The sequence below is a fragment of the Poeciliopsis prolifica genome, unplaced genomic scaffold (genome assembly GCF_027474105.1).
Source record: "Poeciliopsis prolifica strain line A6 unplaced genomic scaffold, Auburn_PproV2 SCAFFOLD003, whole genome shotgun sequence".
Classification (NCBI taxonomy): Eukaryota; Metazoa; Chordata; class Actinopteri; order Cyprinodontiformes; family Poeciliidae; genus Poeciliopsis; species Poeciliopsis prolifica.
In genome coordinates, this window is record NW_026562378.1 from 5,000,709 (window position 1) to 5,141,757 (window position 141,049).

Here is a 141,049-nt window from a genome sequence, read left to right on the forward strand (position 1 = left end):
TGTAAGCCGTAGTTTGTATAAGTAAATAGATTAAATATTTATTTACATAATAAATATTTATTTAATAAGGTAAATAATAAATTAAATTACCAATATTTAATTTATTAAATTGAATAATGAATATTATTTATTATTTAATTAAATAATATTAAATTAAATTAATTAATTTAATTTAATTAATTTAAATTAATATAATGCAATATAAAACATCAACTCAAAGCATTTCGTGAAGTTGTTCAGTCTTATAAAAACGCCGCCACCAATATAAAATTTCTAACTTGTGCCTGATATTGAAGTCATGCCTGATCAACACCTGACAGAGTCTCCATGCACTCTGGGGAAGAAGAAAACCGTCCAAAAGTGTCAGGATAAAACTCGTCTTCAGTCAGAGGACGGCCTGTCATCGCCGATACGGCCACCTGACAAGTTTCCACTGACAGCGACGCTATCGCAGCACCAAGGAGGCCACGCATACCAGCCAGAGGCCCTCCAGGCATGGGGGAATCCCTGTGATCCAACGTGACATGCAATACACAGACCAAGATCAAGATCAAGGGGCGCCCCAAAAGCTTTCGCCATAACAAACCTGTTAACCAGAGGATAAATGATGAGTCATGTTCTTAGCAGAAGAAAACAGAAACACGGTTTCATGAGACCGGCAGTCTTTCATGCATTAGGTTCTGATCAAAAATGTGCAACCACATGTTTCTCCCACTGAGGTGAATTCCTCCCTCCCTGATGAATTTCAGAAAGGTCAGAGTTCATGCAACAATTAACAGCCGACTACGATTCCATATTTCAGGGGACGGCTGGCCACCACGTTCCCTCATTCTAACATTAGCCTTGTATCTAAAATACCAGGCATTTTACATCACTTCATATGTATTAGCTATGTTCTGTCATACTGAATGGATTAAGTCACATGCTGGTGCCGCACATGTTACCGACAGCATTCAAGCTAACCTTTGCATTTTGGATCATTTTAATTTACACACTCATATTAGCATGCTGAACATCAGCATGTGTGACGTCACCAGCATGCTTACTTACATTGACAAAAATAGTATGACAAAAACATGACAAAAACAGCTAATACGTGTGAAATGATGTAAAGTACTTATTCTAATGTCAGAAGGATGGGTGTCATCAGCGTATTGAGTGACTAGCAAGTTGATGTTTTTTGCATCACTTAAGCTAAACTTACAATTTTGCATCATTTTGATTTATACGCTAATGTTAGCCCACTGAATGGAGTAACTTGGTGTCAGTCAACATGCTAGCGACAACCCTCGTCCAGTATCTACAGGCTGATAGCACCGTGACCATTGAGGCACCATTACTCAGCTGCTATTTTGAATGAAGTGAGAAATAAAAACGTGCAGCTGCTCCAACACTTCCTGGCAGCGATGCACACAGGGCAGGATGACAGCATGCTAGAAAAATAATACTTTTATTGCTACACTGTCCCTTCCCGCTAAGACACGGCGACTTTGTGACATCCTCAGCCCCGGCCGTTAAGCCTCGTGACCTATGTGAGCCAATGCCAAGGATGTGAAATGCAGAAGCGCATCGACTGATTGATGAGATGCATTTGCGATTTTGAGACTGTGGACGTTTGGAAACTGTGCAGGCTGGATGACTTCAGCCGGTAGAGTCACTCTCTGAGCCAGCCATCTTAATATGGCTTTGAAATTTCAAGGAGGAGAAGTGAAATATGCTGATTTTTCTGTTTTGCAACTCTGACCTGTTTATGAACCCCAAGCAAATCGATTCTGGATTAGAATCAGAGATCAGAGGAATCAAGAGTTTGCTCTCTCAAAAAAAATCTGGTAATTTTTTTCAGTTTTATCCCCCCAGAATCTTCCCAAAAAAGATTTCAGCCAGAGGACTGAATCATGTTAATTTTTTAAAAAATTGCATAAGCTTCCGAAGCCCAACAGGCACCACGGTTGCATTGTTCGTGGGAGAACAACAGCAGAAAAATGGCGAGTAAACTTCTGAATTGCCGCTTTGATATAGTGACATCGATCGGCACCCAGGCATTTGCAAAGGTCAGCGCAGAGCAGAGAAAGAACAGCAACAATAGAGACAACAACACCACGTATTAACACAGAGAAGCAAGTCACCACGATGTCCTTGAACCCCGTTCAAGAAACATGGAGTGGGTTTGTTACTTTCTAAGCAGTCAGTCTGGGGAGACAAAGCCTGCTTTTGTCTCCAAGGACAAAAGTGAGGTCAAGCTCTGTTCCCTTGGACAACCTTTCCTTTTCACATTGTGGTGGGTTATATAACAAGAGCTCCATAACAAGACTTGTTAACACAAATCTACTGGTATATTTTATTTCTGTTCTACTAAAGTATTTCTTTGGAGTTTTGTTTCCATCTTTGATGACAAAGAGGCTCTGTCAGTCACGCTAATTGCCAATGTGAGAACATGGTTTGTCACCAAACCGATCAACTGAATTTAGTTTCTGGAAACGAAAAAGGCAGCTTCGGGCCTCGCCTTGGTGCAAGAAATTGCCTTCTGTGGTGTCATCATTAAGATTAAGATTAATTGTTTTCTCAAAACTCCTCTGAGAAACCTGCAAATTTTTTTTTAAAGCCGTTGTCTTTTTTGGATATGTTCAGCTGCAAGAGTATTACGTCATCCTTATTTTTTTTTAATGTTTCTATGTGTTTTTTATTCTCAGTCAAATTCAAATCAGTTTATTTATGCAGCACAGAATGAATATTCATCTCATCTCAACCTTACACAAAGGTTTTTTCAGTCCAATGAAAAATATTGGACTGAAATCAATATTTTGATTGATTTTAGTTATCAAACACTGAATAAAGTTCAGCATATTTCTGTCTAGGAACCAAGCAGATTGAATTAAGTCGTTGACCTGCAGCATTTTCACCTGAACTGATGAGACCATCATTAGTGTTGCGTCGTTGATTTCACTCACTAACATTGAACCAAAAATTATTGAGTCTTTTGTAAAAAAAAATGCATTTTGTTGTGCAAAACACACATTTTTGTAACTTGTATGGAGAAAAGTTGCATCTTTCACCAGCACATAACATAAATCATAGTGGTTTTACATGCTGAAAAATAACAGTTCACATGTGTGATTTAAAAAAAAAAATCTAGACAAATTAATAGCTAATAGCATTTCTTTTTTTCTTTTTTTTTTTAGATATATATAAAATGCAATTCCATGTGCAACAAACAAAATCTATTTGCAAAAGTCGCTGGAGTGATTCAGATGCGCACAAAGCAGCAACAACAGGACCAAATCCACCGCAGCGTCTGAATGAGCTTCTTGGAAGTGGAGCGACGCTCGATGGAGCTTTAATTCATTGGAACAACAACATCCTGTCTCCGCGCGCCCGTCCGGCTTTGTGGACCGCCCGCCGCTCGCGGGGTTTCTCTTTGACCACCGAGACAGACCTGCTTTGGAGCTCGACCGACATCCACGCGGATTCTTTGAAACCGTCCAAGACCGAGGAGAACAACGCTGCCAGGAAACGGAGCTGAACGCAGCAAGCAGCGCGGGAGGAAAAAATCAATCAATCAAAGAGGAGAGGAGGAGGGGGAGTGTTGCGTAACGCCGTCATTGAGCAGGATGTTCGACGACAGTAAATTAGATCGCAACTAAGAAAAAACGATGTTTATTGTGTATCGTTTTGAAGACCCTCAGAAACAACTGCACTGAAAGAAACACTGTTGGGCTGAACCGGGTTTAAAACGTTTCCCTCTCATCGGTCCACGTTTTCTAAACGTGTCTTAAATGTTTTTAAATATTTTCACTCCTTATTTCTAACCGATCGATTCGTGAAAGCAAACTTCCTGCTCGCAGAAGACCACTGTGTACTCTGTGCGCCTGGCAAAAGTATTTGCATCCCTAGAATGTTTGCACACGTTATCACAATCAGTTCAATGTTGTGTGTGTGTGTGTGTGTGTGTGTGTGTGTGTGTGTGTGTGTGTGTGTGTGTGTGTGTGTGTGTGTGTGTGTATGGGTGTATCTGTGTGTGTGGGGGGAGGAGGGGGGGTTCTCATGACAGAGCAATGCAAAATATAGTGCACAGGGGTGGAGTAGACAAATGAAGAATATTTTCAGTTTTTCTTCCAAATGAGAATCTGAAAAGTGTGGCTTGCTTTCCAATTGTTTTCAACTTTACAAGTAAATTCCACGTAGAAACACCTTGTTATGCAATTCCAGCTGGATTGTTGATCGTCTTATCCAAAATGATCACTTTGAAAGCACTTGTAAGCATCGACTTTCAAGTCTTGAAACCGATTCTCAATTCGATTAAGTGTGGACTTTGCATAGGCCATTGTAACACATAATCCATCCCATAGTCGCTCATGGCTGTTCATTATCTGGCTGTTCATTATCTACGCACTGCTGGTCAGCACATCCCCACAGAGAGAGCCGTTCAGCCATTCATTCAGGTTTCAATGGCAATGACGCAAATCTCTGACCTGTTTGGCGGGCTGTGGCCCAGGCGTGTTCTTTTGGACCGAGGCCCAGCTGCCTCAACACACCAACAGCCTGGCACTCACACGAGCCAGAGCAGCTGAGAAACAGTCTGACCCTGCAATGTGCCAGGAGAGCTCCAACAAGCATCCTGTGGGCCGTCTGAGATCCACCTGGCACAATGTTTTCTGATCATGTAAGAGCAATTGCTTCATGTTCCTGTGTTGTGCTCTAACTTCCTGGTGAGAGCAAACAGTTCAGACGCTTAGTCAGCAACGACAAGTTATGGCCACAAAATACATTTTCCCAAAGACTATGACTTTCAAGTGCTGAATGTATATTCCAACATAAAGTGAATATGTAGTTAAGCCTACAAAAGTCATTCAAAAAGCATTTCCGTGCCACTCACTGCCGAAACCCGGGATCGAACCAGGGACCTTTAGATCTTCAGTCTAACGCTCTCCCAACTGAGCTATTTCGGCTCCTGATGACGTGGCAGGTGAGGTCATATATGAGGTAAAAAGTGAACAGTGTGTTTGAGTGAAAAATAAAGAATAATTGGTGTTTAAGTAAAAGAAAACAAACAAGACAACTATGTAGTATTCTAGATCATTGAGAACATATTCGTACACTGATAATCATTACATTTTCCATAAATTACAGTCGCAGTAGATAAATATTTTATTATAACAAGAAGAAATATGAATGTTTGAATATAAATTTTAAGAAAGGAGCAGTAGTTTTTTTTCACGTGTTCGGTTTATGCGATAAACGTGTCTGCAATGTCTCAAAGTCCCCACCAGAGGGCAGTCAAACATAAATCTTTGGTTCTCAGCTAATATGTTGAAATAATTTTTCAACTATAATTTTATTATGACTAATGAGTAGTGTTTTATGATTTAAAACTTTTAAGTTAAAGTGCCTGTAATACCATGGAATATTATGGATCATGCTTTGCATCAGTGATGCATGTCTTTGTGGCAGGAAATAGGTAAGGAACTAACCTAATCTTGTCTGATGTCATTCTAAGGGTCACCAGTCTTGGGGCTGACCTTTGCTTGAATCTGTTCCCCTGTTTTGATATGCCTGGCGAGGATTAAACAAAAGAACTTTGCGTGTTAATCAGAAAAAAACAAAGTTTTTGAAACTTTGTGTTTGTTGTTTTACTTTAGTTGAAAGCAGCTTGAAAAGTCAGATTGTGGGTGAGATGATTATTTAGCCCAGCTTTTTACAAGTTTTCAGGAAACACGGTGCTGAGAGGAATCCCTGCAGACGCAAACCAGGAACGCAAAGAACTGCGTTTTTTCCTCAGTTCTGGGAATGCTTTGGAATCTCATACAAGCTGAAAGGGCTGCTGGGAAAAGACTCGTTCAGTTTCCCCCTCCGGACCTGTGTCTCTGCAACCCAATTAAGGATCATGGAAGAGAGCAAGACTTGAACTAGGTAGAAAATTAGGTTTGGGATTTGAAACAATAAATGCATTTTACAAATATAGTCACACAATTAGTTGAGTTTTAACCTACATACCGGTATGAACGTTGCCGGTGTGTTCGAAAAGCGTTTTGTGAAGGCAGAATATAATTTGCCTAATCGTTAAATTTGAATGGGTTTGTAAACAAAGTGTGGTAAAAGCAGATTCCAGTCACCAGGAAATGACTGGTGACTGGAATTGGCCAATTTTCAACCTGATCGCTCCTGCTGGCGACTGTGTAATAGGAAACTCAAGAATCCAATCTCTTTGCAATCAGGAAGCACATCATACCTAAGAAGGCTGCAATGACAACACTTTTCAGTGACTCAAGGTTAGCCATTTTCATTACCTCTGAAGTTGGCGAAATGAAGTCTGAGGAACAGCACCGCTGTAAGAAGCTATTGCAAAGGAAACTGCATTTACTGCAGTTTGAGACATCTGCAGCTCATCCAGTTTCCAGCCGAGCAAGAGAGATCAAAGATTTCAACAGATAACAGGATGGCTGCTTGTATTTCTATGTGTAACTGTGATGTTACTTCTGCATAATCTAATTTTGTTTGTCATATAGTTATTGAAGAGAAACCGGAACTGGCCAAAATTTGCATCAGCAAGGTAAAGATTTACAAAAAAAAAACGAGTTCTGAAATTGGCCACAGAATCCTGATCTGTGCCTTTAATAGGACTCATCAAATTAGGAAACCAGAGTTTTGACACAAAGCTGAGTATCCTGGTTCTGAAAAACAATCCTGAAAGCAGTTAATATTTGTGTCGCGTTTCCAAATTAGCCAGTGGAAGGAAAAATATTAGATCGCTCATGGTGAAAATGTGAAGAAGTCATGAAGCAGAAAATTACAAGCTTCATTTCTTTGCACCTCCTCTCGTTTTTGACACAGTTGGATTTCTGTGAGTCAGGAGCTTCTCTAATAAAAACCAGCATCCAGCATTGATCGTTCTTTGCAGGCAAGTTGAGAAAATCACTCTCTGTTCTCTCAATGCATGGCTGGAAGGATCTGAGTGAAAAAAAAGGGACACAAGGTGAAACATTCATTCATTCCTCACTGTGAGTCACTTTGAGTTTGTGCTTGATGACCGGGTTTGGCTTTTGAAAACATTCACCCAACTGGCAGTTTTCAAACATTTACTTCTTCTGTTAACTCATCATTTTCAATTGATTTCTATGAAGATTATGTCTTGATGATTTAAGGAGGAACCTCTGGGTCTGCATCTCCTGTCTGTGTTACGTCACTCCAACAAAAGCCACTGCGAAAGACTCGACTCATGTTTCTTTTTTTTTCTTCTTTTGGTCGGGTTGGGTTGTAACTCTAACATGTAATTTTTCACTGTTCCCTAATAATCTATTCACTGTTAGATTTCTATTCAGGCAGTAATTATTTCTCTGTTTAGTTTTGTGTGCAACAATGACCCGTGACTGCATGACCCTCTCGGTGTGTTAATTAAAAATTCAGTGGGGCATCTATCAATGGAACTGGATTATTTCAGTTTGTGAGGTTTAAACTTGAATTATTATTTATTGTTAGCATTAATTTCTATGTTATGCCCCCCGTTGTGTCTGTGATCCTGGTTTGCATTCTCTCGTATGGGGATGAATTTCGTGATCATTTTTGAGTTTTTATTGCTGTTGAAGCACCATATTTTATTCAGTCAGTGGATTTAAAAGCATTGACAATGAACCGTTAAAGCATTAGCAGATTGTCATCTTTACCGTGGTGTGTATATATATATTGAATCCATATTGTCATCAAAACGATGCTCTCTCAATTTTGACAAATGTCAAATCAGCACAAACTGGTTGACTCCTCAACACAAAGTTTACCTTTTCAATAGAGTGAAGGTGTTTGTGGTTCCAGGAACCCCATATTGGTCACCTTCCTTTATTTCACAGTCAGTTCTTACCTGGGTTTGTGTTTAAGCCACCTGGACATCTATTTGCCGTGAGGAATTTTACGGCTTCTCCTTCCTCTTCGTTGCACTTGACGTGTAGGAAAGCAGAGCACATACTGACACCGCCATGCGTCACAGTTGTTGGTTCAAAGTTTCTGCTTAACTCCTCCAAACATTTTTCTTGTACCACTGTAGCCAAATAGCTCTTTTTTTGTTGCTGTTTTTTCTTCAACTCACTATAAAATGTGCCTGATGCGCAAGCGAACGCCAATCCAAGGTACAAATAGTCTTTCCATCTCATCTTTATGTTGGTTTATAACAAATAAATATGTCAGTTTCCTCATTAATTGCGCCCCTGTAATGTGAGTCATTGGCTAAGTGGGATGTAGAGCTCCATCCTCTTACGTCAGGTGACTCTCTTGTGCGCAAGTATTGTGACTAACAAAGCTGCGTCATCTGAAAAGCACTTTCTGTTTTTCTGTCTTTTTTTTAACAAATTAGAAGCATCTTGTCGTTCAGGTAAAAGATCATGCCATGCTTATATTTGGATCCTCTGCTGCTATCCTAGTCAGGACATGCTTCAGTGTCCAGGATTCATTTATCAAACATAACTCAGTCTAACTGTGTCCCCACTGAGCAAAAACTGGTTTCAATGTAAAGAAAAAATGCCTTTGCTCTCTGTGTTCACCAGTGGCCAGTGCCCTGCATCTTTGTCTCTGTTTTCTGAGTTCTTGGTTGGAAAGAAGCCCCTGAAGTTTGAGAGTTAAGGTTCTCCAAGGAACCTTAAGTTCAACATCCAATAGGAATGAATGATAAATGGTCTGTGTCTTATTTTATTTGGTTAAAGAAAAAAAATTCAGAAAAATGCATTGTGAAGAATCTCAGTTTCTTCTTACGTAATCAAAATCGATCATAGACTTCTGAAGTTCATCGGATTGCTTAAAATCTTTAATTATCACACTAACATCATTAACAACTACTACTGGTGAAAAGATAAAGTACAATATAGATTAATTGTCACATTCATAATGTAGAAATGACCAAATGGAGATTTGAACTAAATGTGATTTAAATCTCAGCTGTTGGCCAAAGTAGCATCTAAATGGTAGTTCAGCCCGACCCCATCATCATCACGAGCATCATCTTTGTTTTGGTTGAATTTGGGCAGGACTTAAAGGCTAAAGAAAGCCCAATTTACCACAGTTTCTGGGTCAAGAACAATGATTGGCTGGAACAGAATAGCAGACATGAAACCATTGTGTTTCATTTTATCCCAAAACATGTGATGTTAGTTATTTGTTTTCAACCAGCAGATAAAATTCATCTGAGGTATCGGTGCCCTACTTGTTCTCTCTGCTGAATTAGCCTACTTTGCCCTGCAGGCTTCATCCCACATAGATGACCCTCTTTTTTTTTTTTCTTTTTGTTGTAACTTTCCAGCTTAGGCCTGCAGCTCCTCCTTCCCACGCAGCACAGAACCCACGCAAAGTTGATGTCTTTATTTTTTTTATTTTGCCAGCTCCAGAGCTGGTGCGTGCGTGCGTGCGTGTTTGTGTGTGTGTGCAGGAGGATCCACAGGGAGGAGTGCATGCTGAACGGTGCCAGGTGGACGCGCTCAGTGCCCACACAGGGATCCAAAGCTGGACATGGATACTGAAACAATATGGCGTCATGATGGAGCTCAAGCAGGTCAGTGGGGAGGAGGTTCAGCGAAACTATTTCAAAATCAGCTCGGTTCCTAATTTTCTGATTGAAAAAAAAGGATGATATACGTTGACGTCTCGTCTTATGTAAAATATAGAATATTGCTCTATGGAAAACACAGAATAAAGGTTAAAGTGGTGATCTATGAGAAGAAAATGAAAACTGAAGTCGACTTTCTACGGCGTCGGCATAGAAAAACCAAACATTTAACTTGACACGTAACACACGGTTCATAGTAAAAGAGTACACAACAAAGAAAGCAAATTAGTCCTTAATGTTTTTTAGTTTTATTTTTTAGATTTATTAAAGTAATCCACTGGTTTCTGATACATTCACTATAAAACAACACCATAGAGAACACATAAATATCGCATATTCTTGGTGTGAAACCACATCATCCTGCATTTTTCATGGGTTTACGTTCAAAAAAATGCATGGCGGCAGCTCACGCGGATGCAGTGTGGGCACATCTTCAGAACAGCGAGCGCACAAGCAGGAAGTCAACAGCAACCACGTGTCCTAATGATAATATTAACAATTGTCCCACTGACCCCACTGAACAGGAGCCGGCTGCCGTCCCGTGTGAAACTCTCCTCTGATCTAGAAAAGTCGGCCAAAAAACTCTTTCACAGCAAGTCGCTTGTTTCGAAGAATCACGTGTAATAAACCATAACCGGGCGATATTTACAACATGTACACACGTTTCTTAAAAAGTCTCCAAAGTTCACGTAAAGTACTTTTTTTTTTTGCTGTTTCTACCCATTTTTTCAGGGTCAGTTTGACTCATTTTCTCAGCCACAAATCTGCCAACTTTCAGTCTTTCGTTTGAGCTTACTATGAATCAGAAAAAAAACTAAAACATACACTATGTATGGCCAGTTGTATAAGTGTTCGTACCTGTTGAACCTTCTCACCTTTTGTCTCATTACAACATAAAACCTTGTCGTGTTTCATTGTGATTTTACTCCACAGAACGACAAAGTAGCGCATGATTGTGAACTAGAAAAAAAATGTTACACGGTTTTCAGAATTTTCTACAAATTTCCACCAAAAACCCAAATAAACTCACACCATGTTCCATCATACGGATGGCTAATTCAGGGGATGTTTGTTGTTTTTCCTTCATTCTCCAGCCCAACATTCTAACCATGTATTACTTTGGTTTTTATAATTTGGCACTACTTTTTGTTGTTCTATGCGAGGCACTGTATCGGAGAACAAAGCAGAGTAAAAAGACGCAGCGATCAGCTAATCTGCAAGCTTCTGCAAGATGTTACACCATTAGTTAGAAAGTAGGAAGAAAAGAAGTTGATGCACATTTTTACATAATCCTGTTATATCTGTGCAAAACTGCAAAGCTTATTTTACACTTTTACTGTCTTGAGACAGGATCTTCATCTCTAGATCAAATCCTTTAGCCTTCCTTACTTAGATTTGTCCAAGTTTATGTGGCAGTGTTTTTTTTTCCTTGCTGAATGTTTCTTCTGCAAACTGGAAAGCAGGGCTGGTATTGATCAGATTTGAAAAATATCCCTGTATTCAAAGTGAATGAACATAAGATCATTTGAGTGGGAGAGCAGATCAGATCATTCTCTGGAGAAACCCATTCTTGGTTATAGTTACATAAAGACTTTTTTGTGTGTAAATAAACCTCAGTGTTTGATAAAGTAGGTACAAATGATGCAGCCTCATTTATATGCGTGGAAGCTGTGTGCTCCACTCTGACGACAGCGTCCCGTTTCAACCTGGACCTGAGGTGAGCGGAGCAGTGGTTCGCCGGGCCTTGCTGGTGGTTCCATTTAAACGTCTCCCAGAGGTAAAAAATTTGCTCTTTGCATTTTTTTTTACAGCAGCTCCTCGCTTCAGTGAAGTTCACGATGGAGCGCACCTGCGACCTTATTCTGCTTTTTAATTATACCAGCTGGACCCAACGGCCTCAAAGGGCCTCGGCCAGGTGACGGTCTGTGCCTTCGCTTGCTTCCAGCCGCACCTGTCGGCTGGTCTTTCTGGTCTCCACCCAGGAGTTGTGGATCACCGTGCCCCCTGGGGACGGGTCCACCTGAAGCAGAGACACCACCCGTTTCTTCACTTTGGCACGAAGGGCGCGGCGCAGTTTCTGTCGGGTGAAGGCATAGAGCAACGGGTGGGACACAGTGGTGCCATAGGCAAGGGCCAGGAACCAGAGCCGCAGGCTGACCAGGACGTCACTGGGGCCGATGCTTAGTATGAGGATGTTGGTCACGGAAAGAGGAGCCCAACAGCCCAGGAAGGTTGTGATGATGATGAGAGACATCTTGAACACCCGTTTTTGTCGTTCTCGACGATCTCGATGGCGTCTCACTGCCCGACGCAGCGCTATTATCGCCGAGACAGAGGCCTGGACGCCCATGGTGGCTGGCAAGGCAGTGGCAGCTCCTGCCTCAGAGGCGATGAGAGGAACGACGGAGGACTGGGCGGGAGGAGAGGTAGCTGTTGGGGTTGGAGACTGGGAAGGAATGAGTGGGGGGTGGCTGAGCTGTTTGGTACCATCTGTGGTGCACTGTTCCCCTCCTGCCTCTTCGTCGTTCCTCCTGAGTCCCACCTTCCTCTCTTTTGGCCTCTTGTGGCGGCCCCTTCTCCGCTGGCTCTTCCTTATGTGAGAGCCGATGCGGATGTTCAGAGCCCTCAGTATTCTGGAGTAGGTGAACAACATGACCACCACAGTGATGAAGAAGATGGGCACCTGAAGTATGAGATGGTAATACATTCCCAGACCTGTGTAATAGCCCTGACCACCGACACATAGAAGGGTCCTGTTACGCCATGCTGGCACAGCTGTTCCGCCGATACCAACTGAGGTCACCTGATTTGTTTCCTCTGGTTCTGTTGCACCGGACCACTGGACCTCCAAGAAAGGCATGAAAAACACTGCAACCGATGTGATCCAGACGGCAGTGAGGAGCAGCGCCGCTCTCCGTGTTGTCAGCAGCCTGTTGGCCGGACGCACGGAGATGTCGTAGCGGTCCAGACTGATGACCAGGATGTTGATGGCCGTGGCGATGCTGGCGAATGTGACACAAGCCTCGTGGAAGCAGCAGAGCAAGGCCAGGTTGGGTCCTGGCGGAAGCAGCACCACCACCAGAGTGAGCGGCACGCACAGCAAACACACCGCTACGTCCAACACGTGCAGATTGACCGTCACCATGTTGCTCACAGAGTCCACCAAGTTAGACTGTGAGCAGTAGAGCACCAGCACCGTCAGGTTGCTGCTGAACCCCAGCACCAGCTCGAGCATGAGGAAGGCGGTGAGCGACACCTGGAAGCCCAGTGAGTACGGCATGTGCCAAGTCACACCACTGACCGGTGAGGCATCTCCTCCCTGGTCCTGATGGGGCTCCGTAACCTCCAGGCCCGCTCGCATCCCCGTCCAGTCCGTGGTGGCCGGGCCTGCGGCGTAGCTGTCAGTCTCCATGGCGACCCTTCAGTCCTTGTCGTATGTTGTGTCTGTTCCTCTGCAGATTGGTTCCCATGATGCTCCGGCCCGATCCTCCATGGTGAGGTGGAGACAAACAGCGTGGCGACAGTTCTGGAGAGATGAGAGCACAAAACAGACCGATGAGAAATGGGCTGTGTGGGACGGAATCCAAACGGCGTTCCCAAAGGGTCTAAGCGTGGCTAAGTGCTCAAATGTCACAAGATGAGACTGTAACCAATGCATGTTGGCCAAGATATGTCAATCTCATGCATATGCACACTGATAAACCCCATGTCCTGCACGGAACAAGCTTTGAATTATGCATCAATCAACATGCTGTCAATCAGTGTCACTGATTAGCATTTTGTCTTAGCTACAGATAGGATACGGGATGCATGTTAGCTGCTAGAACCCCGGGCTGCTACAACACGCTGCACTGGAGCTCAGGGGGACCACCCAAACTGAACAAAGGGAAGTAATCAGCTGCACTCAGTTCATCAGCACTAACAACACTTTGAGCATAAGATATGAAATTAGCCACGATTTGAGCCTTGCTGCCTGTCAAAGACAACATGGTTACATAAAGCCATCTGAATTTGAAGAGGAGCTCGGTCTCTATATAGCAATATTTAAGGCGGCACACTAGAGACCTTATGGCAGAACTTACCCAATCATAGCGAGTTATTAAAACATAATTTAGCAGTTAAGGTGACGTGCTGAAGTAAGCGACATCTCTTGACACATTTCTGTATTTACGTTTTTGTGACAGCAAAAGTAGCTGCTGAGCAAAAGGAAGTTGAGGTTTTCTTCCATGATGAACATGTATTTAGCTCCACCCATCCTCCCACCAACTTTGACCGGTTCCCTGTTTACCGATGGAAACCGATGGTGTTAGGATGTAGGTCAGAGAACATTTACTCTGACCGCAGAGTTTTCTTCCACATTTTCACCCTGTGCCCAACATGGCTTTTTGGATTCATACTGTGACTACATTAAAAGTAGTTTCAGAGTAAAGGGGCTGAATACAAATGCCTCAGACTTTTCCTTTAAATATGTATAAAACGGGCATTGTTTTCCTTCCACTTCACTATTATGTGCATCTCGGTCTTGGTTTATAACATTTAGTCTTTGTAAAAGGCAAAGAAGTTCGTGGTTGTAACATGTTATATGCCAAGAAATGTGGAAAAGAGAAATGAATATTGTTTCCAAGGCGATGAAAAGCGATTATTTATAGCATTTCAGAGTTTAAACAGCACTGCGCGTGCTATCAAGCCCAACAAGATGAAATCTTCTGGTAGGAACTCTTTCTGTTCTCTTGCCATATTTTCCCCCAGAATACACCCAACGCAGCTCCAGGTCTGCTGAACAGAGTCATAGAGTTATTCTGGAAAGGGCAGGAAGAACATTATAGTTTAATTATATCCCTGTTATCTCTGGCTCCTGAGCAGCCTGTCCCTCCTGCTGTGATGTTGGCAGGTTGGTGCTAGATTGCCTCAGATTAGTTGTAGATTTGCACTGCTGCGCTGTGAAAGGCCTGTTTTCAGGCGACTGATGACTCCTGGGGCTTTCCAAAACATCACAGGGCAGCTCAACAGGCGAGTCCTTTAATGCTTAATGTTTTACCTTTGTTATTTAAAGACTTGGCCATGGATCTTAAAAGGTTATCCAAGTACAGTTTTCACTGGTGATTAATTAGGATTTTCATTCCATCAGTGACAACAACACACTTCTAGATTAGAGCACATTTGATGAAGCCCACCAGTTATTAATGGAGGGAATGTTGCACATTTAAAACGTTGAGATTATAAGTAATTAGTCGTCGGCTTTTACATTTTACCTGCACTGTATTTCAGCTCTTTACCACAGTGTAAACTGTAACATTGCATTCAATCGAAAAAGGCGAGTGAATGAATGTGGCTTGATTTGGTCAAGGTTTGGTAACATTCAAATAAAGTCCAGTGAATTTTTAGGTCTGTAGTGAATTATGAAGTTGACTTTAATTGAATAAGTCAAGTTAACATATTTGTTTCCCACAGTTATACTTAGACTTAGAGACTTAGACTTAGACTTGACTTTATTGATCCCTTGGGAAGACTCCCTCAGGAAATTATAGTTACCAGCAGCTCACAGGCAAAAATGTGGCACACAGTAAGCATACACAAAAGAATACAAAAAATACAAATTATATACACAACAAAGAATATAAATACAACACTAAAGGAAATTATAGCAATTTGGTGGATAGATTGACCAGTGATATGGTATTGCACTGTATGGTTTGGCCTGATAAATATGGAGTTCACATTTGTAGAAAAACTACTCCTTCTTCCCTCTGTCCTGTCACCTCCGACCCCCCAGTGAGGAGTTGTACAGTCTGAAGGCGTGGGGGACAAAGGAGTTCTTGAATCTATTGGTCCGGCACTTGGGAAGCAGCAGTCTCTCACTGAACAGGCTCCTCTGGCTGCTGATGACGGCGTGTAGAGGGTGGCTGCTATCGTCCATGATGTCCAGCAGTTTGTTCAGTGTCCTCGCCTCTGCCACCGTCACCAGAGAGTCCAGCTTCATGCCGACCACAGAGCCGGCACGCCTGATCAGTTTGTCCAGTCTGGACGTGTCCTTCTTGGATGTGCTGCCTCCCCAGCACACCACGGTGTAGAAGAGGACACTGGCGATCACTGACTGGTAGAACATCCACAGCAGTTTGCTGCAGATGTTAAAGGACCGCAGTCTCCTCAGGAAGTACATCCTGCTCTGCACCTTCCCGTACAGGTGGCTGGTGTGTTTTGACCAATCCAGTTTACTGTCCAGCCGCAGCCCGAGGTACTTGTAGGAGCCCACGACCTCAACCTCCGTTCCCTCTAGTACGACTGGTCTCGGCTTTGGTCTGGACCTCCCAAAGTCTATAACCAGCTCCTTCGTCTTAGAGGTGTTGAGTTCCAGGTGGTTTGTGTGGCACCAGAGAGCAAAGTCCCTCACCAGACAGCGATATTCCTCCTCTCCGTCGTCCCTGATACATCCGACTATGGCTGTGTCATCAGCATACTTCTGTATGTGACACAGCTCCGAGTTGTAGTGGAAGTCAGAGGAGTACAGGGTGAAGAGAAGAGGGGCCAGCACTGTGCCCTGAGGGGCTCCTGTGCTGCTGACCACAGTGTCAGACACGGTGTCCTTTAGCCTGACATACTGCGGCCTGTTGGTGAGGTAACTATGGATCCAGGTGACCAGGTGCTGGTCCACTCCCATGCTGTTTAGTTTGTCCTGGAGCAGAAGGGGCTGGATTGTATTAAAGGCACTGGAGAAGTCCAAGAAAAGGATCCTCACTGTGCCACTGCCCTTATCCAGGTGGGAGTGGGCCCGGTGCAGCAGGTAGAGGATGGCATCCTCCACACCAACATCTGCCTGGTAGGCGAATTGCAAGAGGTCCTGAGCATGTTCCACCTGAGGTCTGAGGCCGAGGAAGAGCCGCTCCAACGTCTTCATCAGGTGTGAAGTGAGTGCCACGGGCCGAAAGTCATTGAGCTCGCTGGGCCTGTTCTTCTTGGGCACTGGGACGATGCAGGATGTCTTCCAGAGGGTGGGCACTTCCCTTAGCTGCAGGCTGAGGTTGAAGATCCGCTGTAGTGGCTCTCCCAGTTCAGCAGCGCAGGTCTTCAGCAGCCTTGGACACACCTGGTCCGGCCCTGCTGCTTTCCTGGGCTTGAGCTTCCTCAGCTGTTCTCTGACCTGGTCTGTGGTGATGTGGGGTGGAGGTTGTGCTGAGGTGTGTGGGGGGGTTGTCAGTGTTTTGTTGTCTGTGGGGAGGTGTGTGGTAAGGAGCAGAGGTGGCTGCAGTGAGAGAGGGGGTTGGGGGGCCACAGACTGGTTGAACCTGTTGAAGAAGTTGTTCAGGTCGTTTGCCCTCTCCATTGTTCCCCCAACGACTCTGGTCTTTGTGTTGAGGCCAGTGATGGTCCTCACACCTTCCCAGACCTCCCTCATGTTGTTCTCTCTCAGCTTCTGCTCCACCTTTCTCCTCTAGCTGTCTTTTGCTTCCCTCACACACTGCTTCACCTCCTGCTGTGCTGCCTTCATGGCCTCCCTGTCTCCTCTCCTGAAGGCAACCTTCTTCTTGTTGAGGACAGTTTTGACTTCCCGCGTTACCCAACTTAGCACTTGATTTAAATAAGTTGAAGGCTTTTTGAGATGAAATAATTAAATTGAAGTAATGTGACAGTGGGGATCGGCCATCCGAGTATCCCACAATGCAGTCTGCCATCAGCAGCAGCAGCAGCTAATTATCATTTCACTCATTCATTGATGAGTGAAATGATGAACTCATCAATGAATTTCACCTCATCAAGAATGAAACTATATTTCAGAGGAGAAGAGCAACCCTGTGTAAAATAAAAAATGTAATAAAATACTTTAGTTGCCTCTTTTGTGTGAATGATAACTCCAAGCAGGAAGTGACAAAATAAAGTCAGGAACAAGAACAAATAAGACACACAAGGTAGGATGGAGGACTGAAATAAAACAAGAAACAAGTGAAAACAAAACCCAATCTAATTAAGAATAAAACCACAAAATGAAAACAAACTCCTTCAATTCGTGCGTCGATATTTTTTAGGGATATTCCCTCCGACTGTGAGGCAATAATTCCTCTCCTGCTCGTGATCCGTCACATATTGATGCTTCCTGACAGGCCACTCACCAGTGAGACAAACGATGACCATCTCTAATAAAGTCCTGCGCGTCACTGACCCAACTCACCGATACCATAACCCCATAAGCACCCGCTCTTCTGAGCCTCCAAGATTACAATTCTGATCACTGTCTCTTTCTATTTCGTCCACTGTCGGATTTGTTTGCAGCGCGCAGCCGCAACCAGCCGGGTCACTTTCCGTGACCTGCATTCTGCTGGAGGCTTGTCTCTGTTGTGCAGGGAATCGTGTCTGCTCTACAGACTCAATCTCCACAGAGGAGGAAGTGGCTTTAAAGCATCTCTGATGGCTTTTGGTAGTTCATATAGATCAATGGCAGTAAAATCCTTGGGAATCAGGTGCATTCAAATAAATTTCTCCCGCTTTTTGACATCGACTTCTGCGGGAATTTGTCTTTGAACCATTGGTGATGTTGGTTGCATTGAGTAAATAGTGAACAGCGCAATCAAATCAAATCAAATTGCATTTTTACCTCAGCGTCGACAGGCATGTTCAGAAAAACAGGACAAGTCAGACATTGTTTGAAACGTCATACAGCTTATCACACCTCAGTATTACCTCTTGTCACATTATTTTTGAACTTTGGAAGCTATTCTGGAATCTGCAAATCTGACTAAAACTTTTTTAACCCCCAGGAAGAGGTTTCTGCAAATATGCATCAAAACTCAGATAATGGGCAATTAAAACATTGGTATTACTTATTTAAAACTGTAGAATAAGCTCTGTGGAACTGTTAGAACAACAATGTGGTCCTCTGGGAATAATTATTTGGAACTCTATTAATAGCTATTTGGAACTTGGAGAACAGGTTTGTTGGAAATTTGGGAAATATGTATTTGAAACTCAGGAAATGACTCCATAAATCTTCCAGAGTAGCTATTTGAAACATTGGAAAACAATACTGGAATACTGGGAATAGATACTTTGACTATCTTGAACTTTGATCATTTGGAATTTTAGGAATAGCTATTTGAAAATGGGGAAAACTATTTGGAACTCCGGATTAGTTGTTAGACAATAGAAACTCTGCAAATGACTATTTGGAAAATTAGAAATAGCCACATGAAACTCAGAATATGGATTCGGGTCACTGAGAGTACAAGCTCTCTGCATAAGTCTGTGCATCATTTGTTTTGAAGAGTTGGAGCTCACAAGATGTAAACATGCATGTCTTGGTGTGAATTATTTGAATCTAGTATTCCAACATTTGAACATTTCACATTTTCAAGATCCAAACCAGCACAATGTTAATATTTGCTAAATGTAGGAGAGTAAACATGAATTCCCTCGTAATCTTGACTTGCTTGTTTTTGTGTACAGGTCTAAAGTGAGACAATAGAAATCAGATAATATAGGTGAAGTTATGTTGAATAACAGCCCTGAAACTAGTTGAGGGATCCATTTATTTTTTATGTGATGTACGATGGCAAAATCAAAAGTTTCAGCCAAAACAGGCTGTTTGCTCAGTGCTTGGACAGGACAGATGATCAATGACGACAACCAAATTGATAAGAATCCCTCAGAATTGCACATTTATTTTATTACAACAGTGACTCGGGTTGTCCAGGTGAAAAGCACTGAGTCCACTGTTTGATTTGAATCCAAACAGCTAAAACTGGTGTGAAATGCTGAGCAAAGTGCTTCCTAGATGGCTTTTTCTTCAAAGTTATCTAATTCTGAGAGCGCAGCACATCAACTCGATGAGAACAGGCTAAAAACCGACGTTTAAAATACACTCATCGCTGATTAGGGGGGTGGTGACTAATTGCACCCGCAGGAAGCTGTGATTTAGAGCAATTGCAATCGTGGCCTCTTTTCATCCGCGCCGGCGAGCCAAACTTTCTAAATCAAGTGTTTAAAACACTGATGACAAAACACCACAGAAGCGTCAAAGGCTGGAAAGTGACTGTAACGCGCACGTCCACGCACATCTGCAGAACAGCAACGGGATGTTCAGTCGACAGATGGACTCGCTTTTTCAGCCGTCCTTTGTTGCTCCAGCAACGGCACCGGAGCCCTCACTATCGAGAACAAAGGTGATGTGACACTGGAAGTGAGTTTTGTCATGACAACATGCTTGCTTCTGCGATTTGGCTACGAAAAAAGAGAAAGAACAAGCAAAGGTCCAGAACTGTTTTCACCATGTGGAGAGCAAAATACCAAGTTACTCCGATAGTATGTGTGCCTTCTATTCACAGAATAGAAGGCACACATTTTGAAGTTTAAAGGTTTATCACCTGAAATGGCTTTCAGATCTATCACAATATTTTGTGACACTTTGGTGCAGTTGTAATGTCAATAAGAACAATTTATTATTTCTTTGTTTTAGGTAACTGACTACATGGCACAACGGTTTAAGCTCCACAAACACAAAGGTTGCTCTTGAAAAACATTCCCGTTTGTGATATGCACCAGTCATAAAGAAGTGTGGTTTGTATCACTTAACCACTGACAGTAATAGCATCTAATCCCATTTTCTATTTGTCAACATTTACAATCCCGACAACACAGACAGGTTTTGTGGGGTCTTAAACATAATTTGTCGGAATTTATTATGAGAACAATAAATCGCGTTTCTTGCCACGATAAGAAGTTTGTCATGATAAATGATGACCAGCACCGTAAATGCCCTCATCTGAAGTACCACTAAACAACATTTAAGCAACAGAAGAGTCACAAAGGGTTGGAGGACATTCTGAAAGAGCCGTGTGGACTGCGATTGAAGTTTCCGGTTTTAATGGCGAGAGACAAGCCGAGGCGAGTCAAAGAGAGAGGGAGAACTGATGAAGGAGCAGATGGAAAACGTTCAGGGGTGAAATGAGACGGCCGCGGTCACAAATGACGGCGTGCAGAAGTCGGCCCCGCCGCTGGCCTCGCCTCCGGCGTGATGGGGAGCGGGCTGATTGCCACCAGAGGCTTCAGATGAACACAGGGCAGAAATGGAAATGCTCACCATCGGTCAGGCAGAGGATTCTCATTTGGAAAGTAGGCTACCCGAAACACCTGCATGCCGGAGAGGAGACTTTAGCCGAGGGCGGGGAGCAAAAGATGCCAAATGGAGGCAGGAAGCGAAGAAGCGGGAAGAAACTGCAAGAGCTGGTAAACAAGCTGCCCCAGAGAGCAGAGGTGGCAGGGTTTTTTTTTTCCACTCTACAGTCTTACATCAGCCCTCCTCTACAGCAGCTCACGGTTTCCTGGTTGCCAGCGGCCCCCAGAAGGCTGCCCCGGTCTCCAAAGGCTCATGATTGCTTGAGTGAAACGCTGCATGATTACCGGGCTGCACACATTAAGGAGCAAAGGTGGAAAGATATTCCCAATCTTAAAATCACAGCAGCAGAGCAATCTGATCACCGAAGGATTACGCAGAATCCAACTCGTTTTCACCTTGCTCCAATAATGGCCTCTGTTATTATTATTATTTTTTTTTTTGCCAGAAGTGAAATCACTTTAGCAAAGGTGACGTTGTGATACGTTGGTTTTCCTCCAGGGATCGATGGATCGGCTGTCCCAGATGTATTCTTTAAAGTTGATTTCTAGGGGATTTGTAGCTCTAGTGTGATCTCAACCCGCTGCACTTTAGGCAAAAGTACAGTTCAGTTCCTATTTTTAAAAGCACCACCGTCTAATTAAAGGGCTGCTCATGCGGCACACACATCAGCCGGTGTGACGCTCGCTGAAAAGCCTGACCCTGGAGAGGAAAGAGCTTTGAATGTTCTCCATCTTTAAAAAAAAAAAAGTCCAATTAGACTGAATCTTTGAGGTTAGCTCTCTGCAGACAGATCATTTTCTAAATGCAAATAACAGTCTTGGCGGAGGACAGCATGGACACTCCTGCTAACTAGCTGAGTGTCAAAGGCAGGAAAGTGTTGAAGTCGTTGCATTTCTGGACGTAATTCATCTATTTAGGTCAGCACAAGTGGAAAAAGATCAGCAGCCGCTCCTCCAGGGGACTGAAACCGGGAACATGTCCAAGATTTGAAGAAACCAATAATGAGAACAAGTACAGTCTGTAAATGATCAGGCTTTTAGGAACTACTTATGCTGTCGCTCATTTGCTACTATGACAGATTTGCACCTGTATACACCTGGGGAAGTGCGTCTGCAGCTAGAAATGATCGATGTGGCTTCCCCCCACCCCCGGGCGCCATCATTTCAGAGAGCAGCATCAACGCTAAAAACAAACAAACAAACAAAAACAGTTGGTTCTGTTCTCTTTGTTTTCTGATCATGCGGCACACACATCAAGTAGAGACTAGAAACCAAACAGCGCTCCAGCAGCGTAAGGCTGAAGTTGGTGTCTGGTTGAGAGGTTCCAACATGGCTCAATTCAAGGGATATTTTACTGTTTTCATCGGAATCTGAACTACATTTAAACGTCTCGTGTTCATTATCTCAAAACACTTGGACTGAAACTAAGTTGCTCTGTTCTCGAGTTGAGATGTTTGAAATTCTGGTTTTGACAACAAACAACAACCAAGGTTTCTAGTTTTCCTCTTCTGTTTTCTAAGCATCCTTGTATAACTTTAAAGGGAGACATGTTGTAACTGGAACATGTGGATTGATTAAACCTGAATCAGTCAAGACAACATCTGAAAAAACTGTCTTTGTAGAAACGGTGAACCTTAATGTTTCTTTTTTTTATTGTTTTATTTTATCATGCTCATTTTTAAGTATAAAGACATATAAAAAATTTCTACAATTATTTATTGGAATCAAGGAGCTTAAAATTATGTTGGTATGAGTAAGCTTTTTTTTTTTTTTTACTCCTTCAAGGTCTCTTTAGGGCTCTGTATGAACCTGTCAGAAGGATGTAAATACATTTCGAAATGCAGTTTTTTTAATAACAAGTAAAGAAAAATGATTTGTTTTCATTGGTTTTATTAAACTTCGACAGTGTTTTATTGTTGCCAACCGGAAACAAACTCTCTGGCTTTTGTGTATTTCACATACAGCTCTGGTAAAAGCAAAAAGCCCACTGCACTGAAATCCTCCACCAAATACTGATTTGTGAACTCTTCGTGAGTTAAAACATTAATATTCTTGTTTCTAAATCAATATTAATTTGTTTCCTTTGCTTTCTTTGAGGTCTGAAAGCACCCCATTTTTTATTTTTTGTTATTTTGACCGTTTCTCATTTTCTAAATAAATACTAAAAGTTTTTTACTTGGAATTTCAGAGACATTTTGTCAGTATTTCATAGAATGAAGGAATAATCTTCATTTTATTCAAACATACACCCACCAAGAGTAAAATCAGAGAAACTGATCATTTTAAGTTGTTCTCTTAATTTTTTTTTTTTAATGCTTGTGTAGCCTTTAAATTGAACACAAAATTACGACTTAAAGCGATAAACTGAACCCTAAAAGTTTTATTGTGTTGGAATCTCAGCTTTTAAATCGAATCAATGGTCACCGATGCTGCCCCCTTTTCCAAACAGACGCCTCAGAAAGATCATTTACCAAATAAACTTCAGCACAGTCCATTCAGTTCAATACACACGCACCGCCAGAGACTCAGATTGACAGATAAAATCACAAATGTAGAGCAGCGCCACTCTCCACACACGTCTGATCCACAGTGCTTTTCCCCTCCAGTGTGTGGAACCAGAACGTCTGAGATGAGAGAACGCCTGGCATGTATAATTGAACAGCTCTGGACACACTGGCTTCTCCCAGAGGCAGCAGCTCAAAGACTAAAAAGATGAATGGCAGCGGAGATAATCTCGCCTTTCCTGCGTGACATGCTGATGTAACAGGTTGTCAAAATGACAGAGCGAGTAATAAGAGATAAAGAGGGGATACATGAATGGAGGATCCGTCGAGGAGCGGTGGATGTTTTGAGGAATTTGGCCGGAAACAGAAACGCCTGTGAATCGCAGAACAAAATGGTCACGATTGAATAAGAATGGCAGCAGTACGGGATGTGTAAAGCATGCGCTCGGTGACAGCTGAGCCAATCACGTCCTCCTGATTCTGTTCATTGTGACTTGAATACCTCAATTGATCAAAAACAGAGAACCAGCGAATCATCAGGTTGGATGGGAGACATGTTTCAGATCTTCTCAGTGACGCTCAATTGGACTCGAGCCCTGACCACTCCAGTCCGGTAAGCTTCATAGCGGCTGCTATGTGCCTTTTATTAATGAACAGCTTTGGTCTGGCCACATAAAGAAAACATTATAAAGCAGCCTGACACTTGCCTTCTGGAAAGTGAGTTTGGCGAGAAATTGTGCTTTTTTCTTTTTTTCCCCCCACTGGTGATCTGTGTTGCAAATGAAAACAGAAAAAGAAAAAAAAGATTTAATGAGCATCTTCAGGAGGAATTCTTCCTCCTGCCAAACCCTCACAGGCATTTTTAAACAATTTGTTCTGAATGATCCTAGAGAAACCGTCTGTAATACTGTGGTTTACACAAAATGAGGCCAAGTTCCACTTTGCCCAAAGCTTTCCCCCCCCATCTCAATCCAGTTTGACCCTTCCCCAAAAATCATCTACAGTTCTGTCATCACAGAACTATAGCAAATGAAAAAAAAGAGTCATGAGAGAGTGATCTGCCTATTTCTAATTCTATGCCAATTACAGCATAAAGCACAAAAACAACTTCCTGCGGAGGCCAGCGGGATGCAGCTGCACCAGTAAAGTGAACCTTCAGCATACAGAGGCTGAGCGCGCTCCTTGAGACTGTATGTTTATTGGAGACAGTGATTTAAGCAGCTTTCATTGTCGACCACACGGCGTGTCATGCACAAATGAAAAGTGTGCTGTTTCTTGAGGAACGGTTTGTTTCAGACGCGTCCCTCCGTAGCTCTGGTCCATTAAGAAAAGCAGTGAAGCTCCATGCGGACCTCATTTAGACAGGAGTCAAGAAAATAACTCTATTATCAGTGGCGACTCAGACGCATGTTGGTCTAAGACGGAGCTTAAAATCCACAAAAAAACACACAAAAAAACCGCCAGGAAGCAAAACTCTAAAACAGCTTCATTTGATTGAGAATTAGAAAATAAACTATGAACCAAGTAAAGTAGCAAAAGTCCAAGATGATGAAAGCGTGAAAAGTCCAGCACTCTGCTGTAGCAGCCAACTAAAACACATTTTACAAAACCTCTAATGGTTTCTGAGATTCCTCTGACAGTGTTTTTAAAGACCTCGCTGATACTGAAAATAGCTAACTTTCAGCTCACTTCCCATGGCAACAACTTCGAACCCAACGAGTGCAGCGGCTGCTATGGTGCCTTCACTGATCGGAATAATTTTATTGTTTTTTTGTACTCTTTTCTTTTAGTCCAGCTGAAAACAATCCAAAAGCGGTCGACAGATGTCACTGCATCTCCAAGGAGAAAAGAGAAGGCGTTCTCATCATGCATGTCTCTAAAGAGTCATTACAGATGGAAACAACTGAGGAGGAAGTATCTCCTGTAGAGGATTGTGCTGCAGTGGCTTAGCAGTAGCCTCTGACTGAAGATGCTGCGTTGTCTAGTTACTGTATTATGAATGCTGTCCAGTCTCTTCTTTTTTTTCTATTTCACACCATTAGCTCCAGAACAGTGATAAGAACAGAGCTCGGCTTTCTCCTGAGCTTCTTCAGCTTTTTTCAGTCACTGGGTCCCACGTTGCTACGCTAGCTGAAGACGTCAGAGGAGATTACGCTCCAAACAGCAGACTTCTAAAATCTAAAGATTTACGGACATAAACTAAGCAGGCATTCACTGCTTCTAAAATCTTCACTCTTCTCCTTTTCACATTAAAAATACGACAAATGCATTTAACTGTCTGAACTGATGTTTTCTTTTTGTCAAGTTACCTATTACATATAGAAAAAGTACCAACTCCAATAATAAACAGCCATTTTAACTGTTTATTATAATAATCCTCCACATTAGCAGGAGTGTAAGTGTCATAAAGCTCCCCTCATTAGCACAGTCACTCCTGCAGTACAAAAGGTTAAGTAAATAAGGGGGCATTCGTTAAATAACTCCACTTTTCTCTTCATCCGAGGGCTGACATGCCGTGCTTATGCTCAAATACCCTCATCTTCATTATGATGCAAAGTTATTCAAAGAAGGCTCCCTAAAATCCTATCAGGCTGTCAAATCAATCAAGGTTCACTGCCAGGAGAATGAAATTTCTGTCATCTTCTGTTGCCGAACGCGTCCAGTGTGGCATGATTTGCAGGATTCAATTTAATGGTCGGATGTAATTAAAGATTGTTCCAGGTGCAACCTGTGGATTATGAATAAATCAGGACATGCAGTCACTTGTTCACCAAGTTTGGCCTGGTAGAACCTGACCTCGAGGAGTGCGGTCAGTTTTTTTGTTATAAAAAAACAAACAAACAAAAAAACAAAAAACAAAGTTGACCTCCATCATCTGCTGCAGCAGCGTGGGCCCAAAGCAAGTAGAGCAATGAGTCTCATATGAAGGTATTCTTGGTCCAAATACTTCAGTGCAGTGAAAAATCCACTTAATTTTTTTTACTACATTTAAGATCTTTAATTTCCTGCAGTTTATCTGTGAAGGTCTAACAGTAGTTTTGTGTCTGTGAGTGATAAATATTCACAATTTATTTTGTTTTTCTTCCCAAAGCATTGATTGGTACGTGTCATTTGTTCTGGGTCATCATCTCGGCCGAAAGCAGAGATGATGAAAGTCAGGAGTGTAACACGGAGCTGTGAATGTTTGATACCAGGAGATGAAACGCGTCTGACAAATCAGCCACGGCGTCCGCGGGTCGGTCAGCTCTATTTCTGTCCTGCTCACACAGACCGGTCAACGCACCTCCTCAGGGACGGCGTGTCGTCCTCGAACGTTTTGTGGCTTTCCCAGTAAAACGGTATTTTAAGAAGTCTTCGTGCCTCTTAAGCCTTTTTTCTTTTCTTTATATTGCCAAAAAAACGTCTCCGTGTTTTATTGGATTTCATGTGATAGGCCAACACAAAATAGACTATAACTGTGAGGAGGCAGGGAAAGGTAAAACGATGAGAAAAAGTATTTACCACTTTACGGATTTGTTTGTTTGCACAATGAAACAAACACATTTCCATGTTAGTTCATTGGCACTTTGCACACAGCGCCTTTTGAATTGAAAGATGGCCACACATTACCATGGTGCTTACACTTTGTGTTGAAAGTTGGGATATGCAACTTTCATAAAAGTAGATTTTTGCATATTTGTTTAAACTGTCACTGTTTTCCCCCCACAGACAGTCTGTGGGGGGAAAACAATCAAACTCCTCCACCTCCTTCTTGACCTGCTATTGCGTTCTGAAGAAATTCACTGCCTCCAATAAAAAGACGACCAATCGGAGTCAGTGGGAGGGACTTAGTGCTGTTGATCATCCCGTTTATGGACTGCTCAATGTGCTGAGAAACAGAAAAACAGTTTATCCACCTTCGTTGGTGGTGATGCTAGCTAGCCTTAGCATTCACGACAGCATCTGTTCACAGATTGTGTCATAATAAACCGTCCAGACATAGTGACAGTTTTAACAAATATCTACAAAACATTTAGAGGAATTTTGCATTTCCGGGCTTTAGGAGGTCCGCCGTTATTTTCATTTGTTTTTATTTTTACATAGAGTCAATCGCTGACTCACTGTGTTGAGGGGTTGCCCTGACACCTGTCCTCAAATGCACCGACTGTCGACACAAATGTTGTGGATCAACTTATCAGAAGCCTGCAAAGCCACGATGTCGTCGTCTGGACTTTCCCATAGAAAGTTCTCCTGGCTCAGCCCTGTCGTCTTTTCTTGAACTGAGCCACCGAAGGAGATTTAATTTGTTTTTGTGTTCTGTAGAAAGTATGCCTGAACAGGTGCTTTGTTTGTTTGTTTTGGTTCCTGTTGAAAGGGGGGGATTCTTTTCCACTGTCGCCACTTGCTTGTTTACTCTGAGGAATCGTTCTGAAACGAATGACTCCATACAGTAGGCTGGGCTTGCTTAGACAAATCCTTTTTTTTTTTTTAATTTACCAATTGACATCAATGACCAACTGAATTTGCATTGCATTCTGGGCTATGAATGCGATTCCATGCCTTGTCTTTTTCTTGCTCGTCAAGGCAGAAACTTCAGCTGAGAAAACGCAGCACCAGTCACAGCTACAAAAAGCGTGCAGCACCGACGTTATCAGCCTGAAGAGCTATGTCGTGACGCAAGCATTATTTTGCAATGTGTTTTATATGTATCAACAATAATCTGTAAGTACAGTTATTGTTGTACAGTTATTGATCCGTCCTTGGTCATCAGCAAGGACGGATGTAACTGTCCAGCATACAAGCCTGATGAACTGGGTTAAGTTTCAAAAAACTGGATCAAGTTGGCCTTCCTATTTAGCAGTTCAGTTGAGTAAAAACTATGTAATTTTCTGCCTCAGCTAGTGAGAAGCTGGAGAGAAAAAAAGATATTCAGAGGCATAAAGCTTTAAAAACACAAGAGAGCGCCTTAAGGGAGAGGATAAATACGAGAAAAAAATTAAGTAAAAGCATTTCTTTTACTAAGTTTTTTTTCTTCTTTTTTTTTTAAAGAATTGCTCTTTCTTTTCCCTTCAACTGATTCCAAACGAGAGATTATTTGGTCACATTAGTCGCATCTACCTTTGGGCCACTTTGCACAGAATGGAGCCAGATCCATTATTCAGGTAGACTTTCCAAATGCCAGCTTCAAGTTTGAGGGGAGAGCATCGGAGCTCTAAGTGTTGCTTCCCATGCCGCCTGAATTATTCATCACACACATGAAATATGGAGCCCAAACAGGCGGCCGCTGAAAGGCAAGAGAGGGAAGGTGGACAGAAAGTTGTTGATGAGGCAAAGTCAACTGAATGAGGACCAGAGGTCAGTTAATCCATCTGGCTGACTGGAACCAGTCGCCCAACACGCAGGCTTTCTGTCTTCGGTGTTTTCCTCCTTAATGTTGCAATCAAAGCTCTCTGCAGCACAACAGAGCTCCTACCACTCGCCTTCATCAAGGCTTCTCCCGTTTTCTTTCTTTGCTTATCTCCACCTCCGCACCGTTGCCAGCAACGCCTCCCTGCTCAGTCGCTCCTCTCACTGCACCTCATGTAGTTTCTATCCGTCTTCTGCACATCCATCTCTTTAGTTTTTTTTTCTTTCTTCCGCCCGCCTCTTCCTCACCATTTTCTAGTTTTCGCAAATTGTTTTGTGTCAAAAACCGCACCACGTAACACGTTGGACTTTCCGGGCGTCGCGTTCCCCTGGCTCTGATGTCGGTGTCATTTTCAGCCTGAGGGTGAATGATGAGCAGCAGCGGGAACATCCCAGCACCATTTAACTTACAGATTGTTCCCATACGATGCCCTCTAAACTTTCCCCACATTTAATCACAAATTGTACGTTTTTCATTGGGATTCTGGGAGACTAGATCCAACACTGAAGAGTCGTGTGCTGGATGCTGTGCAGCGACATTTTGTGGACAAATAATTGAAACATTTGATGGATGTTCCTCTTATTATTATCCTACAAACAAAAATCTGGATAGATTTGAACTGGATTTGTAAGTTCATACTTGTCCCCATGACGACTTGAACTACTTTTGGCATTTGTTCAACTTTGTTGTTGTTATAAATCACTTGGACTTTCTGCTTTCATCCTCACCTTTGAATGGCTGGAGCTGTAATTCATGAACAAGAGGGAAACGTTTCTTTCCAAATGAATAAATCATTAAATTTAAAACATACCGGCGAGTGCCCCCCACCGGTTTTGCACATCCAGAGACAGAAACCTTTGACTGTTCATCTTCTCTGCCGAACAAGAGGACTGGTCATTTTAAAACCCGGTGTCCAGCCTTCAGCACCTTCAACAGCTTTTCTGTCAGGAAGTTGAGCTTCTCTACATGGCAAACAGGAAGTTGTCTGACGTTCTTCTTGCCCACCTGCAGTAAACGCCCAATAGCCGTCCTGTCACCAGACTCTCAAACCTGACCTGTGCGGCTCTTCGAGGGACTGCGTTCGCCGGTTTGTGTTGTTTCATCTGCTAGAAATCCAACAACGTAAAATTGCGCCCAGGTGATTCAAAATCAGGGCTTCTCTTCTTTCCTTGTGATTATGCTACTTCTGTTGGCACATCAGACTCTGTGGCAAATGAAATGCACAGAGGTTTGGGTCTCTTGGGTAGAAAATTGTGAGAAGTGGTGTGAATATTTTTCCAATGACTTAGGAAGTAAAGAAAACCAGAAAATAAAAAGTTGGATGGTGTTGGTGTCTATCTGCTCTCTGTTTCCCTGGAACAGAGCTGTTTTGTTTTGGGGGAGTTTCTGTGTATTGTGTGTGTGTGGCCCAAAACAGCATATATGGCTATGAATATGAAATAGGTATATAAGCCTTTTCTAAAAATCTGACAGTAACGCAGCTGACAGGAGCGTGGGGGGAGCACAGCCTGTGCCAGGCAACCCACTCCCACAGACACGGCCCGAGGTTCCCAATAAGACCCAGATACCAATGCAAAAAATATATATTAATAATAATCAATCAATATGCTACGCGCCGCACCAGCAACGAGCGAACATCACGCAAACCACGAGAAGTTGAATGCAAATGTTTCAGACACTCGAAAGCAAAAGTCGGGTCTGCGTAAAAGTTCACCAAACGCGACATGAAAGAGCGAGCTTGACCACAATGATGGAATCATGATAGGAAACCGCGGCTTCAAATGTTTTTGCGAAGATTGACGTCAACTATCCCCGCGCTACTCATCCTCATTTTAAAAAGAAACAAAGCATGAAATATCTAGAAAATCATCTCACCTCCCGCGTCCGGACCGCGCGCTCAGTGATGCATGTCTGCAACCTGTGGAGAGTTGATGTGAAGCTGGATCCCGCCTCGGTCCTGTGGCGACTTGTTTTGTTTTTATTTTTCTTCTTTCTCTCTCTGTGTGTGTGTGTGCGTGCGTGCGTGTGTGTGGAGCAGCAGCAGCCGAGCGACCCAATGAGAGACTGAAGAGCTGCAGCTTTGTCCGCAGGCAGAGCTCAGGCTCCTCTGAGGACTGCGCTCTTGATTTAGATGAAGTGGAGTAACCACTGCAGACTGAGGTCCCTGAGCTCAGCTACAGGAACTGTCTCCAAAAAGTGAAATAAGCATTAAGGCACTCTGTCCACACTCCAAAGTGAACTGCTTTTTTCAGCGCTTAACAGTTTAAAGATATTCAACAGAAAACTGTATTTGAACATTTTCAGAAATTTAAAGTTCCTTCAAAGTGAAAAAGAGTGCATTTCAGCAGATAACAGGAAGGCTGAATGTATTACAGGGATAAGAGTTGAGTAGATTTATTTGAGTAACCTGATACAACTAATGCAACACTGAGCAGTTTTATAGCACTATTTTTTTACTTATTGAGTATTGCTTCTCTACCAACCTCTAAGCATGTTTTAACCAAAACACACAGAGCACAGCATTCTTTTTCTTACCGCCACCTTTCATTCAAAAACTTGAGATAAACATGTTTTAAATTATAAATGAAATGTCAGCTACATTAATAAAACCCAGGAGATAATATACATAGTATTTATTGTAATTCACACATTTACATTTAAGTACCAATTCGTCCCCATATATGATGCTTCCATCCCCAGTTTTATCCAGCCCTCCTCCTCCAGCAGCTGCTGCTACTGGTCGTTCCCTGTATTCCTCCGGTTTTCTGAGGCGGAGCTGCAAAGCTGCAGCTGACAAGACGGTTCGGACCGGGCGACAATTGGGGAAGCGTGAGAGAGACAGCCCAACCTGTTGCCAATTACGGCGACCGTGATCTGGAACGGCGCATAAAGCCGCATTAATTGGCTCCCAGAGCGCGACGCAGCTCACCCAGCTCCACCGTCAGGCACGGACATAAAACAAGGTGCTTTTATTCATTACGTTTCCGTGGGAACAAGTTACACACAGAAGTAAAAAAAAAAAAGTGCATTCGTAGGAACAACTAGTCGACTCCAATATTCAAAGCAAACTGTAACAGCAAAAAGAAAATGAAAAGTGAAGTTTTAAAGGTATGACACAAATCTAACCGGATCTGTTCATTGTGTGAAATCTACACGGTGACCTAATCGAGGAGGAGATGGCATGTCTGCCTGCGACTTCAGGGGATCGTCGTCAGTAGGAGCTCTTCCCCAGCAGCATGCTCTGAAGCTGACGCATCCGGCTCTCCTGCGGCAGCGCCAGCCTCTTCTCGGCACGCTCCTCTTCCTCCAGCAGCTGCTCGATGTAGCAGGAGGAGCCCAGCAGGATGTGGCCTGTGGCCTGCATGGAGAAGACGGTCCATCGCAGAGCCTCCCTACGGCGCAGAGCACAGGCAGAGTGAGGAGGAGAGCGGGCGGAGACGGCACAAAATGAAGTGCACAAAAAGAAAATCCTGTCTTGTTTTATAAGATTACGTAGAACAAGTCAACGTTTTTGTAAAATCATATTATAGATTTTACAAAAAAAGGTTTATGTTGTAAAAAACCTAAACCTTATACTAATTTTTTTTTTTAAACTGACAATTTTTTGAAAAAAAAAAAGAAGTGCTGCAGCTATAAGTAATTTTATGCTGCAGCAATCACAAAGAGATGTAGTAACATCCTGAAGGACAGACTAGGAACTCCTAATAAAACCCTTGTCAGCCAATCACCTCTCATCACCCATGTGTCAAATGAACTGACCTCCATACTTGCTTATAAATGAACTGCTAGATGGTTTGTCGATCAAAAATCCTGGTTTCACCTGCGTTATACAAATAATCTAAAATCTCTGACGTATGTGTAAGACTCTTACTCACTTGAGCATCTTTTTGGCTGCGTAGCATCGCAGGTCGTAGGAAACAGTGTAAGCTCCGTAGAACGTCGCTTTCACATTAAGGCAGCCAATGAAATCCTTGGGGTTGTTTTTGTATAGGTCGAGGGTCAGTTTGGCCACATCTGTGCGGGGCTTCTGTAGGCACTCGATGGCCTGAAGTCTGGAGGGGCAGTTCTGTAAGGAGGAGGGGAGACTTAAGAGACACCTTTGATTGGAAGAACATCTTATTGGCAGCCCAGTAAATATTCATAAGGAGGAATTCAACCTTCCCCTTTAATTATTTTACATTATGAAGACACCTTATGTTGATTATCTCAGCTTAAAGGACAAACCAGATATTTAAAATTGCTTTTATTCTTTAGGTTAAATATCTAACATGCATAAAGCTGGATCGCAACGCCTGACATTTCCCTACCAAATAAACAAGTGGCATTTTGAGGCACGGTTAGACTGCTGAAGAGTGCCATCTAGGGGCAAGAGTGAACAAGAGTCTTACAGGATGTAGACTCCACTTTTCTCCCTTCTCCAGAACCATCAGAACCGTGTTCTCCGGCAGCGTTTGGAAGAACTCCTCAGTTTCCACGCCAGTGCCGTCCTCGTCCAGAACCAAGGCGCTGACACACTGCAGACTGAAAGAGTCGTTGACCTGGAGCCAGCAAAGAAAAGCAAAGACAGTCAGTACAGTTTATATATATATATATATATATATATAGACTTTTGAAAAGACTTTGACAGATATCTGATATTAGTATCGCCACTTAAATCCCGATAAACAATATGCCGTAAAGATTTCTACCCCGATACCATGACAGTACAACCACATGACTGACATCAATTTTGTTTCAGTTAAACACCCAACAATCTTGATCTGAATCACAATCATATGACCAAACAAATCCCCCACAGACTCCACCATTCACTCAGGATATCCTTGGCGCTGCCAAGTCTTCAGCTTACATTTCGCTTTTCCATCTTCTCACCTTATTCATCAGGTCTAGAAGCGCCTCTGCCATAATTCCTTTCTTCACGCTGCGGTCCGCATTCGTCACCCTGAAGGGTTTTGGTCGAAGCATTCGACTTGAAAGCAGCTGGGAGGTCATGGAGGCGCTGGCCGAGACGCTGGACGTCACAACCCTGAAGAAAAACCAAAACGGTTTGAGTAACAACTTGCTGCTTCAACTTAGCAATGCCTTGATCGTGCAGGGTAATGGAGGACAGGGCTTACTTTGACAGGGAGGATGGAGACAGAAGACTTAGAGACTTCATGGCATAATCCATGTGAGCGGATGTAGACCTGCAATTAGAAGCAGCGTTGGTTGACATCTTTCTACAAGACAGATTGTCGAAAGCAGATTGAGCTGTCTCAACTTGGTAACTCAATACTCCAAATAAAACCCAAACAAATGAAATCTATTCCTCAATTCAGACCAATGTTTGACTTGGAAGTCCAAAACGGTAAGTTAAAACAAACAGTCTTACATTTTGAAAAACGTGACTAATCCCCAGTAGGTGTTCTCAGTTTTCTCTCAAGGGAAATCCTCAGACTTTCTTCCTCCAATCCCGATCCAAGCCCACTCAGACTCCTCAAACACCAACACGGATGCTTGTCTTCTCTCGTCTCGTCTCTCAGTCTTGCAACACTCGGTCACTGAACTTTGCGCTGATGACTGCTGAGCTGGTGGCGAGTCGTCAGCTTTATTGAGAAACTCTCCACGGACACTCCCACTGACTTTGGACCACACTTTGACCCAGTAACACAAACCGGGGAGCCTACTGGCCACCCAGACAGGAAACTACTCGTACTGCAATTTTAACCTTATCCCAATGCATTCATCGGAGTTCAATAACAGGTTTTAATTTAATCATAAAATAAACTCAATGTTATTAACTGTGCAGCACTGGCGTTGAGTCCAAACTTACTTAGAAACTCTGATTTTAAAAGTGGTTCCCCGTGTCACTTCCGTTCTAATGTAGAAAAATGACGTGAGCCACCTTGCACTGAGATGGACTTCAGCTTGAGATTTATGGCGCTGATTATTCACTGGGTCAGAGGTCACGCTGACTGTTCAAGCGATTATGATGGGACGGATCAACGGGGTCATGGTTAGTGTGCGGTACACGCCAGCAAACACGCCGTGTCAGCTGCTATAAAATCAGAGCAGGTGTGTTCAGAACACCTGGTTAATTATCACGGTACACCTGGACAGGGAGGATAAACCATTACTAAAAGGAACACGGTGCTCTGCCGAGATATTGACAAACCAATGACGAAATATGGATATTTAACGCGATAAATAAAACGTTTAGGCAAAGCAGGACGACGGGCAAAGCGAGAAGTGGATTTGACTGTAAGAGAGCCCAGAAACTTTTTTAAAAATGTCATAAAAATACTTTTAAAAGGTTGAAAAAAACACAGACACTTACTTTTCCAGTGTTGCTCACGCGAAGTTCTTCCAAACGAGCCTGCGTCGGGGTCCGCACCATTTACACGCCGGCGCAGGAGTGCGGCTGAGGAAGTAGGCGGAGTCGGCAGTCCCTCTTAAATCGGCACGTCAGCCGCCTGACGCAGAGCGCAAAGCGCCGGCGTCCGCCAAGTTAAGGTTGCAAAAACAATACCCTGTGCTCCACAGACAGAAGAAAAAAAGACAAAAAGTAAAGAAAGACTGGAAAGCTCTCGTGTACTTTAGCTCGTAGCCATTCTGGTTATATATCTGTTTATTTCATGTTCATGTTGGTGTTGCGCCTTTTCTTTTCTTTTTTTGGCAAGTGAGAACATAATATTTCTTATTTGTTTTGATAGGTCTTCTCCGTTTCAACGCCATCTCCCTCTGGAGCCGCCCTCACGGCTCGCGGCTGGATTCTGTGTCGGCACTCAGATGGAGGAGCGGACCTGATGTCTGATTAACACCTGGAATGCATCAATTAAAGGAAATGCTTCCAGTCTGCAGTTTTCAGCAAATTATTGTTTTGTTTTGTTGTTTTTTTTAAGTGTTTGTGCTTCTGTATAAAGTGCGGATACAAAAATACTTTTTAAAGCAGGGCCGTGCAGAGACCTTTGGAGGGACTGGGGCTCGAAGTCAGAAAGCTGTTAGACAGACCATAGGAGAAAAGTTTGCTGCTTATGAAGCATGTTATGAAATGAGCAAATGTTACGGTATTTTGTTATATGAGCCCTACTGCATCTGTTTAACCTTTAACAAATTGGCTGCAGATTACTTTAAAGATTAAAAAAAAGCTGAAAGGGTTAACTACATAATGTTTTTTCAGGTTAGCACCTCGGAGATCTAGAATTGTAAGACGCAGATATCAAGACAGATAATTCTCTAGCTGCTGGTAGGGGCCCTCCAGACATTCAGGGAACCTCCAGTCATTCAGGGGCCCCTATAAATGGTTCAATTGTAACACAGTCCACAGATCTAAACCTGCAGCAGATAATTAAAGGAAGAAAAAAAAGTAGTACGTTTAGGATTTGATCAGGAAGTTTACTTTGTAAAAGTGCAAAGAACCATCTTGACAGTTTGATTGTTGTGTTACCATGGCTACAATATGGCCTGAGTTTGTTAACAAGTTTTTTGGTGGATGTTTACACCTCCTTTTTTCTACAATGACCCTAATATGTTTGTTGCAGTAAACCTACTGAAATAAATCCTTTGTTAATTAAGAACTACTATAAAATGAAAGCTGGTATGGCTTCATTTTCTTTCACGCCTGCGCACTAAGTCCCTACACGCTTTCAGGCGGAGTAAAAAGTAGTTCCCGTCAAATCCGCCTTTAGGAAAAAAGAATAACAATAATTTAGATACTTTCTAAGGTGACCTCGTTAAGATACATTATCTAAAGTGGCTGAAGTATGGAAATCATTTACACTTGACTTTGAGAATCGATTTTTTTAAGCATAAAGGTCTGCTCGCGGACGAATAGATATTCCAGTATCAAACCGCGCAACACTTTTACCCCTCAAAAAGCGAAGAAGAAGAAATAGGTCCCTCCATTAGCAGATTGGTAGTCAGCTTTACTAGTTGGATTATTAGAAAGATTTATTTCCATAAAAATGAGGGAAATTCTCCATCTTCAAGCTGGTCAATGTGGCAACCAGATCGGTGCGAAAGTAAGTAAACATTCTTTTTTTTTTTTCAAAAATGATACCTAAATTCGTTGGGACACCAACTGAAAAGTTACATTTAATTTGGGCGGGCTTCTAAATTAGCGTTAGCTAGCTTAGCAAAAGAGGGAGAAAAAGTAAAGGCAAGTAATAGCTAAATGACACATTTATAACCAAACAAAATGCCATATGATGACATTAATCCATCTTACATTGCTTAACACCGTCTGAAAATTTACTTTGGGTTTGAGGCCATAAAAAAAGTTAACATAACGGCCAGCCGTTGGTTTCCATTACGTTCCCGCTCAACCCGTTAGTTTGTCATTTTCCCTGTCTCTTTGGTTGTAGTTCTGGGAGGTAATAAGTGACGAACATGGCATTGACCCAACCGGGGTTTACCACGGAGACAGCGACCTGCAGCTGGACCGGATCAACGTTTATTACAACGAGGCGTCAGGTTTGTTCCCACTTCGCTTCGCAGTGCAGTTAGTGGAGGAAGCGCTTTGGTACCGTTACCACAGGAGGGCCGTTGTGTCTTTAGATTTTTCAATGACGCACACAAGGGTAGAGCGCCAAATGCACGCTCGAATCCCTCTGTCTGACCAGTCTCAAAGAAAAATAGCTAGGAGTTGCTAACATCTTTCTCAAACTGCTAAAAACTAATTATGAGTGGATATTGGTTTCTGAAGATTCTGCTGCAAACTGTTTATACTTTATATTTTCCACAAATCATTTTTGATCCATTCATCACAATATTGTTCAGATTTATTTGTCTATTATATCCTCTCTTCTAGGGGGGAAATATGTCCCTCGTGCTGTCCTGGTCGACTTGGAGCCAGGGACCATGGACTCTGTGAGGTCTGGACCTTTTGGCCAAGTGTTTAGACCTGACAATTTTGTTTTTGGTATGTATATTTCTGTAAAAAATTTTGTTCTGTTAAAAAAAAAGAAACTACCATATATTGGGCTGCCAAACAAAATCGGAGTGTTAATGGTTTACTTTCTCGAATGTTTTCCCATATAAATAAATGAAACTGGATATTTAGTTTGTCTGGATTTTTATTTCTTTTTTAACTAAATACTTTGATCTGTAACAGGTCAGAGCGGTGCTGGTAATAACTGGGCTAAGGGCCACTACACCGAAGGAGCTGAGCTGGTGGACTCGGTCCTGGATGTGGTGAGAAAGGAGGCAGAGGGCTGCGACTGTCTGCAGGGCTTCCAGCTCACCCACTCCCTGGGAGGAGGCACCGGCTCCGGGATGGGCACGCTCCTCATCAGCAAGATCCGAGAGGAGTACCCAGACCGCATCATGAACACGTTCAGCGTGGTGCCATCACCCAAGGTTTCTGTCGTCGCCTTTCTTAAATAATGGTTCAAAACGGCTCCCTCACTGCCCCAAAATGATTTCATTTATTTTTGCTTTACTCATCTTTTTTTTGCAATAAAGAGGTGGTGATGTTTTATTTTATTTATTTATGTTTTTGCCAAAGGCAAAAAAAATGATTGAGGTCATAATTTTAGGGAGATGATGATGATCACTTCTGTTCTGCTTCCTCAAAGTTCAATGCATACTTAAGAAAATACATTTATCGCCAATTGGGTGGACAACATTGGTCTTCTTTTGCCAACCCAGCTTCTAGTACAAGAAGTACAAAGCTACAAATTTCTATTGTACGTTAGCTCTAAACTGGGTTCCATGGTTCTCTCTGTATTCCGCTCCTGGCAGGTGTCGGACACCGTGGTGGAGCCCTACAACGCCACCCTGTCCGTCCACCAGCTGGTGGAGAACACTGACGAAACCTTCTGCATCGACAACGAGGCGCTGTACGACATCTGCTTCCGTACGCTGAAGCTCACCACCCCCACCTACGGCGATCTGAACCACCTGGTGTCGGCCACCATGAGCGGCGTCACCACTTGTCTGCGCTTCCCCGGCCAGCTCAATGCCGACCTGAGGAAGCTGGCCGTCAACATGGTGCCATTCCCCAGACTGCACTTCTTCATGCCGGGCTTCGCGCCGCTGACAAGCCGCGGCAGCCAGCAGTACCGGTGAAGACGCTCAGTCCACCCTTAGATTAGGATTATCCCCCACTTTAGATACTTGATTCCAACTGAATGCCTTCTCTTTTCCAAGGGCCCTGACCGTCCCTGAACTCACCATGCAGATGTTTGACGCCAAGAACATGATGGCGGCGTGCGACCCGCGCCACGGCCGCTACCTGACGGTGGCCGCCATCTTTCGCGGCCGCATGTCCATGAAGGAGGTGGACGAGCAGATGCTGAACGTTCAGAACAAAAACAGCAGCTACTTTGTCGAGTGGATCCCCAACAACGTGAAGACGGCCGTCTGCGACATCCCGCCACGCGGCCTCAAGATGTCCGCCACCTTCATCGGAAACAGCACGGCCATCCAGGAGCTGTTCAAGCGCATATCGGAGCAGTTCACCGCCATGTTCCGCCGCAAGGCCTTCCTTCACTGGTGAGTTAGGGTTAATCAAACGCGAGTCTGTTTGCCGAGAGAGTTCGTTTGGGGAGGTGTGAATGTGCTATCGAACTGATGTGAACCAATAAGACAAATTCTGCTCCACTGAAAAACCTCTGTCTCAATTTGGATGAATGAACTCTGATGCGTTTCAAATTCATATGTGTATGCAAGCGTCCCAGAGACCTCTCTAAAAGCACGAAGCCAACTTTAACACAGGGGATTCTGGGTAAATGCATCAAAAACCAACCCGTTAGCAGAAGTAATGGCTCACAGTCAAAGACAGAAGTAAAATCCTACAACCACTCAAATTTGACGTCACTGTTTGTTTACTTTCCTTAGATCCAGGAGGGAAACGGGTTTTTCAACAGCTTTGGTCGGTTTGACACAGTGGAGTGAAAGTGAAAGTGAACCGCACCATTTGAAAATGTAGCAAATGTTTGAACTTTGACCCTCAATCTTACCGGGTTTATCAGATGTACTAAAACACAGTGGCGTCCTCGTGCAAGGCATACACTGTTGTTGTCTCGTCACAGGTACACCGGCGAGGGCATGGATGAGATGGAGTTCACCGAGGCAGAGAGCAACATGAACGACCTGGTGTCTGAGTACCAGCAGTACCAGGACGCCACAGCCGAGGAGGAGGGCGAGTTTGAAGAGGAGGAAGAAGACATGGCCTAATATGGCGACTTTGCTTGGGCAACATTGTTAGATTTCACCATTTCTTTCTTTGTTCAAGGTGTTAAACTCTTAAGGTGTGATAAATGTCAACAGTTTTGCTTGTTCTAAAAGTTTTAGGATTGCTTTCAGGCCTTGAAGAAAACATGCAAGGCCTGATCTAATTTATGTTAAACATTACATTAGATTTTTTTTTTCTGGAACATAGATGTATTCACCTGTCATTCTGCCCTGAATGTTTTGTACATTGAAGCTTTGATCTGTGAGCGGTGTGTTTTTATGTGGTCGTTCATTGTTTTTTTACTGGGACTGTGATGATGAGTGTTTGTTTTTCTGAATGTTGTAACTCCTCCAGTCTGACCTCAACATCGCCCGCTCACAATGCATTTCTTTAAAGCTGTTTGTTATTTTCCTATGCAACCCTGCCAAGTTGGTACAGAACCCGTCTAGTGACATTAGAGAAGACAAAACAACTATACATAATATCTTGTAGGAACCACTTCATTATAAGAATGTTTTTTAATTCCCATGTCACCGGATGGACTCTTAGTTTGCCATCTCTGGATTTTGTCATTTTCTGTCTGTGATGTATTTAGGATGGTTTCACTACAGTAATAACTTGATGGTATGTTCATAGAGTTTTAAATAAAGTTGTTTTTTTTTTACCGTGGTACTAAGCTGTGGATTGGTGTTTTTGTGAGTTGAAGGGCGACATCTGCTGGCCAAATGGTAGCATTGTATTTAAACACAGGGAACTTTTGAGCCGTACGGAATTAAAATTCAGCAGTAACGAGGTAATGATGCGTAATAATGAAACTGATAGAATATTTTCCAGATCCATCAAACATACAACAGCTGAAGTTGGTGATGATCTGCAGAACTCTGGATTCTGAGGAGATGGGAAGATGCTCTTAAAACTGCTCTTGGCTCAGTATTACCATTTAATCTGAGCTACTAAAATATTATGTGAAGTCATTGGATGTTGGTATTATACTCCAAATATAAACTATTATCCTTTTTAAACCAGCAGTATTTTAACAGTACGTTCTTGCGTTGCTACAGTGACAAAAACTACCAGTTGAGATTTATTTGTTTTTGCTCATGTTACCCAAAGTCATTTCAGCACCTAATTGTGGTCTCGGGATTCATTTTCTGTGTGTACAGACCATCACGAAGCGCCTAACTCTGCACTGAAAGGAAAATGTTCAATAATTAAGCATAAACAGACTTCAAAATCTGAGAAGTGTGGCGTGCATTTATGTTCGGCCCCTTTCACTGTCAGTTGCGTGATCTACAAATCTTCCTACGTGCATTTACGTCCCGTTTCTTCTCTGTAATTAATTAGAGCGACAGTACTCTGACATGAGATAATCCAATTCCGTGCTCAGCGCCGAACAGAACAAGCCGAACGCAAATCGGGCGAGCAGCTCGTCCGATTGGCTCCTTCAGGAGCAGGAGCGCAGATGACTCATCAGCGCAGATATTCGCCTAATCAGGAGCAGATAATGCGTCGGACTTAAAAATAGCTGCGCCATGTTTAGCCAAATGCATAAGTGGACAAAGGGTCCGGCGGAAAGGATCCGTGCAGGTCAATATCCTGCCCGGGCCTTTGTCCCGCAGTCACACCATCAGATACCGCGGTCGGGGTGACGCAGGCTCCATCAGCCGGGTTTTTTTGACGGGCCGCTGATGCTTGTAATTACGATCTGATAATCGGTTCTGAAAATGAGGAAGCGTGATCGTCACATCGGATTTAATTGAACAATTGTGTGTGTGTGTGTGTGTGTGTGTGTGTGTGTGTGTGTGTGTGTGTGTGTGTGTGTGTGTGTGTGTGTGTTTTCTTCCAATTTAAGATCACACAGGCAAACACGAGAGACGTTTCACACCACAGTGCAAACAAACAACAACAACTAAAAAACGCCAGCCCACCAATGTCGGCACGCCACGTCACTCTGTCTGTTTATTTGGACTCCAACGTCAATAAATGAGGTGAAGTTGAAGTTGTATCACGAGTTGAAAAAGTTGCACAGAACAAACATTGAGCGGGTTTGAGACAAAGATTTATGTCACAAAGTTTTGTTTTAGCTCATTTTAATTTTTTTCCCCCCAGAGCCGGTCCAAGGTTGAATGAGGCCTTGGGCAGAATTTGATTTGGGGACCGAGCTTCCTGTCAGACCCATTTCCTTCATGAACCTTTTCGAAATGGAAAATGTTTACGACACCAATAAGTTTTGTTTTTTCTTTTTAATGCTGTTTTTTTTTCTTTTTTTGCTCTTTTTCTAAGTGCATTTCACTCAAATGTTTTTTTTTAACATTTTTTTTGTTAATTTTTTATTTTTACTTTTTTATTTTTTGTCTGTTCGAAATAAATAAATTAATTAATTAATATTCTCACAAATTTAACACAGAAAAACAAAAAAAAATTGTATCTGCCAACACATTGAACTCGACTACATTCTGAACATTTCCAAATTGTTTTTTTTTTTTTTTTCTAAATTAAACAATTCCATTTTTCAAAGTCGAACGTCTCTGGAAATTCCAATTTGTGTTTTAAACCTAAAACATGCTCGAATGTTTTTTGAAACACTCTCAGCACAGTCATTCTGAGTAGGAAAAGATTTCCTCTTTGAAAACCCACACGTTCTGTTGGAGCCTGAGCGCGCCGCCTCGCTTCACTCATGCCTCGGGCCGGCTCTGGGTCTCCGGCCGCTGCTTTCATTTCCTCTTGCCGATCCTCGCCATGAGCTCCGCGTTGGCCGCCGCCTTGGTCCTCATGTCCTGGTTCTTGGCGAGGTCTATGAGGACGCTGAGGATGCTGGTGGGGACGTCCAGGGACAGAGCGAAGCGGGAGCCCTGCTGGGCTCTTTTGGGCACCCGCGGCGCGGGGCGCGGCGCTCTGGCGCGCCGCCGCAGCAGGTGATGCTCCGAACGGAGCAGCGAGTTCAACGCGCCGTCGCGGTTCAGGAAGTCCACGGCCAGGACGTCTCTTTGCGAGTCCTCGTCCAGCCGGGCGAGGGCCGCGCGGCTCGCCTGGCTCTGGACGCAGCGGGGCAGCAGCAGAGCGAGGCAGAGACACACACACACACTCCTCATGGTGAGCACGTCTGCAAACACACACAGAGAGACTTATTTGGATCACACAGCTATTTGCGACAGAAACGTTGTTTTAGTTGTTTAAAGCTCCAATTCTTTGTTGTTGTCGTTGTTTTAGTTGTTTAAAGCTCCAATTCTTTGTTGTTGTTTTTAATTTTTCATATTTTTTTTATTTTTTAATTTGACCAGAACTTTGCTCTTTCGAGCCTTTTTCATAAGCGTAGCGCATGCGCTTTTTGTGCAAGTGACTCCAATTCAAAATGTTTCTTTTTTATATGTTTTTTTTTTAATGCACTGATGGAATCTCATTTGTGCTGCTTTATTAAAACAATAATAATTTCTGCTGAAATTCTTTACTTCCTTTTAGGGGTTTTTTTTCTACACACCATAAATGAACCAAATTGTAAACATTAAAAATAAAATAAATTGCACTTCCTGACAGTTTTTAATGATTTTTGCAAACACACACACACACACACACACACACAAAGAAAAAAATACAACTCCTGAAAACGGACCACGATCAGTTTCTCCAAAGTTTTTGAAAAAATGTCTTTATATGAAATATAGCACGAAAAAAAACACGTTTTGTTGTGTTTGGTTTGACAAAAAGTTAACATTTCCTCAAACGTTATTGATACGTTTAAATGATCCAATTCATTATATATATATATATATATATATATATATATATATATATATATATATATATAGATATATATATGTGTGTGTGTGTGTGTGTGTGTGTGTGTGTGTGTGTGTGTGTGTGTATATGTCTATAAATATTATTTTTCTATGACAAGCTTTAAAACAAAAAAAAAAAAAAAAAAAAAACAACAACAACAAAAGACCATTTTGCTGGGTCTTCCAGGTGCAGAAAACTTTAACATGCGACAAAACGATCAACTCCGCATGCGCACAGCAGAGGCCGCTCATCACTCACTCAGCTGACGGCGAAACCAGGAGTCAACTTGTTGCTCCTCTTGTTGGCGATCACCTTCCCTGCGGATCTGCGGCGTCCTCCTTCTTCTTCCGGCCTGTCAGATCTTCCTCTCCACTCGCGGTCTCTCCTCTGAGACGCCGCGTCCATCCGCCTCTCCGTTTATCCCTGGCGCCCCCGGCGCCCCTCCTCCTCTCGCTCCCACCGTCCCCCTTTTCCTCCTTCTAAAAATAGACGCAGCGATTGCCCATCGCGGCGTGGCTTTGCTTTTAATTAGTCGGGTTTCTGCTGCGGCCACGTCAGATCACGCACGTTTTCACATGTCGAGGTGTTGACTTTCGACAGCTGGTTGCGCAACCGTGGGGAAACAGATGTGACATAAATGTGCGTCTGAACGGTTTTGGTTTTGGAGAGTTTTCTGGATGAACGAACTGCAGAACGCGAGAGTCCCAACATCAACTAAACTGGAACTTTTGCAGATTATTTAATGTTTATTTATTTTTGGCTGGAATTTTCTGTTAAAAATCAGAGTAGCATTTGAATCCCTCCTTCCCCCCCTTTTAAGGTGCTACTCTGAAATAAAAATAATAATAAAAAAAATCTGTTTATGGAAGTGACCTAGTAAATAACATCTCTATCCTGTTTGAGGCTCAGAAAACATGAGCAGCTTTTGCAACTATACAAAATATTAATGAACAGCTGCAGTTCAAAGCAGCTTTCAACGCTGTGACCACAGAAGCTTCTCGATCCAATCTGGCGGAGAGTGGCCTAGTCAAAGTCTAGACCTCAATCCAAATGTTTAATTTTTATTTTTTATCAAAACGTAAAAAATGCTCGTTGGGCCATAAACACTAACAGACCATAAACACTAACAGACCTGCGGCTACACGTCTCACTTTTCAAGTTCAAAACAGAAAGAAAGGGGGGGAAAAAACACACCACTTTTATCTTCTGTCGTTGTTTATCGCGTCCCAAACAACGAGATGAAGCGATGCATTGGTGCGCAATCGCAAAATACGAAAAAGCTCAAGTTCGTAAACATCCGCCACTAATATTTAGATATTGTTTTCTAAATAACAGAAGCCAGAAACACGCGGAGGATTAAAAAAAATGCAGCATCAGATGAACTCCCGACGAGGAGGAAGAAGAAATGGAAGAAGAGGAGGAGGAGGAGAAAGAGGAAGTGGAGGAAGAAGAGGAGGAAGAAGAAGAGGAAGAGAAGAGGAGTAGGAAGAAGAAGAGGAAGAGGAAGAAGAAGAGGAGGCTGCAGGCCCAGAAATGAAAACCACCGCATCTTGCGTCACCTCCCTTTTACTCCATCAAAGGCCTCCTGCTCATCCAACTAATGATACAGAAGGGTAACAATATTCAGGCCCCGGGGCCCCAGGCAGGGTGGGGGTTGGGGGGGGTCATCTCAGTAACGTCAGTGCGGTGAATAAACGCAGTGGCTCGGACCAGCAACATGTGTGTCTGCCGTGGAGCCATCAGAACCAGAGGAAACTCAGCCATCATCTGAAGGGTTTCAGTGTTAATCACTGATTTCTAATGGCTGCTTTCAGTGGGAGAGAAAGTGAATCAAAGTTGTTTAGCTTTTAATTTTAGAACTGCTTCTAACATTTTTACACCAGAGGATTCACCTTAATCTGATCATTTTGGGAATAGCAATGACTATAAGATTAATATATATATATATTTATATATATAAGGTTGACTTAACATCCATTCTCCAAGAATCTTGGATGGTGAAACTGGGCGCAGGAGGGATCTACTGTAGCAGTCAGTCTTGCAGTGACTCTGAAGAAGCCTCTGTCCGAAGCTGTTGCTAAAATGACGGTTAGCTACATGCTAACAGCTCACTTTCCAGGCAGCAGAGACAATATTCCTCTTCAACCGCTCCGGCAGGACAGTCAGTTGCTGTCAAGCTCTGCTAATCCGCTTCTTATTTAAATCTGTCGGCCGTTTGGTTAAAGTCAGGCTGATCTGGGAGGTGGTGCTGCTATTATCTGAACTTTTGAGACGTTCATCTCAAATGTTAATCGGATGCTGAAAGTTGTAAAAAAAATAATCATACAAATTATTTTGCCATGGTTACACAGTTGTCCAAAGTAAAGCATATAAATCCTCCAGCTGCACACCGGTTGAGTTTTGTCATTTTTGAATTGAGGTCAAGGAATAAAACGATTCACTAAAGCTTTACTGTTTTTATTTGTATCTTGACAACTTCTGGTATGTACAATAGTGGACAGAAAACAAATGTTTACAGAATGTATAAATATTCTCTCGTTGCCTCAATTTGGATATTGGCTGAATTGCGTTATGAAGTTAATAAACAAGAATTTGCATTTGTCCTCGCTGCCAGTTTAGCAACAATGATGACAAGTACAATCAACACACGGAGAATATTTCAGAGGCTCCGACCGGCTGCTTCCCCGATGGGTAACTAAGGTACAGAATGGGTGAGATGGGAGGAGGATCCTCAGGTGTTCGCATTGGTGACAGAAGAAAAAATGTAGGAGGACGAAATGAAGAGCAGCGGATGTTTTCCTAGAACCGGAGCCAGTACATGGCGCTGCGCATCCTGTTGTAGTCCGGTAGCTGCTCAATAGGACCTGGTGGAGACGAGGACGGGACAGATTTAGAGCGCGTACAACGGCACCCGGTTCTGATCCCACAAGAACGGGAAAGTGGAGAACTCACCGACAGCCGCCACGGCAGGACACTTATCGTAGATGTACTTGGAGCAGACGTCTCGCACCATCCTGGGAGTCACAGCCTGGAAGACCAGAGGACGAAGCGAAAACTCTTCAGACCGGAAAGTTTTGATTTGTAAAAAAAGGCTGTGGAAAGAAGACTCACGTCGATGCGGGCGCTCCACTCTGCGAGAGGAATACGACGTCCGTAGTTCAGGATGTGTCTGCCGATGTCGTCACAAATCGGTGTTGTACCTACGAGATTGAGCAGTCGTTACCTTAGATTGATGCGCAGCGTGTAGACTCAATTGTAGACATCCACGATAGGGAAGGGAAGCTACAAACCTGTAGCTCTGGGGCTGCATTTAGTGTCTGTGTGAGTGTTTACTTTCTATTTAGGAGTTTCTCTAGCATATTCTAATTACTATCAGGCCTTATCAAGGTCAAAGCTCTGCCTTAATGTGATTTACTCCCTTATTTAAGGTTATGGATTAAAGGAGGAGTGGAGGTCTGGTGTGAATTCACCTTTAGCTAAAGTTGGTGATGGTTGGGTAAGAATAGAAGTCAATACATACTCTGACAAAATACTTCCTACCAAGTATCTGTGGTCTAGTTTTTACTGTAAATATCCTAGTATAATTGAAATTAGACAAAAACCAACAAGACTCAACAGTATGTAAGTCAATAATTCCTTAATATTAATGAAAAAGTACTAGCTACAAGATTATGTTCCACTGGCACATTATTTATCTTATAACTAATACGGTTTCATTAATATTAAGGAATTATTTACAAATTCCTGGACTTGGACTTTGTGCTTTTGCAGTGTCGTCCTCATACAGGTAGAAATACAAAGTTTTGTCTGTGTGCCACTGGAATGAAATATTTGTATTATTTATCACCTGAAAATGTGTTTCATCTGACATTGTTTTATGTTTTTATTTACTTTACGTTGATAAATTAAATTCTAGTTCGGCACTTACATGGTTTCTATTTTAGATCACTTTAAAAGCTTTATAGTTTTGAAGATTCGTGAAGGTTTTGCAGCTCGAGACTATTTGTTTAATAGTAAGTGAAACAAAAATCACTGTCTAGATAGTAAAGGCTGCAGGAGCGAGACCACAGTACCATTGAGCTGTCCAATCAGGCTGGCCTTCAGAGCGTTTTGGGCTCTAATGACGTCACTGTCTGTGACCGTGGTGCAAAGGTTCATCCTGCAGGGACAAGAACAAGGCAGGAATCACATGAAGCACTCGGCGTATAACCAGTGGGATTAATCCACCTCTCTGACTCTGGATGAAACGATTTCGGATCCGTTTCTCACCAGGCGTTCTGGGTTATGTGCATCATGTCGTCGATGTTGTGCTTATCGCTCACAAAGTAGATGCCCAGCAGGCCCGTGTCGCTGTAGGCAGAGTGGAAGGCCTGGAAGCTGTGGCACAAATTGTCCTCCACCGCCAGGCGGGCCAGACGGCTGCTCAGGTGCTGAGAGACAGAGAGACAGAGAAGGACCGCAGTTAGGGTCAAAAGTATTTCCATGGAGACACACAGAGAAATCTGATGAGGATTTTCAGGTTGACCAGCACTGAGCAGTGACTGACCGGTTATAAACGGACTGATGTGGAAAGAGATCACATTCTGTCTATGCACTGACAACAAGTAATTACAATCTCTTTAAAATGAACAATATATGTCAGCCAAATAACCTGGAAACATTTTATGTTTCAGGTCTACGTTCATTCAAAAAGCACATTTCTGGAAATAAAAAAAGCTTGCTTCATTAAATACCATGTGGTTCATTGCCAAGTAAAGAAAAAAGATATGAAACTACATAAAGAACTAACTGTGTCAGACGTATGTTAGACCAAAAGACATGCAAAAAAATTTATGACACCCAACAATCCATGACGTAAACGTTGTGTTCCTCCCGACAGGTCCGGAGGCAGAGGGAAGACCCCTGACTCAGGTTTTTAGACAGGCAATGCTTTACCCCTCCATAATGGCCACTCAGGACATGGAGAGTCCCGAGTGGGCAAAGCTTAAAGGGGATTTTCTTTTTTTCCACCAAGTCATGAGATGTTACTGTTCCGACAGACTTTCACCCACCTTTCCACCCCCGTAGGTAAGGTCATAGCTGCCAACGATGGCGTTGGCGACCATAAGGGGAACGATGTCGGGGCTGGTCACGCTGGCGCCCTCCACGGCGATGGCGATGTGCGCCAGGGGAAGAGCGTCATCCCGCATGCGGATCTGAGCAAGACATAGATTTTACTGCGACTGTAAACGTTTCAGTCAGTAAGTTAATACGTCGTCAGAGTCTGACGAGTGACGGCGTCCTGCTGAAGCATTCACTGAACTTTTAGACATTATGCCTTCACTACAACCAAAGACTTCAGTGTGGAAATAGTTCTGTCATCTATTTGTTCATTTAACTCACAATCTAAATTAAATTATGATGAAACCTGAACATTTAGTAGTGAATAATAAACCTTTGAGTTTATGAAACATGAAAATCTATTTGCATGTTTTTAATTTAAAAAATATTTAATTGACCCGTCTCCTCCTGTGGGCTGAATGTGTTGCTGCTCCTCTGCATTTATTACTTCCACTTTGATCTCAGAGGCAACAACTAATCCCCAAATTATTCACATGCCCACCAGATTTTCATCTAAAATTAGTTTTAATCATCAGAGTTTGCAGAGTTCATCTCAAAAGATAAAACATACAAGAATTCGCCATTCAGAAGAAAACAAATAAATGTTTTAATAAATGTTACTTCCAGTCAGATGAAACATGCTGGTCAAACTGAAAGATTAACTTAAATACTCCACAGGTATGAATAATTTTGGGCTTAATATTAATAGTTATGATTGTCTAACTGAATATACTTGAGGATTTTTTGGGGGATGTTTATTTTCAGTGTCTCACCTCGCTGCCCGTAAACCGGCAGGGAGACAAGACGGGGACGGCGTCTCCCTCATACTGAAAGGAAAGTCCGCTAAAATGAGACTTGGCCATGCCCACCAGCTCGTCGTGGTTAACACCTATAGATGGGGCGCACGTTGCAAACATTAAAACACTGGATCCCACCGTCATCAGACAGCAGACGGAAGCTGTGGACCCACCTCCTGCAGCCGCCAGCACCATCCGGGGGGCTTTGTAGTGGCTGCTGATGTAATCCACCAAGTCCTGACGGGTCAGATTCCTGATTCAAGACAAGAAGCAGCGTTCATTTTGACAGCCGTGTTGTCTTCGTCGTCAGTGTTTTTAGCTATGTTACGATAAATAATGTGGCAGCTGGGCTCAATAAAGAGCTGAGTCCAAAACCACAAACGCAGCAATTTCAGCGGTGGCGTTATTCTAATATTTAATACCCACAATAAAAGTTTACAATGTTTTCAAACATTTCCAGCGCCACACTTTGGAAATACAAACAATCCAGGTGAAGTAAAAAAAAAAAGACCATTTCATGACATCACTCATTATCATTATTAAAAATGTTTTGTGGTAGTATTCTTCGTTCTACAGCAGGAACCAGGTAAACTAAAATATAGTTTTGTGTTTGAAATGTTTCTGTCACACATCCTGTAGGCACATCTGATTGGTTCATGAACACAATACTGATGTAACAGAAAGTCTCCCGATTTTAATTATGTTGTACAAGGTACAAAATATAACATAATGAATAAATAAGGAATAATAAATGTGAATGAAATCGAAACAATCTAACCAAAGTGTTTTGAGGTAAATTAAATACAATATTCAAAGTTACAAAAAATGTCTAAGCCTTTTTATAAAGTTTTCTAACATTTAGCAAATAGAAATAATTTTGTTCATCTTAAACCTAAAACAAAGAAAGTTTAGTCTGATTTAACTTCAGACTGAGAAAAAAAATGTGTCTTTTTATTAAATGGAAAAGAAATCTGGTTTTGTCTGTAACTGTAATCAGCTTTAGGCGTTTTGTCAAGTCTTAGATTGATTAAAAGCTTGATATTCAAACTGTGCACTTCCAAGGACTTTATAAAGAATTCAAGCACTTTCCAAATGAATTTCAAGCATTATTAAGGATTTGCAGCCATACGAACGCTGTGAACCCCGACTACGTAAGCAGTGAGCTCCCCGTCCCTTCTACCTGGCGTTGCTGGACGGCCCCAGCACGCTCTGTCCCAGCGGCGTCCCCTGGTAGGCTGTGGCGTGCAGCAGGTCCAGACAGACTTCCTGCAGGTTGCCCTCCACCTCCTCCATCTCCCGCAGCACCACGCTCCTCTGGTGCTCGATGTCCGCCTCGGTCAGCGAGCAGCTCTGCACCACGTCTGACAGCAGCTCCACAGCTGGAGACCACGGGTCAGTTAGTGGTTGGGATTTGAGGCGATGTGGCGGGGATTTAATGTGATTGTTCTGAATTGCTAAACATTTCGTGGCTTCAAAGAAACGAATGACGAGGCCAGTTTGTTTTCTCACCTTTAGGAAGGTCTTTGCTGAGGGTCTTCATGTAGAAAGCAGTGTGCTCCCTGGAGGTGTAGGCACTCAGGTGAGCACCCATAGACTCCACCTGCTGCTCCAGGGCTGTTTGGGAGTGCTTCTTTGTTCCCTGCAGAACATCAATTTGTACACTTCGTTGAGACTGCTGCATCCTGGAAGATTGTTTGGTCTTTGGCTCCCCCTACTGTCACTGGCTTAACATTACAGGCTAAAGAAAATCTCTGAACCTTGTAGATGGGGACTGATCAAGCCTAAACAAATCAGGAGAAGCCATCAAAATCTACAGGAGGTGCAGCAAGAACAGGACTGTGTTCTTTGATAAAGACAGACATAAATAGAGGAACATGTAATGTTTTTTTTTTCTGATATACTATATAACACAGGTGTCAAACTCAAGGCACGGGGGTCACATCTGGCCTGTCGTAGTTTTTTATGTGGACCTTTAAACTTCAAATTACATCTTTAAGTTTTCACAGTTTTTCACAAATCTGCTAAATGTTTTAAAATTTATTTTACTGCAAATATTCCCAAAATTGATCAAATACATTGAGTTCAAGTTGAGTGACGACTCCACCTTGAAAGCCATGTGCTCCAGGAAAAAGCCCGCTCCATTGTTCTTCTCGTTCTCATAGCGGCTGCCAGTGCTGATCCAGACTCCAACCTGTGAAGGTGAGATGAGATCAGAGTTTAGGTTGTTGATGTCCATTTTGTGCATCAATACTGTCTCGGCTGGGACTAAAAGGACAAATGAATATGCTCTTACAGTGCAAGTTGCATGTCCGGTATCCTCAGATGCAATTCTCAGACCGTTGTCCAGGGCAGAGAGCTGGGTTTCAGGGGCTCCTACCAGGCTCTGGGCATAGCTGACCGATGCCTGTCCGCGTCTCAAAGACAGCAGGACGGGCTAAAAATAAAAATAATTGAAAAGATTGGATGTTTGAATTAGGTTCAAAATTATATTTTCGACTCATCTCTTTTCTGGGTATTACTGGTTGCAGTTTAGATACCCCGCTGAAAACATAAACATACCCAAAATATTATGAGTGTGTTATTTTTTTTTCCATTCAGTTAGGAAAATAGCTCAGGATAATTTTTTGACATTTTATTTTAAATTTCTTTAATTATTTATAGATATGTTTTTAGACGTTTATCTAATGAATATCAACTGATTAGATGTGCAGTACAGGTTTGATTAGCCAGCTCAAATCCATATTCCATCAAAACAAAAATAGACATACTTTATATCTAAAATTTAGATGCAACTTTGTTGTAATGCTATATTTTTGTCTCAAGGCTAAATATGTCAGTATTTCCAGTGCTATTTTCAATTTAAAAATATATATATTTAAGTCCACTGATTGTTACCTTATGTTGTTGGTAACTGTTGTAATTGTTGACTAATCAACAATTATGGCACCTTTATTCTCGCCACCAAGAAAGTTAGCTATAGTGTTAAAGTAAGAAAACTGTGGTGATTTCGGATTAAAACATTTCAGTGTAAATGAGGGACATAATAAACACGAGAAATAGTAGTTGACCTAAAGACATGATCATATGGATGAGATGTGTCTCTGAAAGTTTTGCGAACATGTCGCATAAATGTCTGATACCAGACAAGTTAATTATTCCTATAAACAGTCCAAAGTAGAAAACACATTTTCAGTCTCTGCGGTTTTCGATCTTTGGTCCAAGAACTGCCTTTACCATGTAACTATAGCCACCCATTTTAATTTCAGAAATTAACTGATCAAAAGTAGACGCTGCTCCACTAGCTCCGGCGCAAACGCTGTCATTGTTTCCTTCCCTTTTTTTTCTAAAGTTACTGTCCGAACAAATCATGCAGAGCAAATAGCTAGAATCTGCCTTTTATAAGTCACAATGCTAACGCTGCTACCCAGGCAGCTCTGAGGACAGGGGAGGACAAATGGAAGTTATTACAACAACTGACTTCATGGAGGACAAGAAACAACGAAAACAACCGGCATCCCTACTGTATCAACTGGACATTGTGCTATAATAAGAAGTTAAAAGCTGTGCGGCTCCATTTGGTAATTGACCTTGCATTCACTGTTAGCTAAACTATGCTAACCGGTTAGCTACTCGGCACAGCTAGCTCGAACACCACACCAGTTTGGCCGTTACACTTCCGGTTATTTAGTTCAGCAATAGTAGTACTGCTCAATAATTCATTAATTAACTAATTAAAAGTTTGCCGAAACACTCACACTGCGGGTTTTGGCGAGGACTCGCCCAACGGTGCTCCCTACTCGGCACACGGATGCCGCCATCTCTAAACTCGGTGAGAAGGCTGTCGCCGCGTCACTCTTCTTCTTCTTCCGGCTGAAAGAACGTGATTTTCAGGTTTTCAAGCGGCCGGTACTGCCACCACATGTCCAGTATGTGGTACTAAACCTCCAAAAATGTAATGTTCCTTAGAATTACAATTCTTGTAGCGCTGATGCTGAGACCATTATGCTCCAAAAAGTTAAAACGTATTAAAATTCCCTATACAAAACTATGAACAAGGTTTCATTAAACCCCTGAGCTCTTTCATTTTTTACAGCATACTTTGTCTGTACTGATAAAGTATGGAGGATGAGGATGAAGGAGCAAGCTTGGCTGTGAACTTTTATATAATTCACTTAATGTCAGTTTTATCAAATCTCCCCGTAAAATAAATTATCAAAAGTCATTGCCTCCTTTCAGTTACAACTACAAATGTTATAAATTGGTCCTTCATATTTTTTTCCTGTCAGTAGGCGGTTTAACCTGCTGAGTCACTGTAAGAGAGATTCAAGATAGAAGCATTTAAAAATAACACGTAATACATGCCAGATCCCAGATTTTATTTTAAGGGAAATAAAATCCCTTTTATGGAAGACATTTTAGGCATTTGTAGGGCTGCTGGCTATTTTACTGGGCTGTTTGGAACGCTCATCACCATGCGCAAAGAAGCTTGCTTTTTCTCTGTTGCTGTTGTTGGCTGAACGCTTGATACCTCTGCATGTTTCTTCGACAAATGCTCAAAGCTAGAGCCTCCATCAACTGAAAGAACTGTCACTGGCAGGTGAAATGCGACTCTGGAGATCGATGGTTCAGGAAGAAAAGCAGGAGATGTTGTTGCTTCGTTGCTGCTGCTGGTGGTGGTCTTGTTCTCTTGTGCCTTTTGAATGACCTTTGGCAGAGACTGAACCTTCTCTGGTCCAGGCTCCTTTTCTTTGACTGCACCACACCGTTTTGAAGATGGCAATTGGGAAGATTTCAGTGGAGGAAGAAGACACTGAAATCTTCTTGAGTGTTTAACAGCAATGCCCTCAACAACCAGGTTGATCCCTATGTATAGTGGGACTCCTACCGCTGCCTGCAGACGAGGAATGACATCTGAAAGATCGCTGACACACACAAACAGAACTGATTACGTATAATATGCTCTGGCCTAAACCTTACCTGCCTATATATGAGCTGAAAGTCCCCAGTGTTTGCAGAACGGTCCACTCTACGGTCCAGAACCACTCGTAATGTGTCCTCCTGCACAGCAGTGCAGAGCTGGGCGGTCACACAGGTTGATGGTGCCATTGTGGGGCTAGCGTTGATTTCTAGTAACCATGGATGCAGGCTGAAGTCTGGTCAGAACACAAGCAAAACTGTTTATCGGGATGTAAATTTTAATAGGCATTGGGTGGCATGCAATCATAGTTGGACACAAAATAACTATAATATTAAGGCCAGATGCTTTAAATTATGGCTTCCACCAAAATAGGATAGCATTGTGGAAATTCTACCAGACCTCCAAAGTTGTGCTGTAATATTTAGTCCTGAGAAGTCATGGGTCAACATGCGAACCACCTCATCGGCAGTTTGAGCTACAGTAGCTCACCTGTTGGGCTACAAAGACGTGTTTTTTTTTTGTCAGCCATATCAGTGGGCTTTTCTCACATCACAAGAGTCATGTGATCAACAGCCGATGTTACTACTGGAAAAAACGACAAAGAAGACGACATGTAATAGTAGGAGGATGATGGGTTGTTTTTTGGGGGCGAGGGGGTTTTGGACAATGTGCAGCTCACAACATCGCACAGTTCATAAAAAATTGTATGTCATTCTAAGGTGTTGATTTCATAGCTTTTCTGTTAGTGCTGTGCTATTTAACAGAAAAGGTAAATGGCCTGTACTTGTACAGCACTTTATCAAGTCCAGAAGATCTGAAAACGCTCCTACATTCAACCATTCACCTATCCACACTGATAGTAGCAAGCTACAGGATTGTAGTCTGGGGGAGTCTGATAGGAGTGAGATGCCGCAGTGCTCTGTGACCACCACAAGTGTCTCTTCCAAGGACACAATGACAGACGCGGACAGAGCTATGACTGCGGGATGAACTCTTACCATCATCACCGCTATTGTCCCATCAAAACATCAAAGCTGAGTAAGCTGCTTTAATTCTTCATACAAAAACAACTTTGCAACTCCCAAAAGGAGCAGAGTCAGGTTTGTGTTGCAGGAGAAATGCTACTTCGCTGTCTTGTCATTTGTAGTCATCAATCAAGTGCATCATACCTAACATAAAATCTGCGCCGTAAAGCTCAAATGTGTTCTTGCGTGACTCTATCAGATCCTGTGCTGTCAGCAGTGCGTGGATCACGGCTTTCTTCATTCCTGGGACTACAACAGTCTCCCAAAGAGCTTCCTTGCCCTGGCGGGCCAGAAAGGCCTTGAACTGGTCATCCAACCACATGTTGTGTGCTGGAATGCAGCGATGGCGTTGATGAGAGGGCCTCAGGTGCTTCTGGATGGAGTTATTGCACAAGTGCACCGAACTGAAGAAAGAAAAGAGAAATCAGATCGGGGACAAAATGAGCCCAAACAGTGGCAAGCAACACAAAGCTACGCCGGGGTTTGTAAAACCGCTGAAGGCCTTGTACAAATGTAGCCGGGCTTCTATAAAAACAAACACTTCTGGCGAATTGTTTTTTAAAAAATAACATTGTACACACAGGCTCGGTTTCACAACCATTTTTAGCACACAAATATTCCCTCCGTGTTGTTTTAAATCCATAGGGGGCAGTGTAGTGCAAAGCTAAAACCTATGACAGCCAATCAGATTTAGTTTGTTAGGAATTAAACTTCACAAGAGGTTAATTAGTTGGGATAGACAGACAGGTTGAACTACTTTTAAATAGCTTATTAGTATTACAAGTCGACAAACACACAGCAATATTTTTATCAAGAATGTGGATATATTGGTGCGCTATTTGTTGCAGATTGTAATGTGTGTGACCCTAAATATCCGTCTTCCCACATACACACACAAACACAAAGTTTGCTCACATCTTTATTAAGGTCAAAGTTTTTATAAATTATTGTTTTTCCTTTGTGATATTAGACATTTTCGTGTGGATGAAATGCCACACAGAGCAGATATAAAGTGTATCTGTTTTCCCAGATATGTGTCTACATGTGGACTATGTCTAATTCTTAGACTCAATGAAAACAACTAAAATCATTTCAGAAATATAAAGGGACATAAAAATGGATAACGAGGCACAAGCTGTCCTTTGTATTCTTAAAATAATTCAGAAATTCTTACCACTCAATTATTTAGACTACATTCATGCAGATTATAGAACTTCAATGACTTTTATTTTGCAGAAAATCGGGGAGATTAATGATTTGACCGTCTTTTACAATCTGCTGAATCATGTAAAACCTTCTATTGACTTAGAAATACAGTTTTAAATGTAACTTCTATGCGATAATGTGACATGCTGTGTTGCTCTAAAAGGTTCAAAGGAAATTCCCAAAAGAAAACACAAACTAACTACAACGCCACAGATGACGTGGATCTTTCTAACACACCCTACACATGAGCAGCTTTCTCTGCTCCCTGTGGAGTCCATGAAAGTTCAGATGTGTTTAGGTTAAAGTTTCAGAAGCTGCTTTTAGTCCAACTTGAATTTTGGTGCTGCAGATGATAATAATAACCCACCCTTAAATATACAATTTGATGAAACAGCTTCGGTTACACACGGATGCGAAACCAAATCTCTCTCCAATAGTGAGAGGTACAGAAGACACACCTTCTTCTGAATTTCACTTCCCGTTTCTCCATTTCAAAATTAATCACAGGACTCATAGTTTGTTTCCCCCAGTATAGAATTTACGGTCTTACCTGTCCAGCGTGTCTAATGAGTATGGCTGGGTGGAAAAGCGCAAGTAGCACTTTTTGTAGAACCACACAGTAAGAGGGTTCCAGTCAGTGACCAGAAACCACTGGCGCACGTCAAACTTGATGTCGTGGACCAGAAAGGGTTTCTCAATGTACTTTTGCACCACCCACTTGCTCTCCTTGATAAGGGTTGAGTCTATGTTCACTAGTCTGAGGATCTGATCAAGACGCTTTTCACATTTGATACCTTGAAGACAAATTCAACCGATCAGACAGGACGTTTCAAATGCGACGTGGCTCTGTCTGACGGTCTCCGGTGTCCTACCTCTGCCCCTGGACTTTGCTCCGGGTTTGACGATCCAGATGTTTTGTGTGCCATCTATGCCAAGCTGTGGGCAAACCTTCTCAAGTTTCTGCAGCATGGCCTTGCAAGAGCTAACAAAATTTTCACTTTTCTCGATCTGCGCTCCGCCACTGTGGAGGAAGCAGAGAAAACAAAAAAGCACTGTAAAGATCCTGAAAGGGACGTTTTCCCCAACAACAACAACAAAAAAATCTCTCACGCCTGATGAACACTCACTGAGCAACAAGATAATAACTGTTCAAAAACCCTTCCCACTGTGCCTGTGTGAGCGTCTGCTGTGTTTCCAGGCTTTTGTCGATGTCTCCGTGCTCCAGACTGTCCAGGTATTCCTGGCATACTCTGAGCGCAGTAGTAACCGTTTCGGAAGGGACCGGTGGTTTACAGCGGAGTTTGCTCTGTTTCTTCAGCCCTGAATGTGGAGGGAGAAACCGAATCTTCAGGCGGAAGATTAGGTCAGTGCCTCGCAAAATGTGAGCTGAACACTTCAAACCTTTTTGAAATGTCACTTTACAACACCCAAACCTGTGTGTGATTGAGATTGGAACATCAAAAACAAAAGTTGTACGTCATCTTGCGGTGGAAGGAGAAGATCTTAGATCGGTTTAGATCAACTCATAATCGTGTTAGATTTCATAAATCCAATTAGTAATCTGTGATGAGACGGCATCTAAATCTGTGCAAGCTAGAGTTATTTTGCAACTAAAAACAGGAACAAAATGGAGTCGACAATGTATAAAACCAATAATATTTGCACCTATAATCGCAATATAATTTCTTCTAATTCACTCTTGCCAATCTCTCTTGTATCACATAAAACACCAATAAAATACATTGAAGCTTGTAGTTTGTAATGTGACGAAATGTAAAAGTGTTCACAGTGATCAGCGGATCATACACCGAACATCCTGGAAGTTCTGATGCATTTCGTTCCACTGAATGTACTGGTCCTTCTCCACAACGTATTTCAGTAGACTGGTGCACGCAGTCCGCCTGTAGTCCTCTACAGAGAACAACACACAAAGATAGGTCCACATGAACAAATTTAGACCAGTGGTATGGAAAAGTACGTGGTCGGAATAATCGATTGCTAAAATAATTGCCAGCTCGAATGCAAAACCAGATCTGACCAATGAAAGCGTGCTTCTCATCGCAGGCTGCGAGTTTGTAACAGCGGGGGAAGAAGCTGTCTGCGTCAGCCGAGTCAAACCAGTGGAGCTTCCTTAAGTTCACACACAACCCCGCCTGTCGGAGTAAAAAGGCTGGCGATGAAGGTGAGTGTGAAGGGCAGAGGTGGAAAGAGTACAGAAATAACCTACTCCAGTGAAAAGAACATAAAAAAAAGTGTTGTAAATCTACCTTTGTGGTGAAACTGCCTGCCTTAGCAAAATGATTGATAATCTGTTCTTTCTGCAAGCTGTTTGTGCAGATTGCGTCTCTACGGTTCGTCCAGTAGAAATAAACCATCTCGTTCCGCACAAGACGAGACTAAAGAGAAATTTAAAATAATGTTATGGGCTGAACCACTCGGCTACGTTTTGCTACTTTCAGCGACCAATTCTGCATTTACCATGAGACTGTGCAGTCTATCTGGCTCCTTTTCTTTTTCAGTTTCCTCTGAGTTGTCTAAGGAGAAGGCCCAACACTTCAAACAACCATTCACCACAAAAGGACGTTTTGATCAGATGCTTTCAGCTCACCTTCTTCCGCATCATACGATCTGCTGTCGCTGTTCAGACGCGGCTGGACCTGCTGCGGCATGCGTTGTTCAATCCAGCCTCTGGCCCTCAAAGCCGCCCTGACGACAGGATATGGGCCTTGGATGGTGAATATCTTGTGCATCTGAAACAGCGGGATCAAAAGTTGTGCTTTCCTTCTTGGAGCAACGAGAGGTTTGGGTCTCGAAAAAGAAGAAGTCGCGGCTGACCTTAATTGCTTTCTCCACCAAACTCTTGGCTAACTTCACTCTGCTTGGGTTGAGGTCGGGTAAGCCCACTCTGATCTCAGGAGGATCTGTTGACACACAAACACATGTACGCACTTATTTTTATTTTATTTTTTTATGATTTTGGACAAAGATCTAACGGTGCAAAGCCAGCGAGAAAATGCAAACAGTTTTCCTAGTTAAATGGAAGAAATCTCCATGAGTAATTTTGGCAATAAAAAATGTATTCATGCTGGATAATATTTCTAAAGGCTTGGACCAAAAAAAAAAATTCTGAATTATTATTTCACAGCTTCTACGTTTAAACATTTGACTCCACATCCATGTCTAATGTTTCAAGTTGAAAAAGGTCCTTGTAGTGCCACAAACTAAAACAAAGTAATTTATCATTTTAAGCTGAATGGTGTTTGACTCTTATTTATTTTTTTTACAGAAATAAAATCTGAAAAGTGCAGCATACCTTTGTATTCAGGGCCTCTGAGTGTGTACCTTATTACTACAGTAAGACTTTTGGTGCACACTGACCACTGAGTTTTATTCTTGCCTCTCATGCCCGATTGGATTTAGATCTTTTATCTACTCATTAAGTTTTTGGCAATTTTTTTTCTTTGAAATTTGCTGAAATCCATGCATTATTTTATTTGCATTGGTTTATTAAATCTATTCCAAGTGTGCTCCTAACTGCTATATATATACATATATATATATATATATATTTTTTTTTTTCCCAGTGTTGCATTCTGGATATCAGTCAGGAAAAAGACGAATATTTTTTTTTGTTTTTAGCTCGCTCTACATTTGCGTTGTTCACTTACAGCTTGGACACGGTAAACTGTGCTCCTTGCCGTCCTGCAGTTTCTCTAGGCTCAGGATCACAGCGTTGTCAGAGTCGGCGGCCTTCTTCCCCAGGGAAACCATTTCATGTGTCTCATTAGCTCCCACCGTCTGGCAGCTTTGGGACTGAAACAGACGACATAAAGGTGAGCAAATCGTTTCCGCAGACCCAATAAGCGAGCGCGTGCGTTTTAAGCCCCTCCCCGTGTCCTCGTGCGGCGCCAAGCGGGTCAAACTGCTTCTGTTGTGGACAGCTCGGCTCCAGATTTCAAGCGTGTCTGAAACTTTCGTTACGCCACCGTAATAAAAGGAAAGCAAACCTAATCACCAGTGTGTTTCTGAGTCTTTTTGTTATGCATTTATTCTTTTTATACACAAGCTATGAAACCGCCAGGGCTTAAATTGTCTGTTAAAACAGACCACATGCTGAGCCGCTTTTCTAAAGCTTTTCTGTCCGAACTGCTACAAACTCCACCCGCTGCTGGCAGCAGGACGACCCCGGGGTGTTTATCAAACGCCATTAGTGCAGAGATGTCCCCCTCACCTGCTCTATTAACCTTGTACCGAGTTTCACCACAGGAATCCCCGATGCGCCGGTGTTAACTTGTTTAACGTTACTATGGCAACCTCCTTTGCGGTTACTCGCCAGGCGTGGCGACGAAGAGCTGCCCATTGTTAAAAAGTAAAATAAATAAATACCTTCATTAACAAAGCCGCAAAACATTCAACGGAATTAATTCTTAGACGAAATATTTATATAAAGTAAATCAATGATTAAAAAAAACAATCATAGGAATATAATGAAATAAAAATAAAAAACCAAAATCCAGCCATTTTCTGTTGGAAAAAAAAGAGTGAAGGAAGCGAATGCCTTTTTATTGTTATTTCATCCTACGACATGTAGGCTAGACACAGAAATATCTACACCTATATGATTAATTCATTCTACTATTAATGTGTGCGTGTAAAATACATTTTCGTACTCAGGTTAGTAGTAATAATCAATCATTTATTTCTGATTATTTATTTCTCCTTAATTTAATACAAAAGCGAAACACATTTTATACATTCAGTTCTCGCGTTGGATTTCATGAAACTTTCTACCCCGCTTATGAAAATCATGAGTGTATATCTGTGATTTACAGTTTACATTTTACAAATGCTTATAGCACAGGTGAAGGGATTTGATTAAATGTACAATGAAAACCCTTTTTTCTTGTCATATTTAAAAAAAAAATTATGGGTCAAATGACATATTTTCAGGTTTATATGTTATTTATTGCTTTTATTATAATAAAAATATAGGAAATATATTCAATTATGAGTTTTAATATTACACTGTTAATATTACCCAACTCCCTCACTGAAATCAGAAACAAGATACCAGACAATTACTTGTATCTTGTTTCTGATATTGTATCATATATTATAATTTTGCATATAACATATTATACTATAATATATAAATATATTGTGGAAGTCAGCAGAAAAAGCCGCATATTACAATCTGACATCATGAATTGATTTTGATATCATATTTATATTTCCTGCTTAACACTGTGTTTTATTGTAGCAGCTTTATGGAGTAATATATGGAGAACCTCCATAGGTTGTAGTGCTGTACAGTAGACAGGCTCTTAAATTACCATGGCAACCAGCAGCGGAGGGTTTACGAAAGTCTTTTGTGGCTTACAGCCGCCATATTGGATCCGGGGCGGGGAGAGCGCTCTGACAGCTTCAGTGTCCTGCCCAGACAAATCCGCGCACTATTTCTAAACACGCAGTAACTCCCAGCACGTCGAGTTTGACATTTATACGTCAATACTGGCAAACTGGTAGTTTTTTTTTTTGACGGGTCTTAATAAGGCGCGAGAAAGACCTTCCATTTCACAAAGTCGCTCGAGCCGGTTGGTTTCAGCTTTCTGAGATGTGTGGGAGAACTGCGTGCACTCTGGCTCCGGACGAGGTGAGCCGAGCCTGCTCGTACAGAGACCGGGCCGGACAGCGGAGACAGCCGCGCTGGAGGGACGGAGACGCGGACAAATACAGACCCTCCTACAACAAGAGTCCCCAGTCCATGAGTCCGGTCCTGGTGTCACAGAGACATTTCGACAAGGTGACGTCAGATGTGGTGAAAGTGTATGTTTTACAGGGACTTTTCTCCAACAAGCTGGCCCGCTGTTCCCCGCAGATGAACGGTTCCGAGTCAGATGACTTTTGGTTCCCCCCCTTAAATGGTTCCGAGCCTGTGCTTTGTACCTCATTTCATTTTATTTTAAAAGGTTGAATTGACTGCGTTTTGTGATAATTTATTGTTTGTAAATTCTGCACAAATTTCAATGAAGTTGTATGAGCTTTTTTTCCAAAGCGTATTTGAATAAGTAGTGCATCTGAAGGAACTTTTTCTGGGAAGTTTTAGATATGTGTCCAGAAATATTACTGTCCTTTAGATTTTTGAGTACTTTGTCGTTTTTAATTTAGATTTTATGTGGTACACCATCACAAAGTGGTGGATAATTGGAAAATGTGAAGAAAATATTTACAAATATTAAGCTACAAAAAGTGACATGCATTCAACTCCCTTAAATTGAATACATCTAGAAATATTTTTTGAGAAACATTCCTCTTTACAAATTAGTTCAAGCTCTGTCAGTATCTATCCAGACATTTCTTTTCATCTCTCAGTTGCATTTAGATATGAACAATAACATATTGAATATGAAAAGCCAGCCCTGTGGTGAGGGCTGTCGTACTAGAAGTTGCTGATTTATGTCCTCCCCAGGCTGCTCCTGTGGATGAATGTGTTTTGGCCTCAATGCGTTGGGGTCTCATACCCGCCTGGTTCAAGGAGAGTGACCCCAGCAAGATGCAGTACAGCACCAGCAACTGCCGCAGCGAAAACATTCTCGAGAAAAAGTCCTACAAGGTGTGCACTTCGTTGGAAGTCATCCTTTCCTGTGTTTTGTCGTCCCTTCATTTTGAGCTTGTCATCCTGGCCTCTTTTCAAAGGACCCCCTGCTGAAGGGACAGCGCTGCGTCATCATGGCTGACGGATTTTACGAGTGGCGGAGGGTGGAAAAGGAGAAGCAGCCTTTCTTCATCTACTTTCCTCAGAAAAATGGCCTGACCCAGGAGAGGAAAGAGGACCAGCGGGAGGACGCCACGACTTCAACTTGCAATGCAGTCATGTCAGAGAAAGGGGAAATCTCGGATGACCTGGCAGAGGTTTGCACTATCTCCTGTTGGAAAAAAAGTACTTCAAGTGATTTATTCATCTAGAACAAAATTGCAGAAATCGTTGGGAATCATAGTGTGAGGCAGGCGGGTTTTCATTTTGGAAACAAAATGTAATTCGGAAGGAAAGTGAAGCTGCTGCTGAGTGGACCGGGTGGAGGTTGCTGACGATGGCCGGCGTGTTTGACTGCTGGACACCGCCAGGCGGTGGAGAAGCTCTCTACACCTACAGCGTCATCACTGTGAACGCTTCCCCGAATCTCCAAAGCATTCACGACAGGTTAGTGGTGGCTGCAGTTTTTCTCTTTTTTTGTATGTGTTGTGGAAAAAAAATATTTTACCAAGCACTGTCAGGTGAAATCACTCGATCAGGTGTATTCATATGTTGTACACAATACAGAGAGCTTGTGAGACAATCAGTAATGAAGCAGGTCTGGATGAAAAGCTCTGCCAGGCAGAGACGACATGAGTTTTGTACCAAGGATAAGGAATTCAAAACAAGGGGTGAGACAGTCTGGCTCTGATGCAGCTGTAGAAAACAACTCCCAACAAAAAGAAAGGTTCCTACACCGTCTTGAGAAGTAAAAGATTTTGTTTTTTTAGTGCTTTGAAGAGCAAAAATTATAGAATAGGGGATAGAAAATTAATTGGTTTTCAGAGTCTTCTCCATTTTATTAAAACAAAAGAAGAAATGAAAGATTTGGATTTCTTGTTTTTAGTCCACATCAGTGTTTTCACTTAAAACAAACTTAAATTCAATTGAAGAAATTTTAAAATGTAGTTAGAAATGTACTTTAACTAAAGATTCAAATCATACATTGGTTAATGCTCGATAAGTTGGTGTTATCTACCCCTGTGGGATCTTTGGTATTGGTACAAGCTTTCAAAATGACAGATGAGGAGATGCGTTTTCGTCAACATCTTTAAAGATGCACCCTCTCCGATCGGATATTATACCTGGGGATATTATACCTTAGGGACATGGACCTTTCTATTACCACCGCTATACATCATTGTTTTTCACACAAAACAATTTATTTTTTGATTTTACAACTATGTTGAAAATTCTGTAACCAAAATCACTTATTGTCAGAGACGTATGATATATTGGCATCAACATTGGTATCGGCCAATGTAAGTAATTTTTGTTTTACATATTCTGATCACTTAAGAAAAAATATATTAATCCGAAATTTTAATTGCATTACCCTGATAATAAAATTTAAACGACTACCTGTGCTATTTTTTTGTGTTAGGATGCCAGCCATCCTGGATGGAGAAGACGAAGTGAGAAGGTGGCTCGATTTCGGGGAGGTGAGATCTCTGGACGCCATCAAGCTGCTTCAGTCCAAGGACGTTTTGACTTTTCACCCCGTCTCGTCTTTCGTCAACAACTCGCGCAACAACTCCCCGGAGTGCCTCCAACCGGTGGATCCCAACAGCAAAAAGGTATCAACGCCAACAAGCGACTGTCTTTCAATAACAGCCATACAGTCAGACGAGTGCATCTCAGCGAATGAAACTATCATTAAAAAGGGAATTCATCTGAGTTATTCGATTCAAAGTCTTATTGGAGCAATCTGTCTGTCATGCACTTTTCCCATCCATGCCATGCCTCTTTGACGCAATAATTCATGCAAAACAGGAGCTTGGAGTGAAATTAATGTAACACTAGATGGGAATAAATCTTGTGACATTTGGAGAACGTTTTTGAAACAATACCACAGGGAGCGAGAACCAACAAAGTAGTGTGACATGTTTGCATCAAAACACATTTAGAGAAATTTGAATTTCAAGAGTTTCTTTTCCCCATAAGACTGATTTGCCTCTTGGTTTTCCAGGAGATCAAACCCACAGCTAGCAGTAAGATGATGATGAGCTGGCTGTCGAGCGGCAGCCCGGCTAAAAGGAAGGAGCCCGACACGAACGGGACCAAAGGAGAGCAAGACGGCGAGACGAAGAGTCGACGCAAGCCAGCTGGAGGACTTCAGCTGTGGCTTCAGGGAGCCAATAAGAAACCGAGAACAAAATGAACACAAGAAATGTAGCTGGGTGGTGATGCTGGAGATCATTTCAGTCTTCATTTTTGTTGATGAAAATGTTTGTATATTTCTTATGTTGATGCCATTCATGTTTTTTGATTGCCCAAGATTTAATAATAAATACCAAGAACTCTTTACGCATAAGTCAAGATTCTTTTATTATCCATGTTACTTGAAACACAAAGACATTTTGAAACAATGTAGATGTTGTGCATTACCATATTATAATAATGATGAATGCCAAAGACTTCCATGTTTCTTTGTAAGAGTCAGAGTTACAGTATATGTGCTATTTTAGACTCAACAATGAATTTCTAGCTCTCAGTATAATACAAACCAACAGTTAAAGATCCAATCAGTTAAAATAAGATGAGAAGCTCTTAAACTGTTTGCCACCACAGGCGAGTCGGATATAGAGATTTACAACAGCTTTCTTTGCCTTCCCTAAACCATGATTGAGAAATTCGCAATTATACACAAAGTCTTGTAAAAGAAACATATTTAATAATAGGAGTTATTTCAAAAAAAAAAAAGCTCTCCTCCCGGTCTGTCTGGCATGCTGTATTGATGCAGCTGGTTCCCATGTCAAATGGTGTGAGAACGGTAAAAGATTACAAGATGAACCTTCATTTTCCCAACAGAGGAGCATCGCTTAGACCTAAAGTCCCAACCTAAGCTACAATCACATTTATTGTGTGGCTTGAAATGAGTCGTCTCCATAAATTTAAGCAACTGGGTATGACAGCATGGTTGTGAGGGAAAATAACTGTACATATTTGTCAGATTGGTTCTCAATTATGTGCAAATTTTTTTAAGTCAGCCACCATTATTTTCATCTAATTCACTTGTTTAGTTTCACACAAAAGCCCCGCTGATGTAGGGAGATTTCTTTTATGCGGTCCAGGCTGTATATACCACCGTAACGAGTGTTAGGGAAAATATGGAGCAGCAGTTTCCTCTGTTCGTGCAGCAGTGGTGGACTGAGAGAAAATGACCACCACAATTACAGACATTTTGATTATTAAAAAAAAAAACATTTGTCCAACTCAGAAATTCAAAATACATACAGAAGTAATGCTTTGATTTCCCACTTTAAGTATCAAAATACAAGCAGTTGGGAGCACACTGGGAGTGAAAGCAGGAAATACGTGAAACAGAAGGAAATCCAGCCCCAAACCACCAAGGACAAGTAAGAGGGGCAAAGACTGGGGAGGAGACGAGCTTCAAACAAATAAACACCTCACGCTTTCCTTAAAGTGTTCTTTGGACTAAAAGACTATTTTATAGAAAATGTATTTTGTATATATATATTTATATAAGGAGGTGGGTGCAGCATGTTTGTGTGTAGTAATATACTCTTATGAGCGGGGACGCTGCTTGTATGTCGGACGTCAGGGCGTAACACGGTGGGGCCACGGGGCAGGGGATAAATAGACAAGGCAAGACAGGGTGATGCGGGCGATGACGAGCCCCTGATGATCCTCAGAGGCCTCAGCAGCTGCAGGTCTCTGCTGAAGGCTTGGCTCGCTCGTTCCTGTCCAGCTTTATTGGCTCGGGGAACTCGTTGTACAACTCCACTTCGGTTTCCTGAGGTCAGAGCCAGAGCGAGTGGAGGGAACATTAACTAAACTTCAACAACAACAACAATAAAAAAAAAAAGGCTGATGCTTCGAAATGACAGTCTCCATCCTGATACCTGTTTAAGAGCGTTGCGTGCGATAGTCTGGAAAGCCTGCTCCACATTGATTGCCTCCTTGGCGCTGGTTTCGAAATACGGGATGTTGTTCTTGCTCTGACACCAAATCTGCGCCCGTTTGGTTGGTACCTGAAACACAACAGGAGCTAATGTTATTGGCTAAAAGATAAGGAGGCTGGTGATTGATCTACTGGAACGCCTTTTAACAAGAGACACGTATCAGTATAGCAACATATTCAAGTCAGAGATTACAAAAACTTTCCAGCCGAGAAATATTTCTGTAGTTAAAACATCATTTAACCTGTCTGTTCTCCAGGTCAATCTTGTTGCCCAGCACCACAAAAGGGAAATTCTCTGGGTCTCGTGGGCTGGCCTGGATCAAGAACTCGTCTCTCCAGCTGTCTAGGGTCTTGAAGGTGTTGGGTGCGGTCACATCGAACACCAGCACACAGCAGTCAGCTCCACGGTAGAAAGCTACACCCAAAGACTGGAACCTCTCCTGACCCGCTGTGTCCCAAATCTGAAAGGCAGAAGAGTTGCGGTTTCTTAAAGCTTGCATGCACCAAACGGATGGAGAGAGAGTCAGAAGTAGCTTCAATACCTGCATTGTGACAAGTCTGTCATCCACCATCACTTCTTTCGTCAGGAAATCGGCTCCAATCGTGGCTTTGTACTGGTTGCTGAACTTCTTATTCACATACTGGTTCATTAGCGAGGTCTTCCCAACTCTACAACAACAAAACAAATATGAAACCAGGAAGTGGCTTCTCAGCCGCCTGGAGAGTCATTTTTAGAACCAATGTAACGCTGCAACAACTACTCACCCAGAGTCTCCAAGGATGATGACTTTGAGTAGAACTTTCTTCCGTGATGTCATGATTTCACAGCTGTGGAGACAAAAAAGTTTAGGAAAAATAAAAGCAAGAGAAATAATTTTGCCAAAGTTTTCACTTTTCAGTCTTAATTTTTCAAAGTTAGTTCATTTTTGAATTGAGACAGTTGGATGTTAAGAAGCCATAGACATGACCAGGGTGAGCATTATGTCTGTGTGTGGATGGACAGACGGACAGGCGGGTGGATGGATTCCATTTACATTCATTTACAAACCACTGCGGTGTTTTGTTGACAGTAAAAGGGAACAGAAAAAAACTACTGTTTCCTATTGTTACTTCAAGGTTGTGGATAAATCCTGAGCACGTTAAGCAACCAGGACTCAATAACTTTTTTATTCTCCTAAAATAAATAAATAATAAAAAAAAAGCCTGATAGTTGTAAACCTATCAATTATAAGCAAGTTAAACAAATCTCTAAAAATTTGTAGAAACATTTGAAGAGAATATAAAACAACTGTTTGAATTACAGCAGCCAAGATATAAGACATTCTTGTGACGGTGATATGTTATGTTAGTATATATATATATATATATATTTTATCTTTATCTTTTTTTTGTCTGTGCGTCCTGCATTCTGCGACCTTTAGAGTTTCGGCCATAGTCATTTGTGTGTTAGCATCTGCTGTTGTGAGGCTCTAGCTGACTAGACATCACATTAGCATATGAAATAAAAGTTCATAACACTTGAAATAGATCCGCCAGCAATTACTGCACTCCAATATGGCTCTTGAATAGTAATATTACACAATCATCATATACTGTGCTGCCCAAACGTGAACATTTGGATTTGGGCCAAACACTGTACTTCTTCTTTAAAGAAATGCCTTGAAATACAAAGTACTTTAGCTGAGTTACTAACGGGATGCTAAAAATATCCGAGCAACTGACTGGACTGGAACTACAAAATAAAAAAATAAAAAAAGCTGCAGATTCAGATTTTTCTCCTAACAATAAAACATAAAAAATTATAGTAATTTTGAACCAACCCCCCCCCCCAAAAAAAGCAAAAATTACAAGATAGTCTATACGTATCAAAGCATGTATTTCTCTTTTTCCAATTGATTTATTTTATCAAACTTGCCTATTCTGATCTCTCACTGTCTGACATGGACAGTGAGACAGTGAAGTATGTACAAATCTTGTCTGACTAAAATGAGAAAGCTTCTAGAGCTCATAAGATGATTTGTTTTAGTAAGTCCGGCAAATCAAATGTAATACCTAACCTCCCCAATTTACAATGCGCCTAAACTTTGATAGCAAACAAATCCTCCAATCGTGGCAGCGAGTTTCGGGAAGACTTTATAGAAGACTTCTGACTCCAGTCTAGCCCCGTTGCGCAATAACAAGCTCCTCGTATAGCTGCAATTCTCAAAGTCCAAACTCCATTGCTCTATTATTACAGAGGAGTTCAAGCTATCACTGCTATCAGGTGACGCAGTTAACAATCCCAAACCGAGAGGAGTCGCGGATTCCCAACAACCAGCGTCTTCAACTTTGATGCGCTCAAAAGTTGCCGAACTAGCATAGAGCTATCTTCGCAGCTCGCATAATCTGAACCCCATGACACAGTGTCAGGACCTGATCACATGGCTTCAAACACACGACTCAGGGAACCATGACTTGGCAGGCTGGTTAGCACAACAAGTGCTGTTAACTGGAACATAATGGGTCACAACCGGCGTCTTTCACAACGTGACCCGTTTGGTTCTATACGTTTAGTGTCGATCCACTGCATCGTGTGTCTAAAGGCCAAAACATGGAAATGAAAGGCTTGGAACACACTTTTAGATAGTTAGCATTGTAAACAACTGACACAGCTACACTGCAGGGTGACAAATGACCGGAAAAGAGAAACACAAGAAACAACTTCTAATCGGTTCTATTACACATATATGAAAGAAGTCTGCTTGAAACTGTTTCATGGTTTATTTTACAACACGAGATAACCATCTAGTAAACAATTGGGTAACATATCGCTGGCTAAAGGAGGGGAATGTTAATATTTATGATAATTAGAAAACGACAGCAATGATTATATTGTCAGTAATAAACAAATTGAGTCACTACAAACCAACCTGGGTGACGAGCCGTCAGATTAAAAGAAGATTTGTCTTTCTTTTTGTACACAGATCAAAGGTGGACTTTTTGTTTCGCCTGTGATGGAAGACCTAGCTTAACGCGCAGGACGACTAGCAGCTCCGACAAATATGACACAAAACAACACGTTTAGAGCGACGACAGCTGTCCGAAAGTTAGGCTCTCCACGACGTTCACGTGTCAAAATCAATACTGTCAATGTCGGAGTAAAATGACTAAATATGACGGGCGATTTAGGCACTCACTTTTCCTGTCAGGCTACGCGGCTAGCTGCTAGCTGAACGGAGCTCTCTTCCTCCAAAACAAGCTGCGCTCGTGAGGTCTGACGCTGCTCGCTGGCCACGCCTTGTTGCGCAAGAGCCAATAGAATTCACGCATGCTGCGAGCAAATCACGGAGCGAGCGACCTGGACCCAATAACTGATTTATTTTCCTAAAATAAAGAAAGAAGGAAAAAGCGTGATAGTTGTAAACTTGTCAATTATATGCACGTTTGAAAAAAAATCTCTCTCCATGTTTTAATGTATCTTGAACGTCGGTGTACCGTCTAAAACTTTTACAGCCTAAATAAAACTTGATGAGAGCCGCAAATGTTACATAACATTTTGGGAAAGAATCACTCATAATTTTGGAAAAAGTATCTCATGTGGAAAACTTGGTGTCATTTTTGAAAAACTGCTATTTTATTTATGTTTCTAAGAGACACATTTTTTTATGTCTATCACTGCCAATCTGTAGGGTTGGCTGTGGGGTTATTTTAAACTCATTTTACAGCATACTGACAAGAAAACAAATTTAAAAGAAACAATAGTGGTACATTTAGAATAGAATAGAATAGAATAGAATAGAATAGAATAGAATAGAATAGAACTAACTTTCACTGCCCCTCAGTTCGACAATGAATGTTAATAACGCAGTTATTAACTTAGTTTCAACTCAATAACTGTTATTAGCGTGAGGTTAACTCTGACGTTAGTATTTCCGACCGTGACAGTTTCAACTGCAGATTGCAACTTGTGGTATTGGCTAGATCATAAACATCTTAATAAGTTCAAAGCAAAAGCAGTGATGTGTTGGACATTATTTAGACCATAGAGAGCATTCTACATAAATATGTTATCAGATTTAACGGAACTCTCATCGGGTAAAAGATACGATCCATCGTTCCCTGCCGAAACCCGGGATCGAACCAGGGACCTTTAGATCTTCAGTCTAACGCTCTCCCAACTGAGCTATTTCGGCGCGGATACACAATGCCTCACACACAGCAGTTTTCACAAAATAGAAATACGTCTGTGTGAAATTCCGTGCCTGTGTATGTTTTTTTTCATATAATAAAATACGCATAATAGGACTCTCTGGCGATGTAGCAGGCTTTTCTGATGTGTTATCTGGTTTATGTACTCCTGACTCCCAGCACGCTGTTGAGTGCGCAGTGACGCCATCACGTTAGACTGAATGAAGCGTCATCCTTTCTGATGTAGACAGCGGCACGGCGGCCTTTTTTTGTCACCTGCGCTCCGTTTCCCCACTGCAGACCTTCTTACTCCAGCTTCAGCATTTTAGTTCTTATTCCCCCATCAACGATGACGCGAAGGTCGGCGTTCGTGGCGGCGTGCTTGCTGCTCGTGGCCGCTCTGGGCTCGGAGGTTTCAGCGGACGGTTTGGTGAACGAGGATGTGAAGAGGACGGTGGACCTGAGCACTCATCTGGCTAAGATCACCGCGGAGATTGTGCTGTCCAATCAAGGACAGTCCTCCGTCCAGAGCTTCATGTTGGGAGTGGATGCAGACCTGGCGCCTCATTTGGCGTATATCGGCGCTTCGGTGAGTCCAGCGCGTGTTGAAGAAACGGTACGGACGCCGCGTCATGTCACCCGCTAGCTAGCGTTAGCTTGTGATCTTTTGTGGGCGCAGATCACTGGCGTCAGAAAACCGCCACGGAAAGCAGCTCGCCGCTGTTTTATTATGCAGGTTTCAACTCCAGACGCGTGCGCTCACATCTTGGAAGCGCGCGCGCGTGTGTGTGTTTGTTTTTGTAGTAGTAGGCATGAAAACCAAAGCAAAAAAAGACAAACCCTGTTTGGTTATTATATTCTGCAAGCTAGGAAGTCAGTTCACTGTGAATAGCGAGTGGCTGCAAATGTTAACAGCTGTGTGCTAATGAACGCATGACATTTACATCGCTTCACAGGACTGTGGTGCAGCAATTAAACTCCGGGAGAATCAATGGAAGCCGAAGAGGCTAACAGTGCTAACAGATAGCCTCTAACTTCCGCAGGGATCCACGCTCTGTCAGTGGCTGAATGACACGTATGCGCTGGGCAGGTCACTTCCGGGTGTGACTCCGCACAGCTCTGCCCCCTTTTTGTCCTGTGAACGACTGGCACAACGACTCATTTTGCCGGACGATGAATCGTGCCAGAAGTTCTCGCGGTGATCGACGACACTGTCCTTTGGAGACCATTTCTCCAGTGATATAATCGCAGTGGTGCAATGATAATAATGCAAGAACGAATTCGCAAAGACCAATGAATTTTAAGTGTCTTGATTTTAATATCCAAAATAAATAAGCAAAACAACAGAGACATGAATCGTAAAGCCTCTGCAAACAGTCGAGACCAACGCACGACGCAGATTGAAGACCTTTGCCACCCAGGCTTTGGCAGAACGAGAAAAACAATACATCATTAATATGGAATTTATTGAGCTTGTTTCAGTTAATCACGCAATTAATTGTTGTATTGTTTGCTTCTACAAACACAGTTGCAAGGCTCTGTTCACCGTGTCATCAAGCTTGACCCTCTCGTGTTTTATATCTTAAATTTTATTACAGGTGAAGGGCGATGAAGAGGAGGATGGCACACTTGAACTTCAGCAGACATCAATCCAGGGTCAAAGGTAATTCGATGTCCTGAACTGCAAATGTCCTCCATGCTTTTCCGTTGTAATTAAAGTACCAAGTCAGTCGCTTGCACACACTTCTTAACAAAAAGAATGGACTATCAATTTCAAATATTTCAGATAAAAACAGGATCAGATGTTTCTATCACTATGCTTGACGGTGTTTTTAACATTGCTCTAAACATTGCGCCTGTCATTGTGACCAAATACCTCAGTTTTTTTAATGTATAAAGCTCTTCTCCAGAAGGCATTCCAATTGTTCACTCAAGTTTAATAAAAATCTGTGGATTATGGAAGGAAGCGACAAATTTCAATAAGTTTTTTGTTTTAGAAAAAGATCAAATTGGTCCATAAGATGCGGTTAAAGTGGTTCCAAATGTTTGATGGCCGCAAAATACACAGTTTTAAGGTGCAGCTTGGTAATGAATATTTTAAAACTTTCTTATTTTGGGTTGCATTGGTATATTTGACCTATATGCAGATTGGAGAAAATTCTCAGTAAATTCAAACTTCCACATCAGGTCTTTTATTAAATATCAAAAAAAGGATTTGAAATTCACGATGACTGAAAGCAAACTTCTGTCTGGTAACCAATCCGAATTTTTCTTCTTCTGTCTCGTGTCAGAGGGGAGTTCTACAAAGTGCTGCTGCCCTCGACTCTGGCCGCCGGTGCTCAGCTGAAAGTGAAGGCCGAGATGATGTTTAGCCACGTCCTGAAGCCGTTCCCGACGCAGATCACGCAGGCGGAGCGTCAGCTGGTGGTTTTCCAGGGCAACCACTATCTGTACTCGCCGTATCCCACCCGCAGCCAGACCACCCGCGTCCGTCTGGCCTCGAAGACGGTGGAGAGCTACACCAAGCTGGGCAACCCCAGCAAGACCGACGAGATCATCGAGTACGGACCATTCCGCGACGTCGCTCCGTTCAGCGAGGTATGGCTCCGCCCACGTCTGCTCAGCTCGCCAAAAAGGTGCCAACTGGCGACTTAGGTTCGGTTTTTGTTTTCTCAACCTGTCAGGATGCGTTGAAGATCCATTATGAAAACAACACGCCCTTCCTCACCATCACCAGCATCACTCGCACCATAGAGGTGTCTCACTGGGGGAACATTGCCGTTGAGGAAACCATTGATCTGAGGCACACAGGAGCCATTTTGAAGGGCCCTTTCTCACGTTACGACTACCAGCGTCAGTCGGACAGCGGCATCTCCTCTGTCAAGTCCTTCAAGGTATAAATACCATCATACAACAACAAAAAATCCTTCAAACATCAACACCTGAAAAGCTCAAGCCTTTCTACTGGACAGACAGTCAAAACAATGTAGGGCTGATCTGGTGATTTTCATTTATTTATTTTAGATTGAAAACCATCTGATTTGATTCTCGGTTTCTCTTGTTTTCTCTGGTTTGTTGATGACATACTGACGTCTTTTCTCCCCTGCAGACCATCCTTCCTGCCTCGGCTCAGGACGTCTACTACCGGGATGAGATCGGCAACATCTCCACCTCCCACTTGCAGGTCCTGGATGACTCTGTGGAAGTGGAGGTCAGACCGCGGTTCCCCCTGTTTGGAGGCTGGAAGACTCACTACATCATCGGCTACAATCTGCCCAGCTACGAATACCTCTACACCCTCGGTGAGTTCTGGAAATACTAAGTGACTGTACTCCATAAAACTGAGATGCTCAATTTCTTTTATTTTTTGCATCATTTTCCATTCTAGGCGACCAGTATGCACTGAAAATGAGATTAGTTGACCATGTCTATGATGACCAGGTCATCGACTACATGACTGTGAAGATCATTCTCCCAGAAGGCGCAAAGTAAGTTTCTTTTTTTTCTTTTATTTTCCTCCCTGAGTCAGATCTGTCCGGTAAGTCAACAAGATGAAAATGAAACTTTGGCCGACATTAATGTTTTTTTTGTTTTGTACAAATCAGAAACATCCACGTGGACACACCCTACAAAATTGACCGCATGCCAAACCAGCTGCACTACACGTACCTGGACACGTTTGGCAGACCGGTGTTGGTAGCTACTAAGAACAACCTGGTGGAGCAGCATATTCAGGACTTTGTGGTAAGATGATGGGCACAGTTGAATTAGTGATCTGGTTATGAAACAGTTTTTTTGTTGTTGTTGTTTTTCTGTTGTAGATGAAAACCTTCCATTTTTAGCTGTACCTTGATTTGATGCGTGTACCAACCGTGAAATAAATGAATTTTTAAGTAGCTGTGGTGTTTGCCACTCTAACAAAACTAGAATAAAATGTGAGTGGTTGTACCCTAACTCTATCCTTACCCTTTTGAAGGTGTAATTATTCATGTTCAGAAACATGGTTATCCACCAGTCTGGTTCAATCGTCGTTCCCTCTTGTCATCTGCAGGTTCATTATACCTTCAACAAGATCCTGATGCTGCAGGAGCCTCTGTTGGTGGTCGGGGCCTTCTACATACTCTTCTTCACTGTGATCATCTACGTACGGCTAGACTTTGCCATCACAAAGGTATAAAAGACCACATGTCATCACGAGTCATGTTTGTGTAATTTCTTTGTTGGCTGTGTTCATTTTCCTGTTCTGAAGATTCAAGGCATCGCCATATGGCGCTTGGCGTTCCTAACAGCTGAATAAAAGCCGTGTCTTGTCGTTTGTTCAGGATCCAGCGGCTGAGGTGCGGATGAAGGTGGCCTCCATCACCGAGCAGGTGCTCACTCTGGTCAACAGGCGTCTGGGTCTGTACCGCCACATGGATGAGGTGGTGAACCGCTACAAACAGTCCCGCGACACGGGCGCGCTCAACAGCGGCCGCAAGACCCTGGAGGCCGACCACCGCACCCTGACCAGCGAAATCAGCTCGCTGCAGGCCCGCCTCAAGACGGAGGGCTCCGACCTAGCCGAGAAGGTGCGCGGGTCGGCTGTTGGGAATTGGGAAGACCGTTGAACCACCGCGTCGCTCACCGGACTGTGTGTTTTTTTTCAGGTTGGAGAGATTCAGAAGCTGGACGGCCAGGTGAAGGAGCTGGTGTGCCGCTCCTGCTCAGAGGCGGAGCGGCTGGTGGGTGGTAAGGTCAAGAAGGATACTTACATTGAGAGCGAGAAGAATCTGACCAGCAGGAGACAAGAGTTCATCAGCCGCATCGACAGCCTGCTGGACGCCCTCTAAACTTCACACCCACCAACATGCTGCTTTCATCAAGTATTGGTATGAAAATGACATGAAATGTGACATTGTTTTTTTGTTGTTGTTGTTCTTTTTTTTTTTTTTGCTTTTTTTATTACCATCATTGCATCCAGACATGGACTATCAACATCTCGTTTTATGGAAGTGATGAGTTTATCTGGACATGTACCTCTGTGCCTGGTGATAAACTTGTGTTTCACTGTTTGCTCGGGTTCAGAGCAGCTACATAACAATGTTTGTTTCTGATCCTCTTGTTTTTTTGTTTTTTTTAGCTGGCCCTTAATCTCTGTTCCACTTGCCTCAGATTTCATGTTCTGGTCTTTCCCTCTGAAGAATGCATGGTTTAAGGTTTTTGAAATGGCCTCACATCTTTACTCGCATACTGTATTCTGAAGCAAAAGATTGTAAGCGTTGAAGAAGATGCTTTTTGTTCTGTGCTGACCTCAGCTGTAGTTTTTTTTGCCCCCAGACTGACGTTTTAAAATTTGAAGCTCTGAATCTGCATCAAGGCCAGCGTTCGTTGTGGATGTTCCCGATTCATATTTTCTACATTTTGTATAATTTACTTTTTTTTCCACTCTTTGAGATTAAAGACTAAAGGAGATTAGATTGTGTGCAAGACGAGACATGGAAGTTTTTATTTTGGGAAGGGGGCGTTGATATGGATCTCGGTTAAATTTGGAAATAAAGTTTGGAGAAACTCATCTTTGTCTGCTTTTTAAATTCTTTCTAGAAAAAACATGATCCTTCATTCACCACAAGAGGGCAGACTGGTGTAAAGAACCGCCTTTTTGAAAAGCTAAAAATCGTCTTTGAAATGTCAGCTTCATATTTTTTTTCTTTAACATCCCCAGAAAAGACGAATTCCACATTTTTGAGGCGGCTTCTGGCTCTCGTGGTGAAATTCCTGCATCTAACTCCAATCCCATCAAACAGTTTGGTGAAAACTCTGGGGTGAGGACAAGTGCAAAGAGGGTCAGCTGAAGGGCAAAGCGTTCCCTCCAAGGTCACTGGGGGTCCCGGCAGGTCATTTCCTGCTCCATAATAACAGCCCGGCTTCTCTCACAATGACGGCGCTCACGCATTGTGTGCGCCGTACAATAATCATTCTCAAAACACGGCGGTGAGAAACCACAGACAATGTCTGTCAGCACAGACGCTTGGTGGTGGCGAAAGGTCACACAATGGCATTTTTGTGTGTGTCTTTGGACTTGATTGGAGCTTTCTCAGTCACAGATGACTTCTACTTTCACAAGCTACTTGGATCCCGACTGCTCTCTACTCTAGCATGACATCACCAAACGTCTGTAAGACGGATTGGCCGGTTTATGAAGAAAAGTTCAGGTCTGAGTGAGAATTTACACATTTCCATTCCATGTCTCCAACTTACTTAAGGTTTCTATGTAGACATAGAAGTGGTGCTCCATGAGTTAGGGGACCATTTATACTGTCACAAGACCATCATGATGGATAACAGTAGTAAAAATCCCCGCAAAAAAAACAAAAAAACAATAGAAACGGACCCGTCTGAAGTAAATTAAGCAAGACAACTGTTACATAACCAAAAGAAAACAAAAAAAAAAAATGAGTTAGATGAAATGCAAAATGAAAATGACTGAGATTGACCAAAGTCAAAACATCTAAAACAAACATAAAATAACTACAAGAATCTGTAATAGAGCAACGTTACAGAAACAAGCCAACCACTAACCAGATCACTTGTATGTTAGTTGGATTGTGTGTTTTTCCTTTTGGTGAATGAGATTTTATTTTTAACGCAGTTCTAAAAGGTAGGATTGTGTCCATTTAAATGTGCCAAAATCCTGGACTTCAACATTTTTCTTCCAAACCAGCTGCTTTTGTTCCACCTGTTTTCTGAAGGATGGACTGTGAGGAAGATGAAAGCAATTGTATATTAGTTTTGTTTTTTTTTGTACTAAAAGTATGCATAGCCTTAAAAGCTCCGTTGTCCCATTACAACCACAAACTTTAATTCATTCTAAAGCGATTTTATAAAACAGACCAGCATAAAGTAGCTGCATGGTGGCATATACTCACTGTTTCTTTAAAACAAGAAGATCCTGGTTTTGATATCAGCCTGGGCTCTATTTGTCCCTAACATAACATGATGTGTTTGTCCTGTGTAGTCTGCGATGGACTGGCGACTTGTCTAGGCTGTACCCAACCTCTCACCCAGTGACTGCTGGAGACAGGTACCAGCTTCCTTGTGACCCTAGACAATTGACGGATGGAAATCTTGGGACATTGTTTTGCAACATAACCCTGCTTGATGCATTCCCTCAACTTTCTCCCTGACATGACTGCTGTGTTCCTTGGTTTTCATGATGCTGTTTGTTCTCTAAGGTTCACTGACAAATCTCTGCTTTACAGAGCAGCTGCATTTACACTGAGAGTGAGGGAGTGGACAATCAGGTAAGTTATGAAGGCAATACTGTATCCTATGTATGCACATCAGAGTTAATTGGGGTCAATTAAAAATGAAAAATGAAAAGTACCTGCACCATAAAGAGACCCAGCTGAATGTCAGGGGGTATTTTGGGGTCGTGCTGCTTTGTTGGAGCCACCTCAGATGGCTCCCTGCATCCCTGACAGGCCACTGTCATGCTGTGGCTGACTGGAGGCCTTGCAGTCCTTTCAGTTCTTAGCCCAGGATATGATTACCGGTCGCACAAGCGCTGCGGTTTATCTGTTGCTGTAAACTGAGCAGAATACAGTTTGAACCGGAATTCGTGTGCAGCACTGTATCCTGATGTGGCCAACCGAGCGTGTGTGCGAGTCTGAGGTGGATGCTGGGGTTTGTGCAGGGCGTGTTTGGGACTGGTTTGGGCCATGTGGTTGAGCTGCTCATGATCCCCCTCAGGCATGGGCTTGATTATTATCTTCCTTTTCTGAAACATGGTGTTGATGCAGCCTGTGTTTTGTCTTTTATCTGCCAGAAATCATGAATATGCGAAATGAAAAAGGAAATATGGACAGGGTTTAAACTAGACATCAGGTGAGTGTGCGCCGTGCAACTTCTGGGCCCAGTGACGCGGTGGTGATTGATTACATTCGGGGCTCACCTGCGATGCTCTTCCTCTTAATCTTTCTTGCTCCATAGCAGACACACACAATCGCACACCGACACACACAAAGAGAGAGGCAGAAGTCACCAGTCAGGGAATAATATCCTGCTTAGAAGACCCTTCACAGCACACTCTCATAAATCACTGAGACAGAGCCACCACCCTGACTGTCAGCATGTTATTATGCGCCCACTCTCGGGTCTGCATTCTTCACAATATAAATTCATTCAATTCCCCCAATCCTACAACGCTGCCATGAACGCACGTCATGAAAAAGAGAAGAAATACGAGTTCAATCTGAACACACACACACACAAAACCCTTCCTCACCTGCACTGATTCCCTCTGGCTACGCTCAAAGTGCACAGCATCACAAGGGCGGCCCTGTGTGCCCCGAACCCACCGCGGCCTTCTGCAACCGGCCATTCCTCAGTGACAGGGTGCCGGGACGAGGGGGATGAGAGGCTCTGAAGGGCGAGGGTGAGGAGTGGATGAAAGCCTCCGCGGCTCAGCAGCCTTGTGCAGGTGGCAGGTGTGATGCGGCCGGGTGCAGAAGCGCGAGGGCGAGGAAGAGGAGGACAATGAAGGCATCTGTGACCCTCGGCGCAGCTGCAGGAGGAGGGGAGGAGCAGGGGCTGACAGACGAGACGGTCCGACAGGAGAGAGGAAGGAGAAAGGATGGCCCCGGTGAGCGCAGAGATGGAGATGGAACTTCAAACGGAGGATTGGGTTTGTGGGTGTAGAGAGACGCATTCTTGTCTGGCACGGAGTTGGTAGGGACATGAATGGCTGGGAAGGGCGGGGGGTCAAAAGTAAGGCTTGGGTGAACCAAACCCAAGTCTACAGATGTATTCCTGCTGTGTGGATGTTATTGCGCCATGCACTTTCCCCTCAAAGCCTCTTGTCTCTGTCTGTGTGCATACTGATGTCAACCACTCTCTCTGTATGGATTTGTATTGATGAGACAGTAATCCTCTCCCCTAGCTGCCCTTGTGTGAAACTGTCCACAGCTCCCACTAAGGCCCACTGATCTCTGCCACATGGCGCCCCATCAAAGCATCCGACGGTCATGCCTCTCAGAGCACGTTTTGCCAAACATGCGCCGAGTGGCTCGCACACGGTCCCTCTGCGCAGAGGATAAGCCACAGATGAAGGTCTCTAACGCCAGACTTTGTATCATCTTGGATCACGCGAAGACGGAGTGAAACAAGGCTGCACTGTGTTAGAACAGACACACGCCCGCACTCGCTTCCTACTTTCTCTATCGGACCTGATTAGAGTGACAGGGGCACTTCCCATTGGCTGTGAGAGTGGCCCTCTCCTTTCCAGGGCAGCCAATTTCCCCTACTCCAGAGCTGATAGGAAACTTTGATTGTCCACTCAGCTCAGGAGAGACAAAGAGATTTTTCCTCCTACAATCCACATATCGCTCCATCACATCTCTGCCTACAATACCCCCCACTCCCCTCTTCACTTGCCTTTTCCTCTTTCCCTCCACCATCTCTTCTTCTTAGACTTTCTGGGCGTATTTCTATGAAGCTATAGCCACTTTCTGTTGCGGGCTGCAGATGGTGAGTCCATTAAACAGGCACTGACTACTTTGATGGGCAGGAAGTTTCACTTCATGTGGTGACATCTGCATCCTGTGACAAAATCCTACCCCCTGTGCATGATTTACTCTGTTGGCTAACCACCGTCCACTGATAGCATTCCTTGATGAGATACATTTGCAATCCTGCCGCATGCATAGCAGTGCCATGGTCTTGTTGGGTGTGAAGTAAAACAAGCAGGGATTAAAGATTGGGGGGTGGGTCACGCTTAGAGGGGCTTCTGAACATGTCTGGGTGGGTCGGTGGGGGTGAACAGGAAACATCTCTCCCTTTCTCTCCCTCCGCCCGGAGCTGGCGCTCCATGAGAACACACTTCCTGTCAGGCCTCCTCAAACTTCCTGTCCAGCCACCGGGAATCCCAGCTGGAACATTCCAGCTGTGCGCCGCTCCTCCCTCCCTCTCGCCCTCTTCATCCAGTTTCTTTGTTACAGGGTTCATTGGAGATATCCACTCACATTTATTCCAACGCAGGAAGAAATCAAGGCGGCAATTTTTACGTCGGCAGTCTGGATGGTTAAACAAGCAAAAGAAGACGAGTGAGAAAAAAAATCACATTCCACAGGAGAATAAAACAAACAGAGAACGTTTGGGAAGGAATAGAAGCAGAGCAGGTCAGCAATAGAAAGACCTGAAACTGTGACCAGAACCAGATAATGTGAATCGGAGTGGTAAGACAGAATCGGACAATGCAATGTCTCTGCAGAAAGATGGGGATTCAAACCCGGGACCTTTTTGCTCCATCTGTCGGACCTGATTGGAGATCCTGATCTCTTATTTATTCCACAAAATCAATGACATATACTACGTTACACATATAAATGATTATAAAAAGTCCTTTTTCATCTTTATTGTTTATTATATTATTGAAATTTCTCCATGTGGTTCAATGTCAAAAATAAATATATTCAACTAGACTTAGATTTAGACAGCCTCTATTGTCATACGACATTCACAATATATGTGGGCGAAATTCCATTGGAAAGCTCAGAATAAGAAGAGTAAAAATATAAATATATACAATAAAAAAAGATTAGTAGGAGTTTAGCACGGCTTTCGTAAAAGGTTCCTGATTAACCTCTAAAGGTTGATCTGGCATTTATGGAACAGTGGCAAGAAGAGAACGCTACTGTTCAAAGAAGTCAGAAGTCCTGTTTGCACTGGGTAACAGAAAACATCTGGCAGAAAGTCGTCCCGTCAGATGAGACCAACGTTCTTGGCCTTCGTTTAAACGTATGCGTGGATGAACGTTAGTGCAGCACTCCACCCCGAAAACACCATCTGACGGTGTGACGGTGGCAGACGCAGCGGGTTTTCTGTTCATCAGGGAGGATGACGGTGCAAACGACCTGAAACCTGTTCAAAAGCACGTTGACACCTCAGAAGGGCCTAGTCAAAGTGCCGACTTAAGTACAATTCAAAACCTGTGACAAGACTTTGAACTCAAATTTCACAGATGATTTCCATCCGATTTGACCTTGCTGGAGCTGATGTGAAATGAAGACTGAAGAAACAGAGATTCGTTCATAAAAGACTGTGAAAATGATGACTCCTTTTCCTTTCAATGCAGGATTACTACTTGTGTTGGTCCACCACATCACGTGGTGTAAGACACCTTCTCATGTGCCATACCTAGAAAAACGAGTCAGTCAGTTCAATCAGAGCCCCGCTGCTGAAGTTCATGTCCTTCCCGCCAGGGGTCGCTACATAACAGCACATTCCCTTCCCCTGCAACTCGAGTCTCGCAGCTTCAGTCCCAGAGGCTCCTACCTTTCCGAGCTTCGCAGCCTCCTCGTTTCGACGTGCACGACTTTTGTGTGAAAGCGGGGAAATGTGTTCGGGGCTATTAGTCTAATGGCATGAAATGAAAATGGCACAGGCATGCTTTATGAATGCGCCCTGACACCGGGGGCCCCGTATGGCGGAGGAAAAGAGCAGGTTTGGTGACTTTGCGTATGACCTTTTCGGAAAGAGAGCTAATCCCGAGCTATAATAGACTCCGGGACCGATATGGAAAACTGCAGGCCCGTTATCTCGGTTGTCTAGGAGACCATCAGAGCACCGGAGCCGGTGGAGATGCGGCGGTATTAAAAGAGAAGCGTGTGTGTGTGTGTGTGTGTGTGTGTGTGTGTGTGTGTGTGTGTGTGTGTGTGTGTGTGTGTGTGTGTATGTGTGTGTGTGTGAGTCTTGGAAAATATTTTTTCCCCCTTCGTTATGTTTTCCTGGAAAAGTGTCGCTCAAATATGCTGAATCACATCTTATAAACCCGGAAATGGTTTATTTTTCTTTGGTTTTAAATCCAGAATAGCAAAGATAAATGTCCCCAATGGAGTCTTGTCATTATTCCTTTAAAAAAAAAAAAAAAAGAAAAAGAAAACTCACTCACCTGACATCAACTATAATTCATTTAAAATAGGTCTGATATGATTTGAGCTGAAATTGGCGCAAAATGTTAGAAAGATACCAAGAAAGAAAGAGAGAGAAAAGAAGTCAGGTTCATTTGGCCTGCAGATAACAGGGCTGGAAAACAAACAAACAAAAACAAACAAACAAAAAAACAAACAGTGGTGCTTGTTAATAACGCCTCTGTCCTGTTGTGGAGGTGAAGGTGGTGCCATCATAATTAGATGTGTTTATTATGAGGAATCTACTAGGAAATTAGGCCTTATCGTGTTATCTGCCCCCCTCCACCAACCTCGGTGTTGGATAAATGAAAAGTTTATAAATCATTACAGGCCAAATTAACAAGGCGTCGTCATATATTGCCTAGCAACACAATAAGCATCCCAAAAGGTGACCCGAAGAAATCACAGAACTTCATCTCGCCTAAATGAGATCAATCGGGCAGATAAGCTTCGCATTATAGTGACGCGCGGTTCATATTGCATTGATGCGCAAAGTGCGTCTGGCCAATAAGCTCCCCGCGTGACGCCAAGCAAAGACCATTGGTGAAGAAAAAGACAAAACAAAACAACAACAACAACAACAACAAAAACGTGAAAATATGTCTCTTTCCCCGCACGCCTATCTGTCTGTATCAACCTGCGGCATCTCTCCCCCCGCCTCGTCGGCCCCCTGCGCCAAATGATGCATTAGATGCACTGAATGTATTTGTTGTGCGAGTTTGAAAAGGCGGCGATAATCTGGGAGGGAGAGATAAGGAACACCAATTTATTCAGCGGCACTTTGGACCCTGCTTCCAGCCTCGGTCGGCGCTGACACCCCCAGCAGTTTGCTGATAACGATTAGGCCATTTATTATCTTCACGGAGAACAAAGATTACGTGGTGCCGATGAAATATTACCCCTGGTAATAATCAGAAGGAGAAGGGCCCCGGCATCCATAATGCAATGTGCATCTATATGCACATTATATATATATATATATATATATATATATATATATATATATATATATATATATACAGAAATAATAATAATAATAATAATAATAATAATAATAATAATAATGCTTTTGCTGATGTAAAATGTTACACAATTTATTATTATTTTTTATTTAATCTGAGCCAGACGTCATTGATGTTTGTTTCCTAAAAGTCAGACCACAAAGAGCCCACAGTTGTACTTTTAATCTAATAAGATTCTGATTAAGGTGGTAATGTTAGAGGCATCAACGCTAAACTGAACTATTGCTTCCGGGATAATTGGATTCATGTTGAATTCAGGGGAAGAAGAAGAAGATGAAGAAAAGGAAATAAAGAAATCAATCGGATTCCCCATAAACTATGAACTGCATCACAGTCAGCCCGCATCTTTAACTTTAACAAGTTAAGTGAATTTTATGACTGTGACGTTCATGATGTTTATGTTTGTTATATTGACGCTGAGCAGAAATCTGTTGGAAAGTCACATCTTCGCTCTGCTGCTTTTAAAGCATTTCACGGTGATTCCGGCTGTGCTCCTTTCTTCTTCTGTTTTTCCCCCCTTTCTTCTGTTTTTATCATTTTTATTTTTTTTATCGCCTCCTCTTTTTGTGTGTGTGCGCGTGTTGCACTCTGGGGAGCACGAGGCCCGAGCGACAGAGCCCCCCCCCCCGTCCTTGCACCTGCCCGGCTGCGGCGCTGCGCACGAGTCCAGGTCGCGTGCAGGAGATTTTAGGAGCTTTGCATGTTTTACAAAGTTGGATGCTGCTCTTCTGCTGTGTTGCGGGGCCACAAAGCACCAAAAGGAGAGGGGCGAGGGGACGGGGGGCTGCGGGGTGGATGGGGGTACGGGGAAGGAGCAGGGTGCATTTTTCTCCTTTAACACATTTAACAAAGTGGCTTGTGGAGGAGGGGGAGAGGCTGAAAGCACACATAGACAAATCTGGGTGAGTTAATTAAGGCGCAGCGAGCTGTCAGGGTTCTCTCGACTTGGGTGACCGTCCAAAAACCGAGAAAAGAGATCAAATGACGCGTAAAGCAAACAGTGAGACTCTAACCCACGTGGAATCAGCGCACCTTTTTATTGGGCTCGATTTCAGTCACTATTTCTGGGTGGAAATATGCAGGTAAAAGAGAAGTACGTTGTAGTTCGTCGTTGGCAAAACTTTCCTAATCGAAACCCCACGTGTTCAATAGAAACGTGAATTGGTTTGTAGCTAAAACTGTAACCACAGCAAATACAGTGACACACCCCCAACCCCCCATTTACCCCCCAGGGGTGAGAAGCTAAATGTGCTAGCCGGTCTGGTTTTAGCTGATACCAGGTTACACAAACTGAGGCCTCCCAAACTTTCATTAAGGTTCTGCAACTTTTGCCAAATTTGATCATTTTTTTCCCCTTCATACAACCGGTGTAAACACGTGCTTACAATGCATGGACGCCACAGTTGCATTTTATTCAAAAAGTAGCATTTCCTACGAAAATAAATCAGCTTTTTACAATTATTTAATACTGTTTTTTTAAAGCATCAGAAACTAACATGAATTATAAAAAATGCACAAAAGTCAGTTGCCTCATATTTAATAGAACCAAAGTACCTTTTTATAGTGTAAACAACAATCTTTTTCTGAGTGTGTGTGAATAAACTATTTCTGCAGCTGCAACAACATTTTTTTTTTAATGCTCCAAATAATTTACGCATCATGCAATAGCGGTGCAGCCATTATGGTTTCCTTGTAGCTTCCTGTAGCTTAATGTCATTTGAAAAGGGGCATTGTCTGTAACAGGCCTCTGTACGAACAATAGTCACACACCATAAAAAGCAGCTTTGGAGAGCGATGAATGCCAGTCAATAAAAATGATCTGCATTTCACTCAGTCCTATTATTCAATAATCGGTTGAGTTCTAATATCAGCCTGTTTACTTTGACAAGAAAACCATGCTGGACATTTTAAGTGGCATTAAATTAACACGTTGCTTTCAGTGAGTTGTAAAGCATCCAAGGAATGGTGAGCCTGTTCTGTTTATGTTGCTTTTATCAAGGCGGAGGCTGAGAGTTATCACGAGGGCTCATGGTTAATAATGTTTCTCCAAAGAATGCAAGTAAGCAACTTGTGGTTGTGAAAAACAAGTTTTTGTTTTTTTTCACAACCACAGATGTTCAAGGTTCACCAATGTTTCAGCAACATTTCATGAACTGACCAGAAATGAAAAAAAAAAGACCTGAATAACTAGGCAGAATTTAAAACCCAGGCACATTGTTGCGTTCATCCATCAGATCGAGTTCAAAACGGTTTCTAACAGTGGAGCTTCGTCGTGACGCTGTATTTCTGCGTCTGGCACAAATTCAACAATATATTTACATCTATTCGTCATTTCAAACACGCGTTTTCGCCTCAAGTCAAAGGAAAAGATGATAACTAGTGCGCATGTACAGCGAAAAAAAAGAAAAAAAAAAAGAAAAGAGAAGGACTCTTCATTGCGACTCAATGTGACTCCGTTGGCTCTCCTCTGGCTCTCCTCAGGTACAACCATCCGCCGTCGAGGTCTGTGTTTCACCGGGACCCGGAAGACAAGCCGCTGGCTGGCTGGCTGGCTGACGTGCCATTACGTCGGGTTGTGTGCCCGTCGTCTCTCTCTCTCCCATCCAGCCACGCAAGTTTTTATTGAGCTCTGCGCGCACAGAGAGGCTGCGCGCAGAGCAGACAGGAGGGGAGAGTCAGAGCGCAGCACCGCGCTCTGCCCGCCGGATCTTACAGCCTGTTCGGAGACCGAGACTTCATTCAATCTCCCCCCCAACCCGAACCAACGGGACAGGTGTGGACACTTTTTTTCCTCCCTTTTTTGATAAATTAATTTTTTTTTCCACTGAGCGTTATTATTTTTTGGGGGGAGAGCGAACCAGAGGGAGCCGCTTTTCACTGGACGCGCTGTGACTTGAAAACAGCAGCCCCACATTTTCTCTCAGCAGAAAAGGTAAGCGGCGAAAGGAAGAAATAACGCCGATAATTAAAGATGAAGTTTGTTGAGAATTGTTTATAAAGGAGGGAGGTGGGAAAAAAAAAACTTAACTACTGAATTATGTTGGCAGGCTGCATGTTTCACTGTGGCAAATATTCCGACACTTACTGACAACTACATTCAAATCGATTATTCATTTATTACAATGAAGAAGGTTGCATTTTAGGATATTTATTTTATACGTCTTCGACACAATTTGGTGTTTTTAATAAGTGCAAGCAATATAATACAACAACAACATAATAATAATAATAATAATAATAATAATAATAATAATAATAATAATAATAATAATAATAATAATAATAATAATAATAATAAGAAAAAAATAACATGCACTAGAAATTGTAAATGTATCCCAATTATTAACTCCGCTCACCGCAACAATGACGCGCCAGGCGGGAGTGCGCACTTTCTAATATTTCGCTATATTGCGAAATATTAAAAAGCGCCAATAACGACGCTTATTATTATTATTATTATTATTATTATCATTTATGCGGCGCGTCCCGCGTCGCCTGCGGGAAGGGAGAAGGTTGCTCCTCTCCTGGAATAAAAACCCATCGATCGCGAAAAAAACAAAAAAAAAAGCCAAAAAAAAAAAAATCGGTCCAGTTAGTGTGTCATCAGCATTGTATTAGCGGCGACAAAAGTATTCAATTGTCACGCATTTGAAACGCATAATGACTGCGGCGGTCCTCTTTCATCAGCAGACAGAGCAATCACACCCGCACAATGGTGGAGCCGAGGCAAGGGGGCGGAGGGGCGAGGGTCTCCGCAGGCATGCATGGAGCAAGGAGCGCGCGCGCGCGCACACACACACACACACACACACACACACACACACACACACACACACACACACACACACACTCACACACACACAAGCGAGAAGACTGACACCTTGTTATACCCTTTTCAAATAGGCGTACCTGATGGCTGATTTGTGTATATTATTCAAGCAACATGCAGTGGCGCCACCGCGGTAGGGGTGAGGGACGCAAGGGACCACCACTGTAAATTGGCACATTGCATCCCTGATCCATGCAATCTATATATATATATATATATAATCATATATATAATTTGAGGAGATATATTGCTTTTCTTGTTTCACTAAATACAAATTGTTGCAAAAAAACAGTTTTTCCTGTCTGTGCATTTGAAGGCAGGGTTGAATCTGTATGGAGACAAATCGTTAACTATAACTGAGTTTGTTTGTTTTTTTTTTTCTTTTTCTTTTTTTACATATATATCCTTCAAATGGCAACAGCATAATAATAGCAATAATATAACCCCATACGGTCACTCCTTTTAAAAAACTCTCTGGAGACATCCTTGATTTCACCAGTGACCGGAGAAACAACCTGCATTGTTTAGAACGTTTTGCAAAAATAAGAAAAAATCAATAAAAATGTGGCAAAACTTTTCTGCGATTTCTTTCCCGCACCCTCTGCGCCCTTTGCTTTCTCCGAAATGTTGTTTTAATGTTTTGCTCATTCTCGAATAAGGAGGTGGAGTGGTGCCATGCGAGCAGCATCCAGGCCCCCTCTCACAACGCTTTTATGGTCTTGTGTCTGGGTGCTTGTGTCTATAAAGCCCTCCCCAGCGCCCTGGCTCAATCTAATTAGCCGTGAGTAAAGGAGACAATAATGCTTCAGCTGGTTTGTGTCATTCTCTTCTCTCTGCCTCTGCTTATCTTCACAAGCCCCACTGTGGCTCTTCACATAAAGATACACACACACACACACGCACACACACACACCTCTCCAAGCAGCACGCAGAGTCGGGCGCTGCAGTCACACACACCTCCACTCCGGATAATGATGGATGGCCGTGCCCAATGGGAACAAACAGGTAGATAAAGCCAATCCCATTTAATAACTCCGTGGATCGGAATGATAATCTTGTTGTTCATTAGCGGCCGCGGCGCCGTCCGTGGCCGCAGCAAACTCCCCCTCGCCTCCGTTATGAGGAGGATGTGTCCTCCGGCGAAGGCGTAGGACAGGGGAGCATCCTTGGGTGGAAACGACAATGCCGTGTCCTTGAGAGAGAGACAGAAAGCAGCGGCGTTCTCCCTCCCCTCCACTCCTCTTCCTCTCACCTCCGACACACTCCCCCATCTTTTGTCGGGGCGCATACACAAATGGGATTAATGGAGGTATGAATTACAGAGAGCTAAATCCTGCTGAGTAATCCATTTGGCAAACACACAAACAACAATGGGCATGCGGCAGCCGCTCTCCAGAGCCCGGGCCTGCGGTGTTTAACGCAGCCCAGACAACACAGGCTGACCACTTGGCTCGGTGACACCTTACAGTATCCATATAAAGTGTCCTTTCACTACAAAACCGCAAGACCAGCAGCATCAGCAGCCACTCGGGATCCAGGCTCAAACAGAGGCGAGCCATTAGATCCTACAAGCTCTGCGATTAGTCTACTCAGAGACGCTAAATTCCTGTAAGTAAGGCTTTACTGATGACTGGTATCTATGAAACACTCAGTTACAGGACAGAATATGAGGGTGAGAATGCTCTCATACTCACACCTGATGAATTTGACCCTTTTCCCCTCCTTTGCTTTCTGAAATGCGAGTTTCCACAGACCGATGAAACAGAGGCTGCTGGATTAAACTAACAATGTGGATGGAAAGATTTGAACTGGATATATTTTTGGGTACATTTTTCAAATGTCTTTTAAACAACAACATATTTAGCCAAACTCCAAACAACAACTCCAACTTGCTAGGTTAAATTGGTCACATTTCTACTGTTTATTTTTGTTAACTTTTCTACTCTGTTTTGTTCTCCTAAAAAGAAACAGGTGAGTGGTTTAAGATGAAGCTGTAAAAAATGAGCGCAACTGTAAGAAGTCCTGACGACAAAAGCAAAAGCTGTCATGTCAAGATAACCTCTTCAGCTCAGATTGTTAGGAAGCTGTAGCTAGTTTGGCTAGTTTAGCCGAGGCTTAGTTTGTAGTCGTCTTTGAGATAATACTCTCATTTCATTCTCATATTTTACCTTTTTTAAAATGTACAAACAGTCGGCTAAATTTCAAGGTTTAGTCAGGCGGGTGGAAACTATACAGTATATTAAACCGTCCACTGACACTGTGATTCCCCACATTTCAAGCAAAATAAAAATGTGAAAAGGTCATGACCCCAACTCTTGGTTCAACATACAGGCATTTTTACTGAGCCGGATTAAAAAAACTTTGCAATGACAACACAACAAGCATCAAGAGCTATCATATTAGCCACCATGTTTGTCCTGTTCTTCGTCTTTACAACATTTCTAATATCCGTAGGCGCTTTCGTCCTCATTGTTGGTATTTTGTAAGAGTACCTCCTGACCCCATAGTTACATTTTTGTGACCCCCAAGTGGGGCCTCGACCAGAGCTTTGGAAGCTACTTCTCTAGCAGGTGGACAAACGTCCACTGGGCTGGTACGAAACATCCAGGTGCCAAGAGTTCTTACCCAAAAAACGTGGATACAACTTAAACAAATGATCAACTTGGAAAAGGGCAAGCACAAGCAATGTATGATTAAAAACTCTATTCTGATGTAGACATGGCCAAAAAAACATTAAGGGTGTAAAACTATTAATCCATTGTAATTTACATAGTCTTGTTGGTCACGACAGCAAAACTGATTCTAGTGTGAGAATGTGGTTTTCTTTAAGTTAAAGTCATTTTAAAGCTTTAAAAGTCATGGAAACAAACTGCTGTTGTTCAGCATTACATTTAAAAACATATGCTCAACTAAAATTATTATAATTAATCTCTAATCGCCTACAAAACAGTGTAATCTTCTCTCTGTTGCTGCCAGTGCACACACCCACACTAATTTGTTGATTTTAAGAGTTGACAAGCTCAAAGGGGCCAAGCTCATCAGCCCCCTGCCCCTGGCAACATGCCAGTGATTTAATGACTGCTGACTGACACACACACACACACACACACACACACACACACACACACACACACACACACACACACACACACACACACACACACACACACACACACACACACACAACCAACCAACCAGGAGTACATGATGGCTGCTCTAATGACCTGAACAGAGGCATCTTTTAATGGAGGGACTTCTACCTGCTAGAACGTCCACAGGTATCTAAGGTTTGACGTCACTCAGTCTAATGCATATTTTCTGACATCAGACATCAGTATATGTCCCGGGAAACCTCAATTTTTTTTTTTTTTGTACGTGTCAACCACAGTCGCAACCAACCAGCCGCATGTTGCGCACTTCCAAGTATTATCTAGACAAAAAAATAATAATAATAATAATAAATGCTAAGCAGGCCTATCGGGGTGAACGTAAACCCGCCGTTTGTTCTGAGTAGTTCTGCGGCCTCCGCGGAATGGCCTAGTTAAAGACAGTCAAGTCGCTCCCCCACATTGCAAAGGCGCCCGGTTTCGGGGTTGGGGGTCATAAATTCACTCCTCCTCTGTTGGTTTAAGAGGTGCTGAAATCGCTGTTTATTTACACAACAACCCCATACAAACAACAGCACTTACTTGTTATTATTATGATTATGATCAGAGGGCCTGTATGCAACACACCCAGCTGATCGCGTCTCGCGTGCGGAGAGATGAAGAGTAAAACAAGACGTCTGCTGACGGCTTCATGCAGGAGCAGGGAATTGTTCTTTATTAGAAATTAGAATAATGCTATGCAAGCAGAATTTCCTCCCTACGTTTTTGACGTCTGTCTTTAAGCTCTTAAAAACGCTTATTGGTTCTAAAAAAAAAAAAAAAAAAAACTTCGCTCCGTTTGAGCTTCTGGCGAGAGAGAGAGAGAGAGAGAGAGAGAGAGAGAGAGAGAGAGACAACATAAAGTGGGCTGCTGATTGATAAGTCGTTTAGTTCTGTGGGGGTTGAGGAGAAATAGAGAAATTTAAAAGCAGGGGAGAAGAGAAGACCGAGGATGCAGAGAGCCAATTGTGGCAGCGCGCTCCGTGATTGGCGCAGAGCGACGCTCCGCCCCGTCTTGGCTTGATATGGGAATTTACTGGCGCCAGACGCATCAGTCTGCGCCACATCTCATTAATGAGCCCGAGCTCTGCACGGATCAAGAGGTTTAGCACATCCCGGCTGCGTTTTGCTGCATGTGTGCGCGCGCGCGTGTGTCCCGTCAGCTGATCGGAACCGCAACAGGTAGCCGCTTTACCGCAAAAAAACGGGACAGAACTTTTCCCTGCTTTTCAGCTTTGCAGACACGGGGTGTGCTTTAAGACTCTCTCACTCTCTCTCTCTCTCTGTCTCTCTCTCTCACACACACACACACACACACACACACAGCCGTGCTCTTTACTTTGCCACAAGGACCCGCTGAAGCCCACTTCACGTGTCATCCGATCTGAGTGGATAAAACACGCGGGACGCTCCTTGTTTCCCGTCGGGAAGGAGGGATGCAGAGGTGAAACGTTAACGATTTGCTCTCATCACTTCGCAGGTCGTCGCTGAAGGAGACGGAGGGACGCGGCGCTATTTATCAAGGATTCTATTTCTAAAGCCGACAAAACAACAACAACAACAACAAAACAACAGCTGGGAACTTTACACTGCGAAGAGGAGAGCGAGCCGATCAGGAGACGGAATCGGACTGGAGGAGAAATAAAAAAACAGGAGAGAACGACAGAGAGAGAGAGAGAAAGAAAGAAAGAGAGAGAGCCATGGAGGTCGCAGCCGCGGATCAGTCGCGGTGGATGGCGCACCATCACGCGGTGCTGAACGGCCAGCACCCTGACTCCCACCACCACAGCCTGAGCCACAACTACATGGAGCCGATGGCGCCTCTGCTGCCGCAGGACGAGGTGGACATGTTTCTGAACCACTTGGACTCCCAGGGGAACCCTTACTACGCCAACTCCCGGGCGAGGGTGACGTACAGCCAGGCGCACGGTGAGGCTGAGAGAGTAACGCGACATGCAAGTAGAAGTTATCACAAATAGATAATAATAATAATAATAATAATAATAATAATAATAATAATAATATAATAATAATAATAATAATTTGATTGAAATAAATTCAAATATAATAATAATAATCAAAATTTGTTATAAAATTGTAAAAGCTCCTCCTTGCAATTCTGGGCCAATTCAGGGACATAAAAGGGATTTCTAGCAAATGACAGCGAGAGGAAAGGGAAGTATGTCACTTAACCCCTCAGTGTTGGGTCAGCAGAGAGAGAGAGAGAGAGAGAGAGAGGCACTTCCCGGATATAAAATAAAAACCGCAAATTTACTAATAACAATCTTTAGTCCGAGAGCCGCGGCAGCAGCAGGAAAAGCTGTCCGTCCCGTCCAGACCTGGAGCTGCTTTCATCTGCGATCAGCGGGGCTTTATTGTTTCGACAACAATGGGCCTGTTGTCGTTTTGGTGAAACGAGGCCTATATGATTAGACAGTAATTAGATCCACAATTTAAAACCGGCCGGAGCGTTTTATTTACGTCTGGAGCTAAATGTCGGATTTGAGTCACTTTGAGGCTTTAGCTGGTGAGACTTTTTATTTGGACTTTCAGAACTTGCGTCAGGATTGCTCTGCCCTGAAAGTTGTGGGATAAAATGTGGCGTGCATGCTGAGTGTATTACAAAGAATTCAATAATAATTTTGTAAAAAAAAAAATCTATAGCCTATATGTATATGTATATATTTTCAGCTCGCCTCACTGGAAACCAGGTTTGCCGGCCACACCTCATCCACAGCCCCGGCATCCCCTGGCTGGATCCCGGGAAAGCCGCGCTGTCCGCCGCGCACCACCACAACGCGTGGGCGGTCAGCCACTTCAGCAAGCCGGGCCTCCACCCGGCCAGCTCCGGATACCCGTGCAGCAGCAGCGCCGGCACGGCCTCCGTGTCCTCGCTCACCCCCGCGTCCCACTCCAGCCCGCACCTCTACAGCTTCCCCCCGACGCCTCCGAAAGACGTCTCCCCGGACCCGGGCCCCACATCCCCGGCCTCCGCACGGATGGACGAGAAGGACTCGATCAAGTACCAGGTGCCGCTGGCGGACGGCATGAAGATGGAGAGCTGCAGCCCGCTCCGCGGCGGCCTGGCCTCCATGAACGGCCAGGCCGCGGCCACGCATCACCCCATCCCGACCTACCCGGCCTACTCGCTCCCCACGCCCCACGAGTACAGCGGCAGCCTCTTCCACCCGGGCAGCCTGCTCGGCGGCTCTTCCTCCAGCTTCACGCCCAAGTGCAAAAGCAAAGCCAGGTCGAGCTCAGGTGAGTCTCTGGGGTTTTCATTAACAGATTATTAAAACGACTTATAGTCACATTCTCCCGGTCCAGCCTTTGACGGAGCGCGTACGTGTTTTATCTGGCACGGTGATAATGTCGGAGTTGTTGTTGTTCTTGTTAAACACGCGGATATAATTGTGCATGCATCGCCTGGAGGGTATTTGCATATTTTGTCTGAACTCAGATTTGGACCTGAAATCCCTCCCCGTGCAGTTTTTACGTTTATTTGCCTCTCTGTCAAAAAAGAAAGAAAGAAAAAAAAAATCTCTAATTTCTAAGCAACATTTCCTCTCTGACACCTCTTATCTTGGTTCCGTCTCACTCTTTGCAACTTAACTTTAACTGGGGGTGGAGTGGGAGGGTTGGGGGTGTGTGGTGGTGGTGGTAGTGGGTGGGTGGGGGGGTCAGTTCAAGAAGCAATCCACTTCAGGATGAAAGCTTTCAATCCAATCACTGCGATTTAAGTTTTTTTTAAACAGGAAGTTGGATGCTTAAATTGTTCGACTTATCGATTATTCGTGACTATCTCAATCGAACATGTTATCGCGCAATTATTAGAGGAAACTAACAGAACTTTGCAGCGACTCATCCGGTTCTTCAGGTTCTCCCCCATCACCACAAACCGCCTAGATTGCTTCTTCTTCTTCTTCTTTTTCTCTTTTTTGTGCCACAGAATTATTTACTTGTTCTTTTTTTTCTTTTTGCCTTTTTAAACGTGGCCTTTACTGCGCTTGGAAAATAAAGCAGTCACGACGCCCTGGCTCCTGCCATATCCTGTATACCTCCAAGTGAACAAATCACGACCTCCACCCCCCTCCCCCCACCGTCCCCTCACCGCCCTCCACAGTCCTAACAAAGCCCAGGCGACAGAGTCCTGCTGTTTGTGTTTTTAAGCCTGGCCTTGGCTTCTCTGTGAAGATGAGAATGCAGTTTTTATTTTTTATTTTTTTTTGCAGAGCATTGAGTAATCATCATCAGCGCTGTGTTGTTATTGTTTTTTTCATTCTTGCACTTAAAAGTCTCACGATGTTAATTAAAAAAAAATTTTTTTTTTTTTTTTTTTTTTTTTTTTTTTTACTTACATGTTTTTGCGACGTTTATGGGAATTGTGCGACTCTGTGTTGCTCTCCACTAATGGGAAACCAAGTGAAAAATAGTGATAGAAAAAAAACAACTCTTGTAATGAGTCAGTAATTTCCCCACATTGTTTCATTTGTTTTCCATTGAATTAACAGACAAAGAATGTGCATGAGCAGCTTGTTAACTACTAATGCACCAGTCAGCGAGAAGTCAGCTTATTTGTAGGTCAAATTCTGGCAGATCTTAGATTTATTTATTTATCTATATATATTTTTTGCCCATAGTTACATGCATCAAAAGAAAAAAAAGAGAAAGAAAAACAAAAGATGCACTGTGGGACAGCTTTTCATATTCCTTTGAGTTTTGACAATCCGATTCCACCCTTTACCGATTCCACTATTTTTATTCTGAGGAATATTGAATATAACAGAAAATGTGCTGCAGGTTCCTGGAGAAATAGCATAATTAATTGCTAAATAAATGAATAAAATTGAAAAAGTTCACTTTGGTAATTTCCAGCTCTGTCTGGATCATTTCTGCAGCTGGAAATGTCTTTTTAGTTTTGTGATTATCAGTCCAGAATCAGTCGATTTTCTCTCAGTTGTGTCTGATAAAGGTTTGGCTGGTTGAGTATAGAACATTTAGATTTAAAAAAATCTATTCATTAAATGTATTTAAAATTACAATTTTTAGTCCATAAGCACCCAAACCTACACCATTCTCTTTGCACTGTTAAAAGAGCCACAAATCGAAACGGGACAATTTTTTTACTCCATCTGTTTTCAAGAAGTGGTCAAAACATCAAATATTATAGTTTTTTTTTGTTTTTGCTATTTGTTTAGTGCATCAAATCTAAAGACGGCCACCATTTTCTGCATATAAACTCCAAAAAAATAAAAGTATCTTAATGAATTTTTTTCAGCTTTATAAAAATCAGATGAAGGCCGAGGACGTGAGTTTTGACACGTAAACAGACACAATCTTGTAGTGTCCTGTTTTCTCTATTTAACCCCCTCCCCCCCGCCATCGGACCAGGTTTTATCTTTTTTTTATTGAAAAAAAAAATATAGAACCGTCAGAACCGGCAAGTCAGATTTCAAAGAAAATTGGCAATAGAAGCTCGATCGGTGCATCTCTGCTGTTGGCAAATTGTTCCGGATGCACTTGTGCAATTATCAGCACTGTCATCTCCCCGAACTACACGTGGGAAAACGCTGGCCGCCCGACAATCGCAGTGAATATGAGCTGCTGTGGCAGGAGAAACGCTATAGTGTGACATTTAAAACAAGCCGGCCAGTCTGTGCCCGAGTCGGTTACACAAACATATCTGCTGTACGGCATTCAAAAAAAAGAAACCCAAAAAACAAAAAGACCTCTTATCTGTCAAACTCTCTGTCCGGTGCCCGTAGTGTTGATTGACTGTTGTACAAAATGCCACAATGACATTTCAGCTGTCAGCACGAACACCTTGCAGTCCTGCGGCTTCCTGTCGAGCTGACCTCAAACCAAGAGCTCTGCGCCCGCCTGACTTTCTTGTGCTCGATGCTTCTTCACCCTTCCCATTTTCTTTTCTTATTTCGACACAATGCGTTGCATAAAACAGAACATCGAAGTCACGGTTGATGAATATTTGCAGCTCTAATGAGGGCCTCTTCAGTCTGGCCCCTGGACTTGTGAAACACTTAAGAGGAAGGAGAAGGGAGGTCTAAGAAAGATGCATTTCAAAAGGAGAGCCTGGCTTTGTACTCAGGTCAGATTCCATTGTAGAGCAAAGGGTGGGACTTTGGGTGTCGCTGGCTTTATAACAGGAATAATGAGATGGTGCTCTGGGGAAAAATAGGGATTCTTGAAGTGAATTGTCTGTTTAGCAATAGGCTGTTTGAAGTCAAACCTGTAAGGGTGAGGCGAGGGCATGGACGGAAGATTAAAAAAGCCGATTTTTTCCTGTCTCTCTCTCTCTTTCTCTTTCTCTCTTTTTCGCCCACAAAGAATGAGCATTTGTGGTTGGAAACCAGCTCAAAGTCATTATTAGCAGCCAAGTGACATGCAAGCCTTTCGTTAAGCCCTGTGACACTATCTGCCGCATTTAATACCTCCAACTCGCACTAATGCTTCCTCTCACGGTTGCCCACTGAGTTGATAAATAATGCAGTCCTAATTTGATGGTGTGTCTCATTCTTCTTGTTGGACACCTCTGGACATGCTCTCGCCGCCTCTGGATCGGTTTACACGGAGCCGTTTGTGTGTGACAACTGCTCACTCTTTGCTACACCTGCACGCCGATTGTCCCCGACGGCAGGCGGATTTTCTCTTCATGTGCCATCTGGGGTCACCCGGCGCTATCGGGACAGTTGCCCGACAGCGCCGCACAGCTGCCACAATGTGCCGCCTCTTACAGAAGGTGAACTTTTTAATTATATAAATTTTCTTTCCCTTGTCTTCCTCTTGAACTATATGCAGAGGGTCGAGAGTGCGTGAACTGCGGAGCCACGTCCACCCCTCTGTGGCGGCGGGACGGCACCGGCCACTACCTGTGCAACGCCTGCGGACTGTACCACAAGATGAACGGCCAGAACCGACCGCTCATCAAGCCCAAGCGGAGACTGGTGAGCCTCTCGACCCTTGCTCTACGCCCCGAAGCTGTGCTCCGAGAGCCGGCTACCCAAATATGAGCACAAAGCAGATGCTGGCAGAACAATTCCAGGAAAGTTATATTTTCCCTATGATCTTCCTGGAATTGTTTGTCCCTCTTGCCCCCCGACGATCCGCCTTCGCGGCCTGTTACAATACTGCTACTATTGCCATTGTTCCTGCTATCGTTATTGCTGGTACTTCTGATACTGTTACTGATACCGATGCCCATGTTGCTTGAGTTAACACCATGATGGAGTCAATGGATGGCTGGGAGGAGGATGCTCACACATCTATCTATCTATCTATCTATCTATCTATCTATCTATCTATCTATCTATCTATCTATCTATCTATCTATCTATCTATCTATCTATCTATCTATCTATCTATCTATCTATCTATCTATCTATCTATCTATCTATCTATCTATCTATCTATCTACCTATCTACCTATCTACCTACCTACCTACCTACCTACCTACCTACCTACCTACCTACCTACCTACCTACCTACCTACCTACCTACCTACCTACCTACCTACCTACCTACCTACCTACCTACCTACCTACCTACCTACCTACCTACCTACCTACCTCTTTCCTTCCTTCCTTCCTTCCTTCCTTTCTTCCTTCCTTCCTTCCTTCCTTCCTTCCTTCCTTCCTTCCTTCCTTCCTTCCTTCCTTCCTTCCTTCCTTCCTTCCTTCCTTCCTTCACTCTACATGGTGCTTCATTTTTCCTACTTGTAAATAAGCAGTTTAAAATTCATGTACTCAAACCATTGCAAATGTTTATTTTAATATTTGAACCTGTTTATGAATTACGGCCCTAAATAGTCGTGAAAATGCTGAAATCTCAAGTGCATTTTAATTTGTTTGCATTTTACGGTGTGTAACATTTGCGTCACACCGTTTCACTTTTTGTTTTGGCTCTTGATTGTCGCTTGGGTCACCAGACTCTACCAAAATAAGACAGATTTGAAACTCTGATCACACTTCCTGGTGTGCATTGATATTTGTGACAGCATTTAGTGGTCAGGCTCCTTACAGTAGACGCTGAGGAGGTGAAATAAAATTGGCTACAAAGCATCTTCTTGTTGAGTCTGAATCAGAACCCAGTGTTCTGATAAACACAATGTCTGTCGCTCCTTATTTTACGACTTACTTGCTCTGGTTGGGTCAAATGAATGATTCACCCAGTGGCATCTTTGCCACAAATAACATCAGCAGGTCAATATTGCTGCCTCAAATTATCCCAAAGGCTGCAGCCCTGATCAAAATGTTATCATAAACATTAGCTGGTAATTAGTCTCGCCATTAGACGATCTCTGCAGACACTTCTGATTGGCTCTTTTCCTCTTCATTTCCCCCACCCCTCTTCGCCTCCATCACCTCCACGCCGCTCCTTCTCCATTAGCCCGCATTTTCCACCGCCCATGCGGCCGCGCGGCGTTTTGCATTTTTCAGCTCAAGTGTTTTTCAGACTTGTGTTCAAAAGGGGGCATCCAGTTGTTTCCTATCCGGATATCTGGCCGGGCCAGATAAGGAAGTCAGGCTCCCGGCTGTTTCCGCCTGCGCCCGGCGCGCAGCATTCTCCGCGGCCGCGGCTGACATGTAGTGTAAAAGAGATTATCACAACACTGAAGGAGCCGCTTGTGTGTGAAGGGACGGGCCGAGAGGGGCGGCCATTGGAAAATAAGTGGACTGACGGTCCTCCCTCCTGTTTGGTCGTTCTGCGCGGACGGAGGCGAAAATGTTAATGCGCGGTTGTTGTTTATTTTAGTAATTTTCCCCTCAATATTTGTTGACAGAAAAAAAAAAACCAACAGAAACGCGTGTTGTGTGGAATTAAAAAAGAAAAAACAACAAAAAACTTTGCACCTGTAATTGATTTAAAAGGGAAAAACATGAATGCTGCGTGCGTTAAAAAAAAGAGAGAGAGAGAGAGAAGCGGAGGGGCTCGTGCGTGTTCGCTTAAATGTTTCTCATTATGCGTGGAGAATTGATCCGCAGCGGATGCGGGAGCGCGCTGTCGGTGAGGACAACCTGTGGCTGGATCAGGGCGCGCGCGCTGGGACCCGACCAGCTCCTCCATGACAAACCGCTTTACGTCACGCAACGCACAAATCACCCGCAGCGACAAGCAGAAAAAATGTGAACGTGCGAATAAATGGGTATATATTTGCGGATCAATATTTATATAGGATATATATACTAATAGGCTATATCCTATATTAACATATATATATATATATATATATATATATATATATATATATATATATATATATATATATATATATATATATATATATATATATATATATATATATATATATATATTATATATATATATATATGTGTGTGTGTGTTTTTATATATTATTGTGAAATTGTGCGGTGCCATTTTCTCCTCCCAAACTTATATTTAATAGCTTCAAAAAAAAAAAAAAAAAAAAAAGGAAGCCATTTCGTACCCATGTAGGCCTATAGGTTGGCTTGTCATGGAGATAAAGGCTCAGACCGTCACACACGTGTGAATCTAATAAGCTGCATGTTATTTTCATAATTGACATAATATGGTATTTTCCACTAGTTGTGATTCTGGATCATTTTCGGCTCGCTGACATACTCACCTAAACTCGCCTGAACAAACTAAACTCCAGAGACGGAGTGAACGTTTCATTGAGGTCACGTGCCTGCATCCCAGTGACGTAAAACGACGACTTGATGTAGATAATCAATGTCAGTCTCAGCTTGTTGTGGAAAAGTCAATGTGGAACCACGAGCACCGCAGAAGTACGAAACGGCGAGGCGTGTCAGGCTGGATCTGAACCGCCACAAATGGAAACTGGTTGAACAGCAGGTTGCAGAAAATCCTCTACATTTAAATGACTTGTATGCATGTGTTGCTTCTTAATATGTGGAAATCAATGATACAATAAAATTGTATTGTATCAAAGTGAACAAAACTAAATAGGAAGAAATGACAAGGTTTGAGGGGGAGAAACCTCATTTCATGATGATGATAATAATAGTAATAATAATAAATGATAATGATCATATGGATTAACTGATGCAGTGTCTCTGTGGGAAATGATGACCACAGGTGTTTTCGGAGCATGAACTCAAAACACTGAACTTGGTGATTTTTTAAAAATCATTGTTTAAGGATTTTAAGTTACCCTGAAAACATAACATGTTGACATTGTTGCTTCCATCTGAATTTGCCAAAACAACGACTTCGGTAACTCCACCCACATTTGGATGTTAATAGTTGTGTTTTTGACCAGGCATCTTTTGCTTTCACGTCTGTTTGCATCAGAGGTTTCTAAAATTGGCATCAGGGCCCCATTTGTTGGCTTGGGGGTCACAAACCAACAAATGTGAGGTCCTGGGTTCCTCTCCACAAGTCAAATTAATGGGGACAATTAGCTGAAAACCACCTTCGAAAGCGATGGAAGTGGTGGATGCAAATCGATAAATAAAACATATTTACAGTGGTGACGTGTAGAGATATTATTTATAGTTTCACAGTCAGCCGATAGGGTCAGAGGTTTGAACCACTGCTTTAGAGAAGAAACACCCTTAACCAGATGTTGCCAGGGGGCGTTGCGCCCGAACCGACCTGTTCCTAACAACATAATGGAGCGTTATTTACAATGTTTACGTTCACTCTGTCTGCTCTCCTCAGTCTGCCGCTAGACGTGCAGGCACCTGCTGCGCGAACTGCCAGACCACCACCACCACCCTGTGGAGGCGCAACGGGAATGGAGACCCGGTGTGCAATGCCTGCGGCCTCTACTTCAAACTACACAACGTGAGTCAGCTTAGAGAGTGAACACACACACAGACACACACACGCACGCACAAAGACTTTCACCCAAGTGTGGAGTTTTCAGGGGGCGAAGGTGGTGCTTAACCGGTTAAGTGGGCGGACAGCGTGTATCGATTTAGGAGTGTGCAAGCAGAGGCTGCTCACCCTGTCGTGCAGAACCCACACCGGTCGTCTCTTTTTATTAATCCGTCGTTGTTTCTATGGGGGGCGTTGCTCCCCGGAGAGGCTGCCGGGTGGGACTGTCATTCAGTGTAACGGCGTCGGTTACACTGATGAGGATTTGTCTGAGGCTGCTCCTTTCACACCCAGCCTGTCCTCGTCGCCATGAATTCATATTGACCGGGAAGGTTCTGTTTGGCTCAGACAATTAGACAAAAGCTAAAATAAAACGCCCCCGACTGGCCCCAGAATGCAGCCAGTGGACATGCAAAGCAGCTGCTCGTTATTTATGGGGGTTTACTTTACACTGGTACGATTCATGAAGGGCAACTGCCTTGACAGAAACGCCGTGTACATGATAATTGGCAGCAAGTGAGAGATTCCGGCTGACATTTTGGGCTGAAGTTAGAAGGCAAAAAACAACCTTGAAGCACAATAATGTAGCATTCACACTGTCAGAGCGGCTTTTGTTTGGCGTGCCTTGAGCTAATGTGCCCACTCCTCAACAGGTCAACAGACCCTTGACCATGAAGAAGGAAGGCATCCAGACGCGCAACCGCAAGATGTCCAGCAAGTCCAAGAGGAACAAGCGGGCGGGGGACGGCTTTGACGAGCTCTCCAAGTGCATGCAGGACAAGGCCTCGCCCTTTGGAGCCGCGCCGGGCCTCACCAGCCACATGACCCACATGGGTCACCTTCCGCCATTCAGCCACTCGGGACACATGCTGCCCACTCCTACGCCCATTCACCCGTCATTCGGTCACCCGCACCACTCCAATCGGTCGCCGGTCTGGGCCGAGCCTCACTGAGGTCGTCCCTCTCCGCCCCGCCGGGACGCAGGACCCGCCGCATCTCCACAGACACTAAACGGCGGACTTGTGTCCCGCACAGCGGTCGGTCGGAGCGCAGCGGCTTTCAGTTGGACTGAACGACCGAGGGCCTCGTCGGGCCGCGGCCTCGCTGAGAAGGGGTGGCCGTCGCGAACTTTTGCGGACTCTGCGAAGAGCTAGCGCGACGAGGGGGTTTGTCCGTTCCAGCCACCTCCTTCGTCCCCCGGGGTGAGTGGGGCTGACAGGAGAGGAGTGAATGGAGACGCTTGTCATTCTTTTTTTTTTTTTTTTTGTTGCTTATTTTTACTAAGTCACTTTGGTACCCACCTCTCCCTGACCCTGTAACAGGAGACTCCAGAGAGGGCCTGAAAACAACCGCTGTTTTTCACCTCATGATCATACCCTCATACTCCGAGATATGTGCACCTCGTCCATCCCTGCGCTGTTGTTCAGAACCGTCGCCATCACACACTCGCGCACCACACACACACAGACAGACTCCTCGGTGCTGAAAGCTGTCTTACAGGCAGAACTGCTGAAAGGCAACAACCAACCATTGCTCTGTTCACATGCTGGATTGTGCACCACAGTGCTCACCTGTTTTTCATAACTGTTTTATGGGAAAAAGAAAAAGAAGAAAAAAAATCAACACCCCAACACAGTAAATAGAGTGTTTATAAATGCTTAATTGCTATCATTGTTGTTATATTTGATGTTATAATTATTGCTACGATAATTTATTTTCACTCTTTAAACTTTCACCGGACACACATGGGAACGTATGATTTTAATTACATGGTTATTACGTGAAGAAAAACACTGACCTGTCTCGGGCGAATAAAAGTCCGAGCTGTACGTTTTTATCATTTTTTTCCATCTCACAAAGAAGAGAAAATAAAGTTTAATACTGAAGTAGCGCACGTCTCTATGATTCTTACAGATGTACGTCCCAGCAAGCAGAATGGAAAGAAAAGCAAAGATGAGAAAAAAAAAATTGAAGATTTTTTTTTAGGTGTTTCTTTTAAGGAGGCTGCAATTTTCAATCGGGTCGCTTTGCAAAAGTATTCACACCTTTTGAAAGTGATTTGGTGTGTTTGTATGTGCAAAAAGCAAAAACAATTAAGCACGCATTTTTGAACTGGAAGGCTGATCATAAATCTACTTCCAATATTACAACAAAAGAGTGAAAACCGTTGAGTGTATTTGCATATTCTGTTCATACTTGTGTTGTGACGGTACAAACTTTGCCACATTGAATGGAGACTTCAATGAACAACCATCCTCATGTCTAAATTTCCTAACTGGATTCAGGTCTAAACTTTGACAGGGCCATTATAACGCATGAGAATACATTCTCAAGCTTTTAGCAGGACCTAACAGGCATACGACCAAGAGTCTCCTGTGCTTCGCTCCATCCATCTTCCCATCAACTCCGACCACTTCCCCTGTCCGCGCAAAAGAAAAGCGTCCCTACGTAACTCGGCGGCTGCCAGCGTGTTTCACCGTGGTGAAGGTTCAGGCTCCTGTGCAGAGTGTCAGTCATACAAGCCTCTGGAGAGGAAGACCAAAAGCTCTTCCACACGTTTCTTTATGCCACTTTTTCAATGATGGACAGATTCGTGGACTCCTGAACTAAAAGTTGACTAAAAGCTCTCAATCTCAGTTTAGGTTGGACGGCCGTGTCTTGCTAGGTTTCACTACATGTTCAGGCTGGGCTCTGTGACGTTTAAAGGCCTGGATGCTGTTTTAGACATTTTTCTTTCCCCTGACCTGCTTGCAGGGTCACGTGGTCTTCACGGTGCCGTTTGTTCTCTGAAAAGCTTTGGAGTCCTTCACAGAGCAGCAAGTCATCATGTGTCTTCTGAAGGCAACTGGTTGCACTGGGATGATTTGAATGCGAAAGCGACTCACATTTTCCAGAATTTCAATGTCTCATCTTCACCGTTTGAACCAACACTGTTATTGGCCTCTGAGATAAAATCCTAATAAGTTACAGAGAAGCGTGGTAAAAAGATGACATGCTATAAATACCCTTACAAGTTGCAGCCGTTTGCCTCCACGCACAGTCTCGCTTTCGGATGCGTCTCTTAATGAGTCTGCCTCCATGTTGGGCCTGTTTTTTTGTATTTTCTGCGTGTTATTCAAAAAACTGTTTGTGTGGGACGGTGCACACGGCTATTACGCTGTTTCCCCCCCTTCACAAAGAGTGCGTGGTCATTAAAATCATAAGCGGTATCAGATGCATCAAGAGAAGCTCTCTGATCCCTAAAGCGTGGTAATGCTTTGGTCAGGCTCCTCCTCTATCTGTGATGGCTGGTTGTTAAGAGAAGGCCTCTTTGTGGAGCGAAGGCCCCGGGCTGGACCATTGTGTCCAGACAGCAGGCTCCAACGAAGGGCTCCGGAGTCACACACAGTCATGCATATGCGCGTACCGTCATGCTTACGCACACGCAGCCACGAATTCACACCCCGTTCGTTTTTGACGAAAACAACGTGTGCAGGCTTCCCCCAGCCCCCCAGTTTTTGTTTTTTGGCGTTCAGAAGTCCCAAGCGTTCGGCGTGAACTCGTGTGTTGCGTGAAAACTACTGAGTCATGAGAGCGGTGTTTTTCTCACTCCCAGCGTCTGTCAGAGACTGGCCCCCCAACCCCCTGTCCCTCGCTTTTGGCCCGGGCGACTGGAGTGAGAGGAAGGACAGCGGGGTCTTTAGTGGGAGAGCGGAGAGGAAGGAAAGGCAATCAGGCGACCTGAGCAAACACGTGGGGGTCTGCGCAAACCCCTCCACACACAGATGTGCTCGCAGCTGAGGCTGCCAGGAAGCAGGCGTCGACTCTGTTTCTCCCTCTTTCTCTTTGTTATTTTTTGTGCTCTCTCTCTCTCTCTGCTCTCCCATGTTTTCTGGTCTCCTCCTCTCTGCGTCTCTGCCTCCCATTTGGACGATTACAGTACAGCCAAGGGGGCGGAGGGGACGGACTGAAGAAACTTTGAACACCGCCAAGCGACTAATGAGTCTGCTCCATTAGGGCCAATTTTCGGTCATCATTGCTGGGCTCAACATGGCCTCACACGCCCACTGCACAAACCGTCCGATTAAACGGTCTAAAGCTAAAAGCGGACAGCTACCCCTTCCTGAACCCTCCACCCTGTTGACATCTGCTGGGGTTTTCCAGAGGTCTGGGCTGTTTAAATTGTGAAAAAAGAGAGATTTGTCCAGGGACATTTATAGGTACTGTTTTTGTTATCCAGTGTAGGCGAAATGCTGCGTCGTCCGCTTCAGAAACCCTGACAGTACGCAGGACCGGGTGGCTGAGAGAGGAGAGGAGGGGATCCTCTTGATTCACCGGTGAAAAATGCAACGCACGACTGGCAGCGGGCTGGTCCGGCCATCTGTGAGCGCCGAGACTCCAGTGGGCTCTGAGCCGCCGCAGCCGAAGGGTCCGCTCGGCTGGGCTTTGGCCGGGCTCCCAGAGAGCAAGCACTCTTCAGGGAGGCCCTCCGGAGGGAAGGAGCAGCCCTCCCAAAAATAATACGGCGGTCTGAAACGCCAGAGACTCCCACATCACACATGAACATGCGAGTGCGCACACAGATGGGGACCAATTTATTGGTCTAGCAAAAAAAGAAGAGAAAAAGCCTTAGAATAGTTTCGTTTTGAGTGTTAGAAGGATCTTGTAGTGGAGACATTATAGAAAACTTTCAATTGGACATCTATTAAGTGGGATAAAAGTAAAAAAAAAAAAAAACCTCCATATTAAGCTATAAATGTTTTTCTTGTTTTTGTTTTCAGAAAATGTAGGGGGGCACAACTTTATAAAAAAGAGGAATCTGTGACATTAATATTATTGTCTGGCAGCATTTTTAAGACTAGGGCTATTGCCCCCACAGGCCCTCCCTTGAATCTGCCACTGCTGGTGACACAAATAATGGCTCCGATAACAGAACAATAACAACAAATGTAGCTGAAGCATCTCTAGTTGATCCTTATTGTTTTTTAAAGCTAACCAACGGTTCTCTGATGCTCCAATTAATAATCTATAATGTTCTGTTAAAATGCACGAGATGTAAATGTGACACGATGCAGACGGCCCGACTGAACGACAATCCAGATTCGTTTTACCTCCACGCTCAGGAGGAAGGATGCTGAAGGAGGGAAAGACAAGAATCAAAATGTTTTGTTAGAAAACTTCAGAAACCTGCTGGGGTCAAAGCCCTCTAGCAGACATTATGTGTCGCCTACCTGCCAATTGGTTCTTTTGGAGGGAGAGTCTTTAACTAGACTGACTAATGAAACTAACATTTAGCTAAAAGTAGGTGTTGCACATAGCAAAAGATAAATATGTGGGAAAAATAAGAATGGTGGCGGAGATGTCATGCTTTCTCCTCCAAAGAGCCTGGTAGCCGGTAACCTTGGTAGAGTTTATGAGCTCTTCGAAATACCAGGAAGGATAAAAAAAAATAAAAATAAAACAAAAACGGTGACCTCTGCCAGGAAGCAGAAGATGGCTTGTAGGTCTTAAGGTGAGATAGTGACACAAGACATGTCGAAATCAACAAGGAAACGGTTCAGCAGACAAAACATTTAACCAATAAGGAACTGATGAAAGGCAGTGCAACAGGCGGCAAGGAGAAAGAGAAAATTATTTCTAGTAGGTATTTATATAATACATATAATTAAACATGCCATTTTTTCTAACATTTTATTTAGTTGCTGCCTTTAACACACTTTTGTTGCCAGAGCAACAAAAATGCACTTATTCCTGTTTCAATGAGGCGGTAGAAGGTTGTGCATGTTTCATGTCAGCGATCATCAGGACTGGGAAATAAACCTTTGATGGCAGGACGAGAAAGTTAAAGCCTTTCAGAGTTTGGACTCCTGGATCCTTTTAATTTGTCGATCTGCCGACTTAAAAGGTATCTTATCTATGTGTCCGTATTTCAGGCCTTGAATTTTTTTAAATGGACGTGCAGGAAACCATATTTAGATAACTATTTGCACCTGTTTAGCTTAACCTCACTTCGGCGTATTTCAACCATAAACATAGAAAGCAACGTGTCTGCGACAAAGTAGAGCTAAACTTTTACAAATAGGAATCTGACTCCTCTCACGCTGAAGTTTTTGCCTGTAAGATTGTAAGATAGCCCAAGGTCAGTCAGACTGGATGTGACATTTTGCCACAGATTCTTTCTGCTCAACTCGCTGTTCTGTTTGGTCGCTGCCACCCCACCAGACAAACAAACTCGTGTCCAATCCACCCAAAACATGTAGACAAACGACAAAAAGATGGAAATTAAATTATTAGCCACAAAGGTTTACTTATCATTCCGATGCTGATATGTTGAAAAAAGACAACAATATCGGCCGATGACATTTTATTGCGGATACAGAGCAGAGCGCCTCGTTCCACCAACCTTACATCACAAACCCCAAACAAGGCGTTTTATGGCTTCATGTCTTTTCCACTTTTCTGATTTTCTAGTAGCACGTCTTCGATTTATTGTATTGACACTTGCTCTCCCACCTGAGCTGTGGATTTATGCGGCTCCTCCAGAGTTCCACCCAAAATTTCAATTTGAGCTCCATAAAAGTGAGATTTATTTGTTTTTCTTTCTCCACCAGTTTCTCCCAGAGCTGCATGGTGTGCTTGTTGATCTTCATGATGCTGCTGCTCGACTAAAACTCTTCTAAAATGACTTCGGACGGCATCCAGAAGCAATTTCATTTCTGATTATCAGAGTAAAAGTGGGTCAATACGAGGATAATTTGTCAGGAAGCCACGTCTTTTCCCTTCTGCATCATGATTCGGCTCTTCTTTGTGCTGCTCTAGCGCATAAAATCCCAATAAAATACACTGAAGTTTAGGGTTAAACGTAACAAAACTCACTGGTGTGGAAACGCTGATGGACCTGAAGATAAGGCATCAACATTCACAGTTGGAATGAGTTTTATATCTTGAATACCGAACACTGTTTTCACCATTGCTCCCCCGTTCAGATTTCTTGGCCCGTTATTTTGGTGAAGAAGCGAGGGCGTTGTGTGTTTTTCGCCTCCCTGGGCGGACGGCTGCGCCGAGCGTGGAGGCGTCCCCTCTTGACTCTCCTCCTGAATTATGTGACACAGAAAAACATAAAGTAGGAAGTTACTTATCTCGACTATCAGAGTGGCATTCCTGAGGAGAGATGAAGAGGAGAGATCTTCGATGCGTCAGCGGGGTGAACATGGTGGCCACCTAGATCAGAGCTCCGGGAGGTTTTACGACTTCAACCTGGAACTGGATGTTTTAGCTCATCTCCCACTCCCTGCCTCCTTCTCTTTCTCCCCTCCGTTCTCTTCTGTTTATACTCACCGACTTCCCTCACCGCCACCACCGCCTCCCTCGCTCCCTCCCAGGCCTCGACGCGAGTGTCCGATCTCCTCATCCTCCTGGCCGTCCATCCATCCCCCCCCTTTGCTACTCCCACTCTTTCCTCGTCCCCCGTCTCTCCCCCGGAGTATTTGTTTTTCCATCAAATTGAATTAGCGGAATCAAAAGGTATTCCGAGCATCCCCTCGCAGAGTTGAGTTAGGGAGAAGGAGACGTGGAAGATGAAAGGAAGTGCAGCGCGGTTCAAATGCAGGTCTCGTAGAGTGCGTGCTGTAAAAACGGGCCGGGGTGGAGGGGACGGAGGGGGGGTTTGACCTTTGTCTGGGCCTTGCTGGTAAAGCATCCCTCCTTCCTCAGACCCATAGAAGGATATTAAAGCCGCAGGACAAGAAAGAAGTTAGATGAAACGTGGATTGGAGGAACCGATCTGTGCCATTCGAAGTCCTAAACCCATGTGGCCGTAAGGCGGGGGGGGTCCAAACCTTTTGTCAGGTGGGCCGAAATCATTTCATTACAAGTACTTGAAGGGCCAAAAGAAAACAAAAAAAACCTTTAAACAAATAAAGTTGTCAATTTTATTTTTTATTTATTTATTTTTTGTCCAAAATGGATTTTATTCACCGTAGATCCAAAACTTTAACAGGATTTTGTACGTTTACTGTGTCAATAGAAAGGAATCTGGTTTTCAATTTCTTTCGGGCTCGACTAACCAAATTTATTCTCGGTCGTAAAAGCGGGATTTGGGCCACTTTCTTTCAAGATGCTTGATATACTTGGCCGCGTTTAATAAATTAAGTTAAATCTGATTTGGGTGCAGCGAAGTGGGCTTTTCAGTAAAAGTCTCTGGATAAATGTGGTTCTGCTAATCATAAAAACTCAGTTATAAAAGGATGAATACTTTGTGTTGTAATGAACATTTTCCATTGTAAGAAAATTATGTCGGTAATGATTTCACCCTGACTGGAATAAAAAGTCTGAATCCAGCATCCTTGCTGGATGGGTCACATCTGCATCTCTCTTAAACTACAGTGTCCTCACAAAATCAGTACAAGGACCTCGAATGGCCCCCGGGCCACACTTTGGACACTGCTGCCTGAAGAAGAACTTGAGCAACACCATGACAAAGTAAATCTATGAAAAGCTTCACTTGCAATGGTTCTCAATTTATAGGGTTTCTTCCTATCAAGAGACCCAAAAATGAACTTCCTCTTTTGCCAGATGAAGAGAAATTCATAGAAATACCCCGAGTGAGAGTCTTACAGGAAAAAGGAGTGTATATTCAGTAAAGCACCTGGCCCGGGCTATTCATGGAAACCTAAGCAGACACACCAAAAACTGACACTTGAATAACCCTGCGCACTTCTAAGATTAGCCGAGCGCATCATGTGGAGCGTTGATGTGATCAGCACGGCCCTGACAGGAATAGCCGTCAGTCGCAGCGTTTCCGAGGTGAGAGCTGATCATCGGCGATCATCGCCATCCCGCTGAGAGGAAGGATGCGCACCCTGACCGCCCTCCTTGCCCCCCCAAAAACAACACATAGCCAGGACTCATCGATGATCGATATCTCCGTACTATGAAAGTTTGTATGAAAGTAGCTTTTCTTGATCTTGTGTAATTCTGCCTCTGTCGACCTTTAAACCTTTCTGTCTCTCCGCCTCAGAACCGTAGCGGAGAGACTCTGAGCCGCCTACAGCTGCGTCTCAAGCCTGACTGAAGAGAAGTCCTCTGAAACACGTGGAAAAGAAAAGAGAAGAAAAACAAGAAGTGAGAGATTCAAACAGGAAGTACTTATGTGGCGCTATTAGGAGCAATTAAAAGCATAGATGTTTGACAGGGACAGTAAAAGGAGATTGATTGGAGCGGCTTCTGCACTTAAGAGCAATTCTGTCATCACAGAGCTCACCACTGATCATGCTGTGATATTTCATATTCATTTTGGCCATTACGAGTCTTTTTTCTTCATGGACTGTACGTCGCCTCCTTCAAAATGGCGACACAAACGGTCAGGAATTCAATAAACGTTGAGATGAATATTCTCTGCTTCTGCGGCACATCGGCGGTTCGTCATCGAAGTAGAAAAGCGGAAAATGAAAACATTCAGAGCTAGACCTTCTTGCTTGATTTGTGGTCTTCAAACAGATTCTCAGTAAAGTGCAGTAACACTGAAAGGAGCTTATGAGTTGTGCATGAACTCACAGAATTTTTGTGGTCACTAAAGTTGTTCTCGTTTTAGATGATCTGCCTGTCAGTGAGTGTTCTCTGGCTCCATTGTAAGTGATTGTAATGCTCCTTGTAAAATAAATACTTTTAGCTTCACCAGATCCGCAATGTGCTTCACCGTAGAAAAGACATCTAAAAACTACAAGGAAGGAGAAAGCAGAAGGTCACCAGGGTAAAGGTGAAACGGCAAAATAATCATGCCGCCCTCGTAAAGTTAAAATCACACTGAACAAATGAGTCACTAGTTTCTGTTGTATCAATACCAAGAGAGTAATCATGCCTCAGTTTAGACCTACATTACCACGCAAAAATATTCACACCCCTTCATTTTATTTTTGTCTGATAATGACAAAAGTGTTGCCTAAATATTTAGTCTGACATTGCAAATTTAAATTCCATTGGCATGAAGGAGTTTGTGAACAGAAGGCACCGGTGAATATTTTGGTCCGCTTTAACCGAACTCGTTTGTTTGCATAGAAAGTCCGGTTGGTTTGAGGAGGTGAGAGTGTGTAATCCAACTCTGATGTGTACCAAAAAAGTCCACCTATAAACCCAGGTCTTGGTTCGGTCGAAGTAGGAAGTGGACGAGAGTGCAGGGCATTCTGGGTAAGTACAATCAAAATAAACGTATGAGTCAAACTCTGGAGGGAGAAATGGGTTGTGGTCTTTTACCAAAGACAAATGCTGCAAATCTGACACTCCTCCATTAGTCTTTACATTTTGCGAAGAGGGAAGTTGCACTTGTGTCTTTGTTGAAGAAGCTATTTCATCAGGGCAATAGCCCAAAACACACAGCTAGAGCTACAAAAGTCAAATTAAGATCAAAAATTATTGTTTTAGAAAACCAAAGTCAAAGTTTGGACTTACATCGTTTTGCAAACTGCAGCGTGATCTGAACCGCTTGGAGCATCTGATGTGTCTGATGCGCCCTCAACGCGCCTCCACATAGACTTTAAATGTAAACCAGACACGGCTGACGCACCAAGTGCTTGGTGTAGAGCAAAATTTCAAGCATCCACATTCAAAGTGCACACGCGTTGAACCTGAAGCATCAGACGAGTCTTTGATGCGTTTGGTGTGAACGCACCACGAGCGAGGGAGTTGATGCCATTGACCTAGCTTACCTGGCTATGAGAGGCTGAGCGGTTAAAGTCTTTCCTCTGCCTACATCTCCCAGAATGCTGTGCGGTTCTGGATCAAGAGTTCTGTGAAGTGACTGAATCTTCTACCTCACACATTATCTATTGATATTAATCATGTGTTTATCATGGTATTTTTTTACTGATTTATTGCCATACATTGTTCTCCTTCTATTTCCCAAAGTGCTTCTTTGTGTCGGTCGACCAGACAAAGTCCCGACATAAAACCTCCCCCCAAAAAGCATGGAAAGGCCTAACGGATTTCATCTCCTTTAAAAGGCTTTGAAATTGTCACAATCAACCTGTTCTGGAGGTTTTCACAAATTCTTCGCTGATAGATTAAAGTGTGTAATCAGCAAAGAAGCAGCTGTGAGGACACAGGGTGTGGACATGCTCCCCCTCCCTCCATTCACCCTGAAAACCAGGCCAGTCTCCTCTCACCAGGGACGGGGAGCATTCAGCATGTCCACCTGGGGACAGGTAGTGTTCAGGTCTCATTCATGCCTCCTGCTCACCTGCTCCGACAGACAAATTCTTCTCTGCCGTTTGAGGACAAATGGGCCCATTCATGTTGAGGCTCCCACTGACATAGTGAGGCTAGAGGGTGGGGGGGATACAGTACCAATGCCTGGAAAGGCTCTGGGGAGTGGGCGTCTGGATCTGGCAACCTCTTCGCCGCCCATATAATGTCGCCCAGCATTCCCAGCCTCTGACCTGCTCCCCTTGCTTTCACCGGAACGTAACAGGAGACACACATGAGTGGGTGAGTCAAGGGCATTCTGGACCGTCGCCAGGAGCGAGAGGATAAGACCCAGGTGCCTCCTCCTGGGTAGATCCTCTGGACGAGGACGGGGGAGGTGGGTGGAGGATGACCAGACAGACAGAGAATGGGACAGCAACAGAGGAGCCCACAGAGACCTGATGTTCTCTGCTCAAACTCCCAAGCTGTTCTGCAAGCTATTGTGGACGAACCATAGATGCTCAAGAGGTGGATTAAGTGACAAAGACGCCCTGAATTTATCCACTGTGCTTTACTGGCTCTTATGGATGAGGTGACGAACTAGTAGGGCTGTCAATCGACTGCAAAATGTAACCAGATTAATCAAACTCTAGGATGGGATGGTAAAAATGAGATTTTCAATGATACATTTTTATCTCAGATATAACATTTCAGATACAGAAGAAGAGTTTTTGTTTTATTAATTTTTTTTTTGTTTACCTTGCTTTTTTCTTTGCTTTAATGTCAGCGGGGCTGAAAAACACCAGCTACTAACTCAGAAACGGATTTAATCGCACAAAAATAATTAAACTAGGTTAAATACAGTTCAGGGTTTTCAAAGATTTTTTGTTTGTTTGTTTGTTGCAGGCAATAAAGTAAAATTGATATTTTGAACAACAAGTTGGGAAACTGTACAACTCCAAGATGCTTTTCTGACCTTTTTCATGAGAAAACTTATTTGTTACTGATAAGGCAAAAAGAAAATAATTCACAGTTACATTATTTTTGCAGTTTCAACCGAAAAACAACAAAACAAAATAAAAATAAATTGCTGAGTGCTTCCAACTTCATCATTTTGGCACTCTGTGCAAAACGTTTGGACATCACTGATCTACACTCTTGACTGTAAAAATCCAAGTTTTCAAAAAATCTCAAAAAAAAAAAAAGCCTCATTGTCTCAAACCAAGCAACTCAGGTTTGCAGGTCTTTATTTCATTGCTTTCAAAGATGTTTTTCTTTTTTTAAAAAAAAACGTAAATTACAAATTTAACGTCCATCGCTGTGTTTTCCAAAGCGGGATCTACCGCAGAGCGACGCTCGTCAACCAGGTGAGATCATCTGTATTCAACGGTGTCCGCTCTTTTAAGAACCCGGTTCGCGATTCTGAGGGCTGTGAGCTCAGCTAAATGTCATCATTTAACATGAGGCTGTTGATTAATAAGTCCCAATATCATCTGCGCAGTTAGTCATGAGGTTTTCCTCATGTAGAGTACAGTCATGAGCAAACGCTATTGGAAACCACAACACTACGAACGAAAGGAAACTTCCCTCACAGGAGCCAGTCAGCCAGGCCTCATTTCAGCTCTGCTCATCTGGCCACTCATGCAGAAACACCACATGCAATGAGGGCATTCCTCGACCGGTTTGTTGCTGCGTTTGTCGTCACCGTGGCATCTTGTTATGTCTTGCGTTCTGTTTACTTGGCGAGTAAACACGGACAGGCACGCACAAACACAGCCACATACGTGTCTAAGCCAATTTTAAGGGAAATAATACGCGAGAGACGATGGATTTAATGCGACGCAATGTGAACTCTGCAATTGAGTTCAATGAGCTTAGACAGGAATGGCTGTAATTATTATTTGTTACATGCGATTGGTCAATTGAACTTGATAAACAGTACCAATCCAGTCTGCGAGACCTTAATACTGTTCAGATTCGCGGTGCGTTCTCCGAATGTCTCCCATTCAACTTCTGCTTAACTTCAGACAAGTTTCAGGATCGGACATGTGTGCAAACTCCAGTGGAGACAGAAATTATCAGGGGCATCGCAGACGCAAGCGCTTGCTCACGGACTGAAGGTCTATCTTTGGAGGATCGGTATGAAAAAGACGTTGTGCTCACTCATTGGCTCGGCGGGATGTTGCAACCCCGGCACCTAACTGGTCCTTATCTCCCCTGAGCAGACTGCACATCTTGATATGCATCTGTCATATTTGTCAGGAAAAAAAAAAAGACAGCGGTAAGAACACGATGAGTCAAAAAAAAAAAAAAAAAAAGAAAGAAAAAAAGACACAGTGACATAAACTCGTTCCTCTGCGGTTTCTGCATGATGGTGAAGATTCGCCTCCATGTTGGAGAACATGCAAACCTTTGAAAGCAATGCTAAGTTTTTGTATTTATGGATGCATAATGTTATTTTTGCAAAAGACGCTTAACCACGTGAACTTTTTTGTTTTTTTTTCCCATGTCACAAACTTCATTGCGCTTTATTTGGATTTTATGTGATAAATCATCACAAAGCGGCGCTTCATGTGGAAGATGATTCAGCTCTCCTTTTACGCCAATACCCTTGAAAAAAAACCAAAGACACTCCAGCCTAACCAGCTGCGTTCAGGAAACGTGTGAGCAGCAAACAGACTCCACCTGCATTTAATTTAATCTCAGTATAAATCCAGCCGTTCCATGAAGGCCTCAGAGGTTTGATAGAGAACATTAGTGAGCAAACAGCCTCATAAAATCCAAGGAGCACAGCAGACAGGTCGGGGGAGAAAGTTATGGAGGAGAGGGGTCAAAGGTCATCGTTCAATCATCCCTCATCTGACAATGGGATAAGTGCGGTAGAACTGCAGACCCACCGAGACACGGCTGTCCGGCTAACGGGCCGGACGAGGGAAGAAATAATCACAGTCACTGTGGAGGAGCTGCAGAGACCCACGACTCAGGTAGAAAAATGTGTCGAAAAGACAACTATCATAAAACTGGCCTTTAGGGAGGAGTGAGGAAAAAAATCGCTGCCCACAAGAAGTTAAATTTGAAATTTTTCTACAAACTTCCTCATGTGGGGAACACAGCGGTCCTTATGTATGTGTTGGAGCAATATCAGCAGAAAATATATTTTTAGTGCTGTTTCCGTGCTACGTTGTTCAACCAGTAACAATGTCCTTTTTGTTGCTAAATGGGCCTTTTCTTTTCCTTACTACCAATAAAAAATAAAAGCAACTTAACTGGCTTTGTCCTACAAAACAAAATCTCTTTCCTCTCTGTGAAACTTTGAGATTTTTTCTTTGCACTAAAATCTAGTCAGAACAAGTCTCTCTTGTAAATAAAGGTCAAGTAGTACAAAAATAAACAAATCAAATGTATTTTGATTGCTTAAATATTAAACCAAAATCATATGAACGACACTTAAGATGCCACTTTCCCAAAACGTCAAAAGTTAAGATTGACTTCGAGAATCACTCTTTGGAATAAAAACGCTGACTGACGCGTAGAATCTGTTAAATACGTTAAAGTTTGGTTTTGCAGACTGATAAAAGTTACGGGAATGTTTTTGTTGCAAGGTGGCACTGCTGATCTCTCAATCTGATCTCTGCGCCGGTGTTTTTGTTCCTGTTTCGTGTTCTGCCTTCATGCCATCATGTTCAAATTCACCAGAAAAGCAGCTTGTCGTCATTCCATCACCTCGGCGATAGATAAGGCCCCGACCGCCGGTCGTCACAGCTGCTCGCATCAGCTCCGCCGGCGCTGACCTTCTTGTCCCGGAAGGTCAGCGCCTGTCCGTGCATTTGCGCCGCTGATTGACACGCAGCCTGCCGAGTCATCATCAGCTGGCAACAAGCACACACAAAACAACACACACCGACATCTAATCCAGCTAAGCCGTCCGGCCGGTTCAACAATTGCTAACGCGCTTAATCACCCATGTAAAAAAAATACAGACGAGACCAAATTGGCTGATAGAGCCATTCCATTTACTGGTTTGATTAAAACGTTTCCCCGCCGCCATGGTTCACTGGAGATCATCGTGGGTGAAAAAAAAAAAAAGAAAAAGAAAACAATGCAGTGAAATTAATTAAAGCCGACGCTTCAAACAGCTTCATTCAATTATTTGGTACAAATAACAAGCTCTGACGTACGATAGCTGCAACATCGAATAAGCTCAGAAGGAAAATGGGGATTCGGCGAAGCGCTGAGACGTTTAGACAAAGGCCTGTTCTCCAAAAAGAGGGAGACACGTTCCCGAAAGGCAGGAGAAAGCATTTTACTACATCCTTTCAGCTGGCGTAAACACCAGCTGGACACGTGCTTGTTAAATTTTTGGGTCAGAGCCTGGAACCCTTTGCTCCTCATCTGACCTGTGACCTGCTCAAAGTGAGGAGCGCTTACAGGACGGCGCGTACGCCTCCTCCTCAAGTCTGAGCCCCGAGAGCCCGAGTGAGACAAAAGAAAAGTGTGGCGGCTGAAGGGAAGCGCTCCGATTCGTTTCCTTGGCAGCTTGACAAAACTGCGGGGAATGCAAATGGAGAAGGGGAAGAGAGGTGATCAAGAGCTCAAGACGGGACGCAGGGAGAAAAACGACACAGCAGACGAGTGGAGAAAGGGGAGTGCTGGATGAGCCGGGGCTTTCAACCGACTCGCTGTTTTATTTAAGATCCTACTCTTATAAATGTGCTCTCCAAACGCAGCGCTTCTGCAAACGTAGTCGTACCTCTTGAGCTTTTTCTTTCTCCACTTTTTGGCACCTAACAGCCGCAGACTTTACTGTTATCTTGTTGGGATTTTAATTTTGTGATGCAGTTTTCAAAATGTCTTACAAATAAAAGTCAGACATTTTGATCTGCTTTTGTATTCAGTCTCCTCAGTCGGCAACTTTGCATATCTTCATCCTTTCTTCTTGAAAACTCAGCTCGACCTCAGTCTGATTGGATGAAAATGATCTACAAACCCCAGCTCTCTGGTTTTAACAAATATTCCCAGCTAGATTAGAGTCAGGGACTTTGACTAGGCCACTCTAACTCATGGATAGGCTTTGATCCTCTGCCAGTGGCAGTGATGTGGTCAGGGTGATGTGCAGTGCTATTTCTACACGTTATGTTTTAAGTTTGCTTCTTTGAGCCCTCTCTAACATTTTTGTTGTGCCCCTGACGGAGCTTGTCCAATCAGCTTAAAGTCTTTCTTTCACCACCGGTTTTCTTCTTCTCACTCTTCTATTAGTTAAGAGCATGACTCATGACTGTCCTGCGGAAAGAGCTGTGCTCGTCCTGTCAGAGCTCGGCAGATCTAAAGTTGCGCTCTGCTCTGCACTGTTGGGCTTTACAGCGCAACTCCACTGGATTTTCCTTAGAGGTATCAGAATAGGGGGTGGTGGGGTAAAAAAATAAAAAAATAAATAAAAACTACAACATATGCCTTTCTGCAAGTAGTGGCTCGCGTACACACGTTCAACTGTGGGCACATTGGGAGAAACAAACACACAATGACAGTGGAGAGGGCAATGGGCTGCCTCTGTCAGGCACATTTCACAGTGGCCCATCATGGCTAGTTACAGCAGGCCTGCGGCCAACCACTGCTTATGTTCTGGGTAAACACTACCACTTCAGTTGCACGCAGTCTCAGGCACTCTCCGGCGGTGCCAGCCAAACTCGCAGCCACACATACGCCGGATGATTAATGGTTTGTTAGTGCTAGGGACGACACAGTAACTAAGCCTCAGAGATAAAAACGTTCGACAAAGTCGTTGCGGCTCCTTTCATCCGTATTTGTCTGCTTCACCCCCCGTTCGCTGCTGCGCTTCCTTGGAATATTTGGTTTTTAATTTAGCAGTGATGTAATCTTCTGGTTTTTCATATCTGCAAGTCCTTCACTGTTTGTAGGGCAAGCACACAGTTATGTACTGTAGCGATGCTGCAGTACCTAACTTTTATCAAGAGAAAAAAAAAGTGTTTTTGCATTTTTGTCGAAACTCTCACTATGCTGTGACAATATGAGACAATATGTGGGGAAAAAATTGAGCTCATCTGTCTTCTCCTTGTGGACCTGCTGCCATATGCACAAATACACCGCTCGGTCAGAAACAACCAATCATTGGTAAGTCTCAGCATTTCGGTACAGTTTAGAGGTTTAAAAGGCGCAAAGCTGTGAAGACGGGACAGTTTGACTCTGGAGTCAAAAGTATAACCTCTGGTTTATTCAGAGAACTGAAGTGAGGACACATGTTTACACAACCCAAAGTCAGGTCATGAGTCATTTGTGCAGTTATTCAACAGTTTGAATATAGTTTGGCTTCATTATATGCTCATCATGTGACAGCAGTCAGCAAGAGGACCCCCCCACCCCGCCCTCCACAGCGCCGTAGCTCCTCTTCCTTCGCTCTGAGTCTTTTCTCTGAGCGTCTCCCCCCCCACCCCTCCTCCACCCCCAACAACCTTCAACTGGCGCCTGTACGGTTAGTTAGGGAACGCCACAGGACATCATGTGACGAACAAGCAAACGCACACGGACACGCTGCCACGTGCGCGCACGCACACACAGCGGGCAGAAACACTGCGAGCACGGACACATTCATTCGTCATTCCCCCATCCATTGACTTCTTTCATGTGGGCTGAGCTGAATGAAGAGTCGGCCGCCCCGACAATAGAACCTATTCTACTGGCCGCGTCGAGGCCGCCTGTCCGTGTGTGTTTGCCCAGCGGTCGCCAGACGCACCTTGAGGCCAAATGTTATCGCCGACTGCAGCAAGAGAGGCATGCTAAATGTAAAAATTTGCAAGATGTTCTTTTTTTATGTAGCAAGCAAATTTATGTTAGTTTAGCTTTCATGTTTGAACGGTGTGTCCTTGATGATTTTGTGGTGATTAATATTTCTAAGAAGGAAGACAGCTCACCCTTCAAGTGCTTTGATTTATCAAGGTTGGGGGGATTTCTCCCTTTTTGTGACAAATGGACACTGGAGCAACAGAAGATATTAATATTTAATATTTCAAAACAAGGCCATTATGAGATAAGCGCCTGTTGATCGCCGTATTCATTGCTGAACCTCCTTTACCTAAAACAGCGTAGCTCCACTGAAGCCCTCCCTCCTCCTCTCTGGCAGACCTCCAGCATCTGAAACTCTAGACGGTGCCGGTTCGACCTTTTACACAAAATTTAGGAAGCCATTAGCGACATCAAATCATTATTGTGGGGGATCGGTGGGGGAGGAGGGAGAGACGAGATTGAGAGAGAAAGAGATTGGAAGGAAGAACAAGAGACACACAGAGAAACAGACGCAGAGAACGAGATCAGATTTCTTCTGTTTTCAGTCGCCCAATTACAATAATGTGCAAGGCCCGATTTTACTAATACATATTGGAATGATACCCAGAACACAAAATAGGCTAAATCACCGTCGCAGAGGTTAAACTCGATACGTTCAGCCTGCCAGCGAGCATGCGAGGAATGCCATTTTTACGGGATACGCACATGAACGAGCTTTGGATAGCTACCTAGATATTCAAATCAGACCTTAAAGGGCTTTTATCATAACTTTTACAAGCTTTTCAGTTGTTCAAGGTTTCATAACATGTCATATGTGTGTCCGTTTCCGTAAACAAAGCTGAAGAGATGCAAAAAATTGTGAAAGAAAAAAAGCAAGTAGCCGAGAATACTGCCAAAGTTTGCTGAACAGTGATGAGATTATGTTTGATTATGTCTCCCACTCCAATTTGAGTTAATAAAGCCAAGATTTATGAGGCAATTCATCCGGTGAGGAATAGGACGTCAGAGATAATGTTGTCTGAGAGCAGCCGCTCTGCAACCTAACAAACTAGCAACCTCCTGAGACATTTAAAAGTTCCTTGTTGAAAGTGTGGTTTGCCAGTAATCAATCTCTAGATATTTGGCACACTTAAAAGACACATAATTCCTGTTATGTGTCTTTTCTGACCAGCATTGTTATTCTGATGTGAATCAGCACCTTCCTAAACTATACCACTAAAATGGAAAATCACATCTTTCTCCAGATAATTGGCTTTAGTTATGAGAGTTGAAGTAACGTTATTCCAAGGTCACATCAAACTCTTAATTCATCGATGGTTAGCTTACCTGCATCAAAATGCTCTTTGTGCCTAAAAAGCCACCTTACGGTAAAGCTAAACAGTCAAACAGTCTCTCTCGCGCCTTGGACACTGAGGGAAGAAGACAACAGTGACAGGTGAAGCTAAGCAGCTACTCTTTCCTGTCCCACAGTGGGGACATTCAGGTGTCGCCGCAGCAAAGTGACACTCATAGAGGACACACACAAAAAGCATAAGGATGTAAAAAAAAATAAAAATCTTGCCTCATCGACTTTATGCTCACAAACAACAGCTGTGATGGTTTATGCTGTCTACGTGTTTAGTCCCTTCTTGAGCTCTTCGTAATACCTCAGCTACTTTGAACAAATTATCTTTTTATCAGGTGTTTACATCGCACTTTTTTTTTGCATTGCCAAGTTTTCCCAAATACATTCCTTTTAAAAAAATAAAAAATGCAATTTTTGTTGAGAAAAACAATCTGTGGACTACATAAAAGCAGATCTAAATAAAAGCTGATGAACATGCTGGGCATTACAGAAAGGTGTAGCAACAACAGAAAGAATGGACTGGCAAAAATGAGTTTTTGTGACTTTTCGATGTAATGATAGTCGCTACAAAAATCCTAGAACAAAATAAGCTCCTTCATTAAACAACAACATCCTGCGGCTGATTACTGCCAACATTTCTACCGCTGTTGCTTCTTTTCCCCAACTTTCCCTTCCAGTTAGCGAGTCTCACCACCGTCACCCCGATTCCAATCCGGTTCAAATGTAAACAGACTTAGGTCTTCATTCCTCACTTAAACCATATCAAATGCATCAAAGCAGAGGCTCGCTGGTGTCCCTGGCTACAGAGGGGTCAGGCCACGGCCACACGGGGCCACACACTCTACTCAATTAGTCCAAGAGCCAGCTAGTCTGTCCAACTAACACCACGTTAGTTTCAGCTCAATTTGCGTGCCACACGGGAGAAGAGGCTGTGAGTGTTTGTGCACATCCTTGGCTTTATGTGTCTACGTGTTGTGATCTCTGGATGTGAAACCTAACTTGTGTCTGTGAGACTGAATGTAAATGGCGCTGTGTGCTGGGTTAATGGGTCAGTTCATGGTTATAAGGGGCATGAATGTGTGTATATAATCAAGGCTGTGCGCGCGTGTGAGTGTGTGTCCTGCAGAGACATGAAGTCTAAAAGCTTCAACGACCAAAAAGGAAAATATGTGAAAGGTTGTCTGCAGGCTAAGGACAATAATATACTCTGTGTCTGCAGAAACATTATTTCTCTGGTTAAGCCAAAAGCCCTGGAGGAGTCCTTGATGGCCTTGAGAGTGCATCTCTGATCTCAGTGGAAAAATTATTCGTTTTCTTTTTTTTCTCCCCGTTTGAAGTTCCTGTGAAATCAAATTCAATGTCAAATGACAAAAACCTTTAATGTCACGTGTACGTCTGCGCTTAATAAGAGAGCCGTTGTTTTGCAGACGTTCTTAATAATATTTTAAAGTTTGTCATTTTCTGAAAGAAATAAAAGAAAACATGTTGATAACCCAGCTCGCCTGGTGAGGCGACAGTCGAAGGTGGTGGGTAACCAGTGAGACTGGACTGGTATTTTACGGAACAATTTTTACCCTTCACTTTGAAATATGTAAAAATAACAGCTAAACTTAGACAGGTCAATTAGAAAAAAACATGTTATATAATTTTACATTTGTGCAGAGGTTAAAAATGAGTCAAAATGGATTGTAATGACCCTTAAACACCATTAAAAGCCCATTAATGGGACTTGGAGGTTTTGTGCAAGAAACCTTTTTTGTGCTGTTCTGATGCAAAGAGTGGGACAACGCTGAGCAGAGCAACGCTTGCTGTGGAACAAACCATGTTGGTATGAGCTTCGATCACGGTACGCTGCGGCATCGTGAGTAAATCCAGCCCCGCCAAAAGTCTGGGTGGAACAGAAAAACAATTGTGAACACACTTTAAAGGATAAAAAGGTCAAGTGGTCAGAAATCTACTCCTTGAAGAGACAAACACTGAGCTCCTTTTTAGCACAGCTCATTCATGTCCAAACACATATTGCGCCAAGCAAGAGAGAAGTAAACTCCAACTATCCTGCAAATGTGATGAATTGATTAATGTTGTCGCTGATGAAGACATTTCTCTTGTCTAGAGATTTTCTCTTTTGGAAGGGATGCTTTTCTCCAGATAAAATCATAGCATTTACCCTTTGACCCCTATTCTTAAGACGAAGCAGTGTCCATGCTGCATTTATATGTGAGAATGAACTGCAGCTGCAGCTCTCATTGTACATCGATCTCGCTTCATGACAGAGCAGGAGGAAAAGGAACGGCACAGAGAGTCGTCAATTACACCATTTTTCCTTATCAGACTCTAAAAATTAAGATCTCAGTTTTTGCAGGGATGTAATTGGACACAATCTAACAAATCAGCAAAAGTGAAACTCACGAGGAAAATAAACAGAAATGACCCACTCAATTGGTAGAGATTGCTGCTAATAATAATTCAATTGAATTACCACTGAAGTCGTTTCACCCCAATCAGCTCCCTTATGCTCAGCATATTTTGTAAACTCCAGAGGTCCCAGTGGGGCAGAAGGGATCCTCCTCCCAATCTGAGTCCCAAGCCCATCACTCTTCCTCAGGCACTCAGCTGTCAATCCGGCCCTGATCTGGGAACCCGGTTTTATCTGATCCCCCAGAGTTCCCTGGAGGATCCGCGACGGAGGGCAGGGGTGGTGGTGGGCCGCCCCAGCCAAGCCAAGCCACGTCTACAAACCTCCCAATAAACAGCTGCGTTAAAAACTCAGCAAATGAAGCACAACTGTGTGAATGTGTTTTGAAAAATGTCTTAATATGTAACGAAAGGAGGGGGAGCTTATCAGATATGTTTGCCGATGGTTAAGTAAGTTATTGTTTCACGGCTCGATTCATCTTAAGCTATTTGGCAGAGTGAGAGTCAGTAAACTTTGCAGTCCGATGATGTCCGTGATTTAATTTGTGTCTTTTCAGAACCAGTTTCTCGTGTTGTTGGGTGTTTGCACCTGAAACCAGTTTCAGTGATTTCCTGTGTCCATTATTTTTACAACTTTATCAAAATGTTGTGCTGCTCATGATGGCGTGTTTTTCTTGTGTAATTAGTTTTGTTGCCAGTAGTCTGTTTGATTTAGCAAACCCTGTTCATAAACCGTTAGTCCAGACAGGATTCAGTGGACTTGGAAAAGTTTTTGTCATGTCTCTCTTGATTCTTTTTATCATTTTTTTATAGCATGATTCATTTTTCATTACTTCTTGACTTCTTACAACATATTTCAGTATTCAGCTTGCTGTGCAAACTAACCGTTCCTGGAGGTTGCACCTGATCAGCCTTTTGACGAACAATTGAAACAAGGAATAAAAAAATCTTGTGAGTCTGGGAATAGTTCTGCTTTCACTTTTTCTTTGCAAATCACTTAGAAAATGACACACAAAAAAATCCCCCAGATCATCTTAGAGAGACAAAACTACATTTCTTCACACAAACACTGACGAGCTCAGGTGAGATTTTTCAAGCCATGCAATTGGGAGACAAATGTGCAACAAATTCAAACATAAAGTTTAAGATGTTTTATAATGAACTGGCACATAATTGAGAAGTAAAATCAAGTCTGGAGTGTTTTTGTGTGCAATCCGCCTGCGGAAATGTTGAATAAAAAGCATAATTCTGCCACTAATTCTGTGTTTCATCATGGGGATAATGAGAATCTTTAATGTCACCCAACCCTCCTCCACATATTTGTCGTGTTCTCACTTGAGAACACTCAAGTAAAGTGTCCAACGTCCTGAATCAGGACTTTTGACGCATCTCTTCAAAAATGACTTTTTAATTGCCACTCTTCCATAAAAGGTCTTTTTGTTTCCAAACGTTTTTGGTCAGTGTCTGATGTCAGTTTAGAAGTGACTGCTGTACTGGCGCGCACAAGGGGTAAAAATCCTTTCACCTATTTGAAATTGCGTGTGCATGTTATATTTAAGTGTTGAGTTTTACTGCATTGTCGTTCACTGTCTTCCCTCAGAGTATCGTTTTGCTAATTATTGTCAAAGATCTGCACTCAGCTTTTTGTGGAATGGTGAATGCACAAACAACACCGTCTCCTCAAATGAACTAAAATAACATGACGATAATCAGAAGCAGCACTGGAACAGATCACCCGCTTCAGCGCTTTGTCCGTGCCTCCGTGTGTATGACATTGTATCAATGTGTCGCCCCGTCGTGTTTCCCTTTATCGACAGATTCCATCATGTAGGAATAACCTCCATCAGGCCTCACTGCTAATCATCCTGAGCCTCGTCCGTCAGACGTAGATTCAATTGGGGCCTTTTAATTAATAATGCTGTTTATCGGGGGGGACATCAGGAGCTGGAACAGAGGCAGGGGGAGGAGGGGGAGGGAGGTTGGTCGTCTTTGTAATTGGGACGCCTGATTAGGCTCCAGAGGAAGCTTTTAAGCCTGCAAGGTTATCAGTGCTCCTCCCTCTGCTTGTCATCGTCTCCTCAACGTGGGCTCTGCTTTTCCTTTGCTCTTGTCTCGTCATTTTGATCGCATCATCTCTCTCTCTCTCCATCCTTTTGCTGCTTTCAACAGGTGTCTTGCGTTAAATTCCTCCAGTGAGCTGCCTGCAAGGTGTATTGAGTGTCTTCTTTCCATTTTTTGCTCAACCACTCCCTGATGTCCGGGTCTGACTTGTCGGAGCAGACGGCGAGGCTCAGCACTCAGCCAGCTGGACAGCTCCGGTCCGGCCCGATGTGAATAGAGACTTATTGATCCCAGTGGGCTGTGGTTTCCATTCCCACCCTCCAGGACGCCTTCTACACATTCTGTTTGTCCCTCTTAATTACACAGACACTGTAATGGATCTATGCAACTCTCCCGATGCTAAATGGCTTCCTCTCCTTCTTTTATTACCTATTCATTTGATCCAATTTACCCACTCCCCCTCCTCCATCTTTGCCCCCACCCGCAGCTTCTCTGTGCTCAGGAATCCCCGGGGTATTGCTGCTAACGGCACCGCTTGTCAGCCCTGTCTGGTGTCAGCATGGCTGGTGTTGTTTTTGCTGTGCAATAGTGTGTGGCTCTTTTGAAACGATTCAAATTGACCAATAGTGCTTGGTAACAATGCGTAAGCCCCCCGCCGCCACCACAGTCGGCTGACGCTTCATGCGGTGGCGACTTCTGTTTGAGTTTCTATTTTGTAATGGACATTGCATCACATTTTCTCCAATATCTGACGCTCAGCAAGTACAACACACACTCGTATCTCCGTTTCAAAGTATTTCACATTTTTGAGCTCTGTGATCAGGATTATAAATCATCCGATGTCAGATTATTCGTACATCGTGGGATTGTATTACTTGCTGACAAGCTAAAAGCTTGGAGAAATGTCCGCCTCTAGAAACGTGAGGATCAAGTTAGAAGCCAAATCAGACTTCTCCAGATCTTTAATTCTCATCTCATCAAGTCATTTGCACGTTTGACTGGACTCTCAAATTATACGTACAATGAGCCTGAGGGATTTTTCCAGAAACGTCTGGCCCGTACCTTTACATCCGGCAGAAGGAAATCATCAAGTACCTAGAAAGAAAAAGACACTTTTAGTTTAAAGCAGCTTTCATTATGACTGCAGATGACTAAGAACAAAAACAAATGAATCACTTTTGGATGAAAACAAACCACATTTCTTTCCATGTAATAAAACCCATTAATGTCCCATGTGAAGAATGAGATAACAGCGTTAGGGTCTGTGTTGGGGAGTCGTGCGATCTTTGTCTGCTTGTTTACAGAAGAGACGTAAATCATCAGAGAACAGTCTTAAATTGTGTCACAAGACAGAGCCAGATAAATGAACAAGGACGAGGAGGAGGAGGACAGCTTACATACCAGTCTATTTATGACAGAGGTTCTTCAAATACTTAATCCAACACCTTAAAACAAATGGCTTTGTTTCTTTATTAGAGATAACTCTCAACACATGCAGAGAATGTGGTTCATCTTTAAAGACAGTTTTGACCAGGGTAGAGTGACAGTGAAATGTTGAAATGCAATGATAACTATTCAGTTTGGGCTCCAAATTTACGATAAACACTTTCAAATAAAAGATTATGTTTATGTTAGACGTGTGGTTTGAGGTTTTAAATAATACTCTACAAAAATGTAGTAGGCAGTTATTTTTTTGGTTTTGTAGTTAAGGTCTCTCTTGGTGTCCTCGTTCAGCTTTAACCCACATTTACTGGACCCGGACGTTGAAGCTAACTGCTAAAGACCAAAACAATCTTCTGCCGTCGTAAAACAACTCCAACCTGAAAAATGTCACAGTGGTTTGTACGAAAGGGATACTATGAATCTGTAAGCTGTCACTACATTTGCGTTGGAAGATTATTACACAAAATCTGATGATTGTTTGCGTTGGAAACGGAGGTGGGAGGCGGTGAATCGCCAATGATTTTCCTGTGTGAAACGTTGAACGTGGAAAACATTTCTGGGCAGATTACCTACTTAGTGGTAAATTAAATTAGATAAAAATCCATAAACTAATGTACACTTAATCCATTTCTGTCTTTTATATCACTCTACTTTTATATAAGACAATTTCTATGGCTAGAGAGACTTTACATGTTTCTTTCTCTGTATGTGTCTCTTACAGGTTGATCAGTGGTGGAGTGCTGCTGCTTCCTCAATTTCCTGGTTTACATTCATCGACATCGGCTTAAAAAAGCCAAAAGAAGCCTTTTTTGGTGCTAACACTAATTAAAAATGCTAAGTTAGTGATGCAAGGAAGATTTTAACCTTTTGCAAGAACCTGACTCAAGAAAACGATCCCTTTAATCACTATAAACTGTTCTTATGTTGCTCATACTGGAAAAACACAGCCAAAATAAAGTCAAAAGGGCGGAAATGTAAAATGATTATTATTTATTTTTTTTGGGTGGGGGGAATTCTCTGTTTTTATTGTATTTGAAGCCGGAATCCAGATTGGCGTAAAGCACATTAAAATGTGATGTCACATCTTAAAGTGATCTGATAACGATTTTAAACAACGCATTGATGGCAGCCCCAGGACTATTATTAAACCACAGACACACAACTCTGATGTAGTCAACAGCCCTATCTACTCAAAGTGAAACCCCAGTGATGCAACACAAAAATACCCTGCCACCAGTTGCATGCAGATCAAAAGGAAGCACAAAATAGTGGCATTGGTGACCGCATGAACTCTGTCATCTATGAGTGATTATTTGGTGTTCAGTCACCTTAGGAAACGTTCATTTTCAGATTATGCTATTAGAGAAAACATTAGCCCATAGATAACCCTGGGCATCACATCAATAGATGCATTATTTGTGTTAAAGTATGATTTGTTGGGTAAAGTGTCATCTGCTATATTAAAATTCAGTGGCGTTCAAATCTGCTCAACGGGAGTCAAACACACTTGAAGCCCAGTGTAACTAAAAAAAACCAACCTGACTGACACAAACTGTTCTCTCTTCTTCTTTTCTCACCTATGTCATCTTTGCATGGTTCCAAGGTAAACAGGGTCCTGGTACAGGCTATTTATTTATATATATATATATATATATATATATATATATATATATATATATATATATATATATATATATATATATATAAAAAAAAAATTCCCTTCTCACCCACCGCGGGTTCTTATCCTCTGAGCTCGGGTCCTCTACCAGAGGCCTGGGAGCTTGAGGGTTTGCGCAGTATCTTGGCTGTGCCAAGGACTGCACATTTCTGGACTGAGATGTCTGATGTTGTTCCTGGGATCTGTTGTAGCCACTGCTCCAGTTTGGGGGTTACTGCCCCGAGGGCCCCGATGACCACAGGCACCACTGTGGTCTTCACCTTCCAGGCCCTCTCCAGTTCTTCCCTGAGGCCCTGGTATTTCTCCAGTTTCTCGTGCTCCTTTTTCCTGATGTTGCAATCACTTGGTATTGCTACATCTACCACAACGGCTTTCCTCTGTTGTTTATCCACTACGACAATGTCTGGTTGGTTCGCCATTACCATTTTGTCTGTCTGGATCTGGAAGTCCCACAGGATCTTAGCTCTGGCGTTCTCCACCACCTTTGGGGGTGTTTCCCACTTTGATCTCGGGGTTTCCAGTCCATATTCTGCACAGATGTTTCTGTACACTATGCCTGCCACTTGGTTATGTCGCTCCATGTACGCTTTCCCTGCCAGTATCTTGCACCCTGCTGTGATGTGCTGGACTGTCTCAGGGCCTCCTTGCACAAACCTACACTTGGGTCTTGTCTGGTGTGGTAGATCTGGGCCTCTATTGCTCTGGTGTTTAGGGCCTGTTCCTGGGCGGCCAGGATGAGGGCCTCTGTGCTGTCCTTGAGTCCAGCTTTTTCCAGCCATTGGTAGGATTTACTTATATCAGCCACTTGGGTTATTTGCTGGTGGTACATCCCATGTAGGGGTTTGTCCTCCCATGATGGTATCTCTGGCACCTCAACCTCCGTTCCCTGTTGTCTGAGACATTCACTGAGCACATTGTCTGTTGAGGCTTTGTCCCTGATGTATTTATGGATCTTAGTTGTTTCGTCCTGGACAGTGGTTCTCACACTCACTAGTCCTCTGCCTCCTTCCTTGCGGCTCGTGTACAGTCTCAGGGTGCTGGATTTGGGATGGAACCCTCCATGCATTGTTAGTAGCTTTCTGGTCTTAATATCTGTGGCTTTTATCTCCTCCTTTGGCCAGCTAATTATTCCAGCAGGGTATCTGATTACTGGCAAGGCATAGCTGTTTATCGCACGGATTTTGTTCTTGCCATTGAGCTGGCTTCTCAGGACTTGCCTTATTCGTTGGAGGTATTTAGCTGTGGCTCCTTTCCTTGTGACCTCATCGAGGTTGCCATTTGCTTGTGGTATACCTAGGTACTTGTAACTGTCCTCTATGTCTGCTATTGTTCCTTCTGGGAGTGAGACCCCTTCTGTGTGGATGACCTTCCCCCTCTTTGTGACCAGCCGACCACATTTCTCTAGTCCGAATGACATCCCAATGTCAGTGCTGTAGATCCTGGTGGTGTGGATCAGTGAGTCGATGTCTCGCTCACACTTGGCGTACAGCTTGATGTCATCCATGTAGAGTAGGTGACTGATATTGGCCCCATTTTTGAGTCTGTATCCGTAGCCAGTCTTGTTGATAACTTGGCTGAGGGGGTTCAGGCCTATGCAGAACAGTAGCGGGGACAGAGCATCTCCTTGGTATATGCCACATTTGATGGACACTTGTGCAAGTGGTTTGCAGTTGGCTTCAAGGGTGGTTTTCCACAGCCTCATCGAGTTTGCAATGAAGGCTCTCAGAGTCCTGTTGATGTTATACATCTCTAAGCATTCAATGATCCAAGTATGCGGCATTGAGTCATAGGCTTCTTGTAATCAATCCAAGCCATGCACAGGTTGGTGTCGGGTTTTGCAGTCTCGGGGCAACTGTGCGGTCTACGAGGAGTTGGTGTTTGGCTCCTCTGCTATTTACACCGATACCCTTCTGTGCCGTGCTCATGTGTTTATTCATGTGTTTGCTTATCTTGGCCGCTATGATGCCTGACATGAGCTTCCAGGTTGTGGAGAGGCAGGTTATTGGTCGGTAGTTGGGTGGGACTGGACCCTTTGATGGATCCTTCTGGATTAGGATTGTCCGCCCTTCAGTTAACCATTCAGGGTGAGTCCCACTTTGTAGCAGCTGGTTCATTTGGGCTGCCATTCGCTCATGGAGAGCAGTGAGTTTCTTTAGCCAGTAGGCATGGATCATGTCAGGCCCTGGTGCTGTCCAGTTTTTCATACCTGAGACTCTTTCTTGGACATCTGTCACAGTGATGGTTACCGGGGCTTGCTCAGGGAGGTTGCTGTGGTCCTCTCGTAGAGAGATCAGCCACTGTGCATTGCTGTTGTGGGACGCCTCCCTTTCCCATATGCCTTTCCAGTATTGTTCCGTCTCCAGCCTTGGTGGGTCTGCTCTGTTGTTATTGTTACCCTGCCATTGAGAGTACACCTTAGCTGGTTGAGTGGAGAAGAGCCGGTTAATCCTTCTGGATTCATTCTCCCTTGTGTATCTCTTTAGGCGGCTGGACAAGGCTTGGAGCCTCTGTTTGGCAGTCTCGAGTGCTTCAGGTATGGGCATCTGCCTGTACTTTCTGGGTACTGGTCTTTTCATTGCACCCTTGTGGAGCTCTGACAGTTGGCTCACTTCCCTCCTTTGTTACCTTGATTTTAGCCTCTAACCGTCTTTTCCATGGTGGGTATTGGGTCTCATGGTTGCTCTTATAGCCAAGTATCTCAAGGATCACTGATGCTGAGTTGTAGATCAGCTCATTGGTTTCTGTTATGGTGTTGGTAGGGATCGTTCTCAATGCTGCATTCACATTCTCAATGAGACTTTCAGATGGTACTTCACTCAGCCGTTGTAATTGGCGCCGGGGAGGCCTGGTTGTCATTTGGGTCATGATTCTCTCTCTCAGGTCAGCAGCTGTCTCGTTCAGCTCTGTTTCGCTCATTGGGGCCGTGTATCCCCTCACTGGGTGGGGACTTGTAGTTAAGTCCCCACAGTCCTGACATCCGGGTTCCTCCCTTTTGCCGTAGCATTTGTGTTGTATCTCGTCAATCTCAAGTTGTGATAGCAGTTGCCGTTTGCGGATGTTGGAACACTGAGCTACTAGTTGTTTAGCGCTTAGTGTTGACTGGGGATGTCGAAGTAACCATTCCTTCCCCAGTCTTTGCATGTAACCCTCTGACTAGGGTTACTTGAGTAGTAGCATTCCAACAGATCCACATTTTCATCTCTCGCCCATTTCCGTCTTGTTTGTTTGTCATCAAGGTGCTCTGGTTCCCCAACACCTGACGCAGACCTTGTTTGGGGCGACGTCTGAGCCGGCATGTTATGCAACTTAGTATCTCTCATGGTATGAGGTAGGCAGTAGCTTGAAGGGTCTTGCCTAAGGACCCAGACTGGATTCGAACCCTGCCCTCTCGGGTGATATACTGATGCCTTATGTATTGAGCTATCCAGTCAGCTATATATATATATATTATATATATATATATATATATATATATATATATGAAAAGGTTTTGGTGAACAGCTTTTTTCTGCTGCATGTGAACAGCCGCGTCTTCTTGCCTTTCCCATTTTCAAGACTGTTTAAAATAAACTGTATCGCCTTATATTTGCACTTTAGAAGGTATAAGGACATGGATTACTATCTCAGGATTCCTGGACACTCTAATCAACATAAGCTAAATATAAATGATAAAATTGGCTTCCGATATTTTTTATTGGACAAAAACTCTTGGAGAACGTTGGAGGAGATTTTGCTTCTGCAACAATGGGCGGATTTAGTTCAAGGCTTTTTCCACATCTTTACATATCAAAGTCACAAAAAACAGAGAGAAAAAAATGAATGACTATTTTAAACCAACTAATAACTCTCCCTCACATCTTACCTACCTCTGTTTTGGTTTATTGGGGACTTGTGGTTGGGCCAGGGCGCTCTGTCCTGCGGCCCATCCGTCGGTCGGTTCCTAATCCAGTTAGAGCGCATGGGGTCTGGCGCTTCCCGTCTTGGCTGAACAGGCTGTGCTAAATGAGGTTTCCACTTGCCCTGGGGAATCCAACTTTAATGGACGGTGGTCAATGAATGCAAGGAGAAGAGAGGCAGGCCAGAGCAGGAAGCAGCGCTCAGAGGTAGAGGAGGAGGAAGAGCAGTGACGGTAATTAACAGGTGAAGTGATCGGCGGACGAGCCGATAAATCAAATGTGAACATACAGCGCCTTGCACAAGCGCTCACAACACTTCAACTCTGTCACATTTTGCCACTTGGCAATCATCGACTTTTCCGTTTTTTTGGCAGTTTTTTTCTGATGGAGCAACAAAAACTAACAAATAGTTTCAAAGAGCAAAAAACAATGTTCATGCTTTTTTTTTTTTTTGCAAATAAATATCTAAAAATCCCCTTTATAGTCACATCTTTTTGGTAGGCATCTAACAGGTTTGCTAATTGTCTTTGTAAAACAACTCAAGCCTGTCAATTTCTAAAGCATCGCCATAGTTTTTTGGACTTTGTCGGCGCCATATTTAACCAGGATTACCCTGTGTGTCACTCCATTTATCCACCCAACAACTCTGACCAGCTTTTCTGTCACCGCCCAAAGCATGATACTGCTCCTACCGTGTTTTTGTTAGGTAAGTAGGTAGCTGAGAAAACAAGCAGTGGTGTGTTTGACTTATACAATTGAAGATTTTTGTCAACTAATGAAATGTTGAACAGATTCAAGATTTTGTAAAAAAGGGGAACATTGTTGTCAATTGAATTAGTGACGGCAAACATTGGATTGAGATGAAATGAATTTATTTTTACTTTACTGCTGTCTTATTATTAGAAGATCATCAATTACAATAACTACAATATTTCTTTTTGTTTGCCGTCAAAAATAAACTTTTTTATGAAGGAAAATATGAAGGAAAAAAAATTTAAATGAGAGTAGCTGTTTGAAAAGTTCAGCCATCATGAAACAGTTTGTGAGTAAAGAAAATAAAACAAATGACAGGCAAAGGCTGCCAGGATCGGCAGCTTCGGCAGCCCTCTGGTTCTTTCCTAGGTGGCGTCCATGAGCTCGCCCGGTGCAGTCTTCTCCACAGGTGTGTTTTGGCTTATAAGGAGCGGATCCCCGACGCTTCATCACCAGAGTGTTTCACCTTTGTGGTACATCTGGCTCTCAGATTCCTAGAAGCAATCCTGTCTTTTCTGCGTTCTTTGTGATTATTAGGTTCCTGCTGCTTTTCACTCGACCTAAGGTGCAAATTTTTCCAAGCATCATCCGAAGATCCCATTTGCCTCTCTGCTCCGCTCCGCTATGCCCTCCTGGTGAGTTACAAGAACTACCAGCTGTCACATCGCCTCTTAGCCTGAAGGAGCTAAGAGGCTACGGTTCAACCTTGAACTCACTGCCGATCGCCAGCACCGGTCCGACCCTACCCTCCAGACAGATCGCCCTGCTCCTATGAGTAAGACCTAACTTTCACGGTCGTATCAAACCTCCTGAGTCTCACCTGTCTAATCCGCTTCCAGATCGCTGACATACCCAATCCAGCTCCGGCTCGGTTCCAGACCAGGCGCTCCTGCATACTGGTTGAACATTCGTTTTCCTGTAAATAAATCTTTAATCGGATCTCATGAGAGTGTCTTTGCATGTGGGTTCGGAAAGTGGAAAACATCATGACAAAGACATGATCCACAGACTAAATTGTGAACGAAATCACACCATGTCTTCTTTTATTTAACCCTATTTCAGACAAATTACGATAAACTAGAACTAGTTGTAGTTAGAGCCGTGAAATTAGTTCCTAATATTTAGATGGTGAATCAATTCATTTCAGCCTAAATGAACCGAGTTTAGTTCAGTCTGGGATGACCTCGCAGAACTTTACGTCTATCACATAAAATCCAAATAAAAGACATTTTTTTAAAAATGCGGGTGTAACGTCACAGGTCTGAGAAAACAAAAATAAAATCTAGTTCTCTGAATGCACAGCCCCCAATGTGTATTGTGAATTCAAAAAAAAGGAACAAGTTGCAGGAGAACACTGAAGTCATCCATGTCTGCCGCATTTATGATCTTAAAAGGATTGAATGTAGAGTTGGAAATGCTGTAATGCTTTTAGTCACACAACACCGAGGCGACAGAGGTCTATGCACAGCTCAATCCACTTCCTTTCTCCCACTATAAGAAAAAAAGCACTATTGTGTGTATGGAAGTATTTATAAGCTGTAGCCACTGTTGTGGCTGCCTGGAGCCCTTTGGTACGGTCAGAAAATAGTTCCAACTATAACTCTCTCTCTCCCTCATGCATACACACAACAACAAACAGCCCTCCACTCCACCCTTTCCCACTGGGTCCACTGGATGGGCAGCGCACTCAGGGGAAATGAGGCAACACATACACACCCCACATCCACACACAGATACCTTAAGCAAACATTAAAACACACGCACACACACACACACACACACACCACACACACACACACACACACGCACACACGCACACACACACACACACACACCCCCACACACACACACACACACACACACACACACACACACACACTGTGGCAATACGCTGCCATTCAGGCCTCTGTTCTCCTCCCTCCATCACAGCTGTCAATCTTAGGGAATTTCTCATTGCATCAGGAGACCTGACCCACCTTTTAAGGCCTGGAATATTTGGTCCTGCCAGTTGTCATGGGAACCATCCAGATGTTGGCCTCTGATTAGCTGGCAACGGTCAAATGAAATCAGAGGATGTGCGATAAGATCGGCAAGCGACAGAAAACCGGGAGAGAGGTGGCCGCGAGCGGCAGAGGGGAGGCGGCGGGGGGGCGGGGGGGGCAAAAGTCACAGAAAAGAAGGGAGATGGGCATGAGGGGGGGCTGCACACAACGTAATGCATTCAGTGGCAGCGCTATTCTGTTCCATACAGACACTTTAATATCCAACCAGTGTCGGCCTCGTCGTGTTTTCTGAATGAACGCGTCTTGTGAACAATTGTACGCAGAGGCGGCGGGAAAGCTGAGCCTTTTCTGCCTCGACCTGCGAACCAAACACAGAAACATCTGGAAAGCAGATGCCCCTTTATTGAGCCAATAAGTTGATGGTAAGTGGGATACGCCGTTTGCAAAACAAACTCCAAACGGCTTTTCTCTTCCATCCCTACCTGTCCAACAACAAATCTAATCGCTTCCAAAGTCCCATTTCCTGTCAATGAAATTACATTTAACATTTCCCTCAAGGTCCTTGTCCAAAGTGACCCCAAACTCACTGCGGCTGATAAGGGTGCTAACTAGGTAAAAGCGCTTCCCTGTGTCCGCTGAGTGAAAAGAGCCGCGGTGCAGGGAACTCAGAGGGAAGACGAGCGGGGCGGGGAGCCTCGGCCCTGCCCCTGCTCACTCCATTTTCCAATAAAGTCCGGCAATCAGATCAGTGCTGCTTTAAATGGACGACTCGACGGCAGCAGGCTGCATTAGCCCCTGGTGTTCTCCCAATCCGATTAGATGGAGACAGTGACAGTTTCCAGCTAGAAAGTGCAGGTAGCACACACACACACAAACACACACACACACACACCTAATCTTAAAGGAAAGACTTGATCAAAATAAAGCTCTAAGAGAATTAATACAGCAGCATAAAAGGACGCGTGCAGACGGGACCCCTTGTGGCGCTAATTGGATAGTCAGAGGCAGATGTCATTATTGTTATGTGGTCAGTCACTTGATGTTATTGGGCAGTCATTTGGGCATATTAGCAGCTTCTTTGGGGCAGAGGTCGCGCCCTAAGGCTTCTTTACGAGTCTGTCAGTGCACACATAGATGTGTTGCATGACTGTTGATGTGCGCCGATGTGTGCGTCTGTGATTTATGCACACAAAAAAACCCAGACTCCCTCCGCTCTGCCCCTTTGCCTTAAGCAGCAGCCTTTTACGACCACATAATTGCCCTTAATTGTTTTTATGTTAACAATGGGGTGCTTTCCGGTGAGCCTGATGTGACAAATAAGCTGCTAGCCGCAACAGGCAGCACTATAAAAATGGTTGCCATTCTTCAGATGGCTTAAACCGAGGGAACGACTGGCGCTCCTGAAGACTTACGGAGAAGAGAATGGTTCCTCAGTGTGCTTATCAGGTAAAATAAACCGTCACGATGCAAAGTAATGGCTGGGTTACATGAGACTGCATGTGTGGGGTAGAGACGGGAAACTCTGCTCCTTATCACCGTCCAAGAAATAGAGGAGTGAGACGGGACTTAACAGATTTAGACAGCCAGTGAAGCCCAACACCTGGACATACAAGAATAAGAGGGAGGAGACTGTTGCAACTTATGTTAACATTTAAAACTCAGCTTATGCACAAAAAAAGGGGAAACCTGGACATTGGATAGTTTGCACAGGTTTAATGGTTCTGGTGTTTGTAAGATTAGGGTTGGTCAGTCTGTCTGGGCTGGAGGAGAATAGGGAGGCAGTGAAAGAAAAAATGCAAGTGTGAGTCATCTTCTGATCAATACGGACACAAACCCCATGGAGGAATAAAAACATCCGGGAACGAGAAGCAGTGGACTGACTGGATGCAAGGAAAAGTCGGGTCTTTCACTAAGGGGAAACAGAAGAACAGTTCCTTCTGCGTGCGCCCCATGAACATCTAAGCCCAAAATGTTTGTACTCATAGAATAATTACATTTAAAATAACTTTCATTTACTTATGAACTTGTTTCTGATTGGTAACAAGGAAGGCATATTGACAAAGATAATAAAATAACCTAACAGGCAAATCCATTTTGTGAAAAGAAGTTTTTTTTATTTTACAATGTCATAATAAAATGGTTTGTGAAAAATATTTATGCACTTTATAATAATAAATGTATGCTTTTACTGGTATTTTGACGATTTACCTTTATTGATAAGTTCCAAGTATATTTAGAGATGCAAATATACTGGAATTCTTGTATTTTTTTTCCCTTTAGTTCACAATTTTACGCTGTTTTATTGCATAAAATCAAAACAAAGTACTTTGGCGTTTGCAGTTGTGATGTGAGAAAAACAAAAATGCTATAAATATGTTTAACAAGGAAATGCTGTGGTGGTGCAACTAAGTGAAAAAGTTAGGCCCACTAACAAAAAGTGCAAAAAGTGAGCGTGTAGCCCAGACCGTGGTATAGTCAGATATTTTTGTTCTCTGTGATTTCAACAAGTTCAGCAGTTCCACGTTTCTGGGTGACAAACCCTCCTGGCTGCAGTCAGACCATGTGCAACACATCACAAAGAGCAGCATGTAGATAGAAAGATTTAAAATGAGTTTACGCGGCATAAGTGAGAGCTGATAAAAGCAGACTGCCGGCTGTTTTTTGGTGTTTTATGTTGGAAACACATTAGCACTGCGCAGCGCTACCTGACGCTTCCTGATCCGCCGGTTGATGACGGACCGCAGATCAGCCAGTTAATTTAGGGCAGATAAAAGCCTCTCATCTCTGCTGAGGTAGATTACTGTAATAGCAGCCTTTCGCATCTTTTGATCTTTTTTTGGGGCTGCTGTGTTGCTTCATTTGCATGTGTGAGAGATACAGCTTTATTTGGGACAATTTTAATGGAAACAGGAGGGATTCGAGACACTAAAATCCGAGACAGATTAGCACTGACCCCCCCCCCATGATGTTTCACGCTGTTGCTTCACATACATTTATGAGCAAATTATCTGGGAGCAGGTATCCTGTAAACACTGATTGAATAAAATGCATGCGGACGTATAATCTAATAAAGCACTCAAGCAGCCTCCAGAAAAGGAGACATAACATACGCAGACATGACGGGGACGCAAACACATGACAAGACACAAACATTCCTTCATGCCTGCACCTCACTGACAACACGTTGGACTTCTAAGCTTTTTCTCAGGCCTCGACCTGTCACTCTCCTGTCTCTCCCCGGCTGCTTTTCTCCCGCAGATATGGTCGACGCGGACGTGTATTTTGTCCAGATCATGGTGAGATGAGATGAGAGAAAGTGGGAGGTATTGTTCTTCCTGTGGCGCTAAGCCTCTGGGCGATTACCCTGTCAGGAGAGAGAACTCAGCGCCAGCGCCGACTGCCACGAACCAGTGCTAAATCCCAACTGATCGCGAAAAGAGGGCGATTTTACACTTTAGATTCCTCCCATCTCTTAATGCGGCCGATGAAGCAGCGGATCTTCGCCTCTCCCTCATCTTATCCTCCGCTGCTATCCTCCTCAGCCGGTGGCGTCAACCCCTAAGCTTGCGCTGCGGGGATAAGACTCAACGCCTTGTCAGGCCAGATCAATGTGATCTTACAACGCAGTCCAAGAGAGGGGGGCCCACATAGCCAAGCGTGGCACAGCCACAGCGGATGGCCCCTTAAACAAGCTCAAGCTCGGCTCAGGAGCGATTCTTGCCACCACTTTGTATCTATCTTGCTCAGAGAGATACCACAATCTAACAACAATCTGGTACACAAAACCTGCCAGCTGCATCGGCTAAATCTGACTACCTTACACATACCTGTCCTATCTATCATCTCTTTCCTCTCCCTATCTACTAGTTTATCATAAGGGTCGATCTCCCTGAATGCCTCATTGAACTCCTCCATCGGTTTATCTCATCTGGTTTCTCAGAAACACTCCTCAGGACAGTTCTTCAAATTCCTCCCAAAGTTGTCAAAGCATTTCTTTTAACAGACTGAGATCCCCAGAGGATTTGTCCCCTGAAGACGTTACAGTCATGAGTGCATGTATATTTGTGTATGTGTGAGAGCGAAGCAGGGATTGTTTACAGTGCCTGTCAAGAATATTCACACCCTCGGCACTTTCCCCCCATTACTGCAAACTTAAATGTATTTAACTGACTATAAAGAAGTGCTTAACTGTGATGTTGAAGGGATGTGACACAATACCGTATTTTATAAATAAAAATCTGAACATTTTCATGTGTGATCTGAGTCAATGTGTTACAGAATCACCATTCGTTCTTCTTTTTGGGGTCTACGTGTACCAGCTTTGACATCTAAAGTTTGACACACTTGCAAAACAGCTGAAGCTTTGAGAGACTGGATAGGATTTGTCTGTGTGCATGTTTTTTGAAGTCCTGACACATGTTCTGATTTGGATTCAGGACTAGTCTAACACATAACCATGTCTGGGTGCAAATCCCACCACTAACATTGTCCTGTTAGAAGATAAACTAAAACCTTTGACTGGATGATATGGCTGAAAAACATATGCAGTCCATACTAATAATTGTGTCAATATCCATAATTATTGTCTTGTTTTTTGTTTTAAATGTCTGAAATTCTGCCAAACTGGTAGAGTGACCTTTGCTGTTTTACCCACAGTTTCCATCCCTCTGTGTTTGGTATTTTGAAGCAGCTCTGAGGCTCAGTGGCAAAATCTGAAACTGCTGCTGCGCACGTTACCCGACAAGTTGTTGCTAGGTAACCAGAGCGTGAGCGAATTAGCTGGACATGAGAGGTTGAACTGCTAAAGCCTTTTCTCTGCCAAGATCTCCCAGAATGCAGTGCGGTTCTGGATCGGAGTTTAGTGAATAGTCCGTAAATTGACTATTGAATATTCTATCAGACGTATTATCTATTGACATTGATCATGTTTTTATTGCAGTATATACTTTTATTGATTTATTGTCCAGCCCTACTTGAACCCCAGTCTTGAACTGTGAAAATGGCGATGATGACGATGGTAAGCCATGAATGTGGTATGAGCAGAGGATGAAGCCAGATTTCTGAAGCACACGACTAATAGTGGTCCTTTCAACAAAGTGTGTTCATTTTTGATTATCTTCAAGAGTTATAAGGATTGTTGATTGTTGTGCTCCTTGCTTAGACAATCAGGTGAACCATGTCTTTAAAGACATGCAAACCTTCCAATCATGAGTGATTATGTTGTAAAATAGGAGAGCAAAACAGGAAAAATACACAGCCCTCCAACCTGCACTCTCCTTCGTT

At 43.3% G+C, this 141,049-nt stretch overlaps 9 protein-coding genes and 2 non-coding genes across 15 annotated transcripts; 4 read left to right on the forward strand and 7 right to left on the reverse strand.

Moving 5' to 3' along the window:
- Positions 1-4,873: 4,873 nt before the first annotated feature.
- On the reverse strand, positions 4,874-4,946 carry trnaf-gaa (transfer RNA phenylalanine (anticodon GAA)). The gene has a single exon. It is a non-coding gene; the product is annotated as a tRNA-Phe (tRNA).
- A 4,911-nt stretch (positions 4,947-9,857) lies between these two features.
- LOC129358529 (G-protein coupled receptor 22-like) lies at positions 9,858-30,663 on the reverse strand. The gene is made up of 2 exons (XM_055027653.1): positions 30,449-30,663; positions 9,858-13,106 (listed from the first exon to the last, which is right to left on the reverse strand). The coding sequence occupies exon 2, from the start codon at positions 12,990-12,992 to the stop codon at positions 11,478-11,480; it is 1,515 nt and encodes a 504-aa protein (XP_054883628.1). The 5' UTR covers positions 12,993-13,106; positions 30,449-30,663; the 3' UTR covers positions 9,858-11,477.
- Positions 30,664-31,191: 528 nt separating this feature from the next.
- cidec (cell death inducing DFFA like effector c) lies at positions 31,192-34,996 on the reverse strand. Of its 2 annotated transcripts, none has more exons than XM_055024284.1 (6): positions 34,890-34,996; positions 33,691-33,759; positions 33,446-33,599; positions 32,962-33,111; positions 32,449-32,639; positions 31,192-31,965 (listed from the first exon to the last, which is right to left on the reverse strand). In XM_055024284.1, the coding sequence occupies exons 2-6, from the start codon at positions 33,741-33,743 to the stop codon at positions 31,785-31,787; spliced, it is 729 nt and encodes a 242-aa protein (XP_054880259.1). In that variant the 5' UTR covers positions 33,744-33,759; positions 34,890-34,996; the 3' UTR covers positions 31,192-31,784. The 2 variants fall into 2 exon arrangements, with proteins under 2 accessions (XP_054880259.1, XP_054880250.1); XM_055024275.1 differs by lacking the exon at positions 34,890-34,996 and adding an exon at positions 33,945-34,240.
- Positions 34,997-36,399: 1,403 nt separating this feature from the next.
- Positions 36,400-40,392, forward strand: LOC129354769 (tubulin beta-4B chain-like). Its single transcript, XM_055024260.1, has 7 exons — positions 36,400-36,573; positions 36,916-37,024; positions 37,362-37,472; positions 37,665-37,909; positions 38,294-38,616; positions 38,702-39,046; positions 39,586-40,392. Exons 1-7 carry the CDS (start codon positions 36,517-36,519, stop codon positions 39,728-39,730), a joined length of 1,335 nt encoding a protein of 444 aa, XP_054880235.1. The 5' UTR covers positions 36,400-36,516; the 3' UTR covers positions 39,731-40,392.
- A 5,554-nt stretch (positions 40,393-45,946) lies between these two features.
- LOC129358238 (cytochrome b-c1 complex subunit 1, mitochondrial) lies at positions 45,947-53,264 on the reverse strand. Its single transcript, XM_055027136.1, has 13 exons — positions 53,158-53,264; positions 51,696-51,836; positions 51,507-51,593; positions 50,912-51,041; positions 50,583-50,781; positions 49,576-49,655; positions 49,379-49,494; positions 48,557-48,700; positions 47,775-47,935; positions 47,579-47,664; positions 46,617-46,705; positions 46,458-46,533; positions 45,947-46,369 (listed from the first exon to the last, which is right to left on the reverse strand). The coding sequence occupies exons 1-13, from the start codon at positions 53,218-53,220 to the stop codon at positions 46,305-46,307; spliced, it is 1,437 nt and encodes a 478-aa protein (XP_054883111.1). The 5' UTR covers positions 53,221-53,264; the 3' UTR covers positions 45,947-46,304.
- Positions 53,265-53,768: 504 nt separating this feature from the next.
- On the reverse strand, positions 53,769-60,869 carry ttll3 (tubulin tyrosine ligase-like family, member 3). The gene is made up of 14 exons (XM_055027135.1): positions 60,783-60,869; positions 60,220-60,364; positions 59,387-59,472; positions 59,160-59,301; positions 59,030-59,085; positions 58,819-58,947; positions 58,590-58,704; positions 58,358-58,462; positions 57,679-57,871; positions 57,424-57,572; positions 57,102-57,345; positions 55,490-55,749; positions 54,380-54,555; positions 53,769-54,293 (listed from the first exon to the last, which is right to left on the reverse strand). Exons 2-14 carry the CDS (start codon positions 60,320-60,322, stop codon positions 53,841-53,843), a joined length of 2,211 nt encoding a protein of 736 aa, XP_054883110.1. The 5' UTR covers positions 60,323-60,364; positions 60,783-60,869; the 3' UTR covers positions 53,769-53,840.
- A 1,065-nt stretch (positions 60,870-61,934) lies between these two features.
- On the forward strand, positions 61,935-65,651 carry hmces (5-hydroxymethylcytosine binding, ES cell specific). The gene is made up of 6 exons (XM_055023729.1): positions 61,935-62,354; positions 63,021-63,164; positions 63,248-63,463; positions 63,598-63,752; positions 64,729-64,921; positions 65,314-65,651. The coding sequence occupies exons 1-6, from the start codon at positions 62,166-62,168 to the stop codon at positions 65,503-65,505; spliced, it is 1,089 nt and encodes a 362-aa protein (XP_054879704.1). The 5' UTR covers positions 61,935-62,165; the 3' UTR covers positions 65,506-65,651.
- Positions 65,652-65,653: 2 nt separating this feature from the next.
- Positions 65,654-70,540, reverse strand: rab7a (RAB7a, member RAS oncogene family). Of its 2 annotated transcripts, none has more exons than XM_055023741.1 (6): positions 70,446-70,540; positions 68,035-68,097; positions 67,812-67,938; positions 67,512-67,730; positions 67,211-67,339; positions 65,654-67,101 (listed from the first exon to the last, which is right to left on the reverse strand). In XM_055023741.1, the coding sequence occupies exons 2-6, from the start codon at positions 68,085-68,087 to the stop codon at positions 67,006-67,008; spliced, it is 624 nt and encodes a 207-aa protein (XP_054879716.1). In that variant the 5' UTR covers positions 68,088-68,097; positions 70,446-70,540; the 3' UTR covers positions 65,654-67,005. The 2 variants fall into 2 exon arrangements, with proteins under 2 accessions (XP_054879716.1, XP_054879712.1); XM_055023737.1 differs by having other exon boundaries at positions 70,179-70,506.
- An 828-nt stretch (positions 70,541-71,368) lies between these two features.
- trnaf-gaa (transfer RNA phenylalanine (anticodon GAA)) lies at positions 71,369-71,441 on the reverse strand. Its single transcript has one exon. It is a non-coding gene; the product is annotated as a tRNA-Phe (tRNA).
- Positions 71,442-71,670: 229 nt separating this feature from the next.
- On the forward strand, positions 71,671-76,987 carry rpn1 (ribophorin I). 2 transcript variants are annotated; one of them, XM_055023694.1, is made up of 10 exons: positions 71,671-72,052; positions 73,035-73,099; positions 73,728-74,034; positions 74,121-74,330; positions 74,546-74,738; positions 74,825-74,924; positions 75,042-75,180; positions 75,488-75,607; positions 75,759-76,004; positions 76,083-76,987. In XM_055023694.1, the coding sequence occupies exons 1-10, from the start codon at positions 71,786-71,788 to the stop codon at positions 76,263-76,265; spliced, it is 1,830 nt and encodes a 609-aa protein (XP_054879669.1). In that variant the 5' UTR covers positions 71,671-71,785; the 3' UTR covers positions 76,266-76,987. The 2 variants fall into 2 exon arrangements, with proteins under 2 accessions (XP_054879669.1, XP_054879678.1); XM_055023703.1 differs by having other exon boundaries at positions 71,671-72,025.
- A 9,891-nt stretch (positions 76,988-86,878) lies between these two features.
- Positions 86,879-104,107, forward strand: gata2a (GATA binding protein 2a). Of its 2 annotated transcripts, none has more exons than XM_055023723.1 (6): positions 86,879-87,335; positions 92,859-93,307; positions 94,070-94,639; positions 98,195-98,340; positions 102,059-102,184; positions 102,871-104,107. In XM_055023723.1, exons 2-6 carry the CDS (start codon positions 93,079-93,081, stop codon positions 103,168-103,170), a joined length of 1,371 nt encoding a protein of 456 aa, XP_054879698.1. In that variant the 5' UTR covers positions 86,879-87,335; positions 92,859-93,078; the 3' UTR covers positions 103,171-104,107. The 2 variants fall into 2 exon arrangements, with proteins under 2 accessions (XP_054879698.1, XP_054879692.1); XM_055023717.1 differs by lacking the exon at positions 86,879-87,335 and adding an exon at positions 92,190-92,560.
- Positions 104,108-141,049: the final 36,942 nt, after the last annotated feature.

Excerpts from the sequence above, each read along its gene's own strand:
- LOC129358529 (XM_055027653.1), bottom strand. The coding sequence starts at position 12,992 with ATGGAGACTGACAGCTACGCCGCAGGCCCGGCCACCACGGACTGGACG.
- cidec (XM_055024275.1), bottom strand. Across the intron at positions 33,600-33,690 it reads TCTCCATCCTCCCTGTCAAA|GGTTGTGACGTCCAGCGTCT; the intron begins GTAAGCCCTGTC and ends GTTTTTCTTCAG. Across the intron at positions 32,640-32,961 it reads AAAAGTGGAGTCTACATCCT|AACTGCCCCTCCAGACTTCA; the intron begins GTAAGACTCTTG and ends TCCTCCTTACAG.
- LOC129354769 (XM_055024260.1), top strand. The coding sequence starts at position 36,517 with ATGAGGGAAATTCTCCATCTTCAAGCTGGTCAATGTGGCAACCAGATC. Across the intron at positions 36,574-36,915 it reads GCAACCAGATCGGTGCGAAA|TTCTGGGAGGTAATAAGTGA; the intron begins GTAAGTAAACAT and ends CTTTGGTTGTAG. Across the intron at positions 37,473-37,664 it reads ACCTGACAATTTTGTTTTTG|GTCAGAGCGGTGCTGGTAAT; the intron begins GTATGTATATTT and ends GATCTGTAACAG.
- LOC129358238 (XM_055027136.1), bottom strand. The coding sequence starts at position 53,220 with ATGGCGGCATCCGTGTGCCGAGTAGGGAGCACCGTTGGGCGAGTCCTC. Across the intron at positions 50,782-50,911 it reads CAGCAAAGACCTTCCTAAAG|CTGTGGAGCTGCTGTCAGAC; the intron begins GTGAGAAAACAA and ends CGTGGTCTCCAG. Across the intron at positions 49,656-50,582 it reads GGGCCGTCCAGCAACGCCAG|GAATCTGACCCGTCAGGACT; the intron begins GTAGAAGGGACG and ends GTCTTGAATCAG.
- ttll3 (XM_055027135.1), bottom strand. The coding sequence starts at position 60,322 with ATGGTTTCCCTGGGGAAGAAGGCCGCCGACTCTGACAACGCTGTGATC. Across the intron at positions 59,086-59,159 it reads ATCGTATGATGCGGAAGAAG|ACAACTCAGAGGAAACTGAA; the intron begins GTGAGCTGAAAG and ends CCTTCTCCTTAG. Across the intron at positions 57,346-57,423 it reads AGCAAAGTCCAGGGGCAGAG|GTATCAAATGTGAAAAGCGT; the intron begins GTAGGACACCGG and ends TTTGTCTTCAAG.
- hmces (XM_055023729.1), top strand. The coding sequence starts at position 62,166 with ATGTGTGGGAGAACTGCGTGCACTCTGGCTCCGGACGAGGTGAGCCGA. Across the intron at positions 62,355-63,020 it reads CACAGAGACATTTCGACAAG|GCTGCTCCTGTGGATGAATG; the intron begins GTGACGTCAGAT and ends TGTCCTCCCCAG. Across the intron at positions 63,464-63,597 it reads TCTCGGATGACCTGGCAGAG|GAAAGTGAAGCTGCTGCTGA; the intron begins GTTTGCACTATC and ends GTAATTCGGAAG.
- rab7a (XM_055023741.1), bottom strand. The coding sequence starts at position 68,087 with ATGACATCACGGAAGAAAGTTCTACTCAAAGTCATCATCCTTGGAGAC. Across the intron at positions 67,731-67,811 it reads ACAGACTTGTCACAATGCAG|ATTTGGGACACAGCGGGTCA; the intron begins GTATTGAAGCTA and ends TCTGCCTTTCAG. Across the intron at positions 67,340-67,511 it reads TTGACCTGGAGAACAGACAG|GTACCAACCAAACGGGCGCA; the intron begins GTTAAATGATGT and ends GTTGTGTTTCAG.
- rpn1 (XM_055023694.1), top strand. The coding sequence starts at position 71,786 with ATGACGCGAAGGTCGGCGTTCGTGGCGGCGTGCTTGCTGCTCGTGGCC. Across the intron at positions 72,053-73,034 it reads CAGCGCGTGTTGAAGAAACG|GTGAAGGGCGATGAAGAGGA; the intron begins GTACGGACGCCG and ends ATTTTATTACAG. Across the intron at positions 74,925-75,041 it reads ATTCTCCCAGAAGGCGCAAA|AAACATCCACGTGGACACAC; the intron begins GTAAGTTTCTTT and ends TGTACAAATCAG.
- gata2a (XM_055023723.1), top strand. The coding sequence starts at position 93,079 with ATGGAGGTCGCAGCCGCGGATCAGTCGCGGTGGATGGCGCACCATCAC. Across the intron at positions 94,640-98,194 it reads CAAAGCCAGGTCGAGCTCAG|AGGGTCGAGAGTGCGTGAAC; the intron begins GTGAGTCTCTGG and ends AACTATATGCAG. Across the intron at positions 102,185-102,870 it reads TCTACTTCAAACTACACAAC|GTCAACAGACCCTTGACCAT; the intron begins GTGAGTCAGCTT and ends ACTCCTCAACAG.